This window comes from Amblyraja radiata, chromosome 8 (assembly GCF_010909765.2).
Source record: "Amblyraja radiata isolate CabotCenter1 chromosome 8, sAmbRad1.1.pri, whole genome shotgun sequence".
Taxonomy (NCBI): domain Eukaryota; kingdom Metazoa; phylum Chordata; class Chondrichthyes; order Rajiformes; family Rajidae; genus Amblyraja; species Amblyraja radiata.
Genome location: NC_045963.1, coordinates 12,627,710 through 12,749,605, shown reverse-complemented (window position 1 = coordinate 12,749,605; position 121,896 = coordinate 12,627,710). Strand labels below are relative to the sequence as shown.

The 121,896-nt window shown below is 41.2% G+C and overlaps 3 protein-coding genes and 1 long non-coding RNA gene across 15 annotated transcripts in view; 2 read left to right on the top strand and 2 right to left on the bottom strand.

The window, feature by feature from the left end:
* Positions 1–974: 974 nt before the first annotated feature.
* On the top strand, positions 975–9,149 carry LOC116975880 (prolyl-tRNA synthetase associated domain-containing protein 1-like). Its single transcript, XM_033025198.1, has 2 exons — positions 975–1,158; positions 8,708–9,149. The coding sequence occupies exons 1-2, from the start codon at positions 1,075–1,077 to the stop codon at positions 9,134–9,136; spliced, it is 513 nt and encodes a 170-aa protein (XP_032881089.1). The 5' UTR covers positions 975–1,074; the 3' UTR covers positions 9,137–9,149.
* Positions 9,150–17,877: 8,728 nt separating this feature from the next.
* On the bottom strand, positions 17,878–79,889 carry LOC116975879 (ribosomal protein S6 kinase alpha-5-like). Its single transcript, XM_033025197.1, has 17 exons — positions 79,690–79,889; positions 65,929–66,000; positions 60,996–61,214; positions 59,785–59,900; positions 58,720–58,827; positions 58,473–58,556; positions 55,217–55,320; positions 43,528–43,678; positions 41,096–41,254; positions 33,829–33,954; positions 33,438–33,571; positions 29,530–29,623; positions 28,108–28,278; positions 23,457–23,648; positions 21,558–21,699; positions 20,834–20,976; positions 17,878–20,162 (listed from the first exon to the last, which is right to left on the bottom strand). Exons 1-17 carry the CDS (start codon positions 79,742–79,744, stop codon positions 19,911–19,913), a joined length of 2,322 nt encoding a protein of 773 aa, XP_032881088.1. The 5' UTR covers positions 79,745–79,889; the 3' UTR covers positions 17,878–19,910.
* Positions 79,890–80,048: 159 nt separating this feature from the next.
* On the top strand, positions 80,049–102,548 carry LOC116975878. The gene is made up of 3 exons (XR_004412800.1): positions 80,049–80,138; positions 95,762–95,852; positions 102,414–102,548. It is a non-coding gene; the product is annotated as an uncharacterized LOC116975878 (long non-coding RNA).
* Positions 102,549–110,539: 7,991 nt separating this feature from the next.
* ccdc88a (coiled-coil domain containing 88A) overlaps positions 110,540–121,896 on the bottom strand; it is a 157,628-nt gene continuing 146,271 nt past the window's right edge. For 8 of the 12 annotated variants that reach the window (XM_033025185.1, XM_033025189.1, XM_033025193.1 and 5 more), the window contains 2 exons: positions 117,974–118,248; positions 110,540–113,005 (listed from right to left, as the gene is read on the bottom strand). In XM_033025185.1, coding sequence (XP_032881076.1) covers positions 111,932–113,005; positions 117,974–118,248 — 1,349 coding nt within the window. In that variant the 3' untranslated portion in view covers positions 110,540–111,931. The remainder of the gene's footprint in view (positions 113,006–117,973; positions 118,249–121,896) is intronic. The other 4 variants (XM_033025183.1, XM_033025186.1, XM_033025190.1 and 1 more) reach the window with 1 other exon arrangement.

Below are 121,896 nucleotides of genomic sequence, written 5' to 3'. Positions count from 1 at the left end.
TCAACAACTAAAGGTTACAAGACAGGACTAAAACATAAGGAAAAAATCACAATGACAATATATGAAGACATTGTTCTAGCTCAATGCTGGGGGCAACACTGCCCATTCACCCACATGCTGCAACCCACACTTTTTAGCAACTCTATTCTTAGTAACTGTGTGGCAAATACTAATATAACAGAAGGGTGCAGCAGCAAGTCTAATTACAGGAAGCTACAATTCCAGATTGCAATTGCAGTTTCAGGACTTGCAATTTGAAAGGAGAGCTCTGGTTCTTCCTGCAACAAGAAGTGGTGATTATTGAGAGATCATTTATGCAAAAATAAGTTGTTCCAATGGTGTAGACTCTCCTGTTTTGAATTAATAATATCAGTTATGTCTCCTTATTGTCTATAGGAAGGAACTACAGATACTGGTTTATATGCTGGAGTAACTTAGCTGATCAGGCAGTAACACTGGAGAAAAGGAATAGAGGGAATTCTAGACAGACAAAAAATGCTGGAGTAACTCAGCGGGACAGACAGCATCTCTGGAGAGAATGAATGGGTGACGTTTCATGCAAGACCCTTCTTCATACCCTCTTCCTAAGGGAACTCTCCCTGACTCTCAGTCTGATTGAGGGTCTCGACCCGAAACATCGCCTATTCCTTTTCTCCAGAGATGCTGCCTGTCATATCTCCTTATTATATCCTTTAGAGGGAAATAATTAAACTTGCCTGCCCATATCTGGGGGGTCATGACCAAATCATTAACTTTTCTGCTCCCTCCAGATGTCTGACCCTCTGTATATTTCCAGGGCCATATTTTTTAATCAAAAAGTCTTCTTTAAAATGGCAGCATTTAACTAAAATCTGAAAACATTACAGTAAAGCTTTTTAAAAAATAGTTCATTGGTGGTCATGTGTTTTGACTTTTACAGTGTGTGATTGACGCTATGTAAATGTAAGTCTTTAAACATATATCATAAGCACACATGTAGATTTCTGAACTATGGGAAATATGAGCCTGCAGATGTGACCTGGAAGTGCAGTTGAGACGTCGTTTTTCGCCGAGCTGCTGCAGGCCAAGCACAGAATGGCTTCGACTGAGAAGCGCAAAGAGCTGGAAGATTATCTGAAAGGGCTGAACGTGGAGACTGTATGCGAGGAACACCCTGAGGTGAGTGCGCCCGTCCAGGGGCATCTGCTGACTACAAGTGTGAGGTGTAGCTGAGCTTCCTGCAAACGGTTGCGGCGCCCAGAGGCAGCTGGAGGGAGCCCGAAATCCGGGCAAACACGTCGTTAAAAAAGTCAGAATGAATAGAGAACATTACAAGTTACTGAGATGGAATTTAGCGGAGCTTTTTTTGTTGTTTTAGAAAACCTCTTTACGCGGAGATGTTTATACAAATGAACTACACTGAGGGAATCTATTGTGTCCATGATAGCTGGAAAAAAAAGTAATCCAGCCCACGTCCCAGCGCATAATCAACTGCTTTGACAGGTTCCCGGTGAAAAGTGAATTTAAGTCCAAACTCTTCGACCAATTGCATTAAATCTGTTCATTATTGTTCTCGTTGCTCATACAACTAAGTAATTCTTAGCCTCCTGTTTCAAAAACCCTCCTAATTTTCTACAGCTCAGTTAATTTCTCGGCCCCTATTCTGAAAATCCTTTCCAGCCAGCTCCCTAGGCGCGCTAGGTCGTGGTTCAGCCATTTAAAGCGACGCAACTCTGGGATATACTGACAGATCGGTTCGCAAACAGATGCAGCCAGACTGTAAGAAGATACAGCGAGGTTTAGATCAGCTGCAGAAATGGGCGAAGACATGACAGATGGGGTTTAACCCGAGCTAGTGCGAGGTATTGCACTTTGGGAGGTTTAACGTAGAGAGAGAGAGAGAGAGAGAGAGTATATGTCAAGACAGCTTTGATCTGAAGAGGGATCTCGGATTCCAAGATCAGAGCTCACTAAAGGTGGCAGCACAAGTAGGGTGGCGTTTGGCCTTGAATATAAAGGAAACATTACAGGAAAGATGTGGAAGCTTTGGAGAGGGTGCAGAGGAGGTTTATCAGAATGCTGCCTGGATTAAAGGATTTCAGCTCAAGGAGAGGTTGGATAGACTTGGATTGTTTTTTCTGAAACGTCAGAGGTCAAGGGGAGACCTGTTAGCAGTCTATAAAATTTTAAGAGACATAGATAGGGTAGAACCTTTTTCCCAGGATGGAAATTTCCAAAATTGGTGGGCAGAGCTATGAGGTGAGAGGGGGAAAGTTTAATGGAGATGTGCTGGGCAAGTTTTTTTCATGCGGAGGGTGGTGGAGACCTCGAATGCATAGCCAGGGGTGATGAAGGAGGCAGATACGATAGTGCAGTTTAAGAGGCGTTTAGATAGCCACTTGAAACTGCAGGGAATAGAGGGATATAGATCATGTGCAAGAAGATGAAATCAGTTCAGCTGGGCATTATGATCGGCGCAAACATTGTGGGTCGAATTCCTGTGCTGTACTGTTTTATATTCTAATAATTTACATCAATTTTAATAACTTTTTTATAGTCCCCGATTATTAAAATGGGAGCAGTTTTGATTGAAGACACTCTACCTCTAGCATTGCCTTCCACATGGAAGATATGGGTTTGGAGCCTTTGTAGTCCTCCAGCCACAGCCCAGTCATTTAGATCTTGTTGGTACACAAAAATGCTGGAGAAACTCAGCGGGTGCATCAGCATCTATGGAGCGAAGGAAATAGGCAACGAAACGAAACGTTGACTATTTCCTTCGCTCCATAGATGCTGCTGCACCCGCTGAGTTTTTCCAGCATTTTTGTGTACCTTCGATTTTCCAGCATCTGCAGTTCCTTCTTAAACATTTAAATCTTGTTGCTGCACTCAGGGAAGCAGAGGGATCAGGTCTCTGCATTTGGCACAAGTGACTGTGAAGTTGCAGGACGAGATGGAAATACAAGTTATGTATCCAGTCGTGTGCCCCTCTACAATATTGGGGGGACCACACAATAATCACTAAATCTATACACAGCATTGGAAGAATTGCAAGCAAATTGCTGCTTCACCTGAAAGGACTGTTTGGATTCCTGAATGATGGGAAGCAAAGAGCTAACTGTACAGATGTTGCATAGATTTATGAAGATGGGAGAGAATGGTAACTTTGCAGTGCTGAAATGGGAGAGGAAGATGTGCCTAGTGGTGGAGTCCTATTGAAGGTGATGAATATGATGGAGGATAAGCCATTGAATATGAAAGGTGGTGTGATGGAAAGTGTATACTAGAGAGTTTTATATCCTTGGGAGGAGAGTAGGTGAGGACAAAAATGTAGGAGAGGAAATGCAATTAAGAGCACTGTTATGTACGGTAGAGAAGAATACATGGTAAAGGAAAAAGGAAGAGACCTTAAAGTATTGTGGAGAAGGTCTCATTGTTAGATTAGAGAAGGAACTGAGGGATGGAATGGAATGGGATTCTGACAGAAAGCAGGGAGGAGGTAAACCGCAAGGTAGTTGCGGGAGTCGTTGAGAGTATAATGTATATTGGTCCCTAATGTTTACTTTGAGATGGAGATGTCAAGTAAAGTAAGAGTCAGATATAGACTAAGCTGTCAATTTGCACCATGTTCTCATTTCAATATAGTTGATGAAAACTGTTGAGTGTTGGAAGCTGTACACATATAGTCATTAGTGTAGTGTAAAACAAATTGAGTGAGGGGGACCCGAGTAGGAATGAAATAACATCTGTTCTACATTTGTCCATGCTGATTGCTAACAACCCTTTCGCTCCTTGTTCCTGCATTTGCAGCTTCTGCTGTTGGCTTCATAAATATCCTGTGTACCATCTGTTGCATTATCACATCCTGCATATAATATGTGTGACCAAAACTGTATTCCAACTGTTTCTTAACTAATGTTCCAGCATATCTCTCCACTCCTATAGGCCTTAGTGAACAACAAACAGCCCATTTCAGGGAGTAGAAACTACCCCATACCTTCACTTACATGTAGCATCTTCAAGATGATTGAAGTCTCAGTGTGGTTACTGTGGTCTTGCTGTGATCTTCATAAGCATAACCCAGGCTGGGTATTGATCCGCAAGATGCTGCTGAGCTTCTCAGTCATGTCACTAGGCAGAACTGCCTCGCTGTCCGAATGTTTTGAATGTTTACATTCATTAAACTTACAAAAAAATCAAAAGCAATTTAAAAATTAATCTCAACATGATTAAATATTGACATTTAGAAATTATTAAAACAGTGGAAATTACTTTAAATCAATTGCATTTAAGTGAATTAATTTTTTTAAATCACGTGTGGCAGAAGTCGCATTCTTGCTCAGAACCACTACTGTCCATTGAAATAAATGGAGCTGGAAATCTGGCACAAGTTCAGCTCCCAGATTTCCCAGGGAAACTGCAAGAGGTTGGTGCTTTGCTATTGCATTCTAATCAATCAATCAGATTTATTCATCACATACACAATAAAGTGCTGTGAAATGAACTTGCCAGCAGCGGTACAATCAGAAAGAACACACAATACACAATCAAAATTTAACACAAATGTCCACCATAGCATTCTTCACTGTGGTGGATGGCACAAAGTACAGTCAGTCTTTCTCCACTGTTCCCCCGTGGTCGGGGCCATAAACCTCCACAGTCGCCACTGCGGGTGGCCAGATGTACAGGCCCTCTCGTCTGGAAGGTGTCCCAAATCGGTGCTTCCCTACGCGACTTCAGAATGTTGTAGGCCACAGGCCGGTGGTCGGAGCTCTTCTCCAGGGATCCCCGGCGAGGGATCCCGCTCCGGATGGTAAGTCCACGCTGCGCCCGCGGCTAGAAGCTCCGCAGACCGCGGCTTGAAGATGTTGAAGGCCGCGGCAGGCGGTCGGAACTCTTCTCCTCCGGGGATCCCCAACGAGGGGTCCCTAGCTCCATATGCCGTGCCCGCGGCTAGAAGCTCCGCAGACCGTGGCTTCAAGATGTTGAAGGCCGTGGGCCGGCGGTTGGAGCTCTTCTCCTCCGGGGATCCTCAACGAGGGATCCCAGGCTCTGGACGCCGCGGCTTCAGGCTGTAACAGTCCGCGGGCCAGCGATCGGAGCACTACCTTCTGGCGACCCCGGCTCCGGGCCCGACTCCGGGAAAGGCCGCACCAATCCATGGTGTTAGGCCGTGAGGGAGGCGACACAGAAAAAGTCGCCTCTCCATCGAGGAGGCGACCGAAAGCGGCTTACCCCCTTTCTCCCCTCACCACCCCTCACACAAGACACACCAAGAGACATTAAAACACATATTTGGACATACTAAAAACCCACCAAAAAAAGTAGAAATGACGAACACGCTGCTGGCAGGGCAGCTGTCTCACAGCGCCCCCACCGACCGACATTGGATTGCTGCTAGAAGGAGATCAGTGAGGACCTCGATGGAAGCTCACAATTTGCACATTACAAAGGAAGAAGAATGTGAAATGTTGGAAATTATAAATTGAAAGAGTACATGTGTACGTCTAAAAATGCAAGACTTTTTAATAAAGTCTTATATAATTCCAGCTTGATTTTTTTTCTGGCTTTATATTCCATACATTAAGAATTAATAGTAAGTATCCTTTATGCCAGGGCACTTATCTGCTTGGCCAGCTACCTTCAGGAATCTTCAGGAACAGGTGCTTGTTCACTATGTTACTTTATATTTCGAAGTATCCTGACATTCCCCTGTATGGTTTGCTGGTTGCTGATGCTTGCCTCTCCAATTTACATTTCAATTACCACTTTTTACATTGGTCCACCTGACCAATGATATCTGGTCTCTTTTTCACTTAACCATACTGCCAATTTGGATATAATCAATGAACCTTTCATAGTTCATACATTTTTCAAAACACATTATGTACAACGAAACGCAACAGACCTAGTTCCAAGCCCTGCAAAACCACACTGCATACTGCTCTTTTGTCACTAAAACACCTTGGTACCCTGATCAAGTCTCTTTCTAATCACCTATATTAAGTTAGTAGACATGATTTTGCCATAATATAACCTTGCTGTATCCCCCTATTAATTTAAATTATAATACTCTCCTACAGATTGTAGAACATAGAACAGTACAACACAGGAACAGGCCCTTAGGTCCACAATCTCCGTGCAAAACATGATTCCAAGCTAAACTAATCTTATCTGCCTGTACATCGTCCATATCCCTCCATCACCTGTATCATATCTGCCTCCACCATCATCCCAGCAGTGTGTTCCAGGCACCCACCAATCTGAGTTTTTAAAAAACTTGTCTTGCACATCTTAATTAAATTCTCCTCCTGTCGTCTTATGCCCTTAGTGTTGGACATTTCCACCCTGGGAAAAAGGTTCTGACTGTCACCTTATCTTTACCTCTGTCAATTTTATATACTTCTATCAAGTCGTTCTTCAGCCTCCGACACTCCAGAGAAAGTATTTTGTCATCTGATTCTATTTAAATAATAATTTGTTTATTATTCTTCGTTCCAGAATAGATAATAGCACATTTTCCCATGTTCTTATCCTGCCAACTTCCTGCTCACACACTTGAACTCTCTACATCTTTTTGTGTCCTTACAATGTACTAATCCCCCTTACTTTGCCCATCAGCAGATCGGTAACTATGCACTCTGTCCGTTAATCCAAGTCCACGATAAAGATCATAAGTAACAGGACCAACACTGATTGTTACAGCAAAACATTAGTCACAGATTGGTAATCCCAGACTATAGGACATACTGTTGGTTTGCATCACAGGCTGGTTTGGTAATAACTCTGCCCAAGACTGCAAGAAATTTCAGAGTTGTGGATGTAGCCCAATCCATCACAGACCAGACTCCACCATTGACTTCACCTACACTTCACACTGCCTCAGAAAGGAAACCAACATTATCCAAGATTTTCTTCATTCCTTTTTCCCCCTGCTTTCGTCGGGCAGAAGATGCAGAAGCTTGAAAGCATGAAAGCACCAGACTTGGGAATAGCTTCTTGCCCTCTGTTATCGGTCTTTTGAACAGTCCTTCCACAAATTAGGGTACAGCCTCATTGCAGATATTGGTCTCTGGAACTGTTATGCTACATGCTGAGAATTGTATTGTGTACTCTGTATCTTTCCGTTCATTTTACCTGTTGTACTTGAGTTTGGCTTGATTGTATTTACGTATAGTATAGTATAGATTTCTTCTTTAAATAACCTGCCCATCATTCCATTAATCAGACTGATGGATCTGTAATTACTTGGCCCATCTCTTGCTCTCTTATTACAAACTGGTGCCACATGAGTAATCTTCCTATTCTCTGCAAACGGCCTGTAACCAGAGAGGATTGGACAATGATGGTCAGAGCCTTCTCTATTTTTCTAAATAGGGATACTTCCCATTTGAGCTTTGTGAATTTTCTACTTTCAAATATGCTAAATGCTTATTACATTCTCTCACTGTGTCTAACTTAAACTTTATTACACACCTTTGTATGCAAGTACTGTGTTATCCTGTTATTTCTTGTTAAGGCAAATTAATTAACCATACAATATATATTATAACTGTATTCATATATATATGAATGTTCTCGGGGTATTTAAATCTAAATTTTATTAGTTATTTAAGTTATGACATCGGATGGAAGCTGCATACCAAATCTCGTTGCACTTATATGCAATGACAATAAAATATATTATTATTATTATTTTATATAATGTAAGTTTCTATTACACAATTTTTCCCATAGTTATTCTTGTGCTCAACCCCGCATGTTTATATTTTCTAGTTTTGTTTTACTATTGTATACCAACATTTTTCATGTCCCTTTTGCTTTTCTAATTTCCTATTACGGTCATCCCTACACTTGCCAAAACCCTCTAGATTTTCTACTAAATTAATCTTCAAGTTTGCTTCTCTTCATTGTATATATCTTCCTATCAATGGAGGCTCTAGATGTGGGAGCTACAGGTATTTTTATTTCTGGATGGTTATTTGCTCTACATTTTCCACAACTGTTTGTATTTCTCCCACTCCTCTGGTCATAGTTTACTTTCATTTAGCTGTTTCTAAACCATATGCTGAATATTTCTCAGCTAAATAAAATTGGGCTTTACCCAATCGACAACTATTACTCCTAGGTTATCTTTGACCATTTTTAAATATGCAAAATCTAATTGAATTATGATCACAACCATTGATATTATTTCCCATAGATATCCCTCAAAGTTTCATTCCCTAAAACTAAGGTAATAAAATGTGGAACTTGCCTCCACAAAGAATAGTTGAAGAAAGACATTGATGCAATTTACCATTGCATTATTTTACAATGAAATTAAATCAGAGTGGATAAAAATGTGGTAATATATAATTTAGAGATACCACGTGGAAACATGCTCTTCAGCCCACGCCGACCAGTGATCACCCCGTACACTAACAATGCTCTACACACTAGGGGCAATTTATAAATTTACCGAAGCCAATTAACCGAAGCCTTTGGAGTGTGAGGAAACTGGAGCACCTGCAGTAAACCCTCGCGGTCACGGGGAGAATGTACAAACTCTGTAAAGACAGCACCCTTAGTCAGGATCGAACTCGGGCCTCTGGCACTGTAAGGCAGCAACTCTACCGTTGCGCCACTGCGCCATGCCTAAGGGTTAGAGACCAGGTAATCATTGCTACACATGTACAGACATAATTCCCGTTTTAAAGTCCAACATATTGTTTGCTTTTTTTTGTAGGTCTTCACAGTTGAAGCTATGATGCCTTATGTGCAACACCTTGCGGGGGCACACAGTAAGAACTTGTTTCTTAAAGACAAGAAGAAAAAATGCTTGTGGTTAGTGACAATCTTACACAATAGACAGGTCAACTTGAATGACCTAGCAAAGAAGCTGGGTGCCGGAAGTGGAAATCTACGCTTTGCAGATGAAGGGATAATGATGGAAAAACTAAACGTTGGTCAAGGTTGTGTGACACCACTTGCTCTATTTTATGATAAACAAGGGGATGTAAAATTTGTGTTGGATTCAAACTTTGTGGATGGAGGACATGAAATAATCTATTTTCATCCGATGACCAATTCAGCCACTATGGGTATAAAGCCTGTGGATTTCCTACATTTTGTAAAGGAAACAGGTCATGAACCCATAATTGTAAATTTTGATTAAAATGTTAAAACAACTTTGGACTAATTTATTATTTTTTAATTAACATTTTTATGGAATCGTGTTGTTCAATCATTTGAAGTGTACGTATTTCAAGCGAGCATGATTTTTAAATATTTCATAATATTGTGAAGTAGAACTAAATATAACTACAAAGTTGAGAAAAGCTTTCAAATTATTGTTTTTATTTCTTCCTGTCCCACCTCTGAATATGATAATATGAATAATGCAGATCCTTTTGTATTGATAATCTACAACAGTAACCCAAATATCCATTCATTGTGTAGAATTTTCAATAGATAATTGTCTGGAATGGGGCATGTCAAAACTGTATTCTATTCTGATAAATACCATCACCCAGCAGAGGCTAGCAGCCAATGATAAAGAAAAAGGACGTGTATTTATACGTCTTTATACATTATACGTCTTTATACATTATACATCTTTCCTGCTGGAATTCCCAAGCTGTGTCACCTCCACAGCAGCCAACTTTCTACATCGTGCAGATGAATTGTCCACTGGTTTGTTCTGAGTTGATGGTCAAAGAGAGGATATTGGCAAGGACCAGTTAAAAAGCCTCTACTGCACCTCAGGTGCCAGGAAATCTATTTCAACTACTTGAATAAGCAGATGGGATTGTCTCATTCACAATCCTGTATCCCAGTTAGTATAGTATCCTCTCATTGCCCCAGTGGAGTACTAGCATGGAATTTGCATGTGTTAGGAAGATTACTGATACTTGCATCACACATTTACACTTGCTTTGTATCTGGGAAGCCAACAAATGAATAGAGACTGCAGGTGCTGAAAACTGGAGTGAGAAAAAACTGCCTTCTGAATGCAAACTGCAGTTCTTCAATTCTATTCCCATGAACTAAAGTATTAAAAAAAAATAGAAGCAATTTAATCGAAACATACAACTCTTGGTGGATTTGACATGGTAAATGCTGGAAGTAAATACAGGAATGTTTAAGAGCAGAGGCCATGGCCTCAGAATAAGGGGTGGCCCATTTAACAATGGTGGAGAATTTCCTCGCAAAAGAGGCGTGTCTTTGAAATTTCATGCCCCAGAAAATAATTGAAGACTCAACCTTGTATTTATCAAAGGCAGGATGAATAAATTAGTAACAAAGACAAGAATTGCTTTAGAGGGTGGAACTTGAGAAAAGTTAGATCAGCCTTATTTTTATTGAATAGAAGAGCAGGCTGTAGAGACTAATCCCGTTTCTAATTCTTTTGGTCTAAAGACAAGTTGTTCAATGTTTAGAATTAGACTTGGATGCTGCCTGAATGGCAGAAACATCACAGGGGCTTGATTGGTGCCAAGTTCAAAGCAAATATAGTACATCTTCCAAGATACACTTTGCAGGCCTCGTTACCAATCCTTGTAGCCGCTTTGAATGGCAAAAGTACAATAACGCGGGGCTGCCAACTCTCACGCTTTGAGCGTGACACTCACGCATTTCAGCCAATTCTCACGCCCTCACGCTGAAGACAGAATTCTCACGCTGTCTTCAGTCCCTGCACAGCAAAGATCCTATAGCGGAGCTATATAGCAGAGCTATAGGATCTTTGCTGCACAGTTTGTCTCTTTGCGCCACATGACAGCGATCTGCACGGATTGGGGAAGCGCGTCGGTCCCGGGAAGTGGGTGTCAGCGCTTTTGTGCGCCGTCTGCGAGCGCTGCGCTTCCGGCTGCCGCGGCAAATAGAGACATAATAAGTAACTTTGTGGAGTGGAGTGCACACAATAACCTCCATCTTAACACCAAAAAAACCAAGGAGATAGTTGTGGACTTCAGGAGGGGGAGGAGGAGGACTCAAGCAACACCAATCACCATTAAGGGCACTGAGGTGGAGGTGGTCGCTAACCACAGATACCTTGGGGTGCAGCTTGACAGTGAGCTGGACTGGAAGTGTCATATGGAGGCGGTGTACAGGAAGGGACAAAGCCGACTGTATTTTTTAAGGAGGCTGAGGTCATTTAACATCTGCCAACCCCTACTGTGCAGTGTCTATCATTCAGTGATGGCCAGTGCTCTGTTTTTTGCTGTGGCCTGTTGGGAAGATGGCGCCCGCATAGCGGACAAAAACAGACTGGACAAGCTAATCAGGAAGGCCGGCTCAGTGGTCGGTGCTGAGCAACGAACGGTCCAGCAGGTGGCAGAGGCCAGAACTCTGAACAAACTGGGTTCAATAATGACCAACCCCACTCACCCACTCCATGCCCTGAAGGTGATCAAGAGCAGCATCTTCAGTCAGAGACTGATTGCACCAATGTGCAAAACTGAGAGACATAGGAAGTCCTGTTTACCAGCTGCTATAAGGTTATATAATGCGCATAAATAACTGCACTTTTTTTAATTAATTGTATTTTAACTTGTATTTTAACTTGTTAAGTATGGAAGCTATTTGAGGAAATGTGTGGTGTTATGTCTGTCTTGAAGCTGTCGTGGCACTGTAATTTCCTGTAAAGGATTATTAAAGGTATAATCAATCAATCAATCAAACCTCGCTCCCTCCCTCCCTCCTGCCTTTCAACTCACACGGCAGCGCCAACGCCGCCAATCCACGCTACACCGTGCCCGCCATTGGGCGGCCGGGGAAAGAGAGGGAGGGGAGAAAGAGAGAGAGAGAGAAAGAAAAAAGGGAGGGATGGAGGCAAAGAGAGACGGGGAGGGAATGTAGAAAGGGGATGAAGGAAGGGAAGGAGAAAGGGGAGAAAGAGGAAGTGTGAGGAAAAAGAGGGAGGGTGAGGAAAGAGAGGGAGGGGAGGAAAGAGAGGGAGAGGGAGGGATGGGGGGAAGAGGGAGGAGGGAGGAAAGAGGGAGGATGAAGGGGGGGGGAAGGAAAGGTGTGTGTGTGTGTCTGTTTCCCTGTATGTGTCTCCTTGTGTGTGTGTGCCTCCCTGTGTGTGTCTCCCTGTGTGTGTGTGCATGTCTCTGTGTGTCTCCTTGTGTGTGTGTGTGTCTCCCCGTGTGTGCGTGTGTCTCCCTGTGTGTGTGTGTCTGTGTCTCCCTGTGTGTGTGTGTGTATCCCTGTGTGTGTGTGTGTGTGTGTCCCTGGGTTTGTGTGTCTGTGTTTCCCTGTGTGTGTGTGTGTGTCTCCCCGTGTGTGTGTCTGTCTGTCTCCCTGTGTGTGTGTGTCTGTCTGTCCCCCTGTGTGTGTGTGTGTGTGTCTCCCTGTGTGTGTGTCTGTGTGTCTGTCTCCCTGTTTTTGTGTGTGTCTGTCTCCCTGTGTGTGTGTGTGTGTGTGTGTGTGTGTGTGTGTGTGTCTGTCTCCCTGTGTGTGTGTTTGTCTCCCTGTGTGTGTGTGTGTGTCTGTCTCCCTGTGTGTGTGTGTGTGTGTGTGTGTGTGTGTCTTCCTTTGTGTATGTGTCTCCTTGTGCGTCTGTTGTCACATCCTGGCCTTAGACAGGGCTGCCAACTCTCACGCTTTGAGTCTTCAGTCCCTGCACAGTTTGTCTTTTTGCACCATATCACAATGATCTGTGCAGTCTGGGGAAGCGCGTCAGTTGGCGGCTGTGAGTGACATCGCATCTCTTCTCTTCTCTTCTTTCTTGGTTGGATGTGCAGCCGCCGACAACATGAAGCAGCCGGAGATAAAACTAACCAGGTGAATCGGTTGTTAAACATAGGGAGGACCACAATGAGGCCAAACAGCTAGGACACGGTTCGGCAACCTACGGCACACGGGCTGAACCCGGCCCGTAACCCGAAAAACCACGTTTTTTTTCAATTCGTTTTCGCAGGGTTGGGGCAGGCGAGCTGACCTGAGAACTGCAGCCAGTCCCTGGGACGCGAGCTGATCTGGGAACGGCAGCCGGTCCCTGGGCACGCAGAATGCCAACTTGATCATTATGGACAAATTGGACCAGTCACGTACATGTTGTATACCTTTGACTCTATGAAGATCTGAATGGGCTTAGAATTACCATTTAAGCAAAATTGCCCCCACTTTCCCCATTTTGATTTGAGATTAATATCCCTTTGCTCTGTTAACAGCGTTAAAGTACTTATGAGGTCGAGTCAGGAAAGGGAACATGTTATTTCTTTTTAGTTTGCTTTAATTTGTTAGTTGATTGTTTGTTGAGTGCCATCATTTCTGAAATGGTTTTAAAGTAACTTAACTGTTATAAAGCAGTAATAAGTGATTTTTGTCCAAACAATTGGAACTTGCATAAAATGTTTGCATTATTAGCAGGACTGCCAACTCTCACGCATTGAGCGTGAGACTCACGCATTTCACAAAATTCTCATGCTCTCACGCTGATCACAAAATTTCTCACGCTCAAATATCTGCGGGTGCTGAAAGTTCAAAATAAAGCAAAAATTGTTTTAGAGGTGAGTAAAAACCATGAGGGGAATATCAGGTGAATGCATAGTCTTTTTCCCAGGATATGTGATTCAGGCACTAGAGGGGATAGGTTTAAAGCAGGGCTATCAAACCTGCCTGTGGGATGATTTTGGGGGGGAAAAAAGTAGTTTAGTTTCTCCCATGCAGATGGTGTGATAGGTGAGACACGGCGGCGGTGGTCCCAGCACCAACCCCCCTCCCCCTTCCCCCCTGAGGCACGGCACACACCTCCCACCCTCACCTCCGGCGGCTCTATGTCCGTCGACCGCTCTGTCCACACCCCATGGAGTTTTAACCCAGGCACGGAGCCAGGAGCGGACCGGGTGAGTTGGTGCCGCCTCCGGAACCTACTATGGGAGGGGGAACACCCCCGCCCACACCCTCCCCCCCTGGGTCGCTACGCTCCCTCGCAATTTCTCATTATCAACTCTCACCCAATGTTGGCAGCCCTGATAACGTGGCAGGCAGAATGAACGTGACAAGGACATGAGAGTATGCTCAAAGCTGTCAGTAGCCCACTTGGCCTGGAAAAGTGATCTGGACTTGAAAAAGCAAGTACCATGATCTGGTCTCCCAAATTGAGTAGAAATGGAAAGTCCCATCCCTTCACAGAATGGTGAAAATCTTGTGGAAGAGTAAACTTGAAATATGTTAAAGTTGTAGTATTTGAATCTGATCTCCACATCTGTGATGAGCACATCAACTGTGGCATCTGAATTTTCCGCACACCGTGACATTCTGCTAATTATGGCCAAATATAGCACACTTACAAGTGAATGCTGTTCTTTAAAATGCAAAACAATAAATTGGTATCCATTGAACAATGAAAATATATATCCTGAACACTTAGCTAAGATGCGACATGGAAAATAATGCAAAACATTAAATTCTAAGCTAATAAAATGAATTAATTATAAAGAGCTGGGTGAATGGGGTTCTTATAGTTAGTGCAATATTTACTACTACCTGTACCATGATAAGACTTGACATTTTATGTAATACCTTGGGCAGAATCAATCTGAATTTGGCCTGCAAAATGCAGTTACCTTGACTGCATATAGAGATCCACATAAGCTACCTGAGAGTGCCTGAACATTCAATTCACAGTGCATTATCATATTGTGTTTCTGATCTGGCAGCAAATTCTATACTGTGTATAAACATTAATGTAAAAATTAAGTGCAATAAAACTTGAATGATAATATTAACTCAATAAAGTATATAGGTGAATATATTAAACTACTTTATTGCAGAGCACACAAGCAACATATGTAAAGGACTTTTCTGCATGATATACAGTAAGAAAGGTCTAATTCAGTATAATTCACTTTCCGCTGGATAAAAAGGAATCGAACAATGTGAAAATTAAAAGGGAGAAATATATCAGGAAGGTGGTATATTCGATTACACAAAGCACCAATGCCATAAACCACAATTTACAGTGACAAGCACACAGAATAAAAGTTTGCAATCAACAGTGAGGACTGTTCTTTTCCTAGACCAGCTAGAATCATTTACCAGAATAATCCCATATGAGCTTTTACAACTGGTTAAAATATCAAAATAAATAATTCCCTCATTTCTGAAATCTGGGTGATAATCTCTTAGAAAAATCTGCCAGCTTTCACATAACTGGTACACATTCAAGGTAATGGGAGTAGCCCTCCCGCTAATGAATATAATAACAATACAGGAAAATATTTATTATACAATGAAGTTTTTAAATGCATTTGAAATACATTATATAACAGTAAGTATTAAAAAAAAAACATATTTGCTTTATGTCGACATCATATATTGAAAAACTACTTTGCCTTGCATATTTAAAGTTTCACCATTTATACAATTAATGTTTGTGTTTGGCACATGTCCTCGGCATTAGCCCTTTCAACACAAAACATGTGTATACAGTGTCTTTACAGTAATAAAAGGTTCCAAAGTGCAGTGCAGGAATGTTATCAACAAATTTGAAACTAAGCCACATTAGGAAATTTGGTAAGAACAGCACTGATGACCAAAAGCTTGATTAAGCTGTTAGGTTTGAACATGCATATTACAGAGGAAATGTTAACAGCTGGAGAGGTTTTGAGAGGGAAATCTAAAGCTTAAGGCAATTGTAGTTGAAGACATGGCTACCAAGATTGGAGCAAATATAATCAGGGACAATCAAGATGCCCAGAAAGGCAGATATCTTGGAAGGGTTTAGGACAGCATATTGCAGTAATAGCAAGAGACTAGAAAGTGAGGATTAGAGTTTTTTAAATGAGGCATTTAATACTCATGAATTAATGGAGGTCAGCAAATACAGAGATAAGGGGTGAACAGAGCTTGATGTGAGCTGGGACATAAGCAGCCAGATTATAGTGTAGAAGGTCAGAAGTTGGAAGTTAGACCCGTCAGAGGTGCAGTGGAAATAGCCAACAGCATGGATGAAAGGTTCAGAAGCAGATTAACTGAGGTACGGACCAAGTTGGATGATGTGATGAAAGGCGTTGCTTTCGTGATCATGCATATTTTGCGATTCTTGTGATTAGTTGCGTTGAAGTGGGAAGAGAAGCTATTGTAAATAATTCTCTGGCTACAGCCGGATAGACAAGATTGGAAACACATGAGCAGTCCACCCAGTTACATAATGATGGTTTGGTGACTTAAGAAGATAGTGTTGTCAACCACATTAAAGTCTGCTAAAATGTCATGGCATTATGACAGGAAAAACCTGGCTGGAATTCAAATATAGAAAACTGGGAAAGATGGTGTGATGTATATGTAAATGCCAGTGCCCCTTTAATATAAAGGGCTGTGCCTCGTGATCGAGAGCAGGTGACCTTGGAGAAGTGTCCGTGGGTGGGGCAGAATAAATCATACTTACAAGATGTCGGACGTGTTTTCCTTCTGCTTGTGCTAGTCACAACAGGGCCTTACATGGTCTCAAACATTACAGATGGGTTTCACAATTGAGGACTTCAGGAAAGAAAAATAAGTTCGATTTCGGAGATAGTTTGAATGATATAAGGGTTAAAGTTTGGTCTTTTACAAAGAGAGAAGGATGACAGTATTGAATACAGGATTAAAGTACCAAAGAGAGCTTGATAATCTCACCTAATAAGCATTTAGCGGGTAAAGGGTGAAAGCAGCATGTGGGGTCACATGGACAAGTATGCTCAGAAATAGGAGGAACAATGCAGTAAATCTGCAACTTCTAAAAACCCTCTTGGTGTACCTCAAGGTTCAATCTTGGGACCGCTATTATTCAGTCTGTACATTAATGATCTACCAAGTAGCTGTACATCAAATGTAACTTGCCAGATGTATGCTGACGATGCAGTTGTGTATGTACATGCCAAAAACAAACATCAAGCTGCACAAGACCTATCAGCTGCTATGATTAATGTGTCAAACTGGTCGCAGTTTTCTGATCTACATCTTAATGTGTCAAAGACTGTCTGTATGTTTTTCTCCAAAAAGGCAAGTACTGATGGAGATCCTGATGTGTTTGTACATGGAACAAAACTTAAAATTGTACCTGAGTTTAAATATTTAGGAATCGTGATCGATTCACAGCTCTGTTTCAAACAACAGGTGAAAAGAACAGTAAATTTAATTAAATTTAATTTGTCCAATTTTAGATATATTAGAAATAATTTAACTATTGATTCAGCCAAACTATATTTTAATGCAACGATTGTGCCATACATGACCTACTGTATAACAACTTGGTCACTGGCATGTAAGTCCACACTAAAGCCTGTTGAAATTGCTTATAAACAAGCCCTAAAAACTCTTGACAAAAAGCCCAGAATGTACCATCACTGTAGCATCCTGAAGAAATTTGATCTGCTGAGCTGGGAAAACGTAATAAAATATTCGGACTCGATTTTGGTTTACAAAATCTTCCGTGGACTAGCCCCACCTCCGTTAAAGGACTTCATAAAGAAAAACACAAATAGATCGACAAGAGCAGCCTCCAGGGGTGATTGTATAGTCCCGTTTAGGAAAATTGTCTTTGGGCAGTCAGTATTTTCATATCGAGCGTCGCAGACCTGGAACGCGATACCATGCGTCATACGGGATCTGCCAACCCTTACCTCATTTACCAAACATCTAAAAACATGGTTACTGCTAAATCAAAACTGCAATCATAATCTACCTTAAAATTATCCTATGGTACTCTTTTATTGTTACTTTTTTACTTTATTGTTTGTTTTGTTTTGTTTTTGTCTTTTGTTTTGTCTCTTTTCTTATTGATTGATTGTGTTGTGATGTGTTTAGCTTGTTTACCAGAGGGACTAAAGATGGAAATTAGCTACTGGCTACAATCTTGCGTATTACATGTAAATGTTTATTAATATGCACTGTCCCTAAATAAATAAATAAATTACAATTACAATTATAGAAAGGCAAGCTAAGAAAAGGTTTTTCCTCTGGGAAGATAAGGAGACAACTGATCAAATGATGTCAATCTCAGTGACAAGGAAGTAACTTATTATTGAAGTTGAGATGGAAGACATCGAGGAGAGAACTCTAGGATGTCTTTCAGAGGAAAGTCTGGAGAAGTTTTTATTCATGAAAGTGTGAAGTAAAAGTAATTACACTTCTAAGCAACACACATGTTTAAAAACAATTGCAATTGGGTCAAATAACCACTCAATTACTAATCATGAATGTGAATAAATCCAACATAGTAAAATGTGCCCATGGAAAATGAATAGGCAGGGAAAAAAAGAGCAATAACATCAATCAACTATAATATTTGTACCAACTATCATTGTAAATAGTTAATTGTAACTATCACTGACACAAATATGAGTCATTTCCATAATCAGCTACACAGTTGCCTGGATAACAAATTTAAAAATCGTCAAAATACAATTTATACTCTAAACTGAAACATACTCCACCCCCATACCACCTGTATGTTCGACCTGAGTTATCCTCAAATTTCTTCAGTTTTATGTATTTATGGCATTGATAAGATTAATCCTGATTGTGCTTGCACTACCAAGCCAAATTACCAGCATTGTTTCCTTACAACAGTGCACAAAATGTTCATTCATATCATTGTTTTATACTCTTTATGCTATTTCATAGTTCATTCCAAAACAATGTAGGCTCAGCAAGCATTGCTATGAATGCACATCTCTTCTCCCCAACAGCAACAACCCATATCCTATTTTCCTAAACACACGATCGCTGTCTCCTATTCCAGCTGCTTGGCCTGATCTGTGTTTTCTTATCCACGAACAAACATGGGAAATAGGAGAAAATGGCCATGCAATTCCTCCAACTTGCTTCATTATTCAATAATGTCACAGCTGAGCTCTTCTACAAAGTCTCAGTTGGCAGATATATTTCTCTATAATTGGCCTGCAGGTTTTCAACATGTCTGGACTTTAAAGCAGGAGCCTTTGAAGCAATATTGATCAACTTAATTTGAAAGATGACAAAAACATATCAGACAGACTCAGGCACTCACAAACTGCAAATATCCTACCCTGTCTCCCCATAATTACCGTAATACTCAATCTACACGCTACAAACCTACCTTTGTGGTCTCCCACTACCCAGCTATTCTCTCTCATATGGGCCTTCGTATTATGGCATGAGGTCTTCAAGTCATAATATGTGAGGAAAATGTCCTATATGATGTTTTTATTTCTTTCTATGGGACAAATACCAAAATATCAAAATGTAAAAATAGCATTGTCACCAAGCAAATGAGGCATCATATCAATAAAAGTGAAATCATTATGCTTCACAGTTGAGATACATAGACAATCGACCACATTTTTTTAAACTATTAAGCTATTTTAGAGACAATGAGCAATTTGTCATTACGCAAAACTATGACTGAGATCTTCAATCTTCAACCGCTTTATAAAAATAATTTTAAAATACCTACATACAGGCAACAGCTTGCACCTATTCAGCACTTTTGATACAAAAAAAACCAAGGTGCTGCATAGAGGCACAAAGTCAAACAAACAGAGACACAAGGACTGCAGATGCTGGAATCTTAAGGAACTGGAGAAACCTAGTGGGTCAGGCAGCATCTGCGGATGGAATGGACAGACGACGTTTTGGGTCAGGACCCTTCGCCAGACTGATTGGAGTAAGGGGGTTGATATCCAGCCGCAGTTGCAAAATAAATAAGGTTCAGAGAGGATAAAAAGGGAGCCCAGGGGGAGGAGGAGGAATGTTGGTGATTCCTAGGAGGGAGGGGGGAGAATTTTAGGGCAAACAAGCATTGGGCGAGAATGAGAGGCAAAACGGAGATGTAAACATTGGGAGAGAATGAGTGCTGTGAAGCGCAAAGGGTTATGGGGGAAAATCCACAGTATGGGATCACATATACAACTATCAATCAATCTTAAAAAATAATAAATATTTGAAGACCTTTCTTACATTAGCTAGACAGAAGTACCTTAGAAACTTCTATTTAATGTTTCAGAAAATTGGAAGAAACTCTCAGATTTTTTTGCTTGTAAAGGAACTTGGACCATGCACGTGGGAGATGCTCTCCCATGAGATTGGGATGAGGAAGAAATTGAACTTTCACTGGAACTGCTCCGTGTCTCTGTACTCGCACTACTTTTCTTCATCTTTCGCCTTTTTGCCAAATGAGCATCTTCAACACTTTGGAGGAAAAAACCTTCCCTCTTGTACTTATGTAATGGCTAAAAAACAAAGAACATATAAAATTATAGCAACCATAATGTAATTACAAATGTAATATACCAGAAAATAATTTTGTGAAGATTGAGCACAGGTTCACTACCAATTTTCCGGCAACTGGTGGTCTGATACCTCTTGTAATCCAGACAAAATTATGAGAGCGCACTTGAAATCCCCCCCTGTTGGGGGCTACAACGTGAGCCGCAACAATAGCCGCGCCAACTGGTGAACATGGGCTCACTGGTGCACACCAGCGGCATTGGCGCCCCAGTTTTAAGTGAAATGACTTAAGTGCTGGAGTAACTGAGCAGAGTAAATCAGTCTGCAGATGGTCCCGACGTCACCTATCTGTGTTTTCCAGAGATGCTGCCTGACCCTACTCCAACACTTTGTGACCTTTTGTGTATTAACCAGCATTGTTTCAAACTACACCTTACTCAGTTATAGCAGACAATCGGCAATAACGGAAACATTTCCACCCACTATGGTTCGTTAGTACGAGGGTTTATTGTACTTTATAAATATTTGCATTTGAAACCTAAAATTTTATATTTTTCTTTAAACAAGATCTTTACTTTTTGTGGCAAACTAATGTCTGCATGTTACTATAATATAATAACTCAATTAATTTGGCCAGTGTTTCTGCTTTAAGATTCAAGATCATAAAGCTTACCTTGAAATAGCTGTTGGAAGAACATTCAAGACTATCTGGAGGTGTCAAAGGATTGGAGGACAGGCAATAGCTTTTTTGAAACCAATTGTTGAAACTGGAGCTACTTAAATTCAGACGAGAGTCCGGATCCACAGTCAGTAAACCTGTGGAATTTGTAAGTTAAACTTAGTGCCATTCTAATTTTATTTTAAAGCTTCCTAATATGGACATTAAAAAATTGCTCATTGGTCTATTCTATGTTTATAAATAAAGAATAATTTAACTATTTATAGTGAAAATTTGTTAATATGCTATCTGGCTTTTTGGAAATGTCAATGTATCTACGTCTGGTCCTCTGGGTGATGTTCTACACACTCCCATTAAACTTACCAGGGCCCTCTTCCCCTTGCTCCTTATAAAACCATCCCGGCTCTGTTTCCCGCATTCCCTTTAAACCCCACCGGGGACCAGTTTCCTGCACTCTCTTTAAACCCCCAGGGGCCTATTTCCCATGATCCCATTGTTCTGTTTTCTTTAAACTTGCCATCTACACTGAAAAATATATGATAGCAATGTGTAACACCTACACGTTTATTAGGTATAAATAGGAATAACATCCAACAGTTCCGAAAATCAGCTGGTTCAGCGCCTGAATGTGCTGGATTATTAGTATTATTGTTATTCCTAGCAATCGTGGGCCGACTATTTAATTGCCCTGAATAGCAAAATTTCAAAGACACATTACCTTGTACAAGTTCCTTAGCTTCTTGTGAGACATTGTTCCAGATTTTTCCCGTGAGTGTGAGGTGCCTTGTGATTTCATTAGTACTTAACATTGCTGTATTCTGCATACTTAAGAATGGAATTTGTCCTGATAACATTGTATACTAGAATACAACAAAATACACATGCATGTAAAGATTTATATGTCAAATAGAGGACCACATATTATAACATGATATCGGTAAAAATATCAGTTTTACAAGTAGCATTTAAATCAGACGTCATGGAATCAAATCCAAAAGTTATTTTTGAATCAAGCACTATCAAACAAGTTTAGCTAATAGTGTAAACAAACAGCTGGAGGAACTCAGCCTGTCAAGCAGCATCCGAGAAGTCCACATTTTTGGGTTCAGACTCTGCATCAATTATGCTAATACTAGGTCTGACAACAATATTCTGTAATAATTTAAATGAGTGAATCTGCCACTTATTTTCCTTCAATAGACAAAGTGTTGGAGTAACTCAGCGGGTCAGGCAGCATCGAGAGATTTCGGTCTAAACCAGTATCTGCAGTTGCTTCCTACACTTATATTTCCTTTTTCTGCTGTAAACTTTCTGGTGACAAGTTAATCTAGATGGCCATCCAGGGTAAATTAACCAGCGTTACCATGGTAACCAAAACTCCATACATCCAAGTTGGTGCCAGTGCAATCTATAAGAATAGACCACTGCCCAGTCACAAGTAAGTTATGTTCTTGAGGTGAGAATGGAAATTTGGATTGGTGCAGCTGAAGAAAGGAACGTGGTTTTTTTCTTCACCATTCTAGTTATGAATTTATTAGCCAACCACAACTCTGGCAATTGACATTTGCAGAAGTGAGTCCATGAGAAAAGTAGGTAATGACACATTGCTGATGCCAGGTTAGATGCCTAAAATCCCCTTTAGGATCCATTTTAGTTCCTGGGCCACTTTTAACTAACCATGTCATTGTCAAATTGTTGTAAAAACCTAAATAGTTCCCTCATATTCTTCAGGAAAGAACAATGAAGCGCTTACCCACTCCTGTCTAATTTGACTCCAGATCACATTCACATTAGATTATCTGAGAAGCCACAATTCTTTATACGGCAAATAAAAAAATCAAATCCTCAGAATTTATTTAAAGAAGGCACAGACAATGAAAAATGATTTCTGCTGAAAAAAATAAAGAAAATAAAGAATCTGGGAATTGTTTATGTGTTAGGATGAAGTGTTATATATTAGCCCTAGACCAACCTCTTCCAAATATTCACTGATATGCCCCTACAGTTCACAGAATAAACTGATTCTTCTTGCATATGGCATGCACAGCCCAAAGTTCCAGGACAACTTGTTCTATTTTATCTTATTTGATTGTGCACGCCAGGTTGATTGCATTCGTTGAAACAGGGCGGACTACGTGAAGGTTGCAATCTCCCACCCCAATAAACTGATTGATCCCATATTACTTAATAAAAAGGCACACATAATTCAGAGCTTAAATTATAGATATGGGCATAACATTCAAACAATGTCTCATTGTGCTCCATTTGAACACTGTTTCCCATTGGAAGTGCAAGGTTGGTGAATTGACCCAGTTGACTGTATAGAATTAGAATCTGGACATGCAGTTTACCGCTACTTTTCTAAACAAGCAGCAGTGAACATTGAATTTCTGTTTTAGGTGGAATGATAAAACCCAAATCCTATGTAGTAAAAGACAATCATTGGACATCCCACCATACCAAACGTATTTCACTGTTACATAATTTATACATAGTTAAAGCCTAATGCTGAGTCTCAACCCGTAACATTGACTATCCCTTTGCCTCCACAGATGCTGCTCGATCAGTTGAGTTATTTCTTTTTGTTGCTTAATTTATAGCTGTTTTAGGTACTTACAAGTATTACTCCAAGACTCCACAGGTCGCAAGACTCATCATATCCATTTTGTTTGAAAATCTCAGGAGCTGCATATTGTAGAGTGAAGCATGGTGTCCTCAATGGCTGGTTATCACATGGCTTAACTCTTGAAAACCCAAAGTCTACTATCTTGATTGGTGCATCAACATTCTGGTCAGCAAACAAAATATTCTGTTTGCAAAAGAAAACAAAATATTAATTTATTAATCCTTCAAATACAAATATGAAAATAGAAGTTTACATTTATTAACTTAAATTCTGAAGCATATCTGATAGAATTCTTCATGCATTTGTTTGACTGATTAATTATGAGATTAGATTCCTTACATTACAGTCAATTTATAGTCAAAATATAATCAAAATAAATCATACAAAGTAAGCATTCACATTATATCAAAACTTGATCATTTAAGGTACCTGGGCAATTAAAGTAGATTTTTAAAATTTATTTGATATTTACACAACAAATTCAAATAAAACTGATGAACTCTTTTAAATATTTTAATTACTGGAATTAGTTAATTCGAGTGAGTATTTTGAATTCGCAAACCAATTTGAACTAGATTTTCCTGGATAGGGCTAATTGTTAGTTTAGTTTTTTAGTTTAAAGATACAGCATAGAAACAGGCCCTTTGACCTACAGAGTCTGTGCCGCCCAACGGTCCCCGCACACAAACACTATCCTATACACTGGGGACAATTTACCAAAGACAAACCTAGTTGTCTTAGATCATTGTGAGTATAAATCTAAAATTCAACGGGACCTTGAATAAAGAGAGTTGGGGAAAGCTCCAATCATAATAATATAAACAAACCTTACTAATAACATTACATCAAAGCACAACTACTGTCACTATTTTGCCAGAAAGACAAGAATGCATGGTAATGCTTCAATCTGATCAGTGTCAGTTTAGATTGTTCATATCCGAGCACGACACCACAAGGATTTCCAGAGCTGATGACAGCTTGATTAAGCACCATTTAATTTACTCTCTATTTTCCATCACCCTGGATGTAAAATATAACAGCAACTCAAACACTGTTACAAAGAAAACCAATGTTGTAGGATTAAAGGACCTTGCAAAGAAAGCTCTTTTCAATCAGCACCCAACCAAAAGCAGCTGCAGAGTGTCCAAAGTTCACCGTAATTAACATCTGTGAAAAGACACTTGGGCCGAATGGCCTAATTCTACTCCTACAACTTGTGAACTTGTGAACACTTGGTACCTCTACCAGAAAACAATGGGACAATTCAACGAGAACGACTGGACGATTCAGAATTAGCCATAAATACAAAACATTCTCGGAGTGGACACATTATCATGTCTCTAGAGCAGAAAATACAGCTCCATGGATACATAAAGGCTAAGGGGCAACTAAAATATTATGCCCTAGAAAACAGATGGTGGGTGCAAAGAGAGCAGGAGATCCAGCAACCAGCCAATAATCACAATATGCAGGCATGTTTCAGCATTGTTAAAGCTACAAATAGCTCTGATATCCAAAGGACTTACTCCTTGAAGGGCCAAGGATAGAAGTGTTCTTTTCAAGGACAGAGAGACAGTTAGCATCTGTTGAAGGAACACCTCAAATAACTCCTGAATAGACTCTGTATTTGACGCATGTCCCCTTGATTTCTATTTCACTATCCAGCCAAGATTCAAAAGTCAAGAGTGTTTTATTGTCATATGTCCCAAAACGGGATAATGAAATTCTTACTTGCAGCAGCACAACAGATATGTAAACATAGCACTCTGTAAACCCATAATAAACACCAAAAGAAAGTTCAGTATATATATAAAATAACAGACAAATAAATAAACAAATAATCTTAGTGCAAAGGCAAAAATAATGTCCCAAGTCTATGTAGCTCAGAACTTATTTGGTGATAGGAGCATTTAATAGCCTGATGGTTGTAGGGAAGAAGCTGCTCCTGAAGCTGGATGTTAGGGTGGCACAGTGGTGTAGTGGTAGAGTTGCTGCCTTACAGTGAGTGGTAGAGTTGCTGCCTTACAGTGCCAGAGACTAGGGTTCGATCCCAACTATGGGGGCTGTCTACGGAGATTGTAGGTTCTCCCTGTGACTGCATGGGTTTTCCCCAGGTGCTCCGTTTTCCACCCACATTCAACTACATACAGGTTTGTAGAATAATTAGAGAAGAAGGAGGCATTCCACCTCCGATCTTCCCGATGTTGGGGGAGTCCAGAACCAGGGGCCACAGTTTAAGAATAAGGGCTAAGCCATTTAAAACGGAGATGAGGAAACACTTTTTTTCCACAGAGAGTTGTGAGTCTGTGGAATTTTTTGCCTCAGAGGGCGGTGGAGGTGGGTTCTCTGGATGCTTTCAAGAGAGAGCTAGATAGGGCTCCTTAAAGATAGCGGAGTCAGGGGATATGGGGAGAAGGCAGGAACTGGGTACTGATTGGGGATGATCAGCCATGATCATCACATTGAATGGCGGTGCTGGCTCGAAGGGGAATAATAACTCCTGCACCTATTATTATCTATTGACTTCTGTGCAAAGTGGGAATAGACTGCAATGAGTTCATCGGGAGGGATCCATAATTGCTTTTGCCTTTGCTTTGTAGTCTGTTTTTGGGTGGCACAGTGGTTTCGATCCTGACCTCCGGTGCTCTCCGTGTGGAATTTGCAGGTTGTCCCTGTAACCACATGGGTTTCCTCCCACATCCCAGTGAAGTGCGGGTTGGTAGGTTAATTGGCCTCTGTAAAAAATACGCCTTGTGTGTATGGAGCAGATGTGAAACATAGAACTAGTGTGAATGGCTCATCAATGGTCGGTGTGGACTTGATGAGCTGAAGGACCTGTTTCCAGGCTGTATCTCCAAAACTAAAACAAATATAACATTTAGTAGAGAGCTTTAAAGTTATGAAAGGTTTTAAAAAAATTTAATGTGTTAAACTAATTTCCACTTGCAGGGTGATTAACATGAAAGCACAGAGTCAGGTAATTGTCATAAGAACCAGAGGAAATGTAAAGATTTTTTTTCTCATATCAAGATGCATTGGGAATACAATGCATGAAGTGGCAGTAAAATAAATTCTATTGTAACTATCAAAAGATGGCATACGTGTAGGAAGGAACTGCAAATGCTGGTTTAATCCAAAGATAGACACCAAATGCTGAAGTAACTCAGCGGGGCAGGCAGCATCGCTGGAGAGAAGGAATGGGTAACATTTCATTCAGACTGAAGTCTGAAGACTAAAGAAGGGTCTCGACCTGAAACATCACCCATTCCTTCTCTCAAAGATGGCATTTACCTGAAAAGAAAAATTCTTCAAGGTATGAGAATGAAAGGTATTCTTCATGGTATGAGAAGGTAAATTCTTCAAGCAGTGTTTGGGTGGCATTGACATCTATACTTTAATAATAGGATATATTTTTCAAATTGTTAACACAGGCAGTGAGCTACATGGCTTCATTCTTACATAACATTGCAGCATAGAAGCAGGCCACTCTGCCAGTTGTCTTTGCTGCTTATGTTCCACCCAGAGTCAGAGCTCCCTATTTCATCAAGCTGCCAATTTATCATTTTACTCCTTTGTGTTTCTTTCTCCTTCATGTACCTTTAAAGAATTTCTTTCAATGCATCTTTGTAATTTGACATAACTAGTTTAGATTGGCATTTCATATTTTAATAACTAATTGCAAAGATTTTCTTCTGAAATCTTTGTTAGATTTATAAATGTACTTAATATTTATGGCACCAACATTTCAATTTGTCTACTCGAGTAAACATATTTTCTCCGTCAACCTTGTCAAACATCTCCATACCTTTGAAGTCCTCCATAAGATCATCTCAAGCTTCTCTTTTCAGAGGCCCAGCCTGTTCAATCTTCCCAGGTGAAACGTATATCTTATCAATTCTACCAGCATCAATTTCATTCTTCCTTACATCACATGTTTCTGTATCCATTCTTGCAGTAAAAGAGAGGTGAACTGTGCCTATTATTCCAAATATGGCCTCATCAATGTTTTGGACAATTGGTACATAACATCCCAACTTCTATACTCAATGTCCTGATTGATGAAGGCCAATGTAGCAAAAGCCTTCTTGACCACCCTATTTACCTGTGATGCTTTCAAATAATTATGTACCTGCACTCATAGATAAATCTGCTCTACAGCACTCCCCAGGGCCACTGTGAAAGTTCTGCCCTGGTTTGACTTCCTAAAGTGCAACACCTCACACTTATCTGCATTAAACTCCATTAACGATTCCTCGGCCCAACTGATCAAGATAACAACAATTACAGCAGGATCTATGGATTTGATACTTGAATCCATAGATCTCTTTGCTCTTCTGGCCCATTTTTTAAGGACACCACCGTTATAAGCTGTATATAACATTTTACCTGTAATTGCAAGTCAGTTATCATATATGTTAATATGTCAATGCCCTCCATTGGTGCTATTGCTCATTTTATGAGGAAGAATATTTAGCAGGAATAATGAACCTGTACGTAGCTTTTAATTCTACAGATCATTTGGAAATAAATTGCTTTCTTCGATTTGTATTAAGTGGTAAAATAAAACATGGGTTAATATTAGTTTCCAGATTACAATTAGGGAACACAATTATTTGAAATGTATTCAATAGTATACATATACCTCTGGTTTTATATCTCTGTGCACAATTCCGCAGTGATGCATAAAACGAATTGCAGACACGAGCATGCTCATAATTCTGCTGGCTTCAGCTTCATTAAAGTGCTTCCTGTTTTTAATGTGTTCGAAAAGCTCACCTCCTCTCAACAACTCCATAACTAAGTATGTGTGCATCTAGGGGGAAGAGCAAAACTGAATCATTATTACAGAGTTAGAAATGAAAAATTTACATCATCAAATTTACCATACATAAAGATTTCAGAACTTAGTCTTTATCACGATAGGATATGGAAACAGAGTTTGCAAAACACAAGAGGTTAGTAAGACTTTATATAATTTTATAAGGGAAAACAATATTTTCAATTAAATGTGGTTAATTGCATACAGCAGACATAATATCTACAGTTAAGAGCTAATGCAATGGCGATTGACCAATTCACATATTATTGGCAATAATTTTATAGTTCCCCTAATTTAAACAAAAAAGCATTTCATAAGAACTTTGTGGCTTGCAAGTCAGATCTTTCTGTGCATGTGCTTGTAATTTTGCACATTCAAGTTGGGCAGTTAGCTACTGTTATTTTTTATCAACAGATTTTCTTGGATAAGCATACTTCTAAAACAGGTCAAAGCATTTTTATTGGAAGCACTATTATGAAAATGCCTTGTGATATTATGGTCGTCCTGAAATTTGAAATAAAACAAACTGTCAAAGAGAAGAATGTCAAATTTAAAAGAAATAAAAAAACAATTCAAAACCTTCAAAAGCAATTTAAGTTTTAAAATACTCAACAAAACATTAATTAGAGTAACAAACAGTTTGCTGGAGGTACTCAGTGGGTTGAGCAGAATCTGTGGGTGGAAAAGAATGGTCAACTTTTTGGGTCAAAACCTTGCTTCAGGACTGAGGGTGGAGAGGGGAGAGTGTATAAAGAGAGGGGAATTGGTGAGGGAGAGCTGGATGTGATTGGTGGGTAATAGAAGAATGAAGAATAATAAACAGGTCAAGCTAGGTGGGGGGCAGTGGAGACAGGAGACAAAGGCAGGTGGATGATAGATGGAGCCAGGTGGTGGGTGGTTGGGGGAGGGTGGAGGGTGAATAAGGACAGTTGCTAGTGTGATAGGGTGAAGTTGGAGGTGAGTTTTTATCTCACCTGAAAGGGCTGTTTGGGTCCTTCTGCAATTTGTTCTTACATTTAGAGCAAGGTAAACTGTGCCACTCTCCCCACTCACTCCTGATGCAGGGTTTTGACCTGAAATGTTAATCATTCCTTTCCGTCCACAGAAACAGCTTTTTCAGCAGAGTGTTTGTTGCTCCCGATTCCAACATCTGCAGTATCATGTATCTCCAGATGATGTTAATTAATATATATGTTTTCTTTTAGAACGTTGAAGTTTTAGATTGACGCTCTGTTTTTACTTTACCTGGTCATGATAAACTTCGTACAGCTTAACAATGTTGGGATGAGCCCCCAAGTGCTTCAGTGCTGCAGTCTCTCTCTGTGTACAGAGTTCCATTCTAAACAAAACATGGCATGTTAGGATTCACACTTTACAACTGAATGGAAGACAAACTATAATGTACGTAAAAAAACATCACCAGAGAATGATGAATCAAAATCAGCTTACAAAAAAGGTGCTTGAGAAGAATGCATCATAACAAATTATGAAAACTATTTGCTAGCTCCAATCAAGTGAGCAAGCATTTGCCCATGCTTATTAATTCGCAACTTAAAAAATATAGCAACATTTGTGCTACTACATTCTTGGTACATTGTTCATGTATCAGCAGCATATCACCCTCGCACAAGCTCGATGCTCATTTCAAGAGGGAGATCAACATTGTAATTCACAACATCATTGTAAATGACAATGTGATCTCATTCTCCGAGACCGATGTCAGAAGATCCTTCATGAGGGTGAATCGTCGGCCCTGATGGTGTATCCATTCATAAAACACACATGAACCAAATGGCTGGACTTTTCATGGACATCTTCAGCCTCTCTCTACAACAACACCTGCTTTAAACAGACATCTAGAATACCAGTGCCCAAGAATAGCAAGGTGGCAAGCCTCAATGAATGCCAACTGGTGGCACTCTCGTGCGTTGTGATGAAGTGCTTTGAGAGGTTTGCTATGAAACATATCAACTCCTGCCCTAATAAGGTCCTGGACCACTACAATCTGCCTTTTGCCACAGCAGAACATCGTCACAGCAGAGTGGATGAAATGTTTAAGCAAGAACTGCAGATGCTGGTAAAATCAAAGGTAGACAGAAAATGGTGGAGAAACTCAGCGGGTGAGGCAGCATCTATGGAGAGAAGGAATTGGCGATGTTTCAGGTCTTGACCCAAAACATCGGCAATTCCTTCTCTCCATTGATGCTGCATCACTCGCTGAGTTTCTCCAGCATATTGTGTCTACCATCATCACAGCAGATCTCATCTCACTGGCTCTATATGCACTAGACCACTTGGACGACAAGAACATGTCAGGCTGTTGGTCATTGACTACAGCTCAGTGTTGAATCCTATCATCCCCTCTAAACTTATTGTCAAATTCAGGGAACAGGGTCTCTGCTCAATACCTATGGGATTGAATCTTTGACATTCAAATTGTCAGAACTCAAACAGTACAAATTGGAAACAACACTTTTTTCTCGCTGACCATCAGCACAGGAGCACCTGTGTGCTCAGTCCTATCTCCACTCTTTCTAAACCCATGGCTGTGTTGGCAGAAACAGTTCCAATGCCATCTTTAAATTTGTCAATAATGCCGCCATTGTTGGATGAATAAACGGTAATGATGCATCACAGTATAGGAAGGAGATTAATAATCAGATTGAGTTGTGCCAGAACAATAATCTTGCTCTTAACATTAACAAGACCAAGGAACTGATTGTTGATTTTAGGAAGGGAAAGCCAAGGACCCATGAACGATCGTGTCCTCATTGGCGGGATGGCTGCAGAGAGAGTCAACGGCTTCCAGTTCCTGTGTGTGCATCTCTGAAAATCTGTCTTGTGCCCAGCACATTGATGCAATCACAACGAAAGCTCATCAACGTCTCTATTTCCTCAGAGGTTTGAGGAGAATACGCCATCAAACTTCTATAGATGTACCTTAGAGAGCATACTGACTGGTTGCATAACAGCCTGGTTCGGTAACTTGAATGCCCAAAAACGAAGGAGACTGCAAAATATAGGAGACATTGCCCAGTCCATCACGGGTATTGACTTCCCCACCATCTACAGGAAGTGTCGCCTCAAGAAGGCAACTAATATCATCTAAGACACACACCACCCTGGCCACACGTTCATCTCACTGCCACCATCAGAAAGAAGCTACAGGAACCTGAGAATCGTGACCTCCAGGCCCACCAACAGCTTCTTCCCATCAACCATCAGGCTCTTGAATCACACTGCAGTATCCTAACCGCAATCCTACCTCAACATATAGATTGTACTACTTACTTCACCTTGCACCATTATGTCTGGATCCTTGCATATCTGTCAATTTATTGCATTATTGTTTCTTGAATATTTATTTGTTGTGATAGTGTGTTAATTTGCCTGCAAAGCTACAGCAAGTTAAAAATTCATTGTTCATATGACAATGTACATATGACAATTAAACACTTTTCACTCTAAATGTAACCTTTTGTCTTTTGTGTGATTTCCTACTCTTCTTTGCAAATAACTCATTACTTTATTCTTCCTTACTCCTCGTCCCATGCAACAGACTGCACAGTTCTGCCAGCTTCAGCTATGATTATTTATCTATGAACCTCTATATATTGAATTGAATTGAATCTTTTATTTGTCATTCAGACCTTTCGGTCTGAATGAAATGTCGTTGCCTGCAGCCATACATGTAATAATAAACAACACACAATAAACACAAATTAACATCCACCACAGTGAGTTCATCAAACACCTCCTCACTGTGATGGAGGCAAAAGTCTTAGAGTTACTGTCTCTTCCCTCCTCTTCTCCCTCTGCGCTGAGGCGATACCCCACCGGGCGATGGTAAGTCAGTCCCGCGGTTCAAGCTCCGCGGCCCGGGGGTGGTCGAAGCTGCCGCCCTCCAGTCCAGCGGACGCAGTTGTTGCCACGGGAGCTCCGGAAAACAGGCATTAACCTGTGACCCGCGAGCTCCCGACGATGTCGTCCACTGGCCAGCAGCCGAGCCCCGGATTCAGGTCGCCGCCGCCAGAACGCCGCCTCAGCCACCGGAGCACCGTCTCTGCCCCGCACCGGGCCGCCCACACGGGAGCATCTCAACCCCGCACCGAGCCGCCCCCACGGGAGCACCTTCCAGCCGGGAGCCGGGCCGCCCACACGGGAGCACCTTCCAGCCGGGTGCCGGGCCGCCCACACGGGAGCACCTTCCAGCCGGGAGCCGGGCCGCCCACACGGGAGCGTCTCAGCCCCGCACCGGGCCGCCCCCACGGGAGCGCCTTCCAGCCGGGAGCCGGGCTGCCCTCACCAGAGCGTCTCAGCCCCGCACCGGCCCGCCCACGGGAGCGCCTTCCAGCCGGGAGCCGGGCTGCCCTCACCAGAGCGTCTCAGCCCCGCGCCGTCCACCCTCACCGGAGCGCCGAGTGGTGCCGCTGCCCGAACGCCGCCGCAGCTCGAAGACGGCCAGCCTCGCGTTGGTAAGTCCTGGCTGGCTTTACCTCCGGATCCTCGAGGTCGGTCGCAGGTTGGAGGCCGCCAGCTCCGCCATTAGGCCTCAGCTCAGACGGGGGAAGAGAAGGGGGATACGACAAGAAAGTCGCATTCCCCCCGAAGCGAGAGACAGAAAGCCCTGTTTCACCCCCCCCCCCCCTCCCCCACACACACATAACACAACCTAATAACCAAAAGTTTAACTGAACAAGACAAAAAAAACAACACAAAAAAGTAAAAACAGACAGACTGCAGGCGAGCCGCAGCTGTTTCACAGCGCCGCCACTTCCGGAGAGTATAATATATCTTGCCTCATAAGATGAATGACCTATCCTGACAGACTGCTGAGGCTATTTGGTAGGTTGTCAAGAGAATAAAGTCAAGTATGTTTTATTGTCATATGTCCCAAACAGAATAACAACATTCTTGTTCTGGTTAAGTCTGGGTAATTTGTAGGGTTCAATTCTGGTATTGTCCTTTTTCTAAATGCTATTTTAAAATAATTATTCAGATTTAGCTTCATCTGTCAGTTTATATTGGTTGTTTCTTTTAAAATAAAACATTTTCAGAAAAGCTAAAATTATACAAGACAATTTAAAATCAATCCTTGTCTTAAAATTTGTCGTGAAAATAACTTTCTTCTTGATAAACATATTAATTATTACCTCCTGCTGATGATTTTCACACAATATTCCTGTCCAGTCCTCTTATGCCGGCATTTCCTACAAACAGAAAAGCTTCCTTCACCAAGTGGTTTTTCTTTCAGGTTCATTTCATAGTTTTGGTAAAACATGGAATCCTACACAAATAGAAATTAAAATCAATTTAGTACATGGTTAAAAGGTTTCAGAATGAAACTATGATCTCTTTATTCAGTTAAGAGCCTGATCCTAAAAATACGATGCTATTGTTTTTGCAAGTGAGTATTCCAAAGCACATCATTATTTTATGATTTTGTAACAATATATTTTAACTTATCTTCAAATCATAATATCACCAATGCAATGGGTTTCTATACAAAACAGAATATCCGAGAGTAATTATAAGCTCTCCAACCTTTGTCATGGCACCGCATGCAGCTGCACTGTCGCCTGGTCTTTCTGTGGTCATTTGCAGATTGTATGTGGTATTCATTATAGCATTTCGATTAAAGAGTATCGAAGGTGCCACAAATGAGTAACCCTGTGTACAGAAGGAGCAGTAACGTGAATAGTCATACGCGATTAAGCATGAATCCTAATAAACATGTAAAAATTCCCAACTTAGAGATGCTCGCCGACTTTCAGCCCCTTCAGAATATGAGTGTCATAGAGTCATAAAGTCTGCAGCGTGGAAACAGGCCTTCGACCCAACTTGCCCACACCGGCCAACATGTTCCAGCTACACTAGTCCCACCTGTCTGCGTTTGGCCCATATCCCTCCAAACCTATCCTATCCATGTACCTGTCTAACTGTTTCTTAAATGTAGCAATAATCCATGCCTCAACTACCTCCTATGGCAGCTCGTTCCCTACACTCACCACCCTTATGTGAAAATGTTACCCCTCTGATTCCTATTAATTCTTTTCCGCTTCAACTTAAACCTATGTCCGCTGGTCTTCGATTCCCCTACTCTGGGCAAGAGACTGTGCATCTACCCAAACTACTCCTGTCATGATTTTATACACCTCTATAAAATCACCCCTTATCCTCTGGTGCTCCAATTGTCCCTGCCTGCTCAACCTCTCCCTATAGCTCAGGCCCTCGAGTTCTGGTAACATCCTCGTAAATCTTCTCTGTACCCTTTCCAGCTTGACATAGATCTTTTCTATAGATATAGAAACATGGAAAATGGGTGCAGGAGAAGGCCATTCGGCCCTTCGAGCCAGTGCCACCATTGAATATGATCATAGCTGATCATCTAAAATTTGTACCCCGTTCCTGCTTTCTACCCATCTTCATTAGCCCCAAGAGCTATATCTAACTCTCTCTTGAAAACATCCAGTGAATTGGCCTCCACTGCCTTCTGAGGCAGAAAATTCAACAGATTCACAACTCTCTGGGTCAAAACGTTTTTGCTCATCTCAGTCCTAAATGGCCTACCCCTTGTTCTTAAACTGTGACCACTGCTTCTGGACACCACTAACATCGGGAACATTTTTCCTGCCATCTAGACTGTCCAATCCGTTGAATTGTATATGTTTCTATAAGATCCCCTCTCATCTTTCTAAATTCCAGTATATCAGTCAATCGATCCATTCTTTCTTAATATGTCACTCCCACCATCCCGGGAATTAACCTGGTGAACCTACGCTGCACTGCCTCAAGAGAAAGGATGTCCTTCATCAAATTAGGAGACAAAAACTGCACACAACACTCTAGGTGAGGTCTCACCAGGGCCCTGTACAACTGCAGAAGGACCTCTTTACACCTATACTCAAATCCTCTTGTTATGAAGGCCAACATGCCTTCTTCACTGCTTGCTATACCTACATGTTTGATTTCAGTGATTTGTGTACAAGGACACCCAGGTCTCGTTGCACTTTCCTTTTTCCTAATCTGACACCATTGAGATAATAATCTGCCTCCTCGTTCTTTCGCCAAAGTGGATAACCTCACATTTATCTACATTATACTGCATCTGGCATGTATCTGCCCACTCACTCAACCTGTCCAAGTCACCCTGCAAACTCTTATCATCCTCTTCGCAGTTCACACTGCCACCCAGCTTTGTGTCATCTGCAAATTTGCTAGTGTCACTTTTAATCTCATCATCTAAATCATTAATATATATTGTAAATAGTTGCGGCCCCAGCACCGAGCCTTGCGGCACTCCACTCGCCACTGCCTGCCATTCCGAAAAAGATCCGTTAATTCCTACTCTTTGCTTCCTGTCTGCCAACCAGTTCTCCATCCATGTCATTACCCTACCCCAATACCACGTACTAATTTTGCACACTGATCTCTTGTGTGGGACCTTGTCAAAGGCTTTTTGAAAGTCTGGATACACCACATCCACATCCACATCCACATCCTTATCCATTCTACTTGTTACATCCTCAAAAAATTCCAGAAGATTAATCAAGCATGATTTCTCCTTCATAAATCCATGCTGACTTTGACCGAATCTGTCACTGCTGTCCAAATGCACTGCTATTACATATTTAATAACTGACTCAAGCATCTTCCCCACTTCCGATGTCAAGCTAACTGGTCTATAATTCCATGTTTTTCCCCTCCCTCCTTTCTTAAAAAGTGGGGTTACATTAGCTACCCTCCAGTCTGCGGGAACTGATCTAAAGTGTATAGAACATTGGAAAATGATCACCAATGCATCCACAATTTCTAGGGCCATCTCCTTAAGTACTCTGGGATGCAAACCATCAGGCCCTGGGGATTTATCTGCCTTCAGTCCCAACAGTTTACCTCACACCATTTCATGACTAATGTGGATTTTCTTCGGTTCTGCCCTCCGACTAGATCCTCGGTCCCCTAGTATTTCTGGGAGATTGTTTGTGTCTTCCTTTGTGAAGACAGAACCAAAGTACTTGTTTAACTGGTCTGCCATTTCCTTGTTTCCCATTATAAATTCATCTGTTTCTGACTGTAAGGGACCTACATTTGTCTTCACTAATCTTTTCCTCTTTACATATCTATAGACGCTTTTACAGTCAGTTTTTATAGCTTTCTTTCATGTTCTATTTTCCCCTTCTTAATTAAACCCTTTGTCCTCTTCTGTTGAATTCTAAATTTCTCCCAACCTCTGGTTTGCTGCTTTCTCTGGTCAATTTATATGCCTCTTCCTTGGATTTAACACTATCCCTAATTTCCGTCGTTAACCACAGTTGAGCCACCTTCCCAGTTTTATTTTTATGCCAGACATGGATGAACAATTGTTGGAATTTATCCATGCGATTTTTCAACCGTTGCCATTGCATATCCACCATCAACCCTTTAAGTATCTTCCTCTTCTTCTTGTGTTTGAGGCAGTTCAATGTGCTGTTGTCGAGGGCCGTGAGGTCTACCCCTCCACCAAGGGGGCGGAGGACAGCGCAGTCGAAAATGACGTGCTGCGCTGTTTGCTGGTCTGCTCCACACACGCAGGCTGCTGATGAACGCAGCCCCCAGCGATGCACGTTGGCGTGGAACCGGCCGACCCCTGTACTGAGGGTATAATTTGCCAGTATATCCTAGCCAATTCCCGTCTCATACCATCAGTTACCTTTCTTTAAGTTCAGGACCCTTGTCTCTCTCCATCTTAATGCAGAATTCCACCATATTATGGTCACTGTTGCCCAAGGGGCTTTGCACAACAAGATTGCTAACTAATCCTTCCTCATTGCACAATACCTAGTCTAGGATAGCCTGCCCTCTAAGTTAGTTCCTCTACATATTGGCTTCGAAAACCATCCCGTATACACTCCTAGAAATCCTCCTCCTCAGTGTTGTTACTAATTTGGTTAGCCCAATCTATATGTAGATTAAAATCACCCATGATAACTGCTGTACCTTTGCTACATGCATCCCTAATTTCCTGTTTGATGCTGTTTGGTGGTCTGTACACAACTCCAACAATCATTTTCTTCCCTTGGTTATTTCACACTATAACATGGTGCCTAGAACTGAACACAATACTCTAAATGAAGCCTCACCAATGTCTTATACAACTGCAACATGACCACCCATGGTTTACTCATGCTTGGATTTTTTTTCTCCCTGTGATTTTTTTCCAGCAGAACCTGGAGTGTGTTATAAATTGTTTTGAAATGTCTTCCAACAGAGTTGTCTGCCATTGTTATTGCCCGTCAGACTGAACTAAATCATAAAAATATGTATAACATAAAAATGACAAGTGTTCCTCAAAAACGCTTACAAATACTTCCAGACCACCTTAAAGAATAACTAATGAAACAAAAACTCAATTTATTACCACTACAGTCAGTTATTTTAATTTGCTTTATCTTCAAGATCAGACTTTTTCCATCAGGCTAACAATTGTGAAATAAATAAGTCGTTGGATGAATTTTGCATAGAAAGTTAAACAAGAGAATTTGGACCCGAGTCAGAAAACTAAAAGATCGGAAGCAACATCATCTTGTACAAAACTCCCTCTATCCTCACCAACTTGATAACTTAATGTCGGCTAAGGTCAGTTCACAGCAACTTCAGGAGCTTCAGGTGATCAGATTCATAAACCACATTAAACAAAAACAAGGATATTTGCTTTATAGATCACTGAGAGGTATTACAAATTATGCTTTCAGATGAAGTTTAAACAATTAAATTAAGTTAGAGTAACTGTTTTCACAGCCAAGCATGCAAGTGTCGGAAAGGTTAATTGCTCTTTGGTAAATTCCCTAATGACAACCCTGCTTGTTGAAGGATTTCAGTTTTGGGGTAACATAATTGACACTTCCTAAACCTTAGTTATAAGTAATGGCAAAAATGATATTTATATCATCTGAACCATCGCAAGTTAACTTGAGAGAAATTATTCAACTTGATCTCTGCATTTTTTTAGATAATCTTTAAAAATTCGGAAATACTGGGGAGATTTCAGTCACGTTACCTCAAAAAAAGAATCACTTCAGAAATGTCTGTTTCTGATACATTTTGCTGTAACCCTGAGATATATATTTTTTGCTGATGGCTGTCTGAAGGAAACCATCATCAGTTTCATTTTTGATAATTTAGTCTGTACCCGTTACCCAGTGAAGTGGTAATTTCATTCTTGCAGCTCACCAGATCTGTAGATTTTCAATAAAACATCATATACTTGGAAATAATCACTCCGTGAAAAAACTCGATCTTCTAATGGGATGAAGTAATTAATAGCAATCATCCAAATAAAATTTATCTCACATTAAATTTGTCGTGACACTCGCTGACACAAAACAGAAAGAGAGCGATACAAGGAGAGCATACAAAGTAATGACAGAGGTTATGCCCCTCCGACCACGCGATAAGCTGCATTGTGACTAAAGATTTATCTTCAAAGGGATATTTGTACTTGGATCCAAATTCTCTTGTTTAAGTTTCTATGCAAACTTCATCCAACAACATTTAATTCACAATTGATGGCTTGATTGGTAAAAATCTGATCTTGAAGATGAAGCCTTCTTTAAAAGAGACCAATGTGATTAAAGATCCAAAAACTGTCAAGGAGGGTTTGCTTTAACTCAGAGTTAACAGACGTTATGCAGAACACATTGAACTTGCAAAGGGATATTTTATTGGTTAAGTAAATGGGCAAATTAAAATTGGCAAATAGATGCACGTTCATTTGACAAACAGAAAGCCAGAATATTTTTAAATGTAAATATCCAGCAATGTGGAAGTACGGAGGAAATGTAATCGTATTCATGAAATGCAGGACATTATCGGTAGGTATAGCAGTAATTTGGAAGAAAATAGGAAGTTGGCCTCATATGAAGGGAAGTATAAAAGCAGGAACGCCTTATTGCAGCCTTTGTAAGAACACAGATGGTACAATTTCAATTACCTAATTTTAAGAGGGATACAAACATACATATAAATGGACAAATTAAGTTGTAGGACTTGGGCACTCAAGTCTTTCAACTATCCAATAAGATCATGGGTGATCTGATTGTATATTTAACTCTGCATCCCTGTCTACCTCTGGTAATATTTTGCTCCTCGATTGTCAAGATTTCATGAAATTATTCTAAGAGTCTGCTTCGTCTGTCCTTCTGGGAAGAAGGTTCCAAATATTCATCAAATATTGAGAGAAAAAATGGTGTCTACTCTCGATCTTAATAGATCATCTCTTATTTTGTAAACAGCTCTGCCGTAAGAGGAAACATTTTCTCCACCTCCACCTTGACAAAAACACTTTGGATCTTCTGTGTTCAATCAAGTCCTCTATCACTTTTCTAAACAACAAATGCAAACCCAGCCTGTCCAGCACAGGGCAGATACCAAAAGAATGTTTTCCCTCTAGGGGCAAGCAGGAACTAGGAAGCATAGCTCCATAACAAGACATCACACATTTAAAATGGAAATGAGAATGGATCTTTTCCTCTCAGAGTGTTTGTGAATCTTTGGTGTTCTCTTTCCCATAGGAGATGGAGTCATTAAATATATTCAATGCTGAGACAGATATTTTTGGATAGTAGAGAAGGCAAGGGTTTGACAGGAAGTTGATTATACAGGATGGCATTGCAAGTTGCCAGATGGCTTACTCCTGACATTAACATGTTGTTAATATGTGGTGTATTTTCTGTCCAGTGAAGTATAGGTTGACTGTTACTTAAGGGGTTGTCCCACTGCGGCGACCTAATCTGCGAGTTTAGAAGAGTTTGCCCTCGACTCAAACTCGCAGCATGGTCGACACGTGGTCCTAGGAGGTCCTATGAGGTAACTGGAACTCTCCTTCATGCTCGAGGGAAGTTCCCGCATATTCGCGGCCTCAGTTTGGTCGAGGAAAATTTTTCAGCATGTTGAAAAATATTCCGCGAGTAAAAATTGGTCGGCATGGTTCTTTTGAACTCGTAGTGCAGTGGAGTGGGGTCACTATGTAGTTATAGGCAGTCGAGGGCAGCCGTAAGCAATCTCTTTCGCTGACCAGGCATTTTGATTGGCTCATTGGAGTTTTCAGAACCAAGTAAGACCGACCGATTCGGCACGGACTAGAAGGGTCGAGATGGCCTGTTTCCGTGCTGTAATTGTTATATGGACCGGTAATTTAAATGCCTGCTAAACTTTATTATAAGTTGTCTGGCTTCTTAAAAGTGTCTCCACTCCTTCTCCCCTCTTCTCCACACCTTCTCTCCCCTGCTCTCCCCCTCTCCCCCCCTCTCTCCCCTTCTCCCCTCCTATCTTCCCTTCTCTCCCCCCCCCCCCGCTGCAAAGGACTTACCGTACCGTGAATTTCAGACAGCGCTACCCCGTTTTCCCTGGCCCCCGCCTTTGCGATGTGTTTGTGTGTGTGTGTGTGTGTGTGTGTGTGTGTGTGTGTGTGTGTGTGAGGTTGGTCGATCCAGCTCGCGGTTTCATCACTGATGGTCGATCAAGCTCGAGGTTTTCCAGGCGAGTGCCCTCGAGCTTGAAGGTCGAAGACAGTTACTATAAAGTCGCATCAGTGGGACAGGCCCTTTATCCCACCTGATATAAGGCATCTCTTTCTTTCAAATTCCACCATGCGTTGTTATTGGTGCTCAAAATACAATGGTATTTAATTCCTTGTCAATCTATCGTAAGGAGGAATATTAGATGAATTCTACCTATGATTTTCTTATAGTAATATCCCTAATCAAACACATTTTGCGCATGCAAAATTTGAAAAAGTTATTGCATAGGGAGGTAAAATCTGTTGTTGATGTACCTTAAATAGATCAGTATGTTGAGGAACAGCAGCAGGAGAATAGGCTGGATCCATTCTTGTAAACTCCTCTGCAAAGTTGCTGACATCAAGTTCATTTTTAATGATAGGTTTGATTGGAGGTTCAATTGATTTGGTGGCTAGATCTGTCCAGTTTAATCCCTAAAGATAAATGTGAAAATATATATTAAAGGAAAATCCCAAAATGAGCTTTGTTGGGAACACTCGGGATAAATAGGTTTCAATAATGCAGTGATAGAATGGTACCTTTGTGTATTCAATGCCATATTTATCTGTACTCATGTTCCCATTTCCCAATTGGGCTCCAACTCCTCCTTTCTATCCACCAACCCTACTTGCTTAAACGATCCAAGGTTCCAATCTACCAGCTCGCTCTCCAGCCTAGAGCCATTGACCAAGCCATTGCCACTACTGAAATATGCAACTATCTTGAAAATTGTAGTGCAGTATTACTTCATTATTTGGGTCATTATGGTAGTGTATATAATTGCTTACTAATCTCTTTATAGGGAATTTGAAGGGAAGCATGCACCCTGCCAGATCTTCCAACGTCTTTCGGATGTCTTTCATTGCCTGACCCTTTCACACTGCCTCCTAGATGCTTCCCCAAATATGGATAGAAACGTCCCACCTTTCTATTAACCTGCCACCCAGAGCCAAAGAATTCACACTCTCTCAGGATTTCATTCAGTCAGCGGCATCTTGCTCTTCCGCAATCAAGGTCTGTCAAAAGAGACCATTCAATGACAGACTAGAAGATAAGACAAGGGGCAAGAAACCATCAAGGAATCTGCTTTGCCTGCAATTGCTGGTTCATGAATTGGATGACCATTAATACATTGAAAATATCACTGTTATCCCTTGTACAGTTTTTATGTTGCTCTACAGATAAGAACAGTTATCAAAATGGAAGGTAAATATGCTCACTATTTAAATTACCGCTTATGCTTCCACACTATGTTAGAGATCGTTTGTAAGCAATAGGTAGAATGTTCATGGTCATTTAGACAATTTTTTGTATAAACATCACAAACTTCATAAAACCCATTGTCATCTGCCAAAGCATTGCAAATAATTACTAATGGACCACACACATTTAACGGGACAGTAATATTTTAATCTAGACACGAATAACAAAAAAGTAGTTTTCTTTACCATAAAGGATATACATTTTAGAAAGGAGTTTTGCAATTAAGCCAATGTCTTGCTCAAAGCCTAGCCTTTCAAAATGTTAACAAAGGAATTCTATTTTATTCAATATTTTTCTACTTTCAGAAAATGCAACTAATGAACTTAATAGTAGGTAAAAACAAAAATAAATCCTAAGACAACTAACTATTAGAGCTTATAATGTCCATAATTAGCTAATTTCAAGGCATTCTACTTATTCCAATATTCGTGGGCACAGCTTTCTGATCTGTCATCTCCAATTACTGCCATAACTACATATATTTAGCTACATTTTGAGTAGGTGGGGAAGGTGGGAAGACACAAGCTGATTTCAGAAATTCCAACTAGATTTGGGACTGAAGCTGGGCCTTTTCTAAAGAGTTGGGAGTTTAGAATCTCCTGACGTTTGCTGGGCAACCACACGCATGACATTCCTGGATCTGCTGAGATTTTTCAGTGGATCTGGACTGTTGAATGTCAGGAAGCCTCCAATTGAATGATATTCTCAATGGGAATGGGGCGTCTGGATCAAACTGAGATTCAGGATGCGTTGGAGAAATGGCAGAGGTGGGTGAGGAGGTAGGGGAGAGAACTATACTAACTAGGCTGTTCTGAACAGGAGAGGGATTTACTTGGATTACATACTCAAGACAATCAGATTTACAGTATAACTCTTTGCAACAATTTCCTTTATAGCTGAAATTGTAATAATTGGAGTTTTATAATTGATGCACACCGCAGAGGTATGTACTGTGATGTATTGACCAATGGATTGTACTGCATATCTTCAGCTGGTTCAGCAAGGGGTTGCAGACTGATTGTAACTCAAAGGTAAAATAAAAAAAGGTGAATGGTAGTCTGGATAATTCCCTATTAAATCACTGAGCACCATATTGAAAGCTAATCAAAAATAAAATATTACAGCATGTAAACAAATATAGCTAAGTAGAAAGGAACAATTCAAGTCCACATTCAGTTACATTTTTAAGGTTCTGTTTCACCATTTCGTGCAATGTAGTAATTCAAGATGAAACAACGATTTGTGTTGAAATCTCCAAAGGAAGCATTTTAAAAAGAGATTAACATTAAGCAAATGAAATGACAGAATTGTGCTGCACTGTTCTTTAGATTATAGCACACCTGTTCCCTTGGCATTGCCTCAACAGAAATGCCTCTGCCTCAGTCACGTTGTTTAAGCCCCATAATTTAGACTACATACTCATTAGTTTGGAGTGATACAGCACCTGGAAAAACGCATGCAATTTTATCTTTGCAGCTCCTGTTGGACCTGAACCAAGCCTTCGTTTAGGGTCTTTCACCAGAAGTTTCTGTATTAAATTCTTGGCAGTGGGCCCAATCTCCGCAGAGAATGGTGGATCATTTTTTAAGATTCGCCTGAGAAAGAACACATTTGTTATTTATTTTCAAAATCAATATTGAGCGCAAACAGAGCATATGCAACTTTTACAAGTGAAAAATACAGCAAATTTTTAACTTGATTAAAATTAAGTCAATGAAATTTTCATATTACTAAAAACAATCCACTATTTTAAGGAAAACATAATTACTATTAATGAGAGCAGATAGTTTCTCCACATTTTCTTGCAAACCATATATAGTTATTTCATTTGAGAGCCATGGAGTTGAAGAGCATAAAAACTGGTCCTCCGACCCACTATGTTCATGCCAATCTTTGCACCCGTCCACACCCATCCCATCTGCTGATTATCCATAACCTTCAATGCCTTTTCTACCTAAAGTGCTCATCTCACTGTTTCTGAAATGCAGAAATTGCATCTGATTCCATCAACCACTTTCTGTATAAAATACTTTCACCTCAAATCCTCTTCCTTCCTCTAACCTTTAACCTATGCCCTTTTGATACCCTTACCACTGAAAAATGATTCTGACTACCCTATTGATTACTCTTATAATAGTGTAAATATCTATCAGATAACCCCTCAGTCTCCTTCACTCCAGCGAAAATCAACCCAGCCTATCTAATCTTTTCCGAAAGCTGATGTATTCCAATCCAGGGAACATCTTGATGAATCTCTTCTGCACTTTCTTCAACACAACCATATCATTTACATGGTTTGGCAAGCAGAACCGCACTTAGTTCCCCAAGTGTTGTCCAAGCAGTGTTTTGTAAAGTAGCCATATAATGACCCAACTTTTATACTTCATGACCTGACCTATAAAGGCAAGCACACAATATGTCTTCTTCATCACGCTATCTGCCTATGTTACCAAGGTCCCTGTTCATAACATTCTATTCACTGTATATGTCCAACCCTCTACTTCTTCAGAAGGCTTAGGAAGTTCGGCATGTCCCCACAGTTTCTTCCCACCTGTTATCAGGCAACTGAATCATCCTACCACAACCAGAGAGCAGTGCTGAACTTCTATCTACCTCTTTGATGACCCTCGGACTATCCTTGATGGCTTTACCTTTCATAACGTTATTCCTTGATCATATATCTATACACTGTAAATGGATCGATTGTAATCATGTATTGTCTTTCTGCTGACTGGTTAGCACGTAACAAATGTTTTTCACTGTACCTCAGTACACATAACAATAAACTAAACTCAATGGGAATTGAGGAGGAGGAGGAGGAGGCGCTGTCCTGAATGGCTGCCTGTCCTGCAGCTGTCCGTTTTTTTTCCCCTTCTTTTTTATTATTTTTAGTACGTTGAGTGTGTAGTCAGGGGGCCTAATCTTTTTATGTGTGGGGGGTGGTGGGGGGGAAGGGGGAAACTGCTTTTCGAGTCCCTACCTGGTCGGAGGGGTTGCCTTCCTCCGAGCAGCGACTTCGACCTGTCCTTGCGGCCTACCAGCGGGTCCTGGAGCGACGTTTCCCTGAGGGGACCTGGCCAGAACATCGGCTTTGGCGGCGGCGCAGCGCTGGAGCGCTATTGCGGAGCGGACGATGCCTTTCCTGGGTCGCCGCGCTGGAACTCCAGTATGCTGGGACCGCCGATAAGAACATTGTGGAGCCGCGGTTCTGTGGAGCGGCCAGCTGCGACGCTGAACGTTACATCCCGGAGCCTGGGATCTCTTGCTGAGATCGCCAGTGTGCGGAGCTCCGTCCGGCGCGGTCTGTTGGCTTGGAAGCCGCGGTCTCCGGTGGGAAGGCGGCCGTTCCTGGCACCCCAAGCCGCTGGGGGTTCTCCCGACGCCGGAGCACCATCACCCGGCGAGAACATCGGGCGCCGTGGCGGCGACTGTGGAGGCCTCAATAGGCCCGACTTTGGGTGGACAAGAGGATGGGGACTGGACTTTGTGCCTTCCCCCACAGTGGGAATCACTGTGGGGGGATGTTTTTGTGTTGAACTTCTTTTTGAATGCTATGTTGTATTTTTATTAGTGTGCTGCAAGGACATCAGAATTTCCCCTGAATAAGGGGATTAATAAAGTTTAATCTAATCTAATCTAATCTAAACTGATATAACAACCCTTATTTGACTTCCAAAAATGTATCAACTTGTCAGGATTAAATTCCATGTGCCACACTACTCCCAACTTTCCAACTGGTCAATATCCTGCTGAAGCCTTAGACATCTTCATTATTATCTACAACACCACTGACCTTCCTGTCATCCACAATTTACTAATCATATTTTCCACATGATAATAGCTTTGGAATTTATGAAGTAAAAATGCTTTACTTCCCTCCTAAATCCATATACCACCATTAGCTAGAATGCTGGGTGGGCAGAAGCATTTCTAATTGATGCCTTTAATCAGCTGCCAAAGGCAGCACTAGCCAATTACCATAATTTCCAGTGATTTCTTTCTAAATCTGTCACAGTGGGAAGATGCCAGGCTCCATTCACCACTTCAAGATAGGAAATTAAATTAGGACCTCAAGAATACAGAAGTGAAGTTGCAATATATCTTTGCAGCACATGCAATTTTATTAGAAAAATAAAAAAATGGATGCAATGTAAACTCAATATTTTTATGGACCTTAGTTATTGTGATATTATATATTTTTAAAGATCTTATAGAGAACTAATTGGTATAATAGATTTCAGAATGTATTTATATACAAGAATAAAGAAAAGATTTACTGTTATTTTGTGTTGTAACCACAATGAAAAAGGACACAAAATGTTGCAATAACTCAGCAGGCCAAGTACCATCTCTGGAGAACATGGATAGGTGACTTTTGGATCAAGACTGTAGGCCAGTTAGTCTGACTTCTGTGGTTGGTAACATTTTAGCGTCCATTATTAAGGATGAGGTTTCAGAGTGCTTGGAAGTACTTGATAAAATAGGCCGGTCAGCATGGTTTTATTATGGGGAGATCTTGCCTGACATATTTGTTGGTTTTTTGAGGAGGTAACAAGCAGGATAGACAAAGGAGAGTCAATGCGTGTTGTTTACTTGGATTTTCTGAAGGCCTTTGATAAGGTGCCACCCACAAGGCTACTAAACTAGATGGTATTAGAACCGCAGTAGCAGCATAGATAGGAGATTGGCTGACTGGCAGAAGGCAGAGTGGGAACAAAGGGGGCCTTTTTTGATTGGCTGCCAGTGACTAGTGGTGTTCCACATGGATTGATTTTGGGTCATCTACTTTTCATGTTATATGTTAACGATCTGAATAAGGGAATTTGTGACTTGTCGCCAAGTTCGTTTTGATGTCTGAAAAACCTCCGAAGATTTGTTGGAGGGCCAGGTAGTGTTATGGAAGCAGGGAGTCTACAGCAGGACTTGGACAGGTTGAGAGAGTGGGCAAAGAAGTGATATGATTGGATTAATGAATGAGGAGCATTTGAAGGCTCTGGGACTGTACTCGCTGGTGTTTAGAGAGATGAGAAGGGATCTTATTGAAACCGGATAATGAAAGGCCTGGATAGAGTAGACGTGGGAAAGGATGTTTCCAGCAATAGGAGAGTCTAGAATCCAAGGGCCAGCCACAGAATAAAAGGATATATCTTTGGAAGAAGGTTGAGGACAAATTTATTTAGCTAGAGGGTGGTGAATCTGTGGAATTCACTGCCACAGATGGCTGTGGAGGCCAAGACATTGGGTATTTTTAAAGTGGAGATTGTTAGGTTCCTAATTACTACAGGCATCAAAGGTTATGGGGAGAATGCAGAAGAATGGGATTGTCAGGGAAAAATAGATCAGCCATGATTGAATGGCAGAGTATACTCGATGGGCCGAATGGCCATATTCTGCTGCTATGTCTTATGGTCTAAAAGGGATTTTTGAATATAGACTCCTTCGCATCTGAAGAAGGGTCACCTATTTCTTCCTCTTTGTATGCAGTTGCATAAAAAGAAATAATTAGATGCTGGAAAATTGTGTAATCTCTGAATAGTGCTGAAGGTAAGTAGTTTCATTGTGCAAAGTTAATGTTCCCTGGTGTTTCCTTTACAACTGTTCCAAATTAAATTGCCAAATGTTTTCAATGAAAACTATTCTTTGTCCAGATGTGTGCAATCCAGTGGAGTCCACTGAGATATATACCACAGTGACAAAATGGTTTGAGCCAGATTATGCCTCTGTAGAGCAGAAATTGCAGCTGAAAGACTGTAACGTATTACATGTGTCATTATTGCAAACTCAAGCCCTGAGGCTTGATTTACATTATGTACGTATATACTAACTAGCCACAAGCCCACATTTTATTTAACGGTTGTTAGTAAAGGTGTGGATAATGGAACTAGATCTCTGCTGTGAATGTAAACAAGTTGGGCCCCTGAAGTGATTTATTTTACAGAGATTACAACCATCTCTACAAGAATTCTAAAAGAATTTAGTTTAAATAGTCTGACTTTAAGCAATGTAGATATATATACACATCATAATCAATTGCTCACCAGAACCTCCACGCTAAATAATAAATGATTTTTTTTTCAAAAATAGAGCACGAGAAGCCTGAATTCACTTCTAGTTTGAAATGCAAACTTAATGCGTGCTCCAACTTGATTATGTTTGATCTTTAAGACCACTGGTGTTTGATGATACAGCAAAACTTTGCCCGGTAACCATAAGACATTACTCCTGCCAGACCCAGTAGGTTTTACAGTCTATTTTATTTTATTCCCATTCCCACAAACACTTTACTCATTCACGTTTTTACACAGTGGTATAATAAATGTCCCAGTAAACCAGTTAAGTTTAAACTGAGCAGAAAATATGCAAGCACTCTGGACCCCAGCTCCACTTCAAACCGATGTTCTATGCATCTGAAGAAGGGTCTCGACATGAAATGTCACCTATTCTATTTCTCCAATGTTGCTGCCTTACCTGCTGAGTTACTCCAGCATTTTATGTCTATGTTCCTGACTTTTATTGTTCAAGAACTCAACCCTGCCCCCAACAGCACATTGGGCCCACAGTCCAGACCCGTGCACAGCTACTACCCAGACAAAGTTTGCACCCTGGGCCCCCAACTTACATTCTGGACTAATGTGTGAGCCAGGTGCCAAACCATCAGGATTTTCAAACAATTGGACGTGGAGGACTGGAATTTTACTGTAGTGCTGGCACTTGGATTACAGTATTAAAAATGCATTGTTAAGGGCCTGTCCCACCAGCATGCGATAGCATGCGTCTAGCGCGACCAAACGTGGTCGCTTGAGGCGTACGGCCTCGAGGGGCCAGTCCTACTTCGATCGGCGGAGGCGTATGTAGTTGTGCGGGGCTGGTCCCGACATCGCGCGGGGCTCCAAAAATCTTGCACTGTCCGAAAATCCCGCACGACAATGGCCTGTCGGCCCGCAGCCGCATTGAGGCCGTACGCAGCACCTCGATGGGCGTACACAATGTCTCGACGTTGTACGCAGCGTCTTGACGCCGTACGTAGCGTCTTGATGGCGTACGCCCAGCGCGTAGCGTAGCGTGATGACGTCAGTGCCCGGCATGCCGTTGCGCGATGACGTCACCGCCCGACGCCGTGCGACGTTCAAATTCAGTCGGCCCGCCTCCTACCCAGCTGATTGGTGAGTATGATGTCGGGACCAGCCCCGCACAACTCCATACGCCTCCGCGGTTGGAAGTGGGACCGGCCCCGCGAGGCCGTACGCCTCAAGCCACCACGTTTGGTCGCGCTAGACGCATGCAATCGCATGCTGGTGGGACAGGCCCTTTAATGTACCACAGGAGTGGCCATTCAAATGTATTTAGCACAGATTGGCTTTTTTTTTCAAATTAATTAAGCTTAAATGTGAACATTTGGAAAATTGGAACACACCATACATGCAGGGACTCAATGCAAGAACATATTCTGTGAATGATACTTTCATTCTTTATTCTAAATGCATTGAACATTAGAATTTTGTAGAAAATAAAATCTGGGGGCGCTGGTGAGCAGTGACATGTAGGAACGTGTTTTTCTGAGCTCCTGCCCAGGGTGAACTTTTTATACTAATAACTTTTTTTCTATTAACCTCAGACGACTTGGGTTTAAGATACGCGTTATTGAACTGCAGGGGCACCAAATTAGCGACTTTGCATTTGCATATTGACAGCGTTCGAGACGCCATGGGCAAAACAAAGTCTGGCAAAGACCAGGCCGCTAAAGCCTCAAGGTCCCAAGACGGTGAGTCTGCCGACTTGTCTGAAGTGATGGCTGCCATAACAAGCAGCGAAAGCAGGATTTTGGCACGAATACATTCAAACACCAAACACTTGAATGCTAAAATAGACGCTATAAGAGATGACATGGCGAAACAAGACACCCGTTTGAAAGAGCTGGAGGGCGGTCTGAATACATACTCCAACAAGACGATGAAACTTGAGGGGGAAACGGAGCAGCTAAAGCAGGAAGTTGCCATGCTACGCCTAAAACTAGATGACCTGGAGGGACGACATCACCGGATAAAAGAGGGATTCGAGACCGGGGGAGACCAGCGGCCTACGGATGCTATCGCTAAGAAGCTATGGGAGCTACTGATCCTTGACTTCGCTCCGACTCTAGACCGAGCATACCATAGCCAACAGCCTCCACCCAACGCAGGAGAATCTCCGAGGGTCATTGTGGTAAGTTTCCATTACTACCAAGAGATAAGTGAAGTTTTCCAAAAACTCGCTTGGCCCCTCTGACCCTAAATGACAAGCGAGTGAGCATTTTCCCAGATTATACCGCAGCGGTGGCTAAAAAGAGAGCGGCCTTCTCCGAAGCTAAGCGGCTACTCCGGACCTGCCAGGGCATAAAGTTTGGAATCCTGTACCCTGCGACTCTCCATATCTCGTTGTTGACTGGCCAAGATAAGCCGTTTGGAGACCCGGCGGAGGTGGTGGACTAAATCAGGAAGAATCTTAAGCCCCAAGACTGAGATATCGACAGACTCGTATTAGCGGCTGACTGGTGTTGCCGGCTAACCGGCACTGATGGCCAAGTGCTGGCAGCTAGTGCAGCGGACTGGCAAGGAGTCGAGTTATAGGGTAAAGTTACAGTTCGAGTTTGACCTTATTTCAGTATTCAACAGTCATATTCCCAAATTCACACGTAATGTTGCCTTTATTGTTTTTTATACAGATGTGTTTCAATAATGACTAATCCATCTGAAAAATATTTATTTTATATTCTATAAGGACATTTAGTTTTTGGAAATTATCCTGATGACACAGTTTCAGTGACCTATGAGGGGACTGCTATGATAAATGTTGTACAGAGGTTAATGCACATAGTTTTCAATCAGAGATAATGTAAAATCATTGTAACATAATCTGTATTAGATTATGGTTCACACTGTTTAGGGCTCATTGTTAGAGGTTTGTTATTTATATGGTTATTTGCGATGTTACACTGGTAATGGGGGATGTGATCTCTAGGGTACTGGTAGATCAGCAGGGGTTCTTAAGGCTCTGTTTTTTGTTTGTAGGCAGCGACTTTATTGGTTTTTTACTTTCTTACTACCCTGTAAAAAATGGATGACATCAAAAATAACGACTACATTCGTTTTTAGAGTTGGAATATAAAGGGAATTAATAATCCAGTAAAGCGGAGCAGGATCTTTGCACATTTAAAATCTCTGAAATCTGATATTATTTTCCTTCAGGAAACTCGCCTCCGATCAAGTGAACATGTGAAACTGAAAAAAGCATGGATAGGTCAAATATTTTGCTCCAAAAATGAGTTTAGATCACGAGGCACAGCTATTTGAATCAGGAAGGGGATTCCATTCATCTTATCATCGACCATCACCGACCCCAGGGGAAGGTATGTAGTTGTACCAGGCAATCTATATGGCACACAGGTGGCACTAGCCAATGTATATGGACCAAATTGGGACGACCCATCATTTTTCTCTCGCTTCACAACATCCCTCCCAAATCTCAATGACCACCAACTAATATTAGGGGAAAATTTTAATTGTGTATTACATCCTTATTTGGACAGATCCAACCCGAGACCTAATAGTAAAATTTCAAATTCTGGTGCTGTTACCAATTCATTTATAGAATCATATACTCTTTTTGACCCCTGGAGAAGAAATAACCCAAAAACAAAACAATATTCCTTTCTTTCCCCAGTACACCATTCTTACTCAAGAATTGATTTTTTTCTTGTAGATAGTAGGATCCTTTCCATGGTTAAGGGGAGTCAGTATAACAGTCTTGTTATTTCTGACCACAGCCCTGTTGCAACTAGATATAGGCTTCCTAGACTGCCCTAGACCTCGACGAACTTGGCGGTTTGATCCTCTGTTGCTATCTAGGGAGTCCTTCAAAAGATTTATTTCTCAACAAATAGACACCTTTATGGAAATTAATAATACTCCGGAAATGCACTTAGCGACTAAGACTCTTAAAGCCTACCTTCGAGGACAGATAATCTCATATACAGCATATGAGAGGAAGAAATATAACAACATCTGACAGAACTGTGCCATAGTATAGCGGAAATAGACTGTTTGTATGCCAATTCGCCAACACCTGAACTTTACAAGGAGAAATTATTACTTAAGATGGAATTTGACAATTTATCCACCAGACAAACAGAGCAACTAATCTTCAAATCAAAGCAATTTTTTTATGAACACGGAGAAAAGGCAGGAAAACTTTTAGCTCACTAGATCAGACAGTCCACAGCCGCCAGTACTATTCCTGAAATTTTAACATCGCCGGGGGTAAAGACTACTGATCCAGATGCCATCAATGACCAGTTTAAGCAGTTGTATTTTTCCCTCTATGCTTCAGAACCACCCAGTGATCTGCCATGTATCCCTGCCTTCTTAGACAGCATGTACATCCCAGAAAATAGAACAGAGGACCAAGCACAAATTGACAGGGAAATATCAACCGAAGAAATATTGCAAGCAATTAAATCGATGCAGAGCAACAAAGCTCCAGGACCAGACGGTTTCCCAATTGAAATATACAAAGAATTTGCAATCAATCTGGCTCCAACACTTAAATTGTTGTATCAGGAAAGTTTTAGCCAACAGAAATTACCTCAAACAATGTCGCAGGCAACCATATCAGACCTACTTAAAAAAGATAAAGACCCACTATTGTGTGGTTCATACCGCCCTGTAAGTTTGTTCAATTGTGATTATAAAATCCTCACAAACATTTTAGCCACCCGTCTTGAAACAGTAGTCTCCAAAGTTATTAACCCTGACCAAACTGGATTTATACCGGGCAGGCAGTCGTTCTATAACATGCGGCGCCTACTTAATGTATTGTATACACCTCACACCACAGAACAATCGGAAGTAATTATTTCTTTAGACGCCGAGAAGGCATTCGACCGTGTCGAATGGAAATATTTGTTTGCTGTTCTCAAAAGATTTGGCTTTGGTCCATCATTTTTATCATGGATTAAAATATTATATTTTGTGCCAACGGCAGCTGTGCGGACCAACAATATAATCTCTGACTACTTCCAGCTCTTTAGGGGCTGCAGACAGGGCTGCAGCCTTTCTCCCTACTTATTTGATTTGGCAATAGAACCACTTGCTATAGATCATAGGACAGAAGATGGTATCAGAGGTATCTTTCGAAGTGGTAAATCTCACAAAGTATCGCTGTATGCGGACGACCTGCTGGTATATATATCCAACCCAACTGACTCCATACCAAAGCTACTGCATATATTAGAGAATTTTGGCCCGCCTGTCAGGTTATAAGATAAATTACTCAAAGTGCTTGCTTTTCCCAATCAATCACACTGACGGCGACTGCTACTTCCCATTTAAACTTGAGAAAAATGTATTTACTTACCTGGGAATTAAAGTCACCCATACCATGGGAGGTTTACACAGCCATAACTTTAAATCATTATTGGAACGAACACAGGACTTCAAAAAATGGTCAACACTACCACTCTCATTAGTAGGTCGCATTAATATCGTTAAAATGACAGTTTTACCTAGATTTCTTTATCTTTTTCAAATGATCCCCATATTCATACCTAGGACAACTTTTCAGCAATTAGATAGACTAATCTCATCATTTATTTGGAACAATTCAAATCCCAGGATGAAGAAAATATACTTGGAAGTTCCTAAGAAGGCGGGTGGTCTAGGTTTGCCTAACTTTATCTATTACTACTGGGCTGAAAATATTGTAAAACATTTACATTGGACATATTCATGTGAGAGTAAACAGGGCACAGACTGGGCACAGATGGAACTCCTATCTGATCCATTAGCGATAGTCACCTGCTCACTACCTTATAATCGCAAAATACAAATGACAAACCCGGTGGTTAAAACCTCGCTTAAAATATGGCTACGGTTCAGGAAACATTTTGGACTAAAAGGTACCAGCAGGCTTTTCCCGGTGGCAAATAATCATTTTTTTACACCCTCCATGTTAGATACTGCATCTTCATATTGGCATAGGAATGGACTGGTATATTTTTGTGACTTGTTTACTGACGGAACGTTCACTTCCTTTGAAACGCTTGCTGAAGACCACAATATACCCAGATCTGATTTCTTCAGGTATCTTCAAATACGTAGCTTTGCTAAAACAGTGTTTCCCTCATTTCCTCATCTGTCCACTAAGAGCCAATTAGACACTATTCTGGAGTTGGACCCCTTTGACAAGAAATGTGTTTCAGCAATTTACACATTAATACAGGAATTAAAACAGATAACCTGGGACCAAACTAAAGCAGCATGGGAGAGGGACCTGGGTGTAGAGATTTCTGATGAGGTGTGGCGAGAGAGCTTAATTCGTATACACACCTCTTCGCTGTGTATACGCCATGGGTTGATCCAATTTAAAGTGCTTCACCGTCTTCATTATTCAAGAGACAAACTTGCCAGAATCTTTTCTACCACAGATCCTGGCTGCCCTAGATGTGGCCATAGTCCAGCCTCTGTAGGACACATGTTTTAGACATGTCCCTCTCTCAACAGCTACTGGGGAAACATATTTGAGGTATTCTCCCATATCTGCAGACAGACTATAAATCCTGACTTGCATACAGCTATCTTTGGAATACCGCCACTAAACTGTAAGCTTACAAATTTACAAGCATCATTGTTTGCTCGCAGGCTTATTCTTTTCAACTGGAAGTCAAAAAAAGCTCTATCTTTTTTGCATTGGTTAAAGGAGGTGCTCTCCTTTTTACCCTTGGAAAAGATCAGGTATAAACGGTGCAAGGCCCACAGAAACTTCCCGCTGACCTGGAACCCTTTTATAGGTTTTATTAAAGATTTTTTCTTTAACTGAAAATATTGTCTACACAGTCATAATCATCTATTTATATTTGTATGTTGCTGTTGTTAACATGTAACATTTAAACACAAAGACTCTGCCTTTTAAAAAAAAATTGTTATTATTATTTTATTTTTCCCCCTCTCTTTCGCTTTTTTGAGCCTTGGGGATGGGGAGGGGGGTATATAAGCTGTGTACTGTTCTGTCCTGTTTGTTGGTGTTCTGCGTAAATTTGTGTTTATAACTTGAAAACCAAAAATAAAGTTAAAAAAAGAATGAAATCCTGTTGGAGTTACCTTGATATTTCCGACTGAGAATTTTTTGCACCATCCACAGTGAATGGAGAAGCTCCAGTTAATAGTTCATACACTAAGACTCCAAGGCTCCACCAATCAACTGCCTGTTGAGAACCAATGACATAGATGTCGTCAATTGCAGCTCAGTGGTGACATTCTCACCACGGGTTCAAATCCCACTCCAGAAAAGTCCGTTTATAAAACCCAAATTCAACCTCCATTTCATTTTATATTTTACCCATATTTAAATGCAATAATTCAGATTAAAAATGTAAATAAACACAACATACATATCAAACTTAGTTATACTAATTATTAGTAATACATGTCGTATATAAATCTTATAAGGATTGTACAGAAAAAAACAACACATCATTGTTCCTTGAATACTGAGAAATGCCTTCATAAGATTATTGATGAAGTAATCTATCAATATATACTGTAGAGAGCAGCTTTCGGGAAATACATTATCCTGCTCAAGCAAGTCACTATTTGAGATTTGTTCAAAGTACAAATATATTTTATACCATTCATAAACACATTAATCATCTAAAATAAATATGACATTACACTACTTATTAAAGAACAATATTGAAATAGACAAGATTACTGAAAATGTGTTGTTTATATATAAAAGTGATTTTCACAATTTCTTGACACATAAACTCTAGAGAAACGCTCCCATTTTTACACAACTGATGTTCTACATTTAAATTATACTGATTTTTGGTGGTTTTAGAATGCAGTGCAGATAATTGTTCAAACTGGCCCAGAGTGATACATTTTACTTTATTCCCTGTTGACTACATTTTCCCCCTTATTTCTCATCTCAAATTTTTGTTCCCTTGTAAATTGCTAGAAACTTCAGAAGGTTAATCTGTAGTGAGGTTAACAAGGCATTTAGGTCCTTAATGGCAGGAGCAGTGCTTATTGGGGATTGTTTGGCATATAGGAATCTCTTAAGTGTTGGACATCGTTATTCTGTTTTCCGACAATGTGATACGTATGTTTATTAATGATGTATACCTGCATCTACCTGTATACAAAAAAGCACCGGACCGGACAAAAGAAAACAGGGGAGTGATTGTGAAAGATGCATTAATGTAGGTAGAGTTAAATCAGGAAGAAATCAGAAATAAATAAAAAGGTAGAGAAAGATTGAGTTTATGAAAAAGGAATAAGAAGGAATAATACAAAGCATTTCTTTCATTTTACCTATAGAAATTAAACTGAATTGTTCCTTTCCACTGTTTAGAGGTTCTTGTTTTAAAGAAATATAATTGCCCTTTAAAGATATTTACACTACACTTGTTTTAATGGACCCCTTTTCAGCTGTATAATGGATTTTGGTTATAGTGGACAGACCTGCCGACGCACTCACTGTCTCTCCAGCCCCGGCTTCTGATGCCACCCACAGCTCGCAAGATGCACCAGCTTTATCCACCGCACGGTCCAGATGACGTGGCAGTTGTTATGGCTCACGTTATAGCCCCAAGGAGACAGCGCTTTCTTCAGGTCGATGCTATCGACAAGACGCGCTCGGTCACAGTGGGGCTCCCTCCCCTCCGTTGCTGCTTCCTTTTGTTGACTGTCGCTTTGTCCAATCAGCCTCTTCCCCTTCACCCCCACCATTACCACCTCCTCCTCCTTCTCTCCCTGAGTCACTGACATACCCCAACTTGGAAGATGTCGACGACTGCAGGGGAGTGGAGAGTGAACAGGGGAGTGGGGAGTGAACAAAGTGACAGGTGAGAGGGTTAGAAGGCTAATAATGACTGAGTGCATCCTGTTGGTGGTGGCGGTCTCAAGAAAGCGCGTCCTGTCGGTGGTTACAACATGAGCCACGACAACAGCCGTGCCAACTGGTGAAGTTGGGGTCACTGATGCAGACCAGAGGCATCGGCGCTTAGTTTAAAGGTGAAATAAAACAAAGTACTGGAGTAACTGAGCAAACAGATCAGTATGAAGAATGGCCCAACATCACCTATCCGTGTTCTCCAGAGATGGTGCATGACCCGCTGAGTTACTCCAGCACTGTGTTCTTTTGTGATGTGCACTAACCATCATTTGATGTTTTTTTATTTCAAATACATACAATGATAATACCTTACTCAGTTATAATGAACAATTGGCAATAACAGGCAGCATTCCCCTCCCTATGGTCCATTTTTATGAGGATTTACTGTACTATATTCTGTCAATGATACAACTAAGAGATATTACTTTGAAAATTCAGAAACCAAATTAAATGTCACAGATGATTGACAGCTAGCTGCTATTTATTTTTGCCAATTTTCAATTCACAGGGTATTCCTTCCTTGTTGCAAGTTGTCAGACAGTTTAGACTTGGCCTGAATTTATTAGGAAGTGTCAAGGAAACTATTGCACGTAACCTTACAGAAACATTTGGTTTTCCATGCCTGCTCACGTGAACATGGAAGTTTGGAAGCTGCTTTTTAAATGCATTTAGAAGTTTGTAAACTAGTTCAGTTCAGTTTATTATTGCCATGTGCACCGAGATACTGTGGAAAACTTGTTGTTACCTGCTATCCAGCCAATGAAAAGACTATACATGATTACAATCAAGCCATCCACAGTGTATGTATGCAGGATACAGTGTGTGACATTTAGTGCAAGATAAAGTAGTGTGGTTAGTGTAAGAAATGCTGCTGTTAAAATAAATATTTAAAAGAGTGGAGACATTGTAATGTATGATCACAGATCATCTTCTGGGACCAGCACACAAAGAGTCTGGCTTTGACACCACTTGCAGCAAGGCTTTTGAGTATCTTAGCTTTGTTTGAAATTTGAGTTCTTTAAGACTTTTAACAGTGTATTTGTTTTTCAACTTCTAAAATGGTAATGCAGCTTTTAAATGTGAGTAGCTTTGATGGTACATCTTGGTCAGCATGAATGAGTTGGGCCAAAGAGCCTGTTTCCATGATATATGATTGTATGACTATCTCAATCTATAACAGAAAATTGAAGTTAGATCTGTTAAACACAGATCTATTATGCCATAACAATTTTAACAATGATTCGTCATTATGGAAACTTACTAAATAAAATGTAGCAGCAAATCTAATACTATATGAAGATAGCTAGCCATAATAAATAAGCAGATATAGTTTGAACTGAGTACTGTGATAACACAGCTATCCATACCCGTACTTCAATTCACTCCAAAATCATTTTATATCAAAAATATAAAACCTGTTCATTCGATAATGTAACAATAATGTTACTAGTCATTTACCTTATCATGGCCATTACGTCCTCCTTGAATAATCTCTGGTGCCATGTATTCAATAGTGCCACAAAATGAATATGTTTTTTCATCCTATGTAAAAAGAAATTTATACATTGACATTACAAATCAATTATAAAAACTACACGTTAATGTATTAAGGTAAGAACATTTTTGATCACTTTTGCAAACAATGGGCAGAAAATTTAATGTCCGTAAAAAGTCTGTTCATCCTCAAAGAACCAGCAAAATTTACCTCATCTGTGACAAATTCCTTGCTGAGTCCAAAGTCTGTTAAAACAATATGACCATCACCATCCAATAAAATGTTTTCAAGCTTGATATCTCGATATATGATGCCAAGCTGTCAACAAAAGAATTAATAAATTACTTTAGACAAATACATATATATGAAGAATGGGATTTTACTGGAAAGGGTGCAAAGATTCACCAGGATGTTGCTTGGGATAAACATTTCCTTGACATTGACCTTGACCTTGACATTTTAACTATGTGGAAAGTGTTGGATGTTTGTCGAGTTTGTCGGATGCTGGAATCTTGAGAAAAAAACAAAGTACTCGAGGAACTCAGCGGGACAGACAGCATCTGTATAGAAATTGACAGGCGATGCTTTGGTCGGGACCCTTCACACAAAAAATATTAACGGGTACAGGCTAGCTGGTTCCTTCAGCCTAGCAAGCCACTCAGTATGATGATGGTAGATCTGCTGAGGCCTCAACCCTTCGTCTCTGCCAGTTCCACAAGGCCTCAATTTCCTGATTTATAAAAAAAATGATCTACATTTTCTTTAAGTGAAAAACCTCCACTATCCTCCAGGGTAGAAAATTCAAGAGAGGATGGAATTGCTGGAGGTATTCAAAATTATGAGGGACAAAAAGAGTAACCATTCCCCTTTGGATAAGTGCTTATAACCAGGGGACATATGTTTAAGGCAAGAGGTGAGACATTTAGAATGGACTTGAGGAAGAATCTTTTCATCCGTAGAGAGTGGTTGAAACCTGGAACATACTGTTTGTGGGATTGGTGGAGATACGTACACTCATGGCACAGATGATCACGAGTAGCACTTGAAACTCCATGGCATTGAAAGCAAGGAGCCAAATGCTGGAAGATGGGATTAGTAAAGATAGGCATTTGGTGGAGATATTGTCACATGAATGGGCTGTGATGTATGACTTTAAGACTAATAAATTGATGAGCAGACTAATTATGTCCAACATGGATTTCTACAATATTCATTGGACACAATAATTTGCATTTCAGTTCTACACCATATGACTGAAATATTTATCACTTTTACCTTATGGAGGTGCTCCAGAGCTAATACAATCTCCCCAGTATAAATTTGAACCTCCTCTTCTGTAAAGTGCTCTCTTTGGTATAGATGTGTAAACAATTCGCCACCATTCACATAGTCTGCAGAAAGAATTCAAACAACATTGGCAATGAAAACTTCAATGAACCTTAATCATTCTATAATTTCACGGTCCCACTCAGAGGACATAACCAAATGAAATCAAACTGTGAACAACACAAGGAGCTAATACTAAAAGCAACCAAAACATGATTAAAGCCTTTAAAGAACATTTTAATGAAATAAAACAATGTTGGTGAAGTGTAAGGAAGGTATTTCAGGGCTTGAGTTCTCAGGCATTGAAGACAACGCTATTAACAAAAGAACAAGTAAAATTGGAGATACTAAGACAGAATCAGAAGGTGTCCTAGATGTGCCCTGCATATCTCCTTTCAACTTTCCCCCTTTCATCTTAAAGCTATGCCCTGGTATTTGAGATTTCCACCCTGGGAAAAAGATTCTGACTCTCCATCCCATCAATGCATATCATAATTTTATAAACTCTCAGCTATCAACTATCTCCCCTCAGCTGCCAACTTAAGAGAAAACAATCCAAGTTTGTCCAACCTTTCCTTATAGCTAATGCCCTCTAGACAGGATCCTGGTAAATCTCTTCTCCAATCTCTCCAATGCCACCATGTACTTTCTGTAATCAGGTGAGCAGAGCTGCACACAATACTCCAAATGCAGACTAACCAGAATTCTATAAAGCTGCAACTTGACTTCCTAAATCTTATACTCAGTGTCCCAACGAATTAAGGCAAGCGTACCATACGCCAATTATAAAAGATCTGGCACAAGCAGATGGATGCCTTTGGTGCTGTACATTTCACCTTTACTGACCACTGAAAATTATTTATGTTATACCCGATAATAATCTTAAGGGAGGGACCACTTCAGATTATCCTTATGATCTTACATCTCCTGTGGAGGAAAATCAACCAAATCAACATTGAAAGTTAGTTTGGTTTGGTCATGGTTCTGGGACAAGACACTTAATGCAGGATATTTGTTACAGTATATACTGAATTATTACAGTATCTGGACATATAAAAATGCACCTTTCAATGCTACGTCAAACAGAAATAAAAAATGTTCACAATACAAACAATTTTGAGTGTCCTTAAAAACAAAGACCGCAATTTTTAAAACGATACCTAGAATCAGGTGAAGCTTTGTGTCCGTCTGGAAGGCATAGTGCAATGTGACCAGAAAAGGAGACTGGCGGATATGTTCTAGCACCTGCCGTTCTGTCTTGATGTGTTCCGTGGTTTTAGCTTTTTGTACAATCGTAGCCTTCTTGAGTACCTTCATAGCATAGAGCTTGTTTGTGTCATGGCCACTGATTTTTCTGACCAGGAAAACTTTCCCATATGCTGCATTGATGAATTAACAAAAAATAAAGAATAGTTTATTGATATATTATCACAAAGCACTCTTAGTCATTAATAATAAATAACACTTATTCTATTATAGCAGGGTAATAGATATCACACAAGTCACAAAATGGCATGGCATATCTTCTCTTCAATGTGCTCCACACTCAATTAAATGATTTTAAAGTTGTTATTTAAGGGTAGTTAATCTGTGGTACATTGCCACAGAGGGCTGTGGAGGACAAATCAGTGAATATTTTCAGGGCAGAGATACACCAATTCTTGATTAGCACGGGTGTCAAGGGTTATGGGGAGAAGGCAGGAAAATGGAATTATGAGGCAGAGATCGACCATGATTGAATGGCTGAGTGGACTCGATGGGCCAAATGGCCTAATTCTACTACTATAATTTGTGAACTTGTGAAAAGAGTGCGTGCAAGCAATGAGTTTCCATTCTTATTTTATTTTTTAAAACATTCACTTTTCATATTTCGGTGTTGAGATTGTCAATACAGAGTATCCTGCAATAATAATAATAATAATAATAATAAATGTTATTTATGGCGCCTTTCAAGAGTCTCAAGGACACCTTACAAAAATTTAGCAGGTAGAGGAAAAACATGTAAGGGGAATGAAATAAATAGTAGAGACATGACTAGTACACAAAGTAAAGACAGAATTCAATTCAAAATAAAATAATACCAACAAACTTCGAGTGTCCCTCGTGACTACACCTGTGGGAAGTGTACCAAGCTTCAATGCCTGACTGACTGTGTTAAGGAAATAGAACTGGAATTGAGAAGAAAGGAAGAGGAGGAGCCAGAGGGCTGAGGGAGAGCTGAGAAGGGGAGGAGACAGTTGGGACTACCTGAAATTAGAGGTCAATGTTCATACCACTGGGGTACAAACTGCCCAAGCGAAATATGAGGTGCTGTTCCTCCAATTTACGGTGGTCATCACTCTGGCCATGGAGGAGGCCCAGGACAGAAAGGTCAGATTCGAAATGGGAGGGGGAGTTGAAGTGCTGAACCACCGGGAGATCAGGTTGGTTATTGCGAACCGAGCGGAGGTGTTGGGCGAAGCAATCGCCAAGCCTACGCTTGGTCTTACCGATGTAGATCAGCTGACACCTAGAGCAGCAGATGCAATAGATGAGGTTGGAGGAGGTGCAGGTGAACCTCTGCCGCACCTGGAACGACTGCTTGGGTCCTTAAATGGAGTCAAGGGGGGAGGTAAAGCGACAAGTGTAGCATTTCCTGCGGTTGCAAGGAAAAGTGCCCGGAGAGAGGGTTACTGCTGCATGGTATGGCCTTTCACCAGAAGCAGTCAGGTCAATGCCTCTCAGGCTCAGCTGGGAAGTGTGGAGTCAGGTGGTGTGATAGAGATAGTTGACTCAGTGGTTAAGGGGACAGAAAGGAGATTCTGTGACTGTGATGGTGTGTTGTCTCCTGGCTGCAGGTGTCAAAGATGCCTCTGAACAGCTGCAAAACATCCTCAAGGGAAAGGGTGAGCTGCCAGATACATTGGTACCAATGATAGGGAGATCGAAAATGGATTAAAAATTAAGATCACAAGGATAGTATCCTCTAATTTATTCTCAGTGCCACATACTAATAAAGGCAGAAGTAGAAGGATAAGCCGGCTGAATGCATGGCTGAGAAGCTGGCGCAGGAGATGGGGATTTAGGTTCTAGGATCAATGGGGTCTCTTCTGGGGCAGAAACGACCTGTATAAGAGGGCAGGTTGCACCTGAACAGGAGGGGGACCAATATCCTGGGAGGGAGATTTGCTGGTAGGGTTTAAACTAGATTGGCTGGAGGATGAATCCCAGAACAGAAAAGAGGCAGATGTGTAGTTGGAGGCAAATAATGTAGTCAGAGAGAGCAAGTTTAGTAAACAGTACTGCCAGAAGTATGGCAAAGAGAGAGGGAAAACTGCACTTTTTTAATGCAAGAGGTTTAACAGATATGATAGACAAACTCAAGGTGTGGATTAGCTCAGGGGATTGGAATATTATAGCCATAATAGAAACATGGTAGAGGAAACGGCAAGACTGTCAGCTCAATGCTCCAAGGTACTGATGCGATAGGCATGATAGTGGAACAGATATAAGAAGGGGGAGGTTGTCCCCCTGATCTGAGAGATGGTAACTTGGGGGTCGTCGAGTGAGGCCATACGGGTAGAATTTAGATGGACGATCGCTTTCATGGAATTGTATTATGGGTCACTGATGGTCAGCAAAAATTGGAGGAGGAGATGTTTGGGAAGATCGCAGATAGCCGTAAGAATAATAGGGTAGAATTAGCGGAGATTTTAGCTTCCTTTATGTTGACTGCGACACCCATAGTGCATAGGGCTTGTAAGGGGTGGAATTTGTTAGAAATTACCTAGAAAGCTTTCTTAATCAATATATTGAGGGGGCTACCGGTGAGGGAACTACTTCTTAACTTCCTCTTGGGAAACCATGTAAGCAAGTGACATAAGTGTTATTAGAAGAGCGCTTTGAGGCAAGTGACCATAGTTCTATTAGTTTTTTTAAGTTATGGAGGAAGATAGGATTGGCCCACAAGATGTCCTAAATTGGGCCAAAGTCAAATTTAGAGGCATTAGGCAGCAATTTGGTTAACTCGGTGGGACTGCCACAGGTAAAGGAATGTCTGGCAAGTGGGAGTTTTTAAAGATTAGATTAGATTAGATTAGATCCTTTATTTGTCATTCAGACCTTTCGGTCTGAACGAAATGTTGTTGCAAGAGTTCAGGGACAGCATGTTCCTGTTACAATGAAAGGCATTGCTGGCAAGTTTAGGAAAACGTAGATGATGAGAGATATTGAGGTTCTTCTCATGGAAAACCAGACATCAGGGTTATGAGTTGGGATCAAGTGAATCCTTCAACAAGTATAAGAAGTGTGGGAGTACACTTAAGAGGGAAATCAGCAGGGCAAATAGAAGGCATATGATAGATTTGGGGGGAAACGGAAAGGAAAATCTCAAGAGATGTTACAGGTATTTAAGAGTAAAAAGGTGGCGAGGGGAAAATAGGCCCCGTTAAAGATTGGTATGTCTGTGTGTGTGTAGAGCTACAGGAGGTGAATGAGAATTTTTAATGAATGTTTCTTGTCAGTTTTTGCTGTGGAGTTCATCACAAAAGCTTAAGAATTGAGGCATTGGATCAAATATTGGAGGAGCATTGGATCAAATATGAATTAGCAAAGAGGTACTGGTGGTTTCAAAGTGCAATAAGGTGAATAAATCCCCGGGCCTGACCAAGTGCATGTTCAGGCCCTGCGGGGAACTAGGGAGGAAATTGCAGAGGCCCTTGTTGAGATATTTAGCCACATGTGACGTTCTGGAAGATCAGAGGGTGGCTAATATTGTACCGCTATTTAAAGGCAGCAAGGAAAACCAAGGGATTTACTGTCTGATGAGCCTGACATCAGTGATGGCTAGATTACTCGAGGGGATTATTAGAGACAAGATCTACTAACATTTAAATAAAGAAGGACTGATTTATAGATAATTAGCACAGATTTGTACATGAGACATCATGTCACAAATCTTTCAGAGTTTTTTGAACAGGATTGATGAGAGTAGGCCTGTTGACATTGCCTTTGGTCAGAGAGTCGGCGACTAAACCATCTCCCCCACCTGGTTTGCCAGGTGAGGAGGGAGCTGTGGACCCCCAGCAGAACCAAAGGGCGTATGAGCTCCTAGCGAGCCAACGGCCATCCACACTTCAGTAGAAGTTGCGATCACTGTCGTACATAGCATTGTAAGGCACCGTGCACATTGATGTTTTCAACAATGATGATGATGACATTGCTTTTATGGACTTCAGCAAGGTCTTTGACATGGTCCCGCATGGTTGGCTAACCTGGAAAGTTAGATTACAATGGATCTTTGGAGACCTTGCTAATTGGATACATAATTGGCTTAATGGTAGAAAGCATTGGTGATAGTGGAAAAATATTTTTTGGACTGGATGCCTGTCCCTACTGCTGTGTCCATTTGTTGTTCTTCACCTGCATCAATGATTTGGATGAGAACTTGCAAAGCATGGTTAATAAATTTGCGAATTACACTAAAATCATAGTGTCGTATCATCGACATTGAAGACGATTGTCAGAAATTAGAGTAGGATCCAGATAAGTGGACTGAGCCATGGCAAATGGAGTTCAGTTCAGATAAGTGTGAGTAGCCGGATTTTATGACTTTCACAGTGAATAGTAGTGGCCTCAGGACTATTGTTGAACAGGGGGATCTAGGAATACAAGTGCATAGTTGCCTGAAAGTGGTGTCATCGGTAGACATGGTGGTGAAGAAGGCATTTGGCACACTGGCAATGAGTTAGGGCACTGAGTACAAGATTTGGGACATGATGTTGCAGTTGTACAATACATTGGTAAATTTGCACTTAGAGTATTGTGTACAGTTTTGGTTACCCTGGTCTAAGAATGTTGCTATTAAGCTGGAAAGAATGCAAAGATGATTTATGAGGATGTTACCAGGAGTCAGGTGCCTGTTATTGGAAGAGCTTGGGGAAACTAGAACTTTATTGCTTGGAGTGTAGGACACTAAGTGAGATCTTATAGAGGTGTATAAAATCATGAGGGGCACCTCTCCTTTAACTAGCTAGGTGCTCTGATTTTTTAAATCTAGTTTTGAACAAAATTAACATATTTTGTTAAAGACTGATAGTTCTACCCAAAACTTACCTCCTGTTCCCAGAACCTTCAGTAGCTCAAAATTTTCTAATCCAACTCTTTCTCTATGTCCAGTGAGGTTAGCTGCCAATTAAAAACACATGATGAGTAACAAATACAACCCATTTCCCCTCAAAATGTTTACACTCAACAGCATTTAAAACAGAAATTAGGAGAAGCATTCTGAAGGTCATGCAGTACCTGTGGGGAGAGGGAAAAAAAGTCATTTTATGCTTCATGAGAATGGGGAAAGAAGAACTCCATCAGAATTTGTGCAGATGTTGAGTAGAATAGACAAGATGAAAAGTCTAAAATATTGTGGGAACCAGGAAAGATTATATGAAAAAAGGGGAGATGATGCTATTAGGTCAAAAAGAGATTAAGAAGATTGAGGGTAAATGGGAACTGTCATGCCATCATCTACAATACTTCCCAAAGCAATGATGTGCAATTATTGAATTCAATGTTGGATCGGGATAGCTGTAAAGTGTCTAACAGAAATTCGATGGCTATTTTGCATAAGGGTGTCAAAATATGTAATTCGCAACCTCTGGATGCAAAGGATGTAAGGGTGGAACGAAGAGATAATTCCTCACCCACCACAACTTGAGATATATTTTTTTCATACTCCAAATATTGAAGCTCATTTTTATATATTCTATATTCAAAGACTTCTGAAATGTTTATAAAAGGAATTATGAATGCTACAATATTGAAAATGTCAAAGTAAAAGGCCTTAACCCACTGAAATATGAACAGGTGGGTGGACGAAATAAAACATAGGGAAGGAGGCGAGAGAGATTCGAACAGACAAGCAGCAAAGCAGGAAATATCTGACAGATGGCCGGAAAGGGTATGCCAGAGAAATAACATTACAAAATGAGATTCAGTACAGTAGGATCAACTTCATTTATACAGTGGTCAAGGGTTTCCACTATGTTGCAAGAGTTTCCGCTGCAATGCAATCCAGTGCATGTGCAACTTATGCCTGTTTTGAAGCAAGTTTATTTTCTTGAGATTTCATTCCAACTCATTTGCTTATCTACAAAACACCCAAACATATTGGGATATATTTCTGTAGCAATTAAAAAAAAACATTTAAAAACATCAGCTTGTCTTGTTCAATGGCAAATTTTGTGGTGATTTTACATTTTATTCATGGAATGGAGAAATAATTTGAAAAGCATTCATATATTGCCCAAGGTGGACAAAAATGCTGGAGAAACTCAGTGGGTGAGGCAGCATCTACGGAGCGAAGGAAATAGGCAACGTTTCGGGTCGAAACCATTCTTCAGGTTATATTTCTTATGCTTTGACTTTCAGACGGACTCCCGGTTTTGGGAAAGCATCCAAAGGTTAAGTTGAAGATAGGGCTTTTTGAGAGGTTTCTGAGAAGTGTAGAGGCAAAAGGCCATAAAATACAGTGATGTTCAAATGACATCCTGAGAGAGGTTGAGATTAACTGGGAAGATTTGAGACCACAGTTTAGAAATTGTTCTAACTTTTAATGGCATTGACACAAACTGCCACTATTTATGAAAATTCCATGAAAACCAAGATCTTTATTGCAAAGTACACAGGTTTCATGAGTAACATTGCTACGAGGGTAAATTTCAACAGGGTTCTCTTACAATATCTCCCTGGTGCCAGCAGTTGTGATCTCTGAGACCAGATCTTAAAAAGAGCATGCAAAATAAAAAACAACAGGGGTCGTCCCTACTTAATAAATGAATGCTTATACTTTGGTGAAATCCGCATGTTTATCGTCCTGTCCCCATGGCTTAAAGGTAAAGTACATCAAGTCTTTCTTCTTTTGCTTCCTTGTGTAGCTGTGAGCAGCAAACTATGAGATGGGGCACAACTCAGGCCTTAAGAAGGGTCTCAACGTGAAACGCCACCTGTTCCTTTTCTCCAGTGATGATGTCTGATCCGCTGAGTTACTCCAGTTGTGTCTTTCAACAGCAGATTACATTGTTACTGAAGCAGAAAGTTTTAGTGACCTTGATTTCAATGGGAAAACCAGGCGAGGTACAAGTGTAAAGGCTTTATTTTAAATTGCATGAGGTCACAGATCTCAGTAAGGATTAAGAACATAATTTGAGTGTTGTCTCTTTAAATAGCAAGATTAACAGATTTATAAAATCTAGTTGTTCATTTAGGAAATAAAAACTGCCATTTTCAGACCAGTGAGAGTAAAATATGTTAGAAATAAACTTCACATGTTGAACTGTTCCGGATGCCATTTGGGGGAGGTTTCCACTGCAAAACAAGCAGTAGGGCTAACAAAATGTTAGGAGTTGAACCTCTCACTGATCACTGAAATAAATGAGTGCAATATTGCTCTACATGAGGTTTGGGCCATCTTCAGCAGCACTATGCCATGTTTTATGTAGGAAGGAACGGCAGATGCTGGTTTATACCGAAGATAGACACAAAATGCTGGAGTAACTCAGCGGGACAGGCAGCATCTCTGGATGGAAGGTATGGATGACATTTCGGGTCGACACCCTTCTTCAGAAGAATTTGAAGAAGGAAAGCGACTCGAAACGTCACCCATTCCTTCTATCCAGAGGTGCTGCCCGTCCTACTGAGTTACTCCAGCATTTTGTGTCTATGCCATGTTTTAGTTGTGCAAAGGAAACTCTAGGCTAATGGCTTATTTTTTTACTGATACAGCAAGTTGTACCATCTGCAGCTTGAGGCTAAACATGCAGGGGAGCAACACGCACCATCTCCAGTGGTGAGATGGGGATCACTATGTGAGTCCAAGTTGACCTGTCAAGAAGCAAAGATTAAAGAAGATGAAAGCAGCAAAAAAACATAAACTTTGAGCAAGATAATAATCTACACCTGGTCCTATACACTTCACATTTAGAGTGTTCAGAACTAACACTGCCCCCCCGGTGCAGATATTTTCGATGATGCTTACGAGGAAACTGTACAGAAAAGAAGCATATACAACTTAGTGAAGAAGGCCTTGAGCCAAGAAAAAAATGTTGCATGACTAGCATCAAATCAACGGAATCCAATGGAATATGATTGCAGGGCTACGAAGCCTGGACTACTGATTCGGAGAGATAAGTCCAAATAGGCAGCTCAATAATTTAACTTTAGTTAATTTACTAAATTCTGAAATTTAAAAGATAGTACCGTTAATCGTGATCACAAAACTATAATTTTGTTGTTTAAGTCCCATCTGGTTGACCGTTGCTTTCAGTGAAGGAGCTTTGCCCCCCCCCCCCCCCCCTTACCTGCTATGACTCATATTTCATTTCAGAACCATCCTATGCATTTGACTAAACTGCCCGCTGTAATGGACTGCAAGTCACTCAGTGATGATCAACAAATGCTTACCAGTGACATCTGTATGCGATGAATGAACACAAACAACAATGTTCTCAATTCGATGCAAGATACTGATGAAAAGTCGTTAACACAAAATATTAATTCACTTTCCCCTGCCTGTCATCTTCTGAATATCTCGAGCATTTTTGGCTTTATTTCGCATTTCAAAATGTTTAGCAAGAATGACATATAACAAGATATTGTATCTCGGGAATTCTGTTTCATCATTCTTTAAATTATTCTTGTTCAGCTCAAGAACACAGAACCATTCATCAATAAAAATAGTAGCATTTGCTTGACAGATCATCATAAGTACATTTGTTATCTTATCTCTATGGTGAATTACATAAAATAATAAGGAGAAAACAGAAGGAAAAGCATGATGAAGCAATTTTTAAAATTTCATTCCTGTTAACTGAATATTATTAATTGGTTAAATAAATATCTAGTTGTTCTAATTAAGACAAGCAAATAAAACTACGCTCTCATTCTGCAACTTGTAATCTTTGACTAACAGGTCTGCTGGTATTATGGTGCTCTTTTGGTTTCCCAGCTCTGCAGGAAAGTAACACAGTCCTGTTATTTAAAGATTGCAGGTTACAGAATGAAAGTTCAGTCACTTTCCCTGGCTGATAGTACATTTGTTTTGCAGTGTGACCATGTCAGAGAACATTGAATCCTTTCTCAGAAATTGTACACTATTGAAACTAACGGCCATAGAACGAGATTAGCTCCTCCACATTCATTTGTTCTTTAGATCTTATCATTGTTACTCTCGCCAAGAGAAGCATCTTTCTGCAGAGCATCAAACATTTTCTATGCCAACCGGCAAAATAATGCCAATCTTTCCCTAACATAGTAACTTCTTCAACCCTCTTATCAATGGCAGAAAACATTCAAAAAGTCTCTGATCCAAGTTAATGAAAGAGAGTAAGACAGTATCACCTTCAATTGATAAAAAATACATCTATTGATGCTCCTGAACACATCATCAGTGATGTAACCTGGGGTCATTGGGTGTTTCGGGTCTTTCAACATCAGACACCCTCACCCAGGCGACCCAGCCGTGGTTGATCAGACCACGACTTGTGTTCAGGTGGCATTTGCTCCTCCCCATGGACCTCCTCTCCTGATCCAGAGCCATCTCGAGGCCTTCTCTGCTGCCTCTGTGGTGTTCTTGATGGCCCTTCTCCTTGCCACTCCGTTGATGCCCAGTGCACTCAAGGCTTTGTAGAGCGATTGCCCTGCAATACCTCTGCAGCCAACCTCGATGGGCATACACCTTGCCTTCCAGCCCTGCTTGCGGCAGTCTATGACCAGTTCTTCATATTTGACCATCTTCCTCTCGTGGGTCTCCTCCAGACGGTCCTCCCACGGCACTGTCAGTTCCAACAAGACAATGTTTTTGGTCGCCTCTGAGACCAGGAGGATATCTGGCCTCAGGGTGGTCGTGGCAATGTGCTGTGGGAACTTCAGCTGTTTCACCAGGTCTACGGAAAGCTGCCAGTCCTGCGCAGTCGCTAGGATTCCTGACGGATTCCTGACGGCTGCTGTGTTTCTTGGCAGCTGCACTGCGACTTTCACGAAGGTGATCATCTGGGTGGTGGGCCGTGCTCGCCTGCAGCTGCTATGGATTCATGCTGATGGATTCTGCAATGGGTTTAAGAACCTGGTCGTGACGCCATGTGTACCGGCCCTGCCCAAGAGCCTTTGGGCAACAGCTCAGGATGTGTTCCAACGTCCCCTTGCCTAAGCATTGCGGACAATCTGGAGATTCCGCTTTGCCCCAGATGAAGAGGTTCGATGGGCTGGGCAGGACATCATACACTGCCTGGAGCAGGAACTTGATGCGCTGTGGTTCAGCCTGCCAGAGCTCAGTCCATGAGACTTTTCGGTCCATGGCCTGCTCCCACCTTGTCCAGGCTCCCTGCTGCCTCAATCCAACTGCTCTAGTACACCTATCCTCCTCCACCACTGCCCTCACATCCTCCTGGACCAGCCTGCGCCTCTCCTTCCCCTTGGCCTTGTCAAACTGGGGAGATGGGAAGATTCCCAGGCCAGCTCTTCCCGAGTCACTGCTCCCACCAGGACTCTGTGGCGTATCCGGGACTCTGCTTGCAGCACGGCTTCGCCGGCTCTCCACTTCCTCCCAGTTTTCATCTCCACCCCTGCTTGAGCCACCTTGGGATCGCTGGAGTCCCTGTACAGCATCACCTCTCTGGCCCGAGTCACCTTGAACTCCTCCTCCAGGGAGTTGTTTGGTGAAGCCGAAGGGGTTGGCTATGAAGGATGCTCGCTTCCTGGCTCTTTCCTTAACTTTACTGAAGCCTGAAAGATTTTCATTGTGACTTGCTCACGCTGCTTAAACAAATAATCATCAATAACATAAAGAATTATCGGGCTCTAGCTTTTTTATCCTTCATCTTGGCAAAACAGTGTTGTTAAATCAAGCACAATGATAGGAACAATGCTAAAGAAAGCAAATAGCTAAAACGCTAACCTTCACTTGGCAAGAAATGAAGATAATGAAGAATACAAGTCACTGGAGCGGGATTTTGCAAAAGCAGGGTGTGTGTGGCATATGACAGACTGCGTCATTACATTTAAAAGTAAGATGACAGAACTAACAAAGAGAGAATCCATTGAAAATAAATTCCATCTCAATCCAAAAACCACTTCATACATGTCCACAAGAATGCCTGACTTTTAACTGGGAAAAAGTCTCAATATTTTGCTAGATCAATCGATTCCTTTGATTCTCCCAGCCAGCCATGGCTGATTTCCTGAGCATCAAAATATCTTCATGGCTGTATTTCCATTTCTTATTTTCTACATTGGAGTTTCAAAAACAGACTTTTTGGCTGTGCTTCGTCCAAGTGACATAAAGGATATTTTCCTGAAGGCATAAAGATCAGGATTAAGTTGCGCTGTCTCAAAGAATGAGACAATGGAAAACTTCTTAATAATAATAATAATGGATGGGATTTATATAGCGCCTTTCTAATACTCAAGGCGCTTTACATCGCATTATTCATTCACTCCTCAGTCACACTCGGTGGTGGTAAGCTACTTCTGTAGCCACAGCTGCCCTGGGGCAGACTGACGGAAGCGTGGCTGCCAATCTGCGCCTACGGCCCCTCCGACCACCACCAATCACTCACACACATTCACACACAGGCAAAGGTGGGTGAAGTGTCTTGCCCAAGGACACAACGACAGTATGCACCCCAAGCGGGATTCGAACCGGCTACCTTCCGGTTGCCTGGCGAACACTTAGCCCATTGTGCCATTTTCTTAGGCTGATCACTTGGACAAAATCACCAGAAACATCTCTTTTACTCTGGTGGTTTCCACCTGCTTGTTGAAAAGGAATGGTTGATATTCTGAGAGTTCTGAGATATTCTGAGAGTTTTCATACAAAGAACCAAACTATGATCTTCATGATATATTTGTTTTTAAACGTATGCAATAAATAAATGCTCAATAAGGGATATATAAAACGTTCTAACTTCTAAAGCCTCCCTTAAGAGAATGGCCCAGAATGATTGATCATTTAATATTTCAATTAAGATATCATAACAAATAATGATATGAACTAATGATTCCTGTGTTACACTAGCTGCTGCTCTTGGGGCACATCAGTGCTGTCCAGCATTGAGTTCTGTAGCAGTTCCAGATTGACTGAAATGCTCTCCTAACTTTGCATGAAGTCTTCTGAGAAGGTTGGAGATAAATTCCCAATGCCACCACTTACATTTTGTCACACATGCTTCCAAATGAAGCATGTAGACTTGCAATCTACCCTGTTCAATCCTTGAGGTACCTGTATAGGTTCTGGTGCACAGTGGTGACAGAGGGTCCTGCCTGTCCTCCTTGTGTCATGTGGGTTAGGTTACAAGGCTGGAATAGAAGGAAAGGTGAAAAAGCAATTCTCGTAGCTCCTAAAACTCTATAGTGATAAAGACAAAGAAGTAGGAGCATCCCGTCTAACAAAGATAAAAAGATAAAATGTAATGTTATGAAAGAAAGTGGGAGATTAAAGGATCAGTAGATGGTGATCTGCTTTCTTAGAAGCGGGTCACATCCTATATGATCGCAATGCTCACAAGCCAGAAGATCATTTTCTTCAGTTTAGTTTAGTTTAAGGATTGGAAGGGTTCCTTCCCTTCCAGCTTGAGAGAGGAGGACAACTTCTTAAAAGTGGGCATGCCATGAAGAGACTGCAATGGAGCAGTAAAATGGAGACACAATAAACTGAAGATGCTGGAGACTGGAGCAAAAAAAAGTGCTGGAGGAACTCAGCAGATCAGGCAGCATCTGAGGGGAAATGAACAATCGACGTCACAGATGGAGACTCTTCATCCTGAGCCAAAATGTCATCTGTCTATTTCCCTTCACACATGCTGCTTGAGTGCTGAGTTCCACCAGCAGTTTGATTTTTGTTCCGTCCCAGTTTGTTGGGACATATAGCAATTATGGGCGACCTTATCCTGGAAAACAATAAAGATACTTAGCATTAAAGTGCTAACAACATGGTTGTCACCTTGAATTGCTGTGCCTGTATGTCTTACCGTTGCCATGCTCTTCTTTGAATTTATTGTTGACCAGTGTGAGTTGAAACATAGAAATATAGAAACATAGAAAATAGGTGCAGGAGTAGGCCATTCAGCCCTTCGAGTCTGCACCGCCATTCAATATGATCATGGCTGAGCATCCAACTCAATATCCTGTACCTGCTTTCTCTCCATACCCCCTGATCCCTTTAGCCACAAGGGCCACATCTAACTCCCTCTTACATATAATAATAATAATAATAATAATAATAATAATAATAACTTTATTTATAAAGCACTTTAAACAACTACAGTTGCCACAAAGTGCTGTACATGAGAAATCATGAACAAAAAGCTATTACAAACAATTAAAAACCATTAAAAACCGTAAAACGAAGGACTATAAAAAACACACTAAAAATTAAAAGACATTAAAAGCAGCCAATGAACTGGCCTCAACTACATTCTGTGGCAGAGAATTCCAGAGATTCACCACTCTCTGTGTAAAAAATGTTTTTCTCGTCTCAGTCCTAAAAGATTTCCCCTTTATCCTTAAACTGTGACCCCTTGTTCTGGACTTCCCCTACATCGGGAATAATCTTCCTGCATCTAGCCTGTCCAACCCCTTAAGAATTTTGTACGTTTCTATAAGATCCCCCCTTTAAGACAGGGAGGAGTGCCATAGGAGATTTAAAAATGCTTGTCATTGTGGGAGACAAGTCTGAGGACATGAATTGAAGTCCAAGTGGAGCAGCTGTATTCAAATCAACAACAATGAGAAACAGTCAAAATGATGGCTTCGTAAGGTAATGGAATTTATTTTACACTGAACCTGCGTGTAACAGGTAGCAGTTTATGAACTTTTCTGTGTCGCAATTTGCTCCCACCTCCTCATCCTTTGTACTTTGGTGTCCCATTATCGGTTCCAGTACAAAGCATGTAGTTTCTCTGGTTCAACATCTACCAGGATATTCAGATGGAACTTGCGGAGGAGAAGGAATGATTCTTCTGCTATCCTTACTTCTGTTTTCAAAGACAGCAGGAATACTGTGATTGTTAGAACCCCAGTGCTAATCAGAATGGAATCAGAAATGGGTTTGTCTGGAGAAGGGTCCCGACCCGAAACGCCATCCAGCCATTTTCTCCAGAGATGCTGCCTGACCCGCTGAGTTACTCCAGCACTTTGTGTTCATCTTTGGTATAAGCCAGCATCTGCAGTTCTTTCTTTCTACCCTCAGAAATGGGTTTCCAGGTGTGTGGCATGGGGTACTATCTGACCCTCAGACTAACACTTTAATGGCAGTGCAAACTGCACGAACAGCACATAGACAAATGCTACTTCTAACCTACATGGACATGAAAGGATTCAGATTAACTGCACAGTGAAAGCTTAACCCTCATACCTAGGATCAATCCAACTTCTAGGCAAATAAATATTGCTTGAAGCTTCACATGGATTTAATATTGCATGATCACCAGGGGGCACCACACAATGGCAGCCTCGCCAACAGTGTCTGTCTTTTCGTCTTTTTTTTGTTATTTTGAGTGTGTTTTAAAAGTTTGTGTTAATGTTCTCTGGTGTGTTTTACGTGGGGGTGGGGGAGGGGGTCAGGGGAAACGTTTTTTCAATCTCTTACCTTGCCGGAGATGCGATTGTTTTCTGGATCGTACCTCCGGTCGCTCTGCGGCCTAACATCATGGAGCTGGCGGCCTTGCTCGGGACTGACTTTGAGACCCACCGCGGGGACGTGGACTTACCATCAGAGCCGATCCCTTGCCTGGGATCGACGCTCCAATCCGCGGCCTTCGGATTTCAACATCGAGGAGCTCGCAGTCTCGGGTTGAGACCGATGTCGGGAAGCTCCAAACAACGCAGAAGGTTTCGACCAGCCCCGACCCGGGGTCAGATCGTCCAGCGTGGGGGAGCTGAGATTCCCTCCCGATGCAGGAGCTTGATCGCCACAACGCGAGGGCTCAAATGCTACCGGCTACGGAAGCCAAGATCGCCCCGTCAACGGAAGCTTCGAGGCCCCTGACCGCAGGAGACCAAAGAAAGAAAGAGATTGAACTTATTTTTTGCCTTCCATCACAGTGAGGAATGTGGAGGAGTCACTGTGGTGGATGTTTATGTTAAAATGTATTTTGTGTGTTCGGTTGCTTTTTATTGGTATGACTGTATGGCAAATGAAATTCCTCATATGTTGCAAAACATACTTGGCTAATAAAGTATTATTATGATTATTATTATGATGATATTTTTGGTTTTCCAAAGAATATGTCTGATAAATCTTTCCACATAAACACCTAAATTAGTGATCAAACTGTTTGAGTCAATAAAAGCAACTGGGAATGTCATATGTTCTACTTTTACTGATTAAAACCACTCATCAACAAAATAGACAGCTTCACACATTGAGCCACTTTTTGGCCATTCAAAATAGATTATTGTCAGCGCAATTATTTTTCTGGTTAGTTAAACTGACAGAACAATTTCCAATTAATATACTTCATGAAAGAGGCAGTATTCCTGGCAAATTGAGCAGTGCTTCAGATATAAAATATGCTTTTGTAATCCTTGGAGTGTGTTGCAGAGATTGAAGGATACAAAATCAAGCAACGTTGATAATCTGCAAAGAGGAGACTGCTTTTGACAACCAAGACCAGTTCATATTACTGTTACTGTAGCATATTGTAAATCTTTCTTGTTCATGTTCCTTAATGTGGTTTTTATAAGTACAAACAAAGGAAATTGTTTCAATCAAAATAAAGATTAGAGAATGGAGCAACTGGGCTTGTATTCACTGGAAATTAGAAGAATGAGAGAGGATCTTATAGAAACATAAAATTATTAAGGGATTGGACAGGCTAGATGCAGGAAACATGTTCCCGATGTTGGGGGTGTCCAGAACCAGGGGCCACAGTTTAAGAATAAGGGGGAGGTTATTTAGAACGGAGATGAGGAAAATCGTTTTCACCCAGAGTTGTGAATTTGTGTAATTCTTTGCCTCAGAAGGCAGTGGAGGCCAATTTCTTGGATGCATTCAAAAGAGAGTTAGATATAGCTCTTAGAGCTAGCAGAATCAAGGGAAATGGGGAGAAGGCAGGAACGGGATACTGATTATGGATGACTAGAAATTATCACATTGAATGGCAGTGCTGGCTTGAAGGGCCGAATGGCCTACTCCTGCACCTATTGTCTATGTTTCTATGTATTATCAGAAAAAAGACACAAAGTGCTGGTGTAACACAGTGGGTCGGGCAGCATCTCTGCAGAACATGGGTAGGTGACGTTTTGGTTCAGGACCCTTCTTCGGGCTGATTGTAGTGGGAGGAAAATAATGTTGGAAAAGAGGAGGGGCAGGACATAGCCTGGCAGGGTGGATACAGGTGAGGGGTTTTTCCCTAGGCAGATGGTTGGACAAAGGCTCGATTGGAATGGGCTAGAGGTGTGACACAAAAAGATTGCAGAGTTGTGAATTGTGAACCTGGAGGAAGGAATGTAGGTGGAAGGGGAGGGGAGCACTATGTGCATCCAGGTGGGGGCACAAGGGAGGGAATGGGGATGGGCGGGGGGGGGGGGGGGGAGATAAAGAAAAGGGGGAGGGTGAGAAAGGGGGAGAGGTTGTAGTTGGATTCAATGTTCATAGTTGGGTTGTAAGCTACCCAAGCAGAATATGAGGTGCTGTTCCTCTAGTTTGCCTACACCCTCTCTCTCTGGCATTAGAGGAGGTCCAGACAGAAAAGTCAGCATGGGAATGGGAATAGGAGTTAAAATGGTCAGTAAGCGGAATATCCAGAAGTTCTTGGCGACTGATCACAAGTGGCCAGCGGAACAGTCGCCAAGTCTATGCTTGGTCTTGCCGATATACAGGAGGCCACACCAGATGCAGGAGTTGAAGTTATAGTTGTATTATCAAAATCTGTTCAGATGCATAAATATTACAGACCTTGTCTGCACATCTGGCCGCCCGCAGCGGCGACTGCGGAGGGTTGTGGTCCCGACCACGGGGGGAAATGGAGGAAGACTGACTAAACTTTGTGCCTTCCACCACAGTGATGAATGCTGTGGTGGATGTTTGTGTTAAATTTTTATTGTGTATTGTGTGTTCTTTTTTTAATTGTACCGCTGCTGGCAAGTTCATTTCACTGCACTTTATTGTGCACGTGATGAATAAATCTGACTTGATTTGAGTATTACAATGTATCTGGGATTTTTAAATATTATTGTTGCAAACAATATACATTCAGGAATCACATTTGTTTAGAAAAGACAGATTAAAATGTGTTATATTTGTTAAACATATTGAATTATAGCATTGTTTCCATGCTGTATCTCTCCATGACCCTATGACTCAATTATATCATTTATTTTGTTAATAATGTCAAACTGCAAAGGCTGCAGTATTTTTTTAAATATAATGTTTCCCTTGATTTGAGCTCATCATAATATGATGGCCACTAACCTAAGTGTTTTAATGTTACATATTTTAATATTGTGTGCTTTAACTATTTGTGCTTATCACAATACCCATGTAAACTAAGAAAAACAGATAGTTAACGATGCCAGTTTTGGAGCATTTGCCATTATTTGACCGTGAATATGATTCAATAGGTGTACAATTTAATTCATTTAAAAGTACTTCAGTTCTATCAAATATTTAATTGTCATCCCTGACGGAAAAATAATTGAAAGACCAAACCTATCCTGAAAAAATAGATGAGGAATAAGAAATATTTGAAATGATCAGGTGGTCCATCAAGGGAAGATAGGTTATCAATTAAAGAGCTGACATTTCCAGACATTTCCAAAGGTTTTACACACCAAGATTTATCCAGTTTTACTCTTTTAATTTAGCTTTAGTTTTTTTGGGGAACTGAAAAAGTACATATTTATAGTTGTGTAAGTATATACTGGTGAATTCAAAGAACATACTCCTTTGAAATTCTAAAAATAAACTTTAATATAATGAATACACAATATCAACTAAATTAAATGTTAAACATTACCCAGATGCAGTCAATAGATCAAAACATCAGATTATGTGAACTACAAAACGGTCAGGTTAAAACATCAAAATAAATAAACACGGTCAGTCTATTAAAGAATGTTGCTATCAATACATCTAAAACTCGAGTCTGAAGTCTGAAGAAGGGTCCCGATCCGAAATGTCACCTATCTATAATAGACACAAAATGCTGGAGTAACTCAGCGGGACAGGCAACATCTCGAGATAGAAGAAATGGGTGGGGTTTCGGGTCGAGACCCTTCTTCAGACTTGCAACCAACATCTGCAGTTCCTTCATACAACATGTCACCTATCTGTGTTCTCCTGCCATTACTCCAGCACTGATTCTTATTTTTGTTAACCAGTATCCGCAGTTCCTTGTTTCTACAAAACTTGACTGTTTTGTTGGGGATCGGAAAGCACAAATGGTTTCGACAAGTACTCGCATGCTTTAAAAATGTTGTTGGAATCCTTTCCTTCCAGCTTGTTGTTGTGTTGGTCTCAAATGCGCCACATTACACCTGCTACCAAAAGCCTGATTCCCCTTTTCTCTCTCTCGCCGGTGTTCTCCCAGCTTACAACGCCATCCAAGTTATGAAAACAATGAATTATTGGATGCACCGATCCAGACAAGTCTTGCCTATAGATACACCGACTGACAAGTCAATACAGAAACACCAGGTTCAAAGTGTGCATTTAAAAGGCAGACAAAAACAAACATTTACTGGAGTCCGCACATTGGCTTATTAATGTTAAAGCAGACGGCTTTCTCCAAAATTAAATAAAATGTTGAACTGCACTGTGTAGAGACACGGGGTTTTTAAATGTTTTGATAAGTAAACAAGACATTTATAATTTAAAACTCTTACCGTTTGTCAATTCGTGTTTTACAGTACAACTCCCCTCCTCGGCGTCATCTCCCATACTGAGTGCAAATCTGCTCCGAATTTAATGCTAAAACGCAAGTTTTTTTTGAAGAGACAGAAGGTGTGAGGCTTTGCGCTGGATCGCCGACAGCCGCCGTCTCCGGGAAAGTCTCCCTCTTTCCGAAAACTGGTGTCGCCGCGACATCTCCCCACGCTGCATCACGGGAGTTGTAGTTTGAGACGGGCTGCTCTCTGTCTATTGAAGCCCGGAAAGCTGCAAATAAAACGACAATCCCCAGGGGGTCTTGTATAGGTCATGCAAGCAGAGATGAATAGGAGAGTAACCCGCCTCCTATCCGGCTGACAGATCCTTTCCCAACCGGGAGACTCCATCGCATCCCTGGAGGGGGTACAGAAGTTTTCTCAAATTCCTATTGCAAGCTAATTGGACCGTGAGTAATTGTAACTAATATTACACATGATACATATATACTGGTGTACCTTCATGAATGCTCTGATGTTATTAGAATTCTTTACAAGAAATGTCATGTGGCATATCTAAAACAAGTAGATCAGCCATGATCACATTGAATGGCTCGAAGGGCCGAATCGACTACTGCACTTATTGCCTTTTTTTTTTTTAAACTAGATAGAACTAAAGAGATAGATGAAGTAAGAAATAAAAGAAAAAGAAGAAAAACAAAAACAAAAACAAAAAAAAAGAAAAAAAGGAAAAAGATAGTTAAAGAAGAATGGAAAAATTTATTAAAATAAAAAAGACTTCATTCGAGATATATTCGTACATTTCAGAGTATAGTATTTCATCCATTCTTTAGCCCGCGTGCTAGTCAGGTTCCTGTGCTGAACCATTCTGACCCTTTAAATAATCAATAAAAGGAGACCATGTTCCAACGAATAATTCCTGTTTGTCCAACAGGGAAAATCTGATTCTTTCCACGTTTAAGGTCTCCGGATTTTAACCATTTAAACCTAAAAACTATATCACCCAAATTCCACCAAATACATCAACTTTGCAACCAGAGGGGAGATACTCAGACCACATCACTTTCATGCTCACCCCCCTCATACAAACCAGTACTTAAGCGGACAGAAGCAATACATAGACAGATCAGAGTATGGCCAGCAGGATCTACTACAGCACGACAAGACTGTTTTCAAACCACAGATTGAGACATATTCAGGGAAGCAGCCACATATGGCACCCACACTAACATTGGAGAATATGCCGACCCTGTGACCAGCTACATCAATAAATGCACAGAGGACGTCACCAATCGAGCCAGCCAGAAGCCATGCATGACGGCGGAGCTGTTAGAATGATGAATACCTCCAGCAGGTTCAAAATGCTGCCGCTCGCCTTTTGACCGGAACTCGAAAGAGGGAGCACATTACGCCAATTTTGGCCTCCCTTCACTGGCTCCCAGTGCATTTTCGAGTTCATTTTAAAATTATTTTATTTGTTTTCAAATCGTTGAATGGGCTCGCCCCGCCTTACCTCTCTGAGCTGCTCCACCTATATGCTCCTGCCTGGTGCCTCAGGTCAGCTGATCAGCTGCTCCTTGAGGTACCAAGGTCTAAGCGGAAGCTCAGAGGGGATAGAGCCTTTTCTGTTGCTGCTCCGGCACTCTGGAACACCTTGCCGTTGCACATCAGACAGGCCCCCTCACTGTCCATCTTCAAATCCTCCCTAAAAACTCATTTTTATTCTCTGGCTTTCGACACTGGCTGAGACATTGCTCCTGTTCTTAGTGCTTTTAATGTCTTTTAATTTTTACTGTTTTTAGTGCTTCGTTTTACGGTTTTTAATGGTTTGTAATAACTTTTTGTCCATGAGTTCTCATGTACAGCACTTTGTGGCAACTGCGGTTGTTTAAAGCGCTTTATAAATAAAGTTTATTATTATTATTATTATACCCTGCTGCCCCCAACGCACACACATGTGCTGATCTGGCACCGCACCTCAGCCCCGTGAGGAACGACATTTCGTTCAAATAATAATCATTGTTATTATTATTGAAGTGGAGAATTGGAGTAAGTTCAAAAAGTTCTCCATGTTGTTTATGATAAAGTGAATACTCCTAGTCTTTATCCAGCGTAGAACATTATAACATTTATGTAATTTAATTTAACTCAATTTAGTAGCAGGCAAGGCTGTGAGACCAACCCTGCCGCGGAGGCTCAGAAGGAAAGGGCGACGTCAGACAGGGCAATATTGGTAGGTAACTCTCTAGTTAGGGGTGCAGATAGGTGATTTTACTTCGGAGTCACGTGAGTGACTACGTGAAGAACCCGCTTACGACGCATGCGTGTCATTACGCTACACGCATTCGAACTCGTCATTGCTGGAGGAAGGATGTTCCTCCCAAACGGCAGGGGTTGAACCTGCAACAGTAAGGTGAGGGAACGTCGTTTCTTTTACTTACCTTTTTTCTTTCTACAGAAGGCTGATGAGATCTGGCTGGGGAGAGTCTGCAGAACTGCAGGCAGCCAGCAACGGCCGGGGCACTGCTTTCTCCCTTAAAACGGGAGCCGGAGCCGACTTCAGCTCCAGGAGCACGCCGACAGCGGTGGAGCATGTCTGGAGCAGTCATTTCCGACGACTCGGACTACAGCCCCACGGACCTATACATGGGTCCGAGGCGCTGGAAGGAGCGAGAAAGCTGGCGGGGGAGAACCTGCAAAATTGCGGGCAGCCGGCAGCAACAGCAGCAGCAGCAAACGGCACGCTGATCTCCCGTAATGGGAACAGCTGTGCCCGATTTCGCTCCCGACTTCGCTCCCGCGCCGGCCCCGGCCGGTCGGGAGAGGAGCAGCCGCGAGCGACCAGTGCCCGTGTGCATGGGGGTCGGTTTGAGCGGCTGGAGGAGATGGCAAGCAGCCGCGAGCGACCAGTGCCCGTGAGCACCGGGGTCGGTTGGAGCGGCTGCAGCATGACCAGCAGCCGTGACGGCCGGTGCCCGTGAGCACCGAGGTCGGTTGTAGCGGCTGCAGCATGCAGGATAAAGCAGCCGGGAGCGGCCAGTGCCCGAGAGCATTGGAGCCGGTTGGACCGGCTGCAGGAGAAATTAAGCAGCCGCGAGCGACCAGTGCCCGTGAGCACCGGGGTCGGTTGGAGCGGCTGCAGCATGCAGGATAAAGCAGCCGGGAGCGGCCAGTGCCCGAGAGCATTGGAGCCGGTTGGACCGGCTGCAGGAGCAGTACCCCTTGTGGGGCTGCAGAGTGGAAATACTCCAAAGTGGCAAAGCCACAGTGGGCAACTAATAAGCCCCACAGCAGTACTCCTTGTGGGGCGGCACAGAGTTTCTCACTCATCAGAGGGGAACACCGAGACTCAATCCTGGGCTGACTGCAGAAGCAGCTTCAGGAGCAGCAGTGACGGCCATTGCCCGTGAGCATTGGAGCCAGATGGAGTGGCTGCAGGAACTGCAGCAGGAGCAGTCTCAGGAGTAACGGCTTCAGAAGCAGCCGCAATGGCCAGTGATCTTGTGCATTGGAGCCGGTTGGGTGCCCGAGAGCATCGGGACCAGCTGGAGCAGCTGTTGGAGCATGTAAGTGGCAGCTCCATGAGATGGAGGCTAGTCACAGAAAGGCAGCTAGTAAGTCCTACAACGGTACCTCTTGTAGGGCTGCACAGTGTTCTCCCTTCTCAGAGGGGAGTATAGGGGGTCAAGTTTGGGCTCCACTTGAACAGGGGAGCAGAACATACCCCTAGTACACTTAGGGTGCGGAAAACCTATGGGAAAACACTTACCATCAGGGAACTGCAAAACTTGAATGTTCCCAGTATCAACCTAAACATGGTAGGGCACGGAATTGAAACGAAAGAATGTTCTAAGTCCTAACAGATGAAAACCTGGAACCTCCCAACCTCCAATATTAAAATTTGGAGGCATCTTATCTTAACAGGGAAAGATCTTCACATCGAGGGAACTGGGACACATTAAGGAACGTCTTAAAAACTACTTCCTGAGAAATGTGCTACCTTCATCAGACACCGGCACCTCAACGACCACGGAGGATGCCAAAATAGTAACTAACCTACTAATAGGAACCAGGGAGATTGGTAGTGGATAACAGATCTATCTGTATGCATAGAATTATTCTACCGACACTTAAAATTCAGAGGTACAGGGGCATACCTTAGAATTCTTCATTCCATTATCCTCCAGTTCAGCATGTACCGAACTGAATGTTCATGCTTACAGGGAAAGAAACAACTAAAGCGCATACTGAACTACAGTGCCCATATATTATAGGACTTATGGAGGACATCCACACGAATCACAGGGATTTGTGTCCTAAATATCCTTCTCATAATTTAGAGGTGGTTGCCACTTCATCTTAGATTGACTAATTTGAATACTTCGTACTTTATATTCATTACAAATGGGAACCTTTGGTGCAACTAAGGGATTGATCCTAGGGTACTACATGGCAAGCATGGTATTAAAATACGCTTGCTATATAGGACTCATTGAAGGTGCCCACAGATGTATTTAACACAACAGATCGTCTGCGGTCCACTGTTAACACTTTCTTACGGCAAAGTCAGTTCAGCCTTTTGGGATGTTGATTTTTATGATGATGTCATATAACATGGCAGTACTTTGCCGTAAGAAAGGGTACAGCCTTTATGGAGGCTTCCAGGGAACTAAACCAGTCATCAGACTGGTAGTAGAATAATTGGCATTAGGGGCTGTGTGACAGCCACATGATATCGGACCTTTACATAATCATAGTACAGAGCGCTACACGTGTCACTCAAGAAATTATGTGGGGGTCATTCTGACAGACTTATGAAACAACCAAACACAGTTACCCGTCTATGGAACCACATACTGATGGGCCTTGGATTGGGATGCTACTAATTCCATCTCCAGCTGTGGGGGAGATGGAATGCTCAGGAGGCATCACTACTAACGTTGGGCATATATACCTGGGGAAGTGAGAGCTAGTCATGGCTTTAAGTCAAATTGTTTTGGGTTATAACACCAGTATGTTAATCTACAAATTGACAACACCACCAGAGTAGCATATGTCAACCATATGGGTAGAAACATATCGACACCACTTGACTATCTGGCCAACACTATTTGTGAATTGAATTGAATTGAATCCTTCTTGTCAATCAGACCTTTCGGTCTGAACGAGATGTTGTTGCCTGCAGCCATACATGTAATACTAGCAGCACACAATGGACACGGGCTGGCATCCGCCGCGGTGAGTTCACCGGGTACCTCCACACTGTGATGCAGGCAATAGTCTTAGAGTCACTGTCTCTATTAATCTGGATTAATAGCGTATCCAGATAGAGATTGGATATCAGCATCCAACTACCAGGGAAACTGAATTTAGTGGCAGACAACAGGTCACGCTAAGTCCAAAAACTCTGTATGGATGTTGGATAAAATATGTATTGCTGGAACAGCTGGTATGGAACACCAGATAACGACCTATTCACATCCATGCTCTTACCAGTTATCAAATTATGTTCTTGGGAGCCAGAACCTGGGGCAGTGGTTCAGATGTATCTTCGCTGATTGGGGGATCATTTATGCATCCCTCCCTTTGCCTCATCAGTCGGTTATTTAGGAAGAAACTATAGACTTCACGTCTCGAATCTTGATATACCTGATTGCCCTACGCAACCGGGGTACTGGTGATATCAACATGGGTCAGAACCATACATCACCACCCATCATAGACCTAACTTACTGGGTCTTCCCGCAACAAGGGGAGTTACCCGTCACTATTATATATTAACCTATTTATTTAGAGTTGAAAGCACCTCTTCTACACCTGGGACCGACGGACCGAATGCGGAATTATTTCAGCGGGTCACAGACTGTCCACCTAAACATCAGTACTTGGTATCATCTAGTAATGGGAAGTACTGTCACAACAATAATCATCACCCACAGATCTATGAACATCCCGTCTGTTCTGGAATTCCTGGCAAGCCTCCATTACGATGAGAGGCTCAGTCATAGTGCCATCAACTGCGCCAGAGATGCTCTGTCAATATACCTGTCGAAGGTACAGAGCGGCATTCTGTTGGGACAAACCCTGGTAAACAAACTCATGAGGGGCATTTTTAAAATTAATCCCCAAGAACCAGGTACTCCCAAATATGGGATGTGAGCATTGTACTGACCATGTTAAGAAACTGGTCTCCAGCTACAGCTCTGTTCCTACGGAAACTGACTATGAAAACAGTCATGCTGATGGTCCTGGTCACGCCACAAGGGTCCAGTCACCACAGAAAACAAGGTTGGACAACATGATTATTTCATCTGGAAATTAAGGTTTACATCAGTGTAATAGTCATACAGAACAGACAGGGGTCAGCAGGCCTAAAAAACAGAATTCAGGGCCTACCCTACAGATGGTCGTCTCTGTATTATAACACACTTACTATCATACTTGAAGTATACTAAGATCATCAGAGGGGAGGAATGTCACTTTAATCAGCTACTAACAGCCATTTAAAACAGTGACAGTCCAGACCATCTCTGGATGGCTAAAACAAGTCCTAAATAGGCTGGAGTGGGAACTAGCATTTCAAATCTCACTCCACCAGGGCTGCAGCTACATTAGCAGCTATGAAGTTGGACGTACCAATGGACCAAATCCTCAAGACAGCAGGATGGCCAACGGAGGAATTTTCCAACAACTTTATAACAAACCAGTCATTGAACCTGAAACATTTACAGAAACGAATTTAAGTTCTGTAATATAATAGACCCATAAATAGGGGCAATAATTGGTGTTCATAATTTTACTGTTGGATTTCAATATCGTATTGATGTCTAATGTTGTTAACTCTACTCTCCCCAAAAATCAAGGCAGATGTGATGCATGGACTCGTTCCACGGCATGAAATCACAGAGCTTTAAAATCTTCACGTAGTCACTCACGTGACTCCGAAGTAAAATAGTAAGATTAAACGAGAACTTACCAGTTTGAAGTTTGATCCTTATTTTATGAGGAGGAACGTTGAGGACTACGTGCCCTCCGCTCCCACCCTTGATCATAGTCTGAACTGGTATCTGTTGTCTAATCTTACTATGTTTAGTCATTATAGTTATCTGTGATTCCACACCGCTGCTTTGAAGAATGACACGCATGCGTCGTAAGCGGGTTCTTCACGTAGTCCTCAACGTTCCTCCTCATAAAATAAGGATCAAACTTCAAACTGGTAAGTTCTCGTTTAATCTTACTATTATGTGGCAGCAGTTGAGACTCTAGGATGGTGTGCTGCCTCCCTGGTGCCGGGGTGCAGGATATCTCGGTGCAGCTGCATGACATCCTCAATGGGGAGGGGGAGCAGCCGGAAGTCATCGTGCATGTTGGCACAAATGATATTGGTAAGGGAAGGAGGTTCAGCAACGAGTATAGGGAGTTAGGTAAAAAGCCGACAATTAGGACCTCCAGGGTAGCGATCTGTGGATTGCTTCCAGTGCCACGTGCCAGTGAGAGTAAGAACGGGAAGATAAGGGAGATGAATGTGTGGCTGAGGAGTTGGTGCAGGAGGCAGGGATTCAGATTTCTAGACTATTGGAATCACTTCTGGGCAGGGATGACCTGTACAAGGGAGATGAGTTGGACCTTAACTGAAGGGGTACCTATATCCTGGCAGGCATGTTTGCTAATGCTACACTGGTGGGTTTAAACTACATTAGCGGGGGGGGGGGGGGGGGGGGGGGTCTGTAGGGTGATGAGAGAAAGTATAGAGGACAGTACAGACAGGAGAAAGGTAGAGAGTGAGGAAGGAATAATGTTGGTTTAAATTGCACTTATTTTAATCCAAGGGCTCTGACAAGTAAGGCAGGTGACCTTCGCGTGTGAATAGGTATGTGCAACTGGGACATTGTAGCCATTATGTAAACCTGGTTAAGAGATTGACAGGACTGGCAGCAGGGTACAGATGCTTCAGAAGAGACAGGGGTGAGGGTAAAAGAGGAGGCGGTTTTAAGGAGGATATCATGGCAGTGGTCAGAGGTGACATTATGGAAGGTGAGGCTAGATAGGAGATAGCTCTGGCAGAAAACATCAAAGATAATTCCAAGAGATTTTACATTAAGAGAAAAAAGGTAACTAGAGAGTGTGACCCTTCAGGAATCAAATCGGTCAACTATGTGTGGAGCCATATGAGATGGGCAAGGTCCTCAATGAGTATTTCTCCTGTTTTTACTGTGGAGGAGGACTGTTTTACAGGAGGACTGAGAAACTTGGGGCAGTCAGTGGAAGTGTCTTGATGAGAGCAGAGCTGTAGATGTCGTATATATGGTCTTCAGCAAAGCATTCAACAAAGTTCCACATGCTCTGGAAGATTGGCTCACATGGGATTCAAGGAGAGATAGTTGAATGGATAGAAAATTGGCTTAATGGAAGGAAGAATAGGGTAATAGTGAAAGGTTGCTTGTGCAGGAAGTAACTGCAGATACAGGTTTAAACCAAAGATAGACGCAAAAAGGTGGAGTAACTCAGCACGTCACACAGCATCTCTGGAGAAACTCAGCGGGTTCAACAGCATCTCTGGAGAAAAAGAATAGGTGACGTTTTGGTCGAGACCCTTCTTCAGCTTGAACAAGGGTCTCAATCTGAAACGTCACCTATTCCTTTTCCCCAGAGATGCTGTTTGACCCGCTGAGTTACACCAGTTTTTTGTGTCTATCTATGGAAGGTTGCTTCTTGGACTGGAGGCCTGTGTCCTATGGTGTGCCTCAGGGTTTGGTGCTGGGCCCATTACAGTTTGTCATCTATATCAATGATTTGGATGAGAACATATATGGCAAGATTAGCAAATTAGCAGATGATACCAAAGTGGGTGGTATTTTAGATAGTGAAGATGGATGTAATAAATTACATCAATGATGGTCGATGCAGATCTCTTTTCATAGAAAATCTAACTATTTAAAAACACAAATAATGGAAAAATAAGGTATTTCAACTACCTTTTTTATGATGCAGACAGGTTACATCTTTTTTACTTCTTTTTTGCACCCTCGCTGTTTACCTTTAAAATGCATTTTAAAACATACCTTTTAAATTAAGCTCATTAATCTACTCTGAAGGTCATTCACCAATTATGGGCACTAAATAAATGCAAATATTTGTTGTATTTGAGGTCATAAGAAAACATGTGCTATATTCTTTGGCATCCATTCCCAACTGGTAGGATTTCCTATAATTATTGTCAATACCTCGATTGAAACTAACCTTACAGGTACAACAGGCAGTGAAGCTTTTAAAAAAAATTTTAATCAAAAAATGTATTCAAGTGTTATAATATAATATAATGTAAAATAATATTTACAGTACAATAAAACAAATCCGATCCCTCCACCATAATACATGACAAACAAATATACAAAATAAAATACTATACAGCTATGTTACAATCCTTGTCCAGGAGAGTGGTCTTGGAAATCCTCCAGGGTGCCCGTGGACAGCGCATAGTCCCTCTCTAACACCACCCGGGCGCGGATGTAACCCCGGGCAGAGGGGGTGAAGAAAGCTAATGGCATGTTGGCCTTCATAACGAGAGGAGTTGAGTATAGGAGCAAAGAGGTCCTTCTGCAATTGTACAGGGCCTTGGTGAGACCACACCTGGAGTATTGTGTGCAGTTTTGGTCTCCTAATTTGAGGAAGGACATTCTTGCTATTGAGGGAGTGCAGCGTATGTTCATGAGGTTAATTCCCAGGATGGCGGGGCTGTCATATGATGAAAGAATGGAGCAACTGGACTTGTATTCACTGGAATTTAGAAGGATGAGAGGTGATCTTATAGAAACATAAAATTATTAAGGGATTGGACACGCTAGATGCAGGAAACATGTTCCTGATGTTGGGAGAGTGTAGAACCAGGGGCCACAGTTTACGAATAAGGGATACGCCATTTAGAACTGAGATGAGGAAAAACTTTTTCACATAGAGAGTTGTGAATTTGTGGAATTCTCTGCCTCAGAAGGCAGTGGAGGCCGATTCTCTGGACGCATTTGAAAAAGAGTTAGAGCTCTTAGGGCTAGCGGAATCAAGGGGATATGGGGAGAAGGCAGGAATGGGGTACTGATTGTGGATGATCAGCCATGATCACATTGAATGGCGGTGCTGGCTCGAAGATCGAAATGGCCTACTCCTGCACCTATTGTCTATGTATTTATGTATCTATGAATTGGCTATTTTGATTTATTCATATTTTACAGAAATTGAATACAGCTGTCTTAAATCTTTTAAGGGGATAGTTAAAAGTCAGCCGCATTGGCGATGAAACACATATAGATCACAAAATGAGAACAGGATCCCTCCCGAAAAAGATTGATATGGTAGTTGAACTTTCCTAGAACATGTTATTTCTTACTCATACTAACTTTTTGATCTCATCACTTTATATGAATTTGGATTCAATTTCACAAAAATGGCAGTGGGATTAGCCAGGTTTCTAGATTGGTCCAGTCACAAAATTATCACACCTCAACTTGCTCACCCTTTTGCTTCCTTCTCATGCAAGAAAGCCAATAAAGACATCCAGGTATTCAGCATAAAGGAAAAATAACATTGGTAGGAAATGGAATGTTTTGAGTAGGAAAGAACTTGAATAGCAATTTGAGCAAAACTGCAATCTGTATAATTAATAGACGCGAGGTGGTCGTATGCAACAGCTGAATGTACATTCGGCATAATAGCGAGGTATTACAGTGTCAGTGGGGTCGCTGTGAGTCAATTGCCCTGCCAGTAGCGTGTTCGTTATGTCAACCTTTTTTTGGTGTATCTAAATGTTAGTTTAGGTGTCTCTTGTGTGGGGGGTGGTTGGGGAAATGGGGAAATGGCTTTTGGTTGCCTCCTCGACGGGGTGGATTGGACGGCCTTTCCTGGAGTCGGGCACGGAGTTTCAGCAGCGGGCGCAGCATGGAATTTTCCATCGTGGAGCAGGCGAACCCTTGCCGGGGGTTGCCAGAGAGGAGTGCTCCTATCGCTGGCCTGGCGACTTTGGCATTATGGGGCTGTGGTCTGTGGAGCTTCTAGCCGGGGGCGTGGCGTGGACTTACCATCCGGAGTCTGGGATCCCTTCCTGGGCTCCGACCGCCGGCCTATAACATCCTGAAACCGCGATCTCCGGTAGGAAAGTGCCGCTTCGGGCACTCCAAGCCGTGGAGTGTGTTTCACCGTCTCGACGTCGGAGGTTTGATCATCCCGACGAGAGGGCCTGTACATCGGGTCGTCCGTAGCGGCGACTATGGAGGGTTTATGGCCCCGACCACAGATGAACAAAGGAGGACTGACTGAACTTTGTTGCCTTCCACCACAGTGAAGAATGCTGTGGTGGATGTTTGTGTTAAATTCTATTGTGTATTCTTTTTAAGTCTATCGCTGCTGGCAAATTCATTTCACTGCACCTTCGGGTGTATGTGACGAATAAAATTGACTTTCACTTTGTTCCTTTGTAGTTAGCATTAAGAAACGTGATACAGACAAGGTCTATATTTATTGTCGTCATTTTTGCTTTCTAGACTGTTTTCTTGAATTCTGGGCAGTGAAGATGCAGCCATGGAATTCATGCTCCATGATCTTGATTACATGCTCATTACCCTTGTTCTTCAACATGGTGGACAAATTTAGTCAAATAAGCCATTGCAGATTATTTTTGTGCACCAGGCAAATAATGAGTTAGATCGAAACAAGGCACTGCAAATGCTGGTCAATACCAAAGATAGGCACAATTGCTGGTGTAATTCAGCAGGTCAGGCAGCATCTCTGGAGAAAATGGATGGGTGACGTTTCAGGTCAGGACCCTACTTCAGTGAGTTAATATTCAAGGTATTGAATTCTGCATTTTCCCACTGCTCCCTCTCATCCCAAATGGATATGCAAGAATTACAATTTGGTTAGACATTGGTAGAAGAGCAAAAGGTGGGATAGCAAAAACTATCATGATAAAAAAACAAACCTTTGATTTCACGCTTGCAGCCATCAGGTTGAGAACCAAGATTGAAATTAATTCAAGGAATTGCTTAGTCTATTAATAGCCAGTTTCAAAGTTAGCACAGGTTTTTGCTTCCCATGAGCAGCTTGCACAGTAATTCAACTATTGAGGTTTTAAATCAACATTTTCTTGGGACAGGAATTTGATGTGTATTCACAGTGAAACACTTTTAGAAGCTGTCAGAAAGCCCTTGTGCAATTAAGGAAGTATATCACTGACTATACATACCTTTGCAAAAAAATTATACTTTTCCTGTAAAGCACTGTTAACACTGAGTCATAGAACTTCATAATAAGTACTTTAATAAGAATAAATACAGAGACCAACAAGAGGTACTGTAAGCTCAAAGTCATAGCTCAAACTGAAAGTATGATTGGTTACATTCCACAGGATGGCATGGTGGAAACCCGATATGGATTAGGGATCGGGTCCTAAATAGCAAAACCAGATATGGATCAAATAAGCAATAGTGATTGATTTACATCCTCCCTCTTAGGCTTTTGCCCATGGGTATACAAAGCATGCAAAGACATATAAGGATATAAAGTTAACTATTAAGGTAAACAACAATGCGATTGAAATGAAGATCGTCACTGGTGCGAAATGTAATGATTTGTCTCACGAGGAATTTATCCACGTTCGGAATTCAGAGCAATTAAAAACTTGCTCCTTTACTCTCGTGGCCTATTTAGGGGATGAATCATACAGGCTGGAGTTTTATGTCGTGGGCATCAAGATCGTGCCTCTTTTGGGCTGTGCGATGCGGGACCGGGTCAAAGCCGAACTGGACAGAATGGAAACATTGGGATTTATCACACCTGTATCAGAACCCACAGATTGGGTGTCCTCGATGGTGGCTGCTACAAAGTAGAATAAACAGGAGATTCGCAGTGTATTAATCCGAGGGACCTAAACAATGCACTCAAAAGGCCCCAGCACCCCATGCGTACCGTGGAGGAAGTAACTGCCCACTTGGGTAAGGCAGCAGTATTCTGTGTTAGATGCCAAGAGTTCCTTCTGGCAAATCCCCCTGGATCATGCTTCATTCCTGCTTACCACCTTTAACACTGCTTTTGGTCGCTACTGATTCTTGTGGATGCCGTTCGGTAGCAGTTCGGCCAGAGAAGTGTTTCAGCGTTCTATGGAGCAACTCTTTGATAGATTCCCTGGTGCAATCATCGTAGCCGACATTATTGTTACCGGCAAAGACATGGAACAGAATGATGCTAATTTAACGAAAGTGCTTGAGCGTGCCAGGTAAAATGAACTTGAAACTTAATCCCCACAAGTGTGTTTTGTGTTAACCAGGTGAGCTACGTGGGCATGTTTTCACAAGTGGCGGTCTCAAGGCAGACCCTTCCAGGACTGCAGCTATCAGCAAGATGTCAGAGCCAACAGATGTCACCAGTCTCCAGAGATTTCTCGGGAAGTTCACCCCTAATTTCAGCAAGCTCTCGGCTTCCCTAAGGCAGCTTACTCACAAAGACACTGCGTGGACGTGGCACGAACAACATGCTTTTGACACTCAAACAACAGATGTCGTGCGCCCTAACCTGGTTTATTTCAATGTCAATCAGCCTGTACTTTGACCTGCGACGCATCCCAGTACAGCCTCAGCGTTGCGTGCCTGCAGGATGGCAAGCCTGTTGCCTACGCTTCTTGAACGATGACGGCAACAGAGACGAGGTATGCTCAGATCATGAAGGAATTACTGGCGGTGGTCTTTGCATGTGTCAAATTCAACGATTACATCTTTGGTAAGGCTGTAACCATAGAGACTGACCACCAGCCTTTGGTCACCATTTTAAACAAGCCTATACATGCTGCTCCAGCGAGGCGGCGAAGAATGATGCTGCAGCTCCAGAAGTACGACATCACTCTCATTTACAAACGGAGTAAGCATATGTATCTGGCTGACACTTTATCTCGCGCTCCCAGGAGGAAGAATACCCAGCACGCAATTGAAATGAACAATTTTGACGTTATGTCGGCTTTATTCTTACTTCCTGTCTGGAAACTCAGGTGGCTCGCACGGCAGAGGATGCCACGCTGCAGATACTCACCTCAGTCATCAATCACGGATGGCCCAGCAAGCAGCATTTGTTTCCGCCTCCTGTTCAGCCTTACTTTCCTGTCTGAGATGAACTTACCATTGAAAACGGAGTCATCATGAAGGGCCACAAGGCAGTGATCCCGGCTTCACTCCAACAGGAGTACTTGGACGCCACACACAGAGGACACCCTGGTTCCGAAGCAACCGTACAACACATGAAGAGCATGTTTTTCTGGCCTGCTATTTCGGATTACATACGCCAGAGGGTGCAGTCTTGCACTGTGTGCAACAGCATGACGCCGCATCAACAGAAAGAACCTCTTTTACAGCACCCGGTTCCTGACCTGTCGTGGTCCACTGTGGCCACCGACATTTTTGACTGGCGCGGCAATCAATACTTGGTCCTGGTAGACTCCTACTTCGGGTGATTCGAGACCAACTTGCTCCGCACAACCTCTTCTGCGGCTGTCAAGAAACTTGCAAGACACTTCTCAGGCCATGGGGCTCCTCGCTCCCTCCTGTCCGATAATGGTGGACAATTCACGAGCCAGCGTTTTAAGGACTTTGCGAAAGAATGGGACTTTAAGTACATCACTAGTAGTCCGGAGTATCCCGTCGAATGGACTGGTTGAGCGGGCTGTCTGCAGTGCTAAGGCGGTCATGGAGAAGTCCAGTAGAGCCGTGTCTAACGTATTTTTAGATCTTCTCAATCTCCACAATATTCCATGCGATCCCACTTCTGACACCATGTGTAAAGTACTGTTAACATTGAGTCATAAAACTTCATAATAAGTACTTTAATAAGAATACATGAGACCATAACAACAGGTACTGTAGTCTCAAAGTCGTAGCTCAAACTGAAAGTATGATTGCTTACATTCCACAGGATGGCATGGTGGAAACCCGACATATTAGGGATCGGGTCCGAAATAGCAAAACCAGACATGGATCAAATCAGCAATAGTGATTGATCTTTTCAGTACTGTGTGAACATCGCATTAGTATGTCAACAGATTTAACCATGCTGGCTAATGTGACAGTTCTTGTTATATCACAGCATTTGTTGGATTGCAGCAAGAACTCAGATATGCCTCATCATCCCGTTTACTGCAATTATGATAAAGAATTTCAATGAATAAAAGGAGTACCCAGGGTGTCACTGCACTCTGTGGTCCAGCAGATTATCAAGATCAATGAAGGTACACAAAATTGCTGGAGGAACTCAGCGGGTGCAGCAGCATCTATGGAGCGAAGGAAATAGGCGACGTTTCGGGCCGAAACCCTTCTTCAGAAGGGTCTGAAGAAGGGTTTCGGCCCGAAACGTCGCCTATTTCCTTCGCTCCATAGATGCTGCTGCACCCGCTGAGTTCCTCCAGCAATTTTGTGTACCTTCGATATTCCAGCATCTGCAGTTCCCTTTTGAACATCAAGATCAATTAGGTCACATAGGTTTTTCTGGAGTGAAGATTGTTATCTTTTCTCCTTTGCACCTCTTGCTTTGTCACTTACCCCACCCATCTGCCGATCATTGTGCCCATTCCCATCACCAGTCACTTTCAGCTTTCTTCCTCCTAGTAAAATCAGTGTAAAGAAGTGTCCTGACCCAAAGTGTTCTGTTCAATCCCTCCACATATGTCGTCAGATGTGCTGAGTTTCTTTCCTGCAGTTTTTTTTCTGATTCAGTTTCTTTTGTTTCCGCTGAGAACTATCCAGTTGAGCTATCCAGTTCCTTATTTCCAAAAACCTATTTTCTTTCAAAGTAATACGACATGGCCTGTGCTCTTATGATGGCAAGCATGTGGCAGACTACAATTCTCCAGTACTGAGTTGCCTATTATTTGTGTGGATATTTATGGGATAAGCCAGTTATTAGCCATATTGTCAGTCATGCATCTGGTTTGAATTGATGGCTCCATTGCCACAAACAGGTACTGCAGACGTAGCTGATCCGCTGCGAATGATCACACACCAGCTGATGTTGCAATATGACAGGAATTATATATTGTGCCTTCCAGGATTTGTAGATACTGTCAATTATATTACATACCGATGGGAAGTCTGCAATCCTGAACAAGCCCTCCTGCAAGAGGTATCCCTCTGAAGAAGGTAAGTATTACCAACTTCTTTTTGGGCAGGCTACCAATATATGAAAATTCCTGGCTATTATCACCTTGAGTTATGGAAAATATGGTTTAAGTTACAGTTGGAGTCGCAGCTGCTGGCAAATTTAAATGAAGACACCGAGTTAAGTACAGACTACCTCACCACTTTCAAGTGCAAGAAATGCTTCCTGTTCTATTATCTTTAGTTCGCCCATTCATTCTCATTTTCATTGAACAATCTCATGGTAATGCTGAATTTCAAGTGGAATGCTTATTAATATATTAAGTTTTGGTAGCAATTGATTTATGCAGAAACTTTGATGTTGATTGAAAGTCCTTCATCATCTGCCACATCATATCCTGTAAACGTGAGAAACTTTAAAAACTGGAAAGCATCAATGTTTGAACAATCATACCAATTACTTGTAGAAATGAACAGGAAAATAATTTAAAAGCAGTTGACAACCTCTTTTAAAAATCCCTAATGAAGATATTTTCCCTGATGCAGAATGTTATTTAGCTGTGTGACATCCAGTGATGCTCGATGAATCATTGAGCTTCAAAATGGCAATGTTCATGCCAAATTAGTGTGATGTCACAATATGCATACTTTCAGTAATTATGTACCGCATGCATGTTAACACCCTTATCAATTTGGCAAAGAACATGACTCATGCGAAAAATATGCATGCAAAAATTAAATGATACTTTGGAACAGCAACAGTATCTAATCTCTCAAAAGATGTAAACCACAACACTGAATTTTGCACCTGAATAAATTAATGAATGAATGACAGAGTAAATCATTGATACCACATATAGATGGTTGACAAAAATCCTGGAGAAACTCAGCGGGTGAGGCAGCATCTACGGAGCAAAGGAATTCCTATGGAGAGCCTATTCCTTCGCTCCATAGATGCTGCCTCACCCGCTGAGTTTCGCCAGCATTTTTGTCTACCTTTGATTTCTCCAGCATCTGCAGTTCTTTCTTAAACATAAAGGTGGTTACTGGTTTCTCTCAATGGCTGGTAATGGGTTTCTGGATGTTTTTATTTGTATAAAACTTCAAAATGTCACAGAAATTGTAACATTGATAAAGATAATTAGCTGGTTAAAACACAAAGGTACATGGAAACCTACAAATTGCTGACCCACTTTTGAGACAAAATTCTGCACATCACCTTGATTAGCAAGTTCCTTTATATTGAACATGGTACTGCAGATGTATAATAAATTAAAAATATTTCAGATAATCCACCTACAACGAAATTTACCAGTGATTCGATTGGATAATCACTTTGAACTGCCTGACTGTTTACACAAAGTCATAACTACGGACCTCAAAATAATCATCCTGGTAGCTCTGTTTAAGAAGCAACTGCAGATGCTGGAAAAGTCGAAGGTAGACAAAAATGCTGGGATAAACTCAGCGGGTGAGGCAGCATTATGGAGCGAAGGAATAGATGACTTTCGGGTCAAGACCCTTCTTCAGACTGATGTGGGGGTGGGGGGCGGGAAGAAGAAAGGAAGAGGCGGAGACAGTGGGCTGAGGGAGTGCTGGGAAGGGGAAAGACGGAGAAAGCAAGGAGAAGTCAATGTTCATGCCACTGGGGTGTAAACTGCCCAAGCAAAATATGAGTTTCTGCTCCTCCAATTTACGGTGGGACTCACTCTGGCCATGGAGGAGATTGTAGTGCTGAGCCACCGGGAGATCAGGTTGGTTATTGCGAACTGAGCGGAGGTGTTGGGCGAAGCGATCGCCAAGCCTACGCTTGGTCTCACCGATGTAGAGCAGTTAACACCTAGAGCAGCGGATGCAGTAGATGAGTTTGGTGGAGTTGCAGGTGAACCTCTGCCTCACCTGGAAAGACTGCTAAGGTCCTTGGATGGGACCTGGTAGTTCTTGAACTATGACACAAAATGCTGGAGTAATTTGTGACAGGCAGCATCTCTGGATAGATGGAATGGGTGATGTTTGGGGTCGAGATCATTCTTCACATTGAGAGTCAGCGGAGTGGGAGACAGATATAAGGAAGGGTAAGGTGCGAAAACGAGGCATCAATAGAGATGCAGCTTATGAAAATGTAGAATAGATAATTGTCAGCTAGGAGAAGGTGACAACAAAGCAGAGATAAAATGTAATCGGGGCAATCAGACTGGTCGGAGAACTGGGAAGGGGGAGGGATAGAGAAGGAAAGCAAGTGTTACTTGAAGTTAGAGAAGTCAATAAGCTGCCCAAGTGAAATACGAGGTGCTGTTCCTCCAATTTTGCTGGGCCTCACTGATAATGTAGGAGGCCCAGGACAGAAAGGTTGGTGTGGGAATGGGAGAGGGAGTAATGGGCCTGTCCCACTTAGGCGACTGCAGGAGACTATGACGTCGCCACATGTTCACGGGTGGTTGCCGGGTAGTCACCTTCATGGTCATGAGGAGTTCCACATTCTGGGAACTAGTCGCGGCCTCATTATGCTCGCTGCGTATTTTTCAACATGTTGCAAAATTAGCGGTGACCAGAACGAAGCCGCCATGGAGAGTAGCGAGAATTCTCGTGCCGTAGGTGGGTCGCCAGGAGGTCCTATTGGGTTGCCAGGAGGTCGAAGGTTGTCGTAGGTTCTCATAGGTTGTAGCCGGTGTTGACCGGTGAATTTCATTGGCTCATTGGGGGGAAAAAACGTAAGCAGCAGTTTTCAGAACCAAGGATAACTAATGTCCGCCGAGCTTCACAGCCGTGTATCTCTGGCTTCTTAAAAGTTGTCTCCACTCCTTCTTCGCCCTCTTTTAAAGCACTTACGTGACCCTTCCCGTACTGTGCTTTCACCGTCCTAATTACAGAGCCAAACCTTCCTGTTCCTCACGGTGTGTCTGTATCACATTGGCTTTGCACCGTGTGAATTTCACTCAGACAGCGCTCCCCCTGCTTGCCCTGTCCCCTGCCTGCATAATGGGCTGGTGTAGGAAGCGATGTGTGTTTGTGTGTTCCACTCTTGACAGTCGCCATTCCAGTCGCCTGAAAAATCGCCCGTGAGACAGACCCATTAAAATGCTAAGCAACTGGCAGATCAGGTAGGTTTAGGAGGACTGAGCAGAGATGTCTAGCAAAACGATCGCCAAGCCTGGCTTGGTCTTGCCAATATATACAGCGCCCTCCATAATGTTTGCCTCTGTACTCCACAATTTGCGATTTGTAATAGAAAAAGATCACATGTGGTTAAAGTGCACATTGTCAGATGTTAATAAAGGCCATTTTTATACATTTTGGTTTCACCATGTAGAAATTACAGCAGTGTTTATACAGTCCCCCCTCCCCCCCCCCCCCCCCCCCCATTTCAGGGCACCATGTTTGGAGGAGTATTTATAGGAGTCCACACCTGGAACAGCGGGTACAGTTGATGAGGTTGGAGGAGGTGCAAGTGAACCTCTGCCTCACCTGAAAAGACTGTTGGAGTCCTTGGACGGAGTCGAGGGAGGAGGTATAGGGACAGGTTGCAGGGGAAAATACCTGGGGAGGGGGTGTTTTGGGAGGGAATGGACGAGTTAACCAGAGAGTTGCAGAGGGAACGGTCTCTGCGGAATGGAGTGGAGATGGGAAGATGTGGCAAATAGTGAGATTCCATTGGGAGGTGGAGAAAATGTCTGTATGCAAAGGCTGATGGGGTGAAAGGTGAGCACTAGGGGGACTCTGTCCCAGTTGCAACTGGTGAGAGGGGGAGTAAGAGCAGAGCTGCGGGATATCGAGGAGCTATCTCGATATCCCGCAGCTCCGATCTTCGTGTCTCCTTTCTGCCTGGGCCTCCTCCATTGTTAGTGAGGCCCAGTGCAAATTGGATGAACAGCACCTCATATTTCGCTTGGGCAGCTAACACCCCAGCGGTATATTGACTTCTCTCAACTTCAAGTAACCTTCTCCAACCAGTCTGACTGTCCCCGATTACATTTAATCTCTGTTTGCTTTGTGGTCATGTTAATGATTGCGTTGTCACTAACAATGATCTATTCTACATTTTCCTTGATCTGCATCTTTTGATATCTCGTTTTCACATCTTATCCTTCCATATTTCTGTGTCGCCTTCTCCCGATTTTCAATCTGAAGAAGAATCTTGACCCGAAATGTCACACATTCCTTCTATCCAGAGATGCTGCCTGTCCCGCTGAGTTATTCCAGCATTTTGTGTCTTTCTTTGGTGTAAACCTGCATCTGCAGTTCCTTCCTATACAGCTCTTGAACTTTGTTGTCTATTCTTTCAGGTTTTCACGATTTACAATAATTAGGAAAGGCCAGTTACTTTTAAATTGTTTTACAGAGAAAGGAGATACGAAGCAGATCCACCTGATACTCATCATTTTATTAGCAAAAACAGAGTTTAGATTTAAGTTGATGTCACAGTGAGGTCTTGTAGGATTCCATACAGAGAACAGTTGCTTTCTTGTTTGATTTGACCCTACATGGAATGTCAATCCAGTGCAGTACCATCTCTAAACATTTAGATGTCTAAATTAGGCAGAATAGAAATATGTTAATTGATTAATAAAATGTATCATCTGCTCTTGGACCTATGCTCTTGTATTAGTGTTTTATTATTTGTGTGAATCATCCCAGGTACATTGTAAGGCAAATAGCAATATTTGCTTTGGTACTTGCCAATTCTTACATGAAAACTGTATCACTGAGCTTGTTGGATGCCAGTCAGTCACAATAGAAAAGTTTGTAGTTATTTTTCTGATGCAATTTCTCACCTAAGAGTTTAAATATCAAATATCACTCCAGGATCTGACCACAATGAAACTTGATATGTTACAGAGGATCTTTTATATGTGTAAAATGGTTGTTAAATTCACCCAAATAAATCAATGAATCTTAAATGTAATTGTATGTGTTGCACTTTGAAATACAACATAATAAGGCACTATACAAGTTAATCATGCACTCAAGCCTCGATGATGTGCTGGTAATTTAAAACGATGGAAAGATTTATTAGTATCTTGAATAGTTGCAATACCAAAACATTAATTCTTATATGTGTATGATGGACATAATGTGATTTGAAACTACACACTTTCAATCACTCCTATTACTTGATAACACAGTTTTAAAAGAGTTAGGAAAGTATTTTTAATTTTTTGTTCTACAAAACTGTACACAAATAAACCCAATTTATGAATGCTTTAGATGCTTTTTCAGATTAAAATTTAATCTGGACATCAAAACTGCAATGGCACTCTCCCAGTACCTTTAATCTATTACATAAGCATGCTACAAGATAATTTTTTTAAACTGACATTGTTATCTATAAATGGATTCTTTAAATGGAATTTTAAGCAAGTAGTGTAAACAAAATGATGACATACATAAATACTGTTAAATTCAAATCATCTGCTAGATAGACATTTCAACATACTCTCACAGTGTACATTTTGTACAAAAGTAACTTGTTAAAAATACTAAACACTAAACATTTGAAAAAAGTAATATCAGTGCGTGGAGGTCTGTCAACTGATTTCAGGATGCAAAAAAGAATCTCCTGACTGTTAATTCAATGAAGTACAATGGTCAAAATATATGAACAGATTACTTTTTCATTAAAATCTAATTAAAATAACAAATATTAAATCGCTACAACCTTTGCAAACATTTTCTTGTTGCAGCTCACAATTCAGCCAGCATGTAAATATTCAATTTATACATGGTTATTTTTCTGGCAATGTGCTCAAAATGTTGTGGAATAACATTTTCCAAAGCTTTAGAAATGATAAAAAAAAGTTATGAAAAATAAAAAAAGGCCAGCCACTTTCCTATAAACAAAATTGCAATGTACCAGGTGCTATTAGCAGAAATTCGGCACGATGCAAATGCATTCATTTCCCATATGATCTTATTGTTAACTTAAAAGGACTACTGTTACAAAGGACAACATTTGCACATTCATATCAATAAGAATGTAAACATACAGCATTTCAATTCAGTCAGAGGCCTATTACATTGTAGGGTTTGCATTACATGACACAAATAAATGTCATGGAACTATAAACTATTATGGGGCCATCATATTGATGATGGTATGTGATAACTGAAAATAGTCAGTGCAAAATATCATAAAACTAATTTACTTGCATATCTGATTTATGCAGGTTCAGTATGGCCTTACGATATAATGGCAGCCTTGTAAATTCTTAAACTGACACAGAATGTTTTAAAGCTTTAATGTTAAATTAAAACTGAAACAAAATGCTGTGACGTAGTTAAACGCTAGATGAAGACTTTGAAATATTGTTCATGAAACTTTGACCCCATTCAATTTCTTATGTTTTAATGATTTCCAGTGAAAAATCTATGAAATGTCACAAAAAAATCAACTTTTACTGAAATACTTTTGTTACAAAATCAGAGTCCAATTATGCTCCCTGAGTCAATAGTAAATATCTTATTACAGGTCAATCAAAGGGAGGTCCTTGAGTAAGATTCATCATGTAATGCTTTAGTAACATTTCTTTATGCAGAGTCTTGGTGCTTCAGAATTATAGCTTTCAAAATGAGAGTTTGAAGGACACTTTTCTTTCTGTTTTGCAGGTCAGAGGAAAGAAGATGAAAAAATTTATAAAGACTTTAGATAATGGATAACACAAGAAATTATGTTAAATGTATATATGTGATTGATCATGCGTGAAAAAGGTTACCAGCAGATGGAAAAATGATTAGCAAAGGGTAAATACTCTGTGATAATGCTTAAACATTTCTTGCTACATGCTATTGCCTGACGTTTATTAGATGGGTGACATTACAGGATAAACTTTATCTTTGGGCAGAAATCAAAGCGGGAGTGTTGAAGAGGCCAACAAACTGTCCAACTTCTAACTTCTGGGCCTCGTTCTTATCATCTGATACTGTCTTCCATCTTATTGCACACGGCAGACCTAAGTCAAAAGTAGTGCAAGGGGTTAGGGACAGGATAGTGGGAGAACTGGCTAGTTCATGAATGGCTGAAGGAAACCTGTAAAAGGAAGCCCAATATATTCTTGTGGGGCAAAAACTATTGTGGCTCTACAAGTGATCTTAAAGATTAATACCAAAAGTAAAAGTCACTTACCCGAGCCTCAAATGATCAGGAAACTTGCAGTAACCAATGTCTGCTGTTGGGTTGGAGCGTGCAGGATTTTACTGATGCCCAACATTAAAATGAATTTGCTATTTAACTTGCATTCTAGCTCCTCAGGATAGAATTTCCATGATATAATACAAGTAAGTAAAATGATGGAAAAGGGGAGCAAACATATAGGGGAAACGGCAGGAACCCAATAGATCTGCACAGCTCTTATCAGTGGGAAGGGAATGACAGGTGAGAATAAAGTCATAAATCTCTTGGCATTTCTTGCAAATGATGTTATTTATAAAGGGCAATTGCATTTATAAACACTATTTGATTAAAAATGATACTTGATGTTATATATTAAAAAAATATGTTTTGCATGCCTTGCAAGATCAACACTGATAAGGAAAATTAAATCTACACAATAGCAACACAATCATTATGCAAAATAATTGTTCATAGATTGACATGAACACAGAGCTTTGAAAGATGCCAAGCATGAAATAGATTTAGGGACACGGACTTCCCAACAGTTAAAATCAAGTGTAATTCAGAAGAAAATATTTTCCTTTATAATACTTTAAAATGATTTATTGAACATTTTCATTATAGAGAATTTCAAAAATAAACATAACTTAAAAGTGTTAAAGATATATCATGAAAGATTGGATTTAATTAGCTGTTATCATAAGCAGTAAGGTTTTGCATAGATGAAATATAAACGTTGCTTAAATATTTTTTTGTATTAAGTAATACCTGTAGTTCCCTGCCCAGGCATGCAGAATGAAAAATGAATTAATATTGCTTCGCTCAATAAGAGTTTATAAAAAGCCAATTTAATAGAATAAACATGCATAGTTTTAGATCTATTAAGCCAGCCACAGCAGAATGCATCTGCAATAAAGAGCACTACAGTGATGTTAGCTTGTAAACTGGTAATCCTCCCATTCACACTCTGGGCAGGAAACTCACCACTACATCCCACATCACCAGATGATGGGCATTTACACCTAGGAGCTCTGTTGCTCCCCAGTTTTGCCTTGTGCACTTCTGAGTTCTTGCACAGATCCCATATCTGCAGAAAATAATCAAAGCAATTCACATTGATCAGTTACCCGTCTAATATCTTACAATATGTGATTTTTTAAATGTAAACAGTATTTTTTACAGTAAATGAAGTATGAAGCAGTTTGCTAAAACCAGTGGCAAACATACATTAGCTCTCAAACAGACCAGAAGTGAAACTCATTCCGCTGTCCAATGTCAAGTCTGGATCCCGATTCAAAATCAAGCTGGATTTAAATGATAATTTTATCAGTCCAAAGTAAAATGGCTATGGTTCTGGTATATAAATTCACTATAAAACATTGCCTGGTGGTAAAGTCATTCCAAAATTAACAGACTGTACATTAAAGGAGTCAGAAATTCTTAATGATGTTAATATTTTTAAACACATTTCCAAGAAAACATGTTTAAACTGGACATCAAATTGTCCATTGAAAAAAAGACTTTATTCAAATGCCATTGTCTGAAATCACAAATGAATAATATTTTGTTATTTACCAAACACAAAGGACACATTAAGTTAAAATTCCAATTTAAATAATGTGAAACAATACAAGCAGCAACCAAAGGGATATAAACTATATTGTTTAAAATTGGTTGAAACAGATCATTACTATGGCTAAATTTGGAAATTAAAATGCAATTTTGTTTTGAAGTGCAAACTAATGGAGTCCAACTACTTTTCTCAAGCTCAGTTCCTCAAAAACACCAGCTATATCTTGTAATTATAAACCAACATAGTATTTGTAACACACTCAAGATCTTTAATTATCTTGCACATAAAACTGTCTGTCCTCAGTAATGGTATAAAAGCACCATGTACTATTTCCCAAAACATTACCAAACATGCTCAATAATTCATTCGAACCTTAGCCACTGGTTTGGAGGTCTACATTCAAATTACAATCTCTGATAGAGATTTGAGGGGAAAAAATCATGATGCAACATTTAATACTTTGTGACAGGCCCCCAAACAGTAGCCGGGATACAAGGAGCAAGTTGAATCAAGTGTTAAAATTGGCATGTCATAAAGGTAATGCTACAGTTGTTATGGGAAATTTCAACATGCAGGGAGACTGGGAAAATCAGGTTGGTACTAGACTCCAAGAAAGGGAGTTTGTGGAGTGCCTCCGTGATGGATTCTTAGAGCAGCTTGTACTGGAGCCTATCAGGGAGAAGGCAATTCTGGATTTAGTGTTGTGTAATGAACCAGATTTGATAAGGGAACTTGAGGTTAAGGAGCCATTCGGAGGTAGTAACTATAATATGGTAAGTTTTAATCTACAATTTGAGAGGGAGAAGGGTAAATCGGAGGTGTCCGTGTTACAGTTGAACGAAGGGGACTATGGAGCCATGAGGGCCAAAGTTGACTGGAAAGATACCCTAGCAGGGATGACAGTGGAACAACAATGGCAGGTATTTCTGGGAATAATACAGAAGGTGCAGGATCAGTTCATTCCAAAGAGGAAGAAAGATTCCAAGGGGAGTAAGGGGCGACTGTGGCTGACAAGAGAAGTCAGGGACAGTATAAAAATAAAAGAGAGGAAGTACAACATAGCAAAGATGAGCGGGATGCAAGCGGATTGGGTAATGTTTAAAGAGCAACAGAAGAAAACGGCCATACGCAGAGAAAAGATGAGGTACGAAGGTAAGCTAGCCAAGAATATAAGGAGGATAGTAAAAGCCTCTTTAGGTATGTGAAGAGGAAAAAATTAGTTAAGATCAAAGTTGGACCCTTGAACTGAAAAAGGTGAATTTATTATGGAGAACAAGGATATGGCAGATGAGTTGAACAGGTACTTTGGATCCGTTTTCACTAAGGAGGACACAAATAATCTTCCTGATATACCAGTGGCCAGAGGATCTGGGGTGACAGAGGAACTGAAGGAAATCCACATTAGGCAGGAAAAGGTGTTGGATAGATTGATGGGACTGAAGGCTGATAAATCCCCAGGGCCTGATGGTCTGCAACCCAGGGTACTTAAGGAAGTGGCTCTAGAAATTGTGGACGCATTGGTGTTCATATTCCAATGTTCTATAGATTCAGGATCAGTTCCTGTAAATAGGAAGGTAACTAATGTTATCCCAGTTTTTAAGAAAGGCGGGAGACAGAAAACGGAATTATAGACCAGTTAGCCTGGCATTGGTGGTGGGGAAGATGCTGGAGTCAATCATAAAAGATGAAATAGCGGCACATTTGGATAGCAGTAACAGGATCGGTCCGAGTGTGTTCTGTGTTTTGTAGTAAATGCCTATTATGCCTATAGTTTGTAGTAAATGCCTATTATGTTCTGTGTGCTGAAGCAAAGCAAGAATTTCATTGTCCTATCAGGGACACATGACAATAAACTTGAACTTGAACTTGAGTCAGCATGGATTTACGAAGGAAAAATCATGCTTGACTAATCTTCTGGAATTGTTTGAGGATGTAACTAGGAAAATGGACAAGGGAGAGCCAGTGGATGTAGTGTCCCTGGACTTTCAGAAAGCATTTGATAAGGTCCCACAAAGGTGATTAGTGGGCAAAATTAGGGCACATGGTATTGGGGGTAGAGTGCTGACATGGATAGAAAATTGGTTGGCAGACAGGAAACAAAGAGTAATGATTTAGATGAATAAATTCAAAGTAACATTAGTAAATTTGCAGATGACACAAGGCTGGGTGGCAGTGTGAACTGTGAGGATGCTATGAGAATGCAGAGTGACTTGGACAGGTTGGTGAGTGGGCAGATGCATGGCAGATGCAGTTTAATGTGGATAATTGTGAGGTTATCCACTTTGGTAGCAAAAATAGGAAGGCAGATTATTATCTAAATGGGATCAAGTTGGGAAAAGGGGAAGTACAATGGGATCCGGGGGTCCTTGTTCATCAGTCAATGAAAGTAAGCATGCAGGTACAGCAGGCAGTGAAGAAAGCGAATGGTATGTTGGCCTGCATAACAAGAGGAGTTGAGTATAGGAGCAAAGATGGCTTTCTGCAGTTGTACAGGGCCCTAGTGAGACCACACCTGGAGTATTGTGTGCAGTTTTGGTCCCCTAATTTGAGGAAGGACATTCTTGCTATTGAGGGAGTGCAGCGTAGGTTCACAAGGTTAATTCCCGGGATGGCGGGACTGCCATATGCTAAGAGAATGGAGCGGCTAGGCTTGTATACTCTGGAATTTAGAAGGATGAGAGGGTATCTTATTGAAACATATGATTATTAAGGGTTTGAACACGCTAGAGGCAGGAAACATGTTCCCGATGTTGGGGGAGTCAAGAACCAGGGGGCCACAGTTTTAAAATAAGGGGCAAGGCATTTAGAACGGAGATGAGGAAACACTTTTACACACAGAGTTTTGTGAGTCTGTGGAATTCTCTGCCTCAAATGGCGGTGGAGGCCGGTTTTCTGGATACTTTCAAGAGAGAGCTTGATAGGGCTCTTAAAGATAGCAGAGTCAGGGGATATGGGGAGAAGGCAGGATTGGGTACTGAATGTGGATGATCAGCCATGATCATGTTGAATGGCGGTGCTGGCTCGAAGGGCTGAATGGCCTACTCCTGCACCTATTGTCTAGTGTCATGCAAAGATACTAGAGCAGCCTTCTATGATCTTTGGTTGCATGTGCAGTGTAAATGCCAGATAAACCAACCCATCCTGCAAAAATATTGCACTTGCAGTTGACATTGAGTGAAAAAGACAAAACGCATAACAACGAAGCAGAATGCAGTCATGAGTCAGGAACATACGCAAAAATGAAGTAACAAGTTTAAATATTAATAGCTAATCTTCATTAATTATAATTACAAACTCATGCAAAAACAATGAAAATATTTACACATGTGTAACTACTGGTTGGGCCGACTCATTTTGATGCAGGTTAGTCAGTTACCAAATTGCATACAGAGAAAAATGCACAGCACAGATGAATCAGCCACGGGGGTTGGGATGGGGAAGCGATACGGGGGAACATGCATGACATTACACCTTCATTCACATATACCAGCAAGCTAAATATTTTATTAAATCAACATTACAAATGCATAGGTTATACACAGCCTTCATTGTAAATCTCTTTTTTGCACTAGTACACCTTTAGTATCAAGTTTACTGAAACTAAAAAGAGAAAAAGAATTGATCTTTTATATCCAGTACAGATCAACACTAGGAAGCCCTCAAATAGGTGCAATAGGACCGATGATGATCATGATGGCTTTTCAGGCTTTTAGTAATTACAACGTAGAACATTATTAATGATGAAATTAAATTTATTATTGTCCATTGTTTTTAAATAATATACACATATCACTGCTGATTTTAATGCATCAGTTAAGAGATTGGCAGGAGTTTGTCATTGACTCGCATTTCCCCACATTTAATTGTTTAAGGTCATATTGAATTTTAACTTACTTTGCACAGTATATATTTTTCAGTAAGCCTAGTAATCATCAGTTAATGCCAGATGTTTTATATCCTATGTTATTATCTTAAACACTACTTCATTTACATTATAACATTTATTTTAAATAGCTTGCCTATTGCACTTCCTCATACCTCCCCTTTGAAATGACCCAATAGGTGAACACCAGGTCATCATCATCTAGATTGTTCCCAATCTCATTACCGCTGGCCATTTTCCTTCCACAGCCTCCTACCTTATCGTTCCCCAGCCCTGCACTGCCCGCTTCTATCTCCTTCCCAAACAGGACTGCCCTGGCAGAACCATTGTTTCTGCCTGCTCCTGCCCTTCAAAACCCATCTCCAAATAGCTTGATTCCAATGCTATCTCCCCCCTCCCCACCCCACCCCCCTGCCCAGTCCTTTCCAACTTACATCCAAGTCACATCACATGCCCTTAAACTGTTCAATAACTTTTAGTTTACAGGCCCACATTGCCTACTCTTTACCGTGGATATCCAGTCCTTTTACACCTCCATCCCCCACTAGGAAGGTCTCAAAACACTCCGGTTCTTTCTTGAACAGAGACACGATCAATTTCCCTCTACTAATACCCCACCTGGCGGAATTTGTCCTTACCATCAATAACTTCTCCTCAGACTCCTCTCACTATCTCCAAGTTAAAGGTTTAACCATGGGGAATCACATAGGCCCCATCTATGCCTGCCTTTTTGTTGGTTACATGAAGCAGTCCCTGTTCCATATGTACACTGGCACCATCCCCCAACTCTTTCTTAGCGATAACTGCATTGGGGCAGCCTCCTGCACCCATGCAGAACTTGTTGATTTTATTAACTTTACCACCAACTTCCACCTGGCCCTCAAATTCACTTGGACTATGTCTGACACCTTTCTTCCTCTGTCTCTATTACATGGTTTAGACTAGCAACTGATGTCTACTACAAATCTACCGACTGCCTCTAATCTGGATTACAATTCCTCCCACCCTGTTTTTTGCAAATATACTATCTCTAACCCTCAATTTCTCTCTCTCTCTCTAACGCATCTGCTCCAAAGATGAGGCCTTCCAATCCAGGATATCTGAGATATCCTCATTTTTGTTATTAAATGTGGTTTTCCCCCTGCTATCATAGATGAATTCACCTGCATCTCCTCTGTGTCCAGGAGTTCTGTTCTCGCACCCACTCCAAACAGACAGAACAAGGATAGTTCCCCTGGTCCTCACCTTTAAACCATTCTAGCCTCCGCATCCAACACTTACCTACATAACGCTCCCCCACTCCTTTCTTCCACATATAAACCCCTTCCCCCCCCCCCCCCCCGGACTCGCACCCATTTCTTTCCTCCCCTTCCACCTACATTCCTTCCTCTAGCTTCGCTATTCACAACTCCATGATTCTTTTGGCTCACATCTGTCTTTTCATCTTTGTACAACCATCTGCTTATCAAAAAACCTTCCTCCACTGTATCAACTTATTACCTCCCCCTTCTCTCTTCCAGCTTTCTACCCCCCCATATTCAGTCTGAATAAGGATCCCACCCCAGAACGTCACCTTTCCATGTACTCGAGATGCTGCCTGACCCACCAAGTTACTCCAGAACTTTTTAAAAAAAAAACTATATTCAGAAATGAAAATCAAACAGCAAAGTAAACCAAGGTAAATTGGCTAATAATTGGTTGTGATCCATTACAATGAGATTATTTTTGGAGTTTATTTTTACTTTTAGAATGTGAGTTTGCCAAACCTAATGATGGTGAGCTAGGTTTAATCTTTCTGGATATCCAAATCAGCATCAAGAACAAAGTAATGAAACATGAAAGTGAAATGCAGATTACTCTATTTCCTTCTCCTAATCAGGCCTTCTGGCCTTGTAATTAAGAGGTAAATTGTGGGATTACACAAGTATACTAGCAATTTTACACTCGCATCTCATTTCGGCAGACCCTTTATCAAAAAGCTTTTCATGTCATTATTTTGGATAAAAGTTATTCCAACCAAATTACATCACGTTTTCTGACTATCCCAAAGCAGAAATCTGAAAGTTCAGATGCAGAACAAATTAATAGTCTTCTGTTACTAGGTTCTTTCATAACATGAAATTATCTGGTTTATAGTCACTTAGTATAAAGATAAGAGAAATATCTTGATCTTTGAAATTCTTTATTTCAGATGTCAATGAATGTTCACTTGTTCAGTATAATCAATAGATACTTTTTAAATAATAAGAGGATGTGGGGATTGAGCAAGTGGGCAAATGGATGAGATGTTTCAGGCTTGAAGAGTTGAATACCCTACTGCTTCTCATTGTGTATTCTTATATGCCTAATAACATCCAAATTACATGTACAACAAAAAAACTATGCCTGCAAAATGCTGGATTTGTAAAATTGAGACATCATGCAAGAGAATATCAATTATTGAAAAAATTAGCAAGAGTGAAACATTTCTTTACATTAAAGCCAACATTGCTGTCAGTTATTTTTAAATTCAAGAAGTTTTCATTTCAAGAAAGTCAACACTAATATTTGAAAGTGTTGATAGAATATTAAAGTTTAAAACCTAAATACTTTTATTCATGGAATGTGCATATTACTGGCATTTAACATTTTTCAAGGTTAAACTGCGACTTAGTCTGTCAAATCTTGCATTTTCTTTCCTAGAAAGAATTTGGTGTAAATCCATATGAAGAAATATTAAAGTTTCATTGCTGGCCATTTTATTTTTTATTTAATTCTCTTCTTTTTTTACCTATGGGTTTTTATGATTCTCCAACCAAACCACTCTCTCCTCTCCACCTCCAGTTGTTACATTCTTGTAAACAAAAATCAGGTTTCTCTCCGTGCTGCCCAATGGCAGCAGAGTTTAAATTAATAATACATCACAATGAGATTCATGAATGCCTATCATGTGGTATGCAACATGTGTGTATTTTGATTTATGAAACCATCAAATATATATTCACATAACTATATTTTTGTAAGACAAATCTGAAAAATTGTTATGCAAAATATGTGGTGCAGAGAAACTTCTGAGGACCGTAGAACAGTAACTTTAAAACATTTTCTCTATTCACAAAATGTCTTCTTTATCAAAATGCATTTAACTTTGAACTCTCAATCTTTTATACTTCTAAATTAAAAATATGCTTAACACCAGTTGTGAACATTACTATATGTTGATCTTGTGTTCATGAATTTCCTTCAAAAAAAGTGATACTTTTAAAGTAGATTCTAATTGAAAAGGAACAAAACCAAACTGTTCAAAATTTATATTAAATTGCTAATAGAAGTGCTACGGTTTCAACACACTATTAAACGATATTGTACATAATTTAAGGTTTAATTTATCAACTTTAGAGAAGATAAATACATCGATGACAAATGGACTAATTAGATTTCTGTATTTCTGCTCCTACTAATCTTACATGGTAGATGACGTTGTTTTACCCGATAGCTCACTGCTTATGTTTAAAATTTTATTACTCCCTACTATTTAAAAAATTTCCAACTGTTTGACAGTCTCTTAATGATGTCAGTTAAATACATCCATATTCATACCATACAGTTTGTTTATCTTCTGACATTACAGAAGGGGAAACAGAAATATTCATACCTTCTTCACCAGAGGGGGATGGATCACTGATAAGAAGGGAACTTAATCCACTACTCTCCTGATTCTCTAATTTAAACAATTCATCAGTGGATTTTGAAAGGATAACACTTTTATTTTCCTCTTGAGGTTGTACTATTTTAATTGGTGACACCAAAGCAATATCAGTTGGGCGTGCTTTAGGTTTCTGAGGCATCATACCGGTTGGATAGGTGGATGAAGAAAGCTGAACATTAGTAAAAGAAGCTCTTCCACCAATTGGATCAGATTCTGGAATTATGGATCCAGATACAATATCTAGCCCAGGGGGTGAGGCGGAATTTGAAGTGATTTGGTCTATCACACTATTTGAAGCAGAAAAAATCTTATTGGTATTGACTGGATTTAAGTCAAAAATTAGTGACTGACCATCGCCATAAGGCTGGATTAATTGTGATTTCTGCAAATTAGACACTGATTGAATATGGTAAGCAACATGGTGAGCAAAATGAGTTTGGTGGTAATGATTTACTTGGTACTCACTGGGTAATGTCTGAGTGCTTGTTACCACTTTCCCTGGAGAAGGATCTATCGACACAGGTGCTCTACTGTCTCTCGACATAAATTCATGGATGCTTGTTCTTCGACTTGAACCTTCTGCTGTGGAAATAACATGACTTGCACGGGGTAGAGTTGAAGTGGTGCAAGCTATATGTGAAGATTGATGTGTCTCAGATGGTAGTTTGCACATTGACACCGTCTTTCCTTGGCTTAAAAATGTGTCTTCTGAACTGCCTTTAATGCACATATGGTCTGAATTTCGAGGACTTGGCTTTACATACTGCCCAGGCCTTTTCAAGTTGCTGCTGAAAGAGTCATTCTCTCTTCCTCTAGGTAATCCAGTAGTTGTACTATTATTGATAAGATTGTGATTCAGTTTCTCAGTTCCAATTAGTTCTGGCAGATCTGTGGTGTTTGTGAAAACACTATCTAAAAAATTCTCATGTCCTTCGGATTGTACCTGCACCAAATAATAAAATAACTGAATGTTATTAAACACATTTACAAATTTTCTATTACTATAACCAGCACATTCATGATTTACTTTTCCATATATGTAATTGAATGTGGGAACACAAGTTTTCTTCATCATTTATCATGGCACAGATTGCCATCCCCGTACATAAGCACTATTCTGCACGTTAGGGACAATTTACAAAGGAAACCAATTAACCTACAAACATGTTAACTGCAGATGCTGGGTTAAATCTGAAGAAGGGTCTCGAACCGAAACGTAACCCATTCTTTCTCTCCAGAGATGCTGCCTATCCAGTTGAGTTACTCCAGCATTTTGTGTCAACCTACAAACATGTAAGTCTTTGGAATGTGGGAAAACCCACGCGATCATGGGGAGAACGTACAAACTCCGTACTGTGTGTACTCTGCGACGGTCCGTTATAACAAGGGTTTATTGTAAATGGATTATAGCAGAGGGAATGGTGTCAGTTATTGCCGATGACTGCAGATGAAGGTTAATAGACACAATTACACAATGTACTGGAGTAATTCAGCGGGTCAGGGTCTCTGGAGAACATGGATAGGTGACATCAGGACCCTTCCTCAGATTGATTCAGTCAGCAGAGTTACCCCAGTACTTTGTGTGGTCTCACTTTAAAACTAGGCACGGTTACCGTGGGGCTCCCTCCCCTCTCACCTGTGACGTTTCCAAGGTGGAGTATGTCGGCGACTCCAGGGGAGGAGGAGGTGACGGTGAGCAAAGCAGGAGGAGGAGGTGGCGGTGGTGGAGGGGGACAGGCAGAGGGAGACTGGGCAGTGATTGGAGAACCAGGTGGCGGTGGTCAAGCGGGAAGTGGATAAAGCCACCGCCAACAATAAGAAACAGCAGCAGGTGAGAGGGGCTCGCTGGTACACCTTGCAAGTCGGGAAGCCGGGGCTCTAAATGGCTGGGGAGACTGTAGGAGCCGATGATGGGTCGGCAGGTCATTCCATTCACACTCAGTTTTATATTTTGTTTTTTTGTTTCTGGCACCCTTTAGAGAAACTACAGGGGTGTTATTAGCTTATCCAGTAGTGCACTGTCGTTTCATTCTCACATGACCTCTGTTGTTCATACAGAAAAACGGATAATCCAGAAAGGCACTAGAACCGAGGGTATGAGAAAATCGATGCTCAACCTGTATCTACATGGTACAAGTCATGAACGTGATGGAATATTCTGAATTTGCCTGGATGAAGGCAACCACAATAACAGTCAAGGAAAATAGCCTCCAGAACCCTATTATCATCTCATCAACAACCTAAATATTAATTCCCTTCATCACACAGGGACTGCAGTGTGTACCATTTTCAAAATGTTTTGCAGTTATTTTCCCAAGCTACTCCAGCAGTACAGCTTAACCACCAAGGCAGCCAAGGGGAGCGGGTGCAATGAAACATGGCCACCTAGATTTCCCTTCATGTTACACATCTTGATTTGAAAATATATTAACATTTTTTCATTGTTGCTGTGGTTCATCGCCACCTGCTTAAGGATGGATAACAAATGCCAGTTTTACCAGAGCTACCAAACGCTGGAAAAATAAAAACATACCGTGTGCTACAGAGAAAAACTGAACACTTGATATTGAGTGCATGATTGTAAGAGAGTGTAAATGAGAATTAAAGAGTGAGCAAGAAAAAGCAGAAATCTCTCAGGCATTCAGTGGAAAGTAAGAGATAATGACCCCAAATCTGCAGTCAGCATTGAGATGCTCAACATACAGATTTTGAGAGAAAGGTTACCATTTATTTTTCTGGCAGAAACATGGACTGTAACTAGCTTGACCCTCAGTAATGGGTCCAAGCCAGAGTGGTGAGGAGAACGGGTGATGAAGCAGCAGATCAACATCACCCAAAGAGAGAAAAAAAAATCACTTCAGAAAACTTTGACAGGGCTTCATCATTGACCTAGTTAACTGCCAGGTGTGTATTTGAAACAGTTAAAACTAAGAACAAAATTCAAAACTACAACAATCATTTCAACTAATTAAAGAATTAATAGTTGAAATAGTTGAACTTTTACTCTAGTGGGAATTCCCATGGAATCCAATGATTTTGAAGGAGAAAACCATGTACACGGTAGTCTTGAGACACAAAGGTAGACAAAAGTTCTGGAGAAACTCAGCGGGTGAAGTCTGAAGAAGGATTTTGGCCCGAAACGTTGCCTATTTCCTACGCTCCATAGATGCTGCTGCACCCGCTGAGTTTCTCCAGCACTGTTGTCTACCTTTGATTTTCCAGGATCTGCAGTTCCTTCTTGAACAGTCTAGAGACACAAACTATTGTAGACTACAATCTAATGCAAAATATAGAATTGTTGGAAGAACTCGAAGGGTGAAGCAGATTCCGTGGAGGCAAAGGTACGGTTGACATTTTGGGTTGAGATACTGCATCAGGACAGAGTGAAAAAGGAAGATAGACAGTACATAGGGGAGAGAATGAAGGATGAGGAAGAGGCTGGTAGGTGACAGGCAGTATCAGATTGGGGAAGGGGGAAAGAGGTGATGGTAGAGGAAAAGGTGGTGACAGAGACTGGTAAATGATAGGTGGAACTAGATAAGGGAGGGATGATGGTGAATGTACGAGTGGATATCGATTGTCTCTTGAGATGAAGACAGATATCCAGACAATAAAAGAGAAATGTCTGAAATAGTTCAAATTAATTTGAAGGAGTTCATGGGTTTGGAACAAAAAGAGATCATGCGAGTGTCCATGATTCCCCCCTTATCACCTACCTGTCTGTCTCTATCTTTCTCCCTCTCCTCCCCCAACAACCCTTTTTTCATGTCTTATGATTCCAAATCACCTTCCAGGCTCTCAACACAACCCCTCCTCGATTTGGCTTATCTGTCCATCATCACCACTTTTCCCCCAAATCTGGTTACACCTCACTTCAATAAGCTGGCTATCTTCCCTCTACACTCTCAGTCCAGATGCAGTCTCAATCCAAAATGTCGACATCTCTTTACCTTCACAGACACTACTTGACTCGCTGAGTTCTTTGGGCGGGTTTATCTTTTGCAACTTGGTGCTGATCGTTTAACCGCACTGGACCATAATCAAAGAACCACCAGCCAATAGATATCAATAAATTCAGGAATTTTGCACTCATCCGAGCATAAGCAAACTCTCAAACATTTTAGCATATTTGCAGACTAATGCCAACAGTTACAGTGGCTTGCAAAAGTATTCATACCCCTTGAACTTTTCCACATTTTGTCACGTTACAACCACAAACGTAAATGTATTTTATTGGGATTTTATGTGATAGACCAACACAAAGTGGCGCATAATTGTGAAGTGGAAGAAAAATGATACATGGTTTTCAAATTTTTTTACAAATAAAAAACTGAAAAGTGTGGCGTGCAAAAGTATTCAGCCCCCTTTACTCTGATACCCCTAAATAAAATCCAGTGCAACCAATTGCCTTCAGAAGTCACCTAATTAGTAAATAGAGTCCACTTGTGTGTAATCTAATCTCAGTATAAATACAGCTGTTCTGTGAAGGCCTCAGAGGTTTGTTAGAGAACATTAGTGAACAAACAGCATCATGAAGACCAAGGAACACACCAGACAGGTCAGGGATAAAGTTGTGGAGAAGTTTAAAGCAGGGTTAGGTTATAAAAAAATATATCCCAAGCTTTGAACATCTCACGGAGCACTGTTCAATCCATCATCCGAAAATGGAAAGAGTATGGCACAACTGCAAACCTACCAAGACATGGCCATCCACCTAAACTGACAGGCCGGGCAAGGAGAGCATTGATCAGAGAAGCAGCCAAGGTAACTCTGGAGGAGCTGCAGAGATCCACAGCTCAGGTGGGAGAGTCTGTCCACAGGACAACTATTAGTTGTGCACTCCACAAATCGGGCCTTTATGGAAGAGTGGCAAGAAGAAAGCCATTGTTGAAAAAAAGCCATAAGAAGTCCCGTTTGCAGTTTGCCACAAGCCATGTGGGGGACACAGCAAACATGTGGAGGAAGGTGCTCTGGTCAGATGAGACCAAAATTGAAGTTTATGGCCTAAATGCAAAACGCTATGTGTGGCGGAAAACTAACACTGCACATCACCCTGAACACACCATCCCCACTGTGAAACATGGTGGTGGTAGCATCATGCTGTGGGGATGCTTTTCTTCAGCAGGGACAGGGAGGCTGGTCAGAGTTGATGGGAAGATGGATGGAGCCAAATACAGGGCAATCTTAGAAGAAAACCTGTTAGAGTCTGCAAAAGACTTGAGACTGGGGCGGAGGTTCACCTTCCAGCAGGACAACGACCCTAAACATACAGCCAGAGCTACAATGGAATGGTTTAGATCAAAGCATATTCATGTGTTAGAATGGCCCAGTCAAAGTCCAGACCTAAATCCAATTGAGAATCTCTGGCAAGACTTGAAAATTGCTGTTCACAGATGCTCTCCATCCAATCTGACTGAGCTTGAGCTATTTTGCAAAGAATGGGCAAAAATTTCAGTCTCTAGATGTGCAAGGCTGGTAGAGACATACCCCAAAAGACTTGCAGCTGTAATTGCAGCGAAAGGTGGTTCTACAAAGTATTGACTCAGGGGGGCTGAATACTTTTGCACGCCACACTTTTCAGTTTTTTATTTGTAAAAAAATTTGAAAACCATGTATCATTTTCCTTCCACTTCACAATTATGCACCACTTTGTGTTGGTCTATCACATAAAATCCCAATAAAATACATTTACGTTTGTGGTTGTAACGTGACAAAATGTGGAAAAGTTCAAGGGGTATGAAAACTTTTGCAAGCCACTGTATATGCAGCACTGGTGGTGTTTACCCACTGAATCTAATTATATCAAATGACTGAATCCAGGTTATAAAATGCATTTATCTGGTAATAAATGAAACAACTGATCAAAGAAACAAAATAACATTTGGACTAAAGACATTTTCTGTGCACTAACCTGTGATGATTGGTTTATGTTACTTTCTTCCAGAAACTGCTGTAAGGTAACTACTTCACTCCCAGGTGATGTGGTTTTATTCCTTTGCAGAGAACGTTTTTGGGTGTCAGCAATACTAACTTCTTTCTTTTGGAAGGAAACATCTTTTTTCAAATTTTGCGGTAGATGACTAGATGAACGGCTGCTATTTGATAATATGTGACTGTCATCAGTTGAACGACATTTTCCAGTGCTAAGACTTTGAAACCTACCATGTCTGCCATTAGCTGCACCTGCTTAGAGGCAAAAGATATAAGCACATAAAATCTCGCATTATCCAACATGACAACCATATGAATCATACGGAACCCACTGGCATTTTAGTGCAATACAAAATAACTTTGATCAAACCATTGGCAGATTAGACCATTTTACTTGTACCTTATATAGCTGCGCAAATAAATATGAATCCAGAATATTTCAAGTACATCCCAAGTTACTGTACGGTTTTGTTCCTGAGAACTATTCATAACATAAACAGTTTGTAAGTTGAAAATGTAGCTATGAAAGAGGTCCCACATAGCAAAAGATGCCGGCAGCCCCACAACAGCCGGCAAATCATCCTACCAATCTGACAAATGCTCAAACATATCTACAGGCTATACACAAGTCGGACGGTTGCAAGCAAGAGAGGACTTGTACAATGGTAGGTACAGTTTTCCAATAACTTCAAGCCATGTCTGCTGCAGAATACTGTTGCAAAAAGAAATAATAGTGCATGTTAAAACTCTCCACTCCAGCACACTAGGGGTTTGACTAAAGAAATTCCAGTCCATAGAAATTGCCCCTGATCATCTTCACCTGAGCAGGACAATTATTCCTTTTAAGTACAGGCACTACCTGGATCACACAAGGGTTCTGAGGACTGCCCGTAACATAGTTCCCAAATGTCAGAAATGCTACCAGTCGCAGTAATAAGATCATAGGATCATACAGCACAGAATCAGGACCTCCGGCCCACCTTATCCATGCTAACCTGGTTTTATAGCTGAGTAATTCCCATCTGCCAGTGTTTGGCCCAAATTCCTCTCAACCTTTTGTGTTACCTGTCTAATTGTCTTTTAAACATTGCCATTTTACACACAACAAATTCATCTGGCATCTCATTGTGCATAATGCACTACCCTTTATGTGAAGGAATTGTCCCTTGGTCACTTAAATCTTTCCCCTCTAACCTAAATATATGCCCTGAAGTTCAGGGCCCCTTTACTCTGGGAAAAAAAAATCTGACCATTCATCTTCATTTTTGTATACCTCTATAAGATTACCCCATAGTTTCCTATGTTCCAGGGAAAAAAGTCCCCGACTATTCAGCCTCTTTATAACTCAAGCCCTTGAGTCCTGGTAATATCCTGGTAAATGTATTCTGCATCCTTTCCAGCTTAATGGCACCCTTCCTATAGCAAGACGATTGGAATTGTGCATAATACTCTAGATGAGATCTCACCAACATCTGGTACAGCTGTAGCATGATGTCCTACTTCCTATAGGCAATACCCTTACTTATATAGGCAAGCATGCACGCCTTCTTGACCATCCTGTCTACCCGTGGTGTCACTTTCAAGGTACTGTGTACATGTACCCCTTGGTCTCTCATCTCGATTTTGATGTAATCTTACATAATCTGTCCACTACGCCATCAATTTTGGTGTCACCCACAAATTTACTAAACATGTTAACTACATTGTCAACCAAATCGTTAATAGAAATGACAAACAGTGGATCCAGCACAAATCCCTGTTGTACATCATTGGTCACAGGCCTCCAATCTAAAAAACAACCCTCCACTATTATCTTTTGTCTCCTTCCACCAAGCCAATTTTGAATCCAGTGGCTAGATCCTGGATCCCATGTTATCTAACCTTCTGAACTAGTCTACCATGTTGGACCTGGTCAAGGCATTGCTAAATTCACAAAGCCAACATGCACTCCCCTGCCCTCGTTAATCATTGTTTTGATCTCTTCAAAAACTATCAGATTTATGAAATTCATATTTACAATCTGTGCTGACTATCCCTAATCAGCCCTTGTCTGTCCAAATGCTGGTAGATCCTGTCCCTCAGAATTTCCTCCAGTAACTTCCCACCACTGATGTCAGGATCACCAGCCTGTAGTGCCACGGCTTGTCCTTGCAGCCTTTCTTAAATAAAGATTATTTAATAGCCATTCAAATGAGCATTGAATTTGAATTGCCATTAAATTCTCCATTAGGCATTCTCCAGACTTCCAGCTTAGTTTAGTTTATTATTGTCACATGTACTGAAGTGCAGTGAAAAACTAGTTGTTGCATGCTATCCCGTTAACAAAAAGACGATACATGATTACAATCAAGCCATCCACACTATACAGATATTGGAATTGGGTATAACATTTCATGCAAGATAAAGTTCAATAAAGTCCGATTAAAGATAGTTCAAAGATCTCCAATGAGGTAGATGGGAGCTTAGGATCACACTCTAGCTATTGAGAGTACCTCCCTCATAACTAAAGATGATGCAAATATTACTTCCAGGGCCCCAGGAATTTATTTCCTAGCTTTCCACAATGTCTTTAGACACACTTGGTCAGTGACCTATCCACCTTAATATTTTTTTAAACTGCTAGAATCCCCTCTTAGGTAATTCAGCTATGATCCAACACATCACTACTCATTTCTTGGCAACTTTATTTATATAGCTCATTTCATACACGAGGCAGACTCAAAGTGCTTCACATAAAAACATGTTATACAATAAAATGAGACAATAAAATGAAATAAAATAGAAGAATTAAAATAAAATAAAAGCAAAGTTAAAAATGCATTATAAAAAGTGCAAAAGTTAAAAGTGAAATGTAGTTAAGATTTAGCTGAAAGCTAAAGTAAACATAAAAGTTTTCAGTCTTGTTTTAAAAGTGGTCAAAGTTGAGGCAAGTCTTAAATCTTCAGGAAGTTTATTCCAGCTATTTGTTGCATAACTAAATTTAGCATAACTAAATCCTGCTTTCCCATGTTTTGTATTTACTCTGGGAATCACTAACAGATTGGTCTCAGAAGATCTTAGCGGTCTAGAAGGCTTATATAGTGGAAGCATGTCAGTGATATACTTTGGCCCTAAACCATGTAGTGATTTATAGGTGAGCAGCAGGATTTTGAAATCAATTCTCTGACATACAGGGAGCCAATGTAAGGATTTAAGAATTGGTGTAATGTGTTCAAATTTTTTGGTCTTTGTTAGAACTCTAGCAACAGCGTTCTGAACAAGCTGTAGCTGCCTGACAGTTTTTTTCGGAAGACCTGCAAGGAGACCGTTACAATAATCTAGCTTACTAGTAATAAAGGCATGTACAAGTTTTTCTAAGTCTTGAGCTGACATGAGTCCTCTTAATCTTGCTACGTTTTTGAGGTGATAGTAGGCCGATTTTGTTACTGATTTGATGTGACTGTCGAAATGTAAATCTGAATCCATAATAACCCCGAGATTTCTGGCTTTATTTGAAGTCTTCTCTCAGTTCATTTACATCTATGATCTTCTCCACAAATAATACAGACGAGAAATACTCATTTAACATCTAGCCTATCTCCTGTGGCTCAACACAGACAATCATGTTCCTTAAGGGTGCCTTTTCTCTCCCGAGTTATCCTTTTGTTATTAATATACCTGTCGAATCTCAGAGGATTTTCCTTTATCTTGCCTTTCAGAGCAGTCATGTCCTCTTATTGCCCTTCTAATTTCCTTCTAAACTGCATTCGCACATTTATAAATATTTCTCGTGATTCACATGACCCCAAATGCCCATGTCCACAATGAGCCTCCTTTTTTTCTGACTAGAACCTCAATATGTCTCGTCAACCAGGTAGCCTTGCCCTTCACCATAACAGAAGCATGCTTTCCCTGAACACCCCC

Bases quoted from the DNA above. Each gene is read 5' to 3' on its own strand.
- LOC116975880 (XM_033025198.1), top strand. From the start codon at position 1,075: ATGGCTTCGACTGAGAAGCGCAAAGAGCTGGAAGATTATCTGAAAGGG. The intron at 1,159-8,707 runs GTGAGTGCGCCC...TTTTTTTTGTAG, and splicing joins TATGCGAGGAACACCCTGAG to GTCTTCACAGTTGAAGCTAT.
- LOC116975879 (XM_033025197.1), bottom strand. From the start codon at position 79,744: ATGGGAGATGACGCCGAGGAGGGGAGTTGTACTGTAAAACACGAATTG. The intron at 66,001-79,689 runs GTAAGAGTTTTA...TTTAATTGGCAG, and splicing joins AAAACACGAATTGACAAACG to CTAACCTCACTGGACATAGA. The intron at 43,679-55,216 runs GTAACTCCAACA...GTTCTTTCTCAG, and splicing joins TCTCAGTCGGAAATATCAAG to GCGAATCTTAAAAAATGATC.